A 144,179-nucleotide genomic window follows, 5' to 3' on the forward strand; every position below is an offset into this window, starting at 1 on the left:
ACGCACTCTAAAGGATTGTTAATTAAAGCTGAAAAGATAGCTTTATTGTTTAGCGCTTTTTCAAATGGTATGACATATAAGATAATTATTTCTTTATTATGACGTGAAGGCTCTAGGTGATATATTTCATGTATAAGAAGTATGGGATATATGTCCATGTTATGGGTCAAGGGCTTCAACAAGTGTGCCACTATAACATTGATGCCCGGATCCCCTCGCTATTGGCAACTTGCTGGTCGTACATCTCGACGGCGGGGGTTTTGATGGCAGTGTGGGAGTTTTGCAATAGTATAGTCTTCAATCATGGTGACAAAAAGGTGGCTATGATTGTGATACACATAAAAGTAGAACTCTCTTGTTGCATGCAAAGTAGACAATGGATGTGTGGCCCTTTTTGGATCTACCAAATTTTGTACATGGTCTTTTTGTAGGGCATGACTAGCCCCATAATATATCTCGCTTTTTTGTTTTTTGTTTTTGGTTTTTTAAAGTATTCTATAAGAGGTGACCCTCACACACTTGTGGCCTCATACCAAAGCAAATGATGTAAAGAATAACAAGCCTAATTGAAAGCATAGGTAACATTATGGATCCAAAGGACATGATACCAAATGTGAATTTATTAAGTTTAGAAATAACATAGTTTTATTCAACGTGTAGAAGGAATAGTCATTCATCAAGTAAATATTAATTTTATACATAAGAAATTGTGCATCTTAGAATGTCCTAAGCTCACAAATTAGCTAGATTCCTATAAAGATATTTCAAAGAATGGACACTCAAAATTAAAACACCCTATTTAACCTTACTAAAAATTTAGACTAAGAATAGTAAAAGCCCACATTGAATGTGAAGAATGAGGCCATGTTATATTCTCTAATTATCACCCAAGTAGAGTTTAATCATGATACCAAAATCACGCACTGCTATCTCAACGTTGTACTAGGCTTTGCAAGAAATTGACTAGTGCTAGAGTGAGTGACTCACAAATTCAAAGGATCTGTTGCACAACGGACACACGGGAGAAACTGGAATGTGTCTGGTCAATTTGGCCTGAACGGGGACCTCTTTATAGAATACTTATAAGCACTAGTCGAACTTCCCACCCACTTCCCAACACATGCTTGAAATTCCCTAAGACACACATTAATACTTTAGTAAATATTCTCAACATAACCCCCCTCACTTTATCTATTCCATAAGAACTATCCACATCAACCACTTTCATGAGCCCACCATCCTCCCTAACAATAAGCAAAAGCGTAAGAATGCTCCCACCCTAGAAGTCTCCATCTCACTTTGTCATGGGCATCTTTTTATTTTGCTTTTCAACTATTTTCCATAATATATTAATGTTGTTGGCCATTTTATTCAAAATTTATTCCACCCCATCACTTTTATATATCCACGTTATTGACTTCCAAAAGCTAATGTGAGAGAGAGAGAGAAAGAGAGAGAGAGAGAGAGAGAGAGAGAGAGAGAGAGAGAGAGAGAGAGAGAGAGAGGGGGGGGTTCCATTCAACACAAGGGTGATTATTTAATTGCATGCTTCCACCAATTTAATATTACATTTAAAAAGGCTCTATTTTTGAACTTGGAAAAATATGTAAGTGGGGGCTGCTTTGATTACCTCTTGTATACACATGGTATGGCCGTTGACCCACCTTAAATCCTTTTGAGTTTAAGAAAGTAGCTTGTATGTTTTTAGAGACCTATGAAGGCTACTTTTACATTAGAGGGTGCCTATGTCGAGTCATGTCTACGTAATGTGTTGATGGACACAATGTTCCTCTTGTACAAACTTTTGATGTAGGCTCCTTTTATTTCTAAAGAAATTACATGAGGCAAAATTGGAATTGAACATATATAGAAATCACTGATTCTTAGTCTATAATAGTCTCCCTTTACTTCCCTATGGGATCACCTTCTTCATCATTCACGCTCTTGATTTTCATATGGATGAAAGGTGATATCATAATTTTATTTTAAAAAAATAATATGTTGATACATTGTACCATGTGTCTTTTGAGTGCCTTACTTCAAGATGAAAATATAAAAATAGACAATATTTTCTTTTACAATTATACATTAGAAATAGTAGAAAAAGAGTGGCCTACTAATAGGAATGAGAAGTATGCAAAGATATAGATGTACATAGCCACCTCATTAGACTTACCTAATTGTACTTGAACATAAAGGATGAATATATGTTTCTCAATTGTATACACTCATGCCCTACTAGCCCTTAGTACCATTAGCCTTCCTCTGCCACTCAAACTTGTACAAGAGACAATCCATGTGGGTTCTATATTCCAACAACCCCCACCATCACAATCCATATGGGTTCTAGACTCCAAGAGTCCCCACTACTCCCAATACAAAGACACGTGGTAATGGTCAAGGGGATATTCTCTTAGTTGTGTGCAAAATGTACGTAATATGTGGGAAGTTCACAAGAAAAAGTAAAAACAAAATGTGTGAAGACACTTAGTATATTTTACCATAGAAAGAGAAAAAACAAGAAACTTATGAGGTGGGTGGTAAGGGTTTTGCAAGTGTCCCATCCATACCAAAGTATTCATATAAAGGGAACCATGTTTCCCTTTGATGAGAAACGTCAATATGAATGGATTCACTTTATATGTGATTATAGTGTATAATTTATCATGTCATCTCCTTAATTGTGTACTTAAAATGCCCCAACATCATACATCAAGGTTTTATAAAATATTCTTAACATAAAATGCAATTTCCCCAATCGTGTACTTAAAATGCCCCAACACTATACATCAAGGCTTTATTAAATATTATTAACATAACCACCTCACTTTATTGAGTCCACAATATTCTTAACATGACCAAACACTTTATCTAGACAACAATAAGGGTCTACCTCAATCATTTTCAATTGCCCACCCGATAACCACAATGGAAGTACAAGAACGTTCTGAACCTAGAAGTCACCACCTTACTTTGTGGTTTGATATTTAACTATCTCTTTTTTTGCAAGCACTTATTTTTTAGTCATTGTGCTTATAAAGCTGCATGCCATGTAGGACATTTTATTCAAAGGATTGGCTTTGTTTGTCAACAACCATAATAACTAAAGATTGAGGCGATGTATATTGCTATGTGTGTGTGAGAGAGAGAGAGAGAGAGAGAGAGAGAGAGAGAGAGAGAGTTTTAAAAAGGAATTTCTTTGCAAGTGAGGATCACTATTATTAACTTGGCTCATCTTGAATATAACAAGTATAACTTTTGGGTATGTTTTCTCATTTGCCATATTTTATAGGTAATAACAAGGGTGGGGATATTCAGCCACTTCGAAGGGATAATGGTAGAGAAAGGCCATGAAGAGGCCACATTTTGTTGGCATTTGTAGCGTATTGGGACCAATGGCATGTGAGGGCTTTGAGCAGTGACATTTGTAGGCATAGAGTGTGCCTCTTGCACCTTTATCTAAAAGTACAATAAAACAGATAAGTAGTGGAGGTAGGTACAAGGGAGTTATATCCAAAGGGGTAGAGGGGGGTCAAGTTGTGGTTGCTAAAACACATAGTAGTGGGAGAAATGCATTTCTATTATAAGCAAGCAAATGCTTGACCCTAGGAAATGAAGGGCCGCCCCATTCTCATGTTTGTAATATGTTGTAACCTCAACAACATCACTCATTCTTAAATGCATGAAAACACAATTATTAAAAGAAAGGGGCAACCATATTGCTATTGTGAACATACTCCTCAACAACATTCTTAAATGTATGAAACACAATTATGTCCCCTTGCCCATGCTCTGGCCATGTAAACACTTCCGAAAAATGAGGGAACTATTGTGGGAGTGCTCTTCTATTCCTTTTGTAATTTGCCCTATAAAAAAGCAAGCCAAGAATAAGCAGGCCTTTCATCTCGTTGTGTTGGTGAGATTTAGTGAGAGTGGAGCAACCCTTTATTCTAGATTGGTGAAGTAATCCAGCTATGCATTATGCGAGGCACTTAAAGAGGCAGGCCTGAGTCAGATAAGGATCCTAGCTGCAGCATGCTTTCATGCTATTAATAGTTATGCCTCTAATGGGGCAGATGTCACTGAAATTTATGGAGTAAGATACTCCTGAGAGAGAGAGAGAGAGAGAGAGAGAGATGAGGCACATGCGTGGAGGCGAGAGAGGCAGAGGCATGTGTGTGGACGCGAGAGAGGCACGCACATGTCCTATAGTAGGCGATGAGGTGGTGGAAGGTGATGTGAACTCTGAGGGAAGGAGGAGGTAGAGGCTGAGGGAGGGTGCGTGGAAGGGAGGGAGAGTAATAAGGCACAACAACATTCCCTCGTGGGCAACATTCTGTCTCGTGGGCAACGAGGCAATGTTCTCGTGGAGGGGAGAAATGCGTGGGGGAGTCCTTTCTTAATAGTATTATTTAATTTAAAGCACCACCACCCTCCTAAAACTACGCAATCAAAAACCACTTTAAATTCAAAGCTTCCCTGCTGACATTCTCTTCATCTTCCACTTTCTCGATCTCCGTCGCCAAAGCCACCTTTCTGCTTCTCCATCGCCATAGCCACCCTCCTGCTTCTTCATCGCCGTAGCCTCCTCCTCCTCCTCCATACCTCTCCCACCCTCCTTCCTTTCCTCTCCCTCTTTCCATGGGTAATAGCCGTAAATCCAACCCTTTCAATGCTGAAAATGAACTCACTACCCTCTCCTCCTCCGTCTCCGTCCGCTTCTCCTCCTCTGACGCCTTCATCACCATCTCCATCCCCAAACGTAAAGGCCTCTGGCCCGGCATCATGCTCATCCTCCAGCAGAACGATTTCCAGGTCCTCAACGCCACGCTCTCCACCAGCTCCGATGCGGATTTCCACTGCATACACGCGCTGGTGAGGAGCTTCGTTCAATACCCAGAAAGACGCTTGCTAAAATATGTTTGGGGGTATATAGAGGGAGGAAGCGGTTGGAGAAAACGTAGAGATGTCTAGCTGTAAAATTCCGACCAATTGGAATTTGTTTATCTTTGGTCAGCTCCGGCGCTTTTTCTTGGTTTGGGCTGTCGATATGGATGCTGGCTGGTCTCGCAGCTTACGATTGGGTGTGGTTTTGCAGGTTCCTGACGACTCTGAAGTGGACAGCGAGGGCCTGCAGGGGAAATTCGAGGATCTGATTTTGGAGGAGCTTGGAATCCATCCATGCCGATCTTGACAAGGGCGCTATGGCTGCAACATTTTTGTAATTCGTTTGGCTTGCGAGTGTGCTCATCTGCTTCAAACTAAGGGTCTACCACATGCATCAATGTGACTACGATATATATCAAGGATTACGCTTACACAAGCAAAAGTAGACAGGGAATGGTAGAACATTTTTTTTGCAAGGGAGCGAGAATAAGAGGCTCTTGAGAAGGAACAAAGTCTCTGTCTGTTTTCTCGCATGCAAATGCCAGCGTCTAGCAGCTACACGCGACCATACACGGCCATAATTTGTGGTCGGAAGTCTTAAATTTGTATGCTACTTTTTGGGTGATTCAATATAGAAATTTCAAATCAAGGACTCAAACTAGCTGCTCGCTGCGTTTTTACCCTCGTTCCTTGTTAGCCTATGTGCGTGGTGCGGAGGTCAGAACAAGCTTCACGAATCGCATTTTCTAATCTTTTGGAGGTTTGAACTTGATGAATTATATAGGTGAATCTCAAACTTTTTGGGAGGTGGCATGCGGGAGTTATCTAGTCGCAATCGTATCGCTTGTTGTGGTTTGAAATCGCATATGTTGGTGAAGTTTTCTAATTTTCTAATCTGCTGCTCCAACCAAGTTCATCTCAAGACTGTTTCCCTTAAAACTTCTCACACAAGTGTTTGTACCTCCAACCGATTGTACGTAATTTGATGCCGTCTCATATCACAATGAACTCAGATCAATCATTCTTATATGGATTGGTCTTTAAAATATATATATATATATCTCTCTCTCTCTATCTTTCTTTTTTGGAGCATGTTGGGGGCATGACCGGATGAGTTCTTGGGTGAGATTTTGAATTTGGTCTCTATGTGTGTGTGTGTGGACACATAACTCGAAAAATCTCCGATTATGTGCTCTTCCGACTGTCATTACCATCCAGCTTGAATCATACACAAAACGAAAGGTGAAGCAATACTTGATGGTACCTATCCAAGTGCACATGTAAGTACTTGTGCTTGACAACTTGTATCCAAGTGCATAGGTAGGTAATGCCTACAACTCAGCTGACAACTAATAGGATGGTTGCCACCTAACTCTAGCCTACACCACAAAGATCCCTCCACCTACGAGATTCCTACTAGAACATGAGCTGATGAATCCGATAAGGTTTAGTCAATTCTTTAGTAGCCATATGTTCGTAAAGCTGATAGCATCCGATAGCTAGCATGATTTCGGCATACATGTGCTAGATCTATCTCAATTACAATGTTCTTTCACAATAATGTTTTAAAATACAAGGTTTATAAAATCAATAAGCAACATAACTAACAGAAGGCAATCTCTTGTAGCTGTGTGCTTGATCTCTCTCTCTCAATGACAATGTTCTTTCACAGTGCTGTTTAAATTTTGGAAATGGTGCTCATCTTGCTTGAGAAACACTCTGATTACCTTAAAACACCTCCTCCACTCTAAATTAAAAAAATTAAAAAATTAATAATTTACAGGTTACAGCTGATCATTTGTATATCTAGGAAGAGTGTCACCAAAGGAGCTCGAATGAATGGAAAATCACGTCCTTTAAGTAATCGAAGTTTAAAAGAAATAAAAAATACAAATATTGCAGTCTCATATTTGATAAAGTGCAAAAAAAGGCAATTTCACATTTGATCAAGCCCTTTTAAATTGCATAGCACAAGAGATGCTTAAGTGAAACAAAGACCATATGAGCAAAAATACAAAGTTTAACTTTATGTTTATTCCTTTGGGATGATCATAAATAGAAAAACACACATTTGTGTTTTAAAGAAATGTGGAAAAAAAAAGCTTATTGAACCAACATTTAATTAATCAACCAATATGCTATGCTCTACATGTGGTTTTTAAAGATGACCTTTAACACATAAAGTTTCAAAAGCATCTCCTATAGGTTACAGTAGCATAATACTTCATGTCAATTCTTATGGAGCCATCATAAATGACAAAAGAAATACATTAGGGGAGATTTGGTCTCAAAAGGGCCTCATAAGGAATGATTTAAGTAAATGGATGGATTCAGAACTAAATAGGCCTAGAGATTGGTCCATCACCCAAAAAAATGCATCCCCTTGGCCTTTGTTGTCCCTACTATCCCCCAAAAAGTGCACCTCACTCTCCCATTTGAGGGGCCCACTTCCTCCAAAAAGATGCCCCTCTTTCCTCACTAGGGTGGTCCCCCTTCATCTCATGGATTCCAAAAATTTGGAAATTTCAAAATGCCTTGAAATCCTTCTAAATCTCTCCCAAAACCATTCATATGCACCCACATCCTTTTGCAATGCCTAAATGCTTCCTCTTTTCACCACATTGTTATGCCCTAATATTAAATATTTGTTGCTTCTACTCTCTTCTTATTCTTATCGTCCTTTTGCCTTGTTCTAATCTCAAATCTTTTCGTTACTTTGATCTCCCAACTTCAAATCTATTTTCCATATCCCTCATAGCCCCGTTTGAAGATCTTACCATAAGAAGCGAAAAGACACCCTACACATTGAAGTTGCACCCCAATATGCTAAAACTGTTAATGCAATTGCAACAACGAGAATTTGGACAAAGAAACTACAATACAATAAATAGCAAGGCTAGGAAGCACAATATCATAGTAGAGCAAGTGGCAATCATAAGCACGTAGCAACAGCAAAAGCAAGAAATTGATAGTAGCAAAGCACCATCTAGACCTAGTAGCAAGGCAAAGCAAGCAAGCCATTAGCAAGAAGACTAAGAAGCAACATAGCGTGAATCAAGAGCAATTAGTAGCCACCAGCAAACAGTAACAAAGCACCATCAATCAAGATTCAAGAAGCAGCAAACAAGCAAAAGCAAGCAAGTAGGAACAAGTAGTGCAACATCAAAGCACCATCAATCAATGGGTAAACAAGTAAGAACAAATAGTAAAAGCAAGAAACTACAACTAGCTAGAGTAGAGAAGAGAAAATAAAAAGAGAGGGGGGATGAAGAGAGAGGGCAAGGGGCAAGGAGAGAGGTGTGGAAAGAGGGAGAGAGAGGTAGAGAAAGAGAGGCACTATAAAGGGAGATAGGGATTGAGAGAGAAAACCTAGTAAAGATGGGCTGAGGGGATAGAGGGGAGTGGAGAAGAGGAGAAAGAGCACGAGAGAGAGAGAGAGAGAGAGAGAGAGAGAGAGAGAGAGAGAGAGAGAGAGAGAGAGTGCTCACCATTTTTTGTGCACACTCACCAAAACCATCCCCAAAGAAACATTACACCGGCTATAGGAGTAAGGAGCATGGCATGTTGGCCTATGGAGCGCTAGCAGACTCTATCTAGTGGATCCTCTATGGGTGTACCTCCCACATTAGAAAATGTGTCAAGCTTGATTCTGTACATAGGAGATCAAAGAACATGGACTAGCTAGTTATTACGATCACATTAGTCTCAATGATTCACAACCTCACTTTACAAGGTTTCAATTACCTTTGATGCAAGAAGCATATGGAAAGCTCAAAGAGAATATGCACAATATGCGTGAAGCAGATGGCACAGAAAATAAAAAGCATGTTCTGTTGAGGATCCATCTCAACATCATGTGTTATCATATGTGCATAGCACTCACACATAAAGTGCTAAAAAGGAAAGGGTTGTAAACCCTAACCCTAAAGTGGTTTCTATATATTCATTCTTTTCAACTAAATCTAGTGTACACTTAGGCATTTGTGGTGTGCTCTCTAGCTGTGCCTTCTCTCCTCATCTCAACTCTTCTCCACTCCTCTCTACATATTTGTTCATGGTATCAGAGCATGGTTCTGCCTTCTGTTGAGGCACCATCCGTGAGAGATTGATCGCATGATTGAGAGTTCTTGAGTGGTTGCAAGTGCATTCCATTCTCTTCCATTGAGAGAATTCCCATCCATTCATTTTGTCCATTGAGTGAAAGGTTTCCACTGAGTGATAGAGAATTTCATTTATTGCATTTCTTTTGGTGAGAGAATTCTTGTTTGTTTGAGAGATTTTTGTCAATCTTTTGAGAGAGGGATTTTCATTCAATCTTTATGATATATTTCTATTGTTGAGATAAAGAGAGAAAGCCTACTGTGTGAGAGAGTATTGTGTTTGAGAGAAACCCATTCATTCATAGAGAGATTTAACTATTCGGAAAGCAAGATACTACGTTTTGAGAGAGGGAGAGCTCTCTCCCCTGTAGAGAATTTCTAGGTAAAGACCTCCATTACATCCTTCAGCAAAAGCAAGCAACAAAGCTGCCTATCAACTCTATCTACCACAAGCTTCACCAGAAGCTAAGATTGAGCGCATCTTCAGCCATTGCTATAGTGACTTCTATGAGCACCTACAACTCTGCAAGCCAATTTCCCTACAGCATCAACTATCAACGCCTACAAACAAAGGCGACATCAACATGGCCGGCTAACTATTATCTATAGCACCAGTCAACACACGGCTACCACCAATGCATCTACAATAGCCATTGACTGCAAACAACCATTAGCACCACACAAAAAAAGCCAACATCCACAAAAAGCCTCAACCGACAAACGAGTGACCTCCTACAAACGGTTGACTCAACTAGCTTCTCCAATAGCTCAAAAATGAACAACATCCGGCCACCCACGAAGCTCTACTCTGGAGGTTGACCAAGTGATAGCTGGTCACACAGTTCATGCATGCATATGACTTCACCAACCCAACTCCGCAAGTCACCTACCTAGCAACCTCCAAGCTCACAATGACCCAACAGCCACCTCGACTAAACCAGCCACCAACGGCTCCTGCAACATGGTGAACAACAGCAACACGGCAACTTGCAGACGAACTCCATCAACTAGCAACGAAGGCACATGACCTTACATAGCACACCAACCGGCAGAAGCCATAGCTAGCCACAGCTGTAAGGTGACACCAACAATTGCACCAATGATCTCTACAAGAAGTTGAGTAGACTCTCCTCAATGACGACTAGCCCAATAGCATTAATGAAAGCCGCAACACTCAAGCCATGCAACGTGCAGAATGGAGGGGGTGACAAAATCTTTAAGATTCCATCAGCATCTTTTGAGATTTGGTGCCCTTATCTCAGTAGCTGACACATGGCACAAATCTGACCGAGCAAGGGTAAGTCAACAAGCTTCCACGTGGTAGCCCAATCTATCATGTCACCTTATCCTGACATGTAGCAGTCTATCTGCCACCTCAGCACATCTGTCACATCACCCTGCCCATGCCAATAATTCCATGCCAACATTGACTAAGTCAAATTGCCACATCACATTGACACATCATCAAATGCCTTATCACTATGCCACATCATCAAGCCACATCACCCTACCACCTCACCAGTGCCATGTGGCACACAGTCCCCTATCGAACACTGTCACCTCTTCATAGGCATAGTTCCCCATGTGAAAACAATTAGCACATCACTGCCACATTATCATTTGCACCCTTTTTGCCCCTCCACCTAGATCAAGCCATATCTCTTGATCCAAGAAGAATTTGAGGTTGCTCCAAAAGTGAAAAAATGCTCAATTTTTTTGTGCTCTATGTGCTCGTCACATCACGCACTCATTTCAATGCATGTATCACACAATTTTTAGCCTTAGCATCAAATCCACTTCTTGCATGTACATATGCCTCTACATCGGCATATCAGACCCAACATCTAAAACGAACAAAGGAAATGGAATTATTTGTTGCTTTCATCACTCGACAGTTAGTCTAGATCTAGATCAGAGTCGTTCAGATCATCCTTAGAGGAGATAACTCTAAAGAAGCCAATCAAAGCCATGCCCAAAAATTCCCAAATAGTTCCTACTTGGAGTTAGTCCCTATGCTCACATGCGGTTTCACATCATCACATGTCTTGAAACTCGACAACCTTTAGTTCAATGAGCAGAATTTAGATTTTTTCAGAGGCATTGGCGGATTGTTCAGCAGGCAGATTGCACATTATTTGATTTTGCACTCACATGCCACCATTGTAATGCATTATCGGCTATTTTTATGGCATTGTGCACTTTATTTGAGCCTTTTAAAGCCTCTTGGTTAGTCCTGGCAGGTCAACGTTTGCTTGGGTGTAGCCAATCGTGGAACTATTTTTGGGGCCATATTGGGGCCGTGATGCAACGTGCTCCTGGGTGAAATTTTGAATTTTGTGCGGACCCGCACTCTCGCTAGAAATTTTTCTGATGTCATGATGCTGCACTGGCACAATAATGAGATGCAATCTATTTATTCTGAACACGACGGAGCTCGACACACGACAGCTCTGCATTACATCATGCATCTCTACACTACTTCATGCAACGTAGTCCGTGGCATGACCACTTATCATCGTGCAGCCTTTAACCGCAGCTTTGCCATGTGCCACTGGGCACCGCACCCATGTAGATCATTAAAATTCAAGGTTGTCTTGGGAAGACCACCACACTGGTTCTTGGTGTAATAATGAGACACAATCTATCATTCTGAACACTGCCATAACGTAGTCTCTTACCTGACCACCTATCATTGCGCAACCTTTTGCCCCAGCTTTGCCCATACAAATCATAGGTTGGCTTGGAGAGACCACCACGCTGGTTTTTGGCATAATAATGAGATGCAATCTATCATTTTGAGCATCACCTCAGCACAATCTTTGGCCCGACGACTTGTCATCGCCTAGAATTCAAGGTTGTCGCGACCACCGCGCTGATTCTTGGAGTTATTGCTCCATTACCTATTTTTACGTATTACAAGAGGAGGCCTATGACGACCAATGCACTGGCAAACAAAAGGAGATCTATGACAGCCACCGCGCTGGTTCTTGGAGTATATATTTGTGTACCAAGAAAAATATATTTCCTTGTGTGACCAAGAAAAATGCAATTGATAATAATGTATCTCCATGCAACCACAATGGTGGGTCGTTGGAGTTATTTCAGCACTATTTGGTCCTAAACCAAGGAAATTGTAGTCCTAGTTTATTGGTATTTTCGTCCTTGTTTCAATAAATATAAATGAGGGAAAAAGTATTCTAATCCACAACGGTGACTGGAGGCTCGGTGGTGCCATCTAGATAATCAACTACAATTCATCAAGTGAAAATTGAGCAAAAGAATTACAATGTACATCTACATCCAATAACACGTTATATAAAAATTAACAACTTATACTGAGCTAAAATTGAACAAAGGATCTTACATTTATAAAAACTTGGCAATTGCTAGGAGCCTTAAAGGCCAAAAGATTACAGCTGCTATGACCATAACCATTCAAATATAAAAGTTAACAACAGTGCATACCAAGAGCCTCAAATTGAACAAAAAGATATTACATAAATGTAATAAAAACTCAGCAATTTTTGAGAGCCTTAGAGACCAAAACGTTACATGTAGTGAGTGAAAAGATCGCTGAGAGCCTTAGAGGCCAAAAGATTACATCCAACCATGAGTGGTTATGAGCCTCATCTGAGCAAGAGGGAATTTGTACAACTTAGTATTTCTGCCAGCCTAGCTCGTTGCATTAAATTTTTTTAGGGAGCCAAAGGAGGAGACGATGGTGGAGAGGTCGAAGACCATGCACATTGCCGGGATTCAGGTTATGGCCCTCCCAACAAGTCGAGAGTACTCTGTTGTGAAAATACTGAGGCCTTTGTCGACGTCTAGGGGGAACCCATACAGCATAGCCATAAAGAGGCCACAGGTGAGCATGTCATGTAAGGTGGTGACATGCAGATATGGGGGGAATCCGACTGTGGGAACGAAGGGTCTCCACTAGTGCCAACATTTCTACTCCAAGTGAGTGCAATGCAATCACCTTATATAAGAAGGCAAATAACATTGGGATCACAATGCATCGAGGGGTGGTGGTAGTAGGCATGGTGAAGATGAGTGGGTGAGCAGCAGATGAGCAGGGGAGCATATGAGTGATGAGAGTTGGAGAAGCGAGCGTGTAGCAAAGTAGAGCAGGGGCGAAAAAGAGCTAGAGGAAGGGTCTGGAGCAAAGTAGCAGAGCGTGTGGAGCAAAGTAGAAGAGCAAGGGCAGATGAGAGCAATGTAGTAAAATGCCAAATGCCAGGGATCTTATATATTATAAAGTTCGAGCCACCATGGTGGCTAGAGCCTGGGGCTCCATCCATATTAATTGCAGGCCACTGCGGTGGAATCTTAGGTGCTCTTTGAGATGTAATCTATGTAATAATGTGTAATCTATTGAATTATTAATCTTCTCCAAAGTTTACTTGGGCAATGTTTTCTCAGCTATGTGACTAGATAGTATCCTTTGACACGCCAAAGACCATAATGTGAGACAAAAGATTTTGATTAGACAACTAATGTGAGATGAAAGATTTCGATTAGACAACTATTGTGAGATTGAAAGATTTCAATCAGACAACTAATGTGAGACGAAATATTCCGATTAGACAATTAATGTGAGACAAAATAGCTACAAGGAGGACATGCTTTCGTGGTGGGTGTATTACTTGGAATCGGCAAAGACGGTGAATATTAATTTCCCTAGCTATTGTTTTTTCTGTTCCTTTAAGGTACTTGTCAAGCTCATGATGTAGGTTTCTTTTGGCAAGAGATGATGGAGGCGCAAAGTTGTATAGAGCGAAAATACCAGGATGAAAAGGACCCCAAGTGAAAGGAGGAGATATTATGGGTGTACAAGTCGACAAAGACAAGCCTAGCAGTGTGTCATCCGAGTGTGTGAAGTGTTCTGCAATAGTTCATCAGACTAGTCTAAAGAGCTGGGAGATGCTTGGTTGCTATAGAGAGGTTGATAAGATAGTTGGGAGTTTGGAATTTCCTTGAGCCACAAAATGTTGTATTTTGAAAAAGTAAAAATCTTGCAGGCATTTCTTGGACTTGTGGACTTTCTCAGCTTGCCATCATCCTGTGAAGAGAGTGGGAGAGAAGGAAGGAGTCTCACTTGCAGCTTTCTCACATACACAATGGGGAATATACACAAAGGTGGAGGTTGAAAATAGTTTTCCTCTTCTTAGTTGTGAAAGCCAAAAGAACTCTAAGTACAAAAGAATAGGTGAACCCTATATGTGGGTCTCAAACCAAACTCAGCTAACTAAGGTGGCATATTAACTGAGCCACTAACTAGAGTACATAAAGATACATGTCATACAACTATTATTCATGGCCAGTGTACCAACCGCATCTACAGCTAACAAGTCAGTGACATAAATGCACAACGGTCACCCTAGCATATCACGAGTGGTGGAGCTCGATATCTCAACACTCCCCCTCGAGCTCAATCCCAATTCCTGCACACCAAGCAGGTCTCTGAACTTGCACAGCTTCTCTGCACCCAATGCCTTCGTGAATATGTCAGCTACCTGATCCTCTATGCTGACATAAACTAGATCAATAAAACCTACTAGAACCTTCTCCCGCACATAGTGATAATCCACCTCAATGTGCTTTGTTCTAGCATGATAGACTGGGTTATTTGCCAAGTGTATACTGCTCATGTTGTCACAATAAATGACAACTGGCCCATCTATAGACTGATGCATATCATAAAGTAGCTTATGCAACCAAGCTACCTCACATGCAGCCATTGCTGCACCCCTGTACTCAGCCTTTGTGCTCGACAAGGCAACTATAGGCTGTTTCTTGCTACTCCAAGTGACTGCAGCACTCCTAAAAGAGAATGCATATCCACTAGTAGATCGTCTATAAGAAATACTACTAGCCCAATCAGCATCAGTGTATCCATGCAACTGTATCTAAACCCCAGTCTCATAAAATAGTCCATACTGCAATGTGGACTTCACATACCTCAATATGCATCTAGCTGCATCCAAATGCGATTTCCTTGGAGCCTGCATAAACTGACTTACCAGCCCAACATCATAGCTCAAATTTGGCCTGGTAATAGTCATATAAATCAAACTTCCTACTATGGGTCTGTACATAGTAGGGTCTTCCAAAAGGTCACCTGCATCTGCGATCAACTTCACATTCTGCTCCAAAGGAACTAAAATAGGCTTACAGCCTGTCATCCCATATTTGGATAGCATGTCCAATCCATACTGCCTCTGCAAGAGCCATACCCCACTTGTGGATCTAATCACCTCAATGCCCAAGAAGAACACAGCTCTCCCAAATCCTTCATCTCAAACTTCTGCTTCAATAGCATTTTCACATGAAGGATATCTTCATCACTATCACTTGTGATGATCAAATCATCAACATAAATGACAAGCAGCATAATACCTTTCCCTGTTTTTCTCACATAAAGTGAGAAATCTGCCTTGGAAATCTGAAAGCCAATAGTGACAAGATACTGTCTTATCTTGTCATACCATGCTCTGGGTGCTTGCTTCAAGCCATACAAGGCTTTCTTCAACCTGCAAACAAACTCAGGATGAACAGCATGAACATAACCTGGTGGCTGCTCCATACAGATCTCTTCTTGCAAATCACCATGCAAGAAAGCATTCTTTACATCCATCTGATGTAAAGACCATCCCTTTGATGCAACCATAGCAATGACTGCTCTCATAATCAATGTCATATGTCTGTGCATACCCCTTGACAACTAATCTTGCCTTGTATCTGTTCACAGAACCATCTGCATTTTGTGCTTCACCTTATAAACCCACTTGCAGCCAATTGTGTTCTTGTCTTTAGGCAAAGGCACCAATTCCCATGTAGCATTTGCTTCCAAGGCATCCATTTCTTCATCCATGGCTTTCTCCCATTTTTCTTTTCCCATGGCTTGCTCAAAAGAAGTGGGTTCTGGTTCATGTATCACTTTGACCATATAGGCATAGTGAATGGCTGTAAATCCATCATATTTCAGCCTATCCACAGGATACCTAGCTCTGGTAGACCTGCACAAAATAGGTTCACTACCAGGTGCTCTCAAAACATCCCTTGTCTTCCTTACTCCAGGTGTAACAATAGAAGGAATACCCAACTCATCATCAGGGCTCTGTCTTGAGCCACTGAATTCACCATCCACATAAGAGTGACCTGCATTCGCATCAACCATGGGATGATCTACTTTCTCTTTTCCTTTTCGTGATACTTGCATACCACTATCTGCATTGCTTTGAGGAGATCCTCCTGATGTCAATCTGCCTATCCATGGCGAAGTATGTGAACCACTGCTAGAGGACACTATAGGTCCACTAATATTTTATGATTGCTGCTGTGAATTCAGTGCAACATTACCATTTTGTGCATCTACATCATCAATCACATTTACTGGTTTATATCAGTTGCTCATCTCATCAAAAATAACATCTCTGCTCACTGTAAACTTACGAGTAGAAGGGTTATAGCATCTACACCCTTTCTGCTGTAGAGAATAACCAATAAAGATGCACTTCTCAACTTTTGGATCCAACTTGGATCTCAACTCATCTAGCACATGAACATAGGCAATGCAACCAAAAACTTTCAAATGAGATATATCTGGTTTCCTACCAGTATACCTCTCCTCTGGTGTCATGCCATGTATTGCTACAGTGGAAGTCCTGTTCATTATGTAGACTGCTGTAGCAACTGCTTCAGCCCAATAATAATCTAGCAGGTCTTTTTTGTTGAGCATGGCACGAGATACCTCTCCACCAATATGCCTGTTTTTCCTTTTTGCAAGTCCATTTTGCTGTGGGGTATGACTGCATGAATATTGCTGCTTTATGCCATGCTCCTGCAGGAAACTTGCAAACTCATTTGAGAGGTACTGTCCCCCTCCATCTGACCTTAGGCATTTTATTTGCAGGCCTGTTTCTTTTTCAACCATAGCTTTAAAAGCTTTGAAATGTCCAAACACTTCACTTTTCTTTTTCATAAAATACACCCAAACTTTTCTGCTGTAGTCATCAATATAAGTGACAAAATAATGACAGCCTCCAGTAGATGTAGCTTTAGTAGTCCACACAACATAGTGGATTAATTCCAATGGCCTCTTACTCTCTTGAACATGTCTAGGAAATGGTTTCCTTGCCTATTTTCCAAATTGATAGGCTTCACATATCTTATGCATTTCTGCAACCTTGAACTTAGGCAATCCTGCAACAATATTTTGGTCCTGCATTAATTTAAGTCACTGTACATTAACATGACCAATGCGTTTATGCCATATATCAATATCTGCATCTACATTGGTCCCATGTGCAAACATTGCTACACTCAATTCAGGCATCTCCGCATCCAATGTAAACATCTTGCCCTTCTTCTTCCCTTTTGCTATCAAGCAACCTTTATTTTTCATATCCTCAACAAAGCATCCATGAGGATTAAATCTGACTTGCAAGCCCTGCTCAACCATTTGACCAACAGAAACTAGGTTCTTGGTGATATTTGGGACATGAAATACATCAGATAGGTATTTCTTTTTCCAATCTTGCATAGACAAAGGAATTTTACCAATATGCACAATAGGATGTGCAGTATCATCACCAGTCTCCACAAATCCTAGTCTTTCCATTTTCCTTGCATCCCGCATCCATTTTGCATGACCTGTCATGTGGTTTGATGCATCTGAGTCAACATACCACACATCATTGCTTTCTTCTACACTTGTCATAGAATTGGTCATGTGCTGCACCATAAACAGATGCTCATTTCTTTCATCACCCTGTCTACTAGAGGATGCATAATTGCCTTATTGCAATTTTCCAGTCATGATGTCATTCTGCTTTTTATAGCAGTCCTTAACCATATGACCCATTTTACCATAGTAGTGGCATTCAACATTGATGTCTGCATTTTGGCCTCTCTACCATCCACCATGACCTCTTTGGCTCCCCCTACCTCTAAAGTTACCATGTCCTTCTAGCATTTGAGTAGAAAACTTATTTTGAAGTTCCTCCTGAAGAAGATGCACCACCATTTCTCTGCTCTTTAGAAATTAGAAGAGCAGTCAACTCCTCAAAATCATGAAAATTCTCACGGATGGCAAATGGATGTCCAGAATTGTGCATAATCCTTTCCTAGACCATTCAAGGTCACATAAACTAAATCATCATCTTCCACTGGTGACCCAATAGAAGTAAGTGCATCTACAATCTTCTTCACCTTCATGTGGTAGTCATTAATGCTCATAGTTTCTCTCTGCACAGTATGCAACTCCTCCTTGAGTTGCATTTTCCTGGCTTGTGTATTTGCGCTATACATTTTTGTCAAAGTATCCCATGCCTCCTTCGGTGTGCTTACATCCTGAATATGCACAATCATAGAATCTAAAATACTGATAGACAGCCAATACATAACTTTTCTGGCTCTCTCATGCCAGCCTTTAAATGCCTACAACTCCTGTTGATTGGGAACATTAGTAAGAACTGGTTCTTGTTCAGCTCCAGTAATGAACTCCCAATAGCCTTTTCCCTTAAGGAAATTCGTCATTCTAAACTTCCATGCTTGGAAGTTCTTCTTGTCAAGCTTTTCAGTGACAATCTGTGAAAGAGCATCAGACGCCATTACAGAACACTGCAAAATATTCTGTCACTGCAAAAAAACACAACTTCTGCCTCACAAGGGCAAATCTGCAAAACTGATGAGAATGGTATTTGACCACACAGTCACTTCTAGTGACGATTATGCATCAACAGGCAATAAGAATGATTCTGTCACTCCCAATATCTCTGTGCACAGGCATACGATGTAATTTTTATGATAACTTTTCACCGACCTGCAGAACAATGGTCGCACAGCAAAAACAAGGCACTTTCCTGAGTGCCTGCGGGAAACTTCTGCCGCCAAAACGGGCCCCGAAATGGCCTCGAATCAAAAAAATAATTTCACTTCCAGCTTTCTCACATACACAATGGGGAATATACACAAAGGTGGAGGCTGAAAACGGTTTTCCTCTTCTTAGTTGTGAAAGCCAAAAGAACTCTAAGTATAAAAGAATAGGTGAACCCTATATGTGGGTCTCAAACCAAACTCAGCTAACTAAGGTGGCATACTAACTAAGCCACTAACTAGAGTACATAAAGATAACTGTCATCTAGCTATTATTCATGGGTGGTGTACCAACTGCATTTGTAGCTAACAAGTCGGTGACATAAATGCACAACGGTCACCCTAGCATATCACGAGTGGAGCTCGATCTCTCAACACACTCAACACATCCATGATCTATGGTGCTCATAATACCTGATTTTGTGTCGAGCTACTTACATGTTAGTACTTAAATGTTTTAAGTAGCCCGATGGTTGAAATCTAACAATTAAAGATAACCTGTCTAAAGGGGACTATTTTAGTATAGCACTGTGCAACAAATTTTAGGATAGCATGGTAGTAGTGCAGGGATAGCATGGTAGTAGTGTAGGATAAGTGATTGCTAGTGCGGTGGTTAGTTGCACTAGGATATTAACAACCACCAGTGCAGTAGTTTGCTTCTATTATTACAAGATGAATGGATTTGTGGATGTGTGAATTCATTATGGGATTTAATAAATCCAGCGTGGTAGTTGTTGGGATATACTAAAAACAAGAATGGGATTTACAAAAACAATTTAATAAAACCAACATGATGGTTGTTTGGGATATACTAAAAAGCATGGGATTTATCGTTTGGGATTTAAAAAAATAAGTGCGGTGGTTAGTTTGGGATTTACTAAAAGAAGCATAGTCTCGAATACATTTTCCATTTTCTAGGATAAGTGGAATGTTGTTTCCTTGCAATGAGACTACTTTTTCTTAGTACTATCTCAGTCTTCCTCATCCACTACTCCAAGACACCCCAAGATGTGCTCATGCATGTCTAAATCGAATTTGAAGACTCTTGCCCTTCTTTTGTTGTGGCACAGGTTGCATCTGGAACTTAATAGCTCTTACTAGATGAGAGTATAGAAATGTTTGTGGACTCTTATGTAGCAGTTCGTAATTGCGGCCTCTCTTGGATGTTTTTTTGTACCAGAAAGCTCCAACTACTACACCCTACTTCTCATAGGTTCTTCCCAAATTATCCTTAAATGCTTCCTCAACCTTGTGCTTAGGTTTGGTGCAATGCAATAGAAAGTATGGGTCATCTTCCTCGTCCTCCCCAAAGGCAACGACAACTGCAAAGTTATCCCCCTCTTCCAGACAATCAATGAGGTCATCGAAACTCTCCCCAAAATGTGGTGAGTCATTTGTATGTCCATTGTTTGTCACTCCATTTGAATGTAGAGGGAAAACTTGAACTCACTCCCATGTCTTCACAGTTGCAATGATGTCACAATCATCATGATCCCCTATGATGCACACACTGCAGAAATAAGAAAGTTCTCTTGTTTTAATCAGTTGGTTGTTTGAAAAGCCCCATATGTTGTGCAGACCACGAATTCCTTTAATTTTCTCATAATCGTGCCGGCTTCTCCTTTGCACTTCATCCACTTTCACTTCATGGAACACTCCATGTACTACACTATTCTTAAGGCTTTGTTTACTGTATGTTGAGTGCGTCCCTGTGGAGAGGTTGGCTCTAAGCCATGTTATAGCAACATCATGGGCATCATTGAGTTTTTCTTGAGGGCATGTTAATTGGTGTTTATAAACAGAGCTTGCTTAATAACAACACCACATCCATCATATTCACCCTTGCCATGGCTAGACCCAAAGAAATTCCACATCATGTCTAGACCGTTTGAACCTTGAGACAAAGTAGAATCCACGGGCTGATTTAAATTGAGAGGCAGCACCATCTGACCACACCCAATGTTGTTTTATATTTTCTGCATGGGGAATTTTCTTTTTCAACCATTCCCAATGCAGTACAAAAGCATGCTGCACAAATCAAGTGTCATGTTCCCTATACCTGAAATATAGAAATGGCATGTGCATTGCACTGACCTGGACTCCTGTGAGCCAAGCAGATCGGCATTAGGCATAGAAGAATCAAGCAAATGACTGTACGTGATATGCATAAGAATTGTTATCTGCTTGTTGTACCAGTGAGCACTTTGTATCTCATCTTGTTCTTGAAATGAATAATTTTCAGCAAAATCTATGACAGAGACAATAATGTCATGGGGAAATTTGGCAAGGCACATCTTGAACTGCTTATCCTGCCAGCAGTAGCTGGCCATGAAATTGTGAAGCACATATTTTGGGATGAATTGAACTACGTGACCTAAAAGATCCCTTGGCTGAGTGATCTTATATGACAATAGCCATGTCTTTTTATCGGATCCTTCAACATTGACATTTTTAAATCTCCTCCATTTTAGAGCAACATGGTTGTCTTTCCTTATTTCATTAGGATAGACATGAAATGTCTTCTTCTTTATCTTCAGATTGCAATGCTTGCATGTGCCACAAATGCATTCAATGTGGTGCCACTCACGGTTTCCCTTTGGACAAACTATTGGCTGCCATAGAGACAAGCTATAAAACTTGCTTTCCCTTACAACACATGATGAGGATCTAGGTAGCCTACAGACTGCACATTCATCGAGGAGGCATGTGCATTAATCCCCATGGAGCAATGCTCCAACATGACCAGATCTCAAGTCATTCATAGCTTGCCAGGCTAGGTCAAAGTCTATGTGTGTTTTGCAACAACAAACATTCCTCTCTTTGAGCTTCTTGATGTACCAAGGCTTACAATGCTCAAAGCTCCTCTGCCCAATTGAAATGTTCGGATTCTGATCCATAAACTTGAGATACAACTCCATCTGCTGACCGAACATGTGGGAACAATAGAACAGTGAGCCCCTTTTTTGCACTACTAAAGCAAGACAAAACACAATCTAATTAAAGTATATAATGAAGCAAAACAAATTTCAACCACCGCGCTAATTTAGGATAGTCACAATTTCAATTACTGGGATGGTTTAAGACAGTCACACAATTCCAATCGTTGGGTTGGTTTAGAACACATTTAGGACCGGGCTGGTTTAGGATACATTTAGGACAGTCACAATTTCAACCACCGGGATGGTTTAGGACACTATCACAATTTCAACCACTGGGCTAGTTTAGCCTGATGGTTTCAACTTCACATATTAGACAATAACAAGTATATTGCTTTTCATTTCTAAATTTCACAATCCGAAAATAACAATGTATTTCTTTTCATTTCTGAATTTCATGATTTCAATCATCACAATTTATGTCAGTAAAACCGCTTGCCATTTGTCTTGAACCAACACCGGATTGGTTTAATGAATCACATTAAGTCCAAGCCATCCCATTCTAGAAATAGTGGTATATGACCTGAATAGCAAGAAATTAAATTTAACAAATTTAAGTACTAAGAAACACAATAATTTCAACCACCAGGCTAGTCAATAACTAATGTCTGTTTAACCATGCTATTTCAGGACAATCACATGACTACTGATTGAGCTGAAGCAGCCACGGTTGGATGATGTTCCAACCATCGAGCTAGTTTAGTAAAATAACAATATATGCTATTCTATTGCAAAATATATTACTGTTACTTTCTGCTCAACCACGCCACCGGGCTAGACACAGCAACTAATGTCTGTTCAACCATGCCGATTGAGGACAATCACATAACTGGCGATTGAGCTGAACTAGCCTACGGTTGCATGATGTTCCAACCACCGAGATGGTTCAAGACAATCACATTTAGTCCAAGCTTGATTTAAGAAATGAAACAAGTAAACTATCCCAAAGCTCAATCACAAACAACCACCGGGCTGGTTTATGCACCACTGGCCTGTGTTGTATCTAGCATGTGTATGATGTGCTCCTCAAACACCTTGCGTCCTGTCCACTTTTTATAGATGCCCTTTTTATTTGGAGAAACTCTCGTATTTTTGTGCCAAAACGTCGTCATTGTAGCAATGACTTCCACACTTAGGCTATCTCTCCTTTTCTTACGTTCTATTGAAGCCCACAAACTTCTTAGATCGGGATGATTGTGCATTGCCATATGCTCTACGTACAACCACTGGAGCCATGTTGGTCCTTCTGATTGATAATATCTTTGACATTGTGTGCCCAAGTCATTTCTCCTTTTTCAGGGGACACCAACATAGCTAATGTCACCCTCTTTGCAGCTAGTTGATCTAAGCTGTGCATCCCTTTCACTTTCTGTAGGCCATTTCTTAGGTTAGAGAGCATCGTCTCTTGGGCGTGCATCTCCCGAGGTGTTGGTATGGTTGCTACTCTACGAACTTTAGGGTGCAGGCTAAAGCTTGTGAAGACTCGAGACTGGTAATCACTTGATGGCCTAATGTCTCTACCTTGAATGCTCCCACCAATCGTGACACCACAGCTCATGTTCTTTGATCTGACAAAAATGATTAAATGCGTGCATCTGCAACCGCTTCCTGCAGCTTCTCTACAAGGAGTCTTATTTCTTCTCTTTGTTTCTCCCTTTGCAGATGTTGCAAAAGTATCTTCCATTGCCATTTAGATACCGTGCCAGTGCTTTCCTCAACCCGCAATCTATTCCTTGTGCCTGGACTTGGTTTTCCAACTTTCTTGTCTCATAGCCTCTATCTACTTCTCTTGTGCCATGGTGAGTTGCATGTGTTGGAACACTGAAAGGAAAGAGTAGAGTGGACACAAAATCAGAATACTTGCATATAGAATGAAGAAGAAAGAGGTCCTTAAGTAGGCACCTCATACAAGGTCACTGACATCACTGATGACCTCAAAGCTCCACAATCATCTCCTCAATCTGCTCCTAGATTCACTCAATCATCCTATGTGGCTTTTCCACCACCTAACTGTGCTTGTGGGCACCTAACTGTGCCTCTAGCACTCACACATAGAAACATAAGGTGTGCTTGAGGCATACACCTTGAGATATCCCAACAAACCCCCCCTCAAGGAAATGCCTCAGGCTATGTCAAGGATACATCTAGTCTCATAGTTTCTCATGCCATCTCATGGTGGTCAAGGATTAATCTATGGCTAGGTTCTCATGCTAGCAAGGGTTCCCTTGGGTGTAAGGTAAACAGAAAGGGATATAAACAGACCTTCCAATGGTTATCTCCCCTACATGTACATGCACACAATGTCTGCAGGAGGTACCATGGAACAAAACATACACATGGCCTACATCATAAGGTGACCAGAGGTGTTTACAAAACACACACACACAACACAATAGTTTATTTTCATTCATTTTGGAGGACTATCCAGGCTGAGTACCTTGACATAAAAAGAGAGATCTGGAGCATACATAGAGATGTGTTTAAAATGCATAATCTTCATGGGATGCCTCATCTTGTGGAGGCAAAATATCCATGTCAAGGCAAGGTCTTACCACATGGGCAGTGTCTAGTGCCTTATAAGATGGTACTATGATAGAACAAGTGGATCTGAAAGTCATATCCTTCAAGAGAACAATTATCTTGTCATCTCCATAGTTGTGTAGAGAAGCATATCTTAGGTATCTGACCTTCATCTTTTTCTTGTACTTGGAGTCAAATAAAAGTGCCATGAGAGGGTAGATCTCTGTAGTTGCTTCCTTTTTGGCAACCATTGTTTTGGCAATCTTCAACAAGGAAGTCAGGTTGGCATTTTCATCCTTTGTAGCATAACAAGACATTGCTTTATGTTTTGGCTTTTCACATATTTTGCATAAACAAGCCATGAGAGGCTCTAACCCAAGTATTGGGTAGTGTCTTCTCTCTTACAGGGCTTAGAATAACAACTGAAATGCTTCAAAATATAAGCATTTAATGTAGCAAATAGTAGTGACTAGTTTTCAAACAATGATGCTACTTTTTGCATGCTTCATAGAAGTGAATGAAATAAACACTTTCTAATCACAACCAGGTCTAGCAAGTCAAAACAAAACTGAAGCAACACTTGTAGTGAAGTTATTGAAAACTTCAAAAGACCAGAAATGCTAGAGTAGCATTTTATGTAGCATCATTTTCAAAAGTATGTCAAAACTGTTAAAACTAGAGAGCTGAACTTGGAGGGCTCATATCACACTCTTCAAAGCAAAAGAAAGGGGGCTTTCTGAGGCAAAAGAAAGCTGGTATACCACAGTAGATCCTCTGGGAAGAAGAGGCGAAAATATGCATCAGGTCGCCTTCACCTTCTTGAACAAAGTCGACTGGTTTTTCTCTGTTTTCTCCTTCAATATGCAGCCATTGCTGCTCAGATTTCAGCACAAGGTAGCTCTAGGTATGGAGAAGCTTGCCCTGGAAGGAATTAGACAAAGACAGAGCAGGCGCAGAGAACTTGCAGGAAGAAGGATCGACGATTTTCGTGCAATGGCGACCAGCAGTGCGTTTTATACTTCAATTGCTTGTAGCCGTAAACTCGCCCCAACAAGAGGGATCTCCAGCAGAAAGGGCGTGGGAAATGGGTGAGAATCAGAGGAGAACAAGCTCAAGCAAATTTTTGGAAGAAGAGGGAGAGATGGTGAAGAAGAAGAAGAAGAAGATGATGATGATGTGGCAAAAATGGGCTCAAGGGGGATCAAATGGCTCTGATACCATGTTGGAACACTGAAAGGAAAGAGTAGAGTGGACACAAAATCAGAATACTTGCATATAGAATGAAGAAGAAAGAGATCCTTAAGTAGGCACCTCATACAAGGTCACTGACATCACTGATGACCTCAAAGCTCCACAATCATCTCCTCAATCTGCTCCTAGATTCACTCAATCATCCTATGTGGCTTTTCCACCACCTAACTATGCTTGTGGGCACCTAACTGTGCCTCTAGCACTCACACATAGAAACATAAGGTGTGCCTGAGGCATACACCTTGAGATATCCCAACAGCATGTTGCCATTGATGCCATGGCCATGATCAGTCCAGAATAGACCCAGAGAAGCTAGCTAGTGAGGCAAGCAAAGAATAGAAGACGCCTTACCTAAAAGAAGACAATGGCAAACCAAAGTCTGCACAAGGTCACGTCGAGGTGCGTGCGGGTTGCATGGCGTTTGCAGGGCGAGGGCAGGTTGCAGGTACTTAATATTCCAAGATTTCATGGGCGGGAGGTGAAAATTCAAAATTCACGGAAGTAGAAAAATTTTCAACCGTCGGTTTTCCCCCCTTCGACGATATACGTCAAGAGAATTGAATATCCCAAACAAGTGCAATGTGGCCTAAAATGCTTCAAAACTCAAATAGGCCAAAGGGCACACTATCGGGTTTGATGCTTTGTATTATGAAATGCAATGAACTTTGGCATGTGTAAGAAAATAATACAACGTCTATGCTCAACAGATAACAGGATCTCGTATGCAAGAGAGAAAACAATATAGTATGGAGAATCAAAAATTTGATTACTGTAGAACTGATACAATAGATGGCACTGCCTCCCAACCGTGCGCTCCTGTGAAAGAAGCTTCGATGGCATGCAGGAAATAGTAGAAGACAGAGGCTGGATGCTAAGGAATCAGGGTTGCTATAGCCAGTGATGAAATGGGCTTCACAGGCTTGCTCTTATATAGCCACCAGTCGTAGTTGGTTAGGCTCAATTGGGTGACCGACCTAGTTCGCCCAAAACGGTCGCGGTCCCGAAATAAGCCACCGACCATACGATAGAACTGGTGCACAAAACAAAGCAACTAACCTACGGTCTCCGTTCGGTCCGGGATCATCTGAGGCTCCAAACGGGCCCCGCAACCCGAGAGTGGGATGCCCTGGGAAATGCTCCATCTACCCTCAGTGCGATCAGTCAAGGGATGCCTTCCCACACTTGCATGTAGCCTAGTTGGCGGTGTGCCAACTCTATCTCAAGCCATCTAGCCATCAGGCCACACATGGTCCCCATCTGGTGTCCAAACCAGGACCTACCGGATAACCGAGCTACTCAAATGCCTTCTACTCATATGGGGGGCTTACAAGTAGAGTTAGCTGGTTCCCGCATAGGTACACAAGAGTGGAGCATTGATATCTAACAGCATGCTTATGAGCCATATAGCAAGCAAATGCATGAAAAAAGAAACAATTCAAAATTGTAAATAGTGTTGGATTTATTAAAACATCTTTGCACATGCATAAATTACACTTTTTCAACTTCTTCCATTTTAAGGTGAATCTAGATACCAATACCAACAACTATTAATGTTTTAAGACCACCATGTAGTAGTCCCACTACTTTGGATTTCAAATTTTCAATCTGTTTTGCTTTTCAACAAAAAAAGAGAGAGTTATGGAGCGTGTCCTCAAATGGGTATGCATCACTTTTGTACAACATTGGAGGCCCATTAGCCCATGCCTAATGTTCTCATTTAGGTGTGTCCTTGGGTTGAGGAGAAACTCACGTAGTGTACTTTTGAATGATTACTTGGTTGCATGTATGTATAGAACAAAATTGATGTTTTTTAATTAATTTATATATCCTATAGTCTTCAGGATGCATGCTTCACATGCAACATAGCGCTTGTAATGCTTTAAAGGTCTCGTTTCAAATCCTTATTCCATAATTTTTTACTCTCATGTTCAAGTTTGGAATGTGTACTATTACTTGAAGACAAAGTTTGCCAAATTCCGTTGAGCAATGCATAAGTTATGGGTCATACAAGATACCTATATACAAAAAAATCCCTCAACCTCACAAAAAATGGCTACATCCAAGCAAAAAATGACCCTAACATCACTTTCTCCAAGCCTTGTAACCGATCAAAATATATCTTCATCGCGACAATTCAGATTTCAATTGATACATACAGTGTTTTGCAATTGATTCACTCAGTGATTTTCACATCAATTTGAGAACTATCTTGCGCCATGACTATGACTAACCAACATCAATTTGGAGGCATCTACTAAGCTAGACAACTCCAACTACAGCACATGGAAATACTGCATGGAGACCATTCTTGTACTTCAAGACAATTGGGAGTATGTTGATGGGTCTACACCTAGACCATCTAATGGTTCAACAACAACTCCCACCATTGCCGCAACACAACCAGAAGGTTCTACACCTGCACCAATGATGTCCACATCTGCCGTAGATCTTGCCATTGCCCGAGCATAGGCAGAATGGGATAAGATAGACAAATAAACATCATACTAGGGAATTTGGAAAATCCCAAGTCCCATTTGCAAAGACCTTAAAATAAGGGCACAGTGAACCCTTTCACGCTTTTGTCAAAGCCCCCTCATGTGACATATCATTGAAAATCTTTTGAAGAGTAGTTTCTAAAGGAATATACTCCATGAACTTTGAAGTTTTGAGACTCCAGAGATAACAAAAACTAGGTTGAAAAGAAAATTCCCTAAGTAATGGGATTTTTCCAAATTCTCTAATATGGTGTTAATATGCATATTATTTAATCAAACAGAATGTGCAAGATGCCATGCTTGGATAACTCAATGCAGTGAAGACATCCAAAGAAGTATGTAATATGTTCATAGCTCTTTATAAGTCTAAGAACACATCCAGGATTCTCACATTGAGAAACCAGATCAACCAGAGTTCTCACAACAACAATGAAATTGGTCATGCTTACGTACTCAGAATCAAGAATTACAACAATCAACTCGCAATAGCAGGAGAGACCATGAATCCTACAAAGGTGATTCAAGTCATCCTCAATGGACTACAAGAGGGTTACGAGAATCTAGTCCAGAGTATTGCCATTCAATGGCAAATTCTAGCACTGAAGAGTTACAGTCAGTGTTACTTGGTGAAGAACTCAGGACTCATGCCATTCAAGCATGCAAAGGTCATTCTAATGATCAAGCAGTCATAGCTTCAGACATAGGTAAAGATAGAGGTAGAGGCAGATCATCTCAGAGAAGTGGTAATCATCATAATCATTATCAAAGTTAGCATCAACATCTGTAGCAGCAGCATCAGCATCAGTGTCAACATCCAAGAGAAAATCAGTCCAATAGAGGAAGATTTCAACGTGTCAAACATTTAGTGCAACTGTCATAAGTTTGGACACTATGAAAGAGATTGCCACAAGAAGTAGTATGACCAAGGAGGTTAATCTAGCAACAATTGAGGTGGAAGAGGAAATCATCACGATGGACATTCAAGTCACAGTCATTATGCCAATAAATCTCAAAAGGGGAATGCAGTTACCAAGTTGATCAACCAGATCAAGATCCTTGGTATATCGGCAATGGTCCATCATAATTTTTTGAAACTACAGTTTCTAGGAAAAGTTTGTGAAGCATGTTGCTTCAGTAAACAAAGCAAACCAATTTTGGTAGAACCACCTTTCGAGCAAGAGGTATTCTTGAATTGATTCACACATATGTGTGGAGATATGCACAGACTTGTAGCATCAACGGTTCACTTTATTACTTGACTTTCATTGACGACTACCACAGATATTGTTGGCTCTATTTTTTGAAAGAGAAATATGAAGTCTTTTCCATATTTCAAGAATTCAAACCCATGGTTGAGAACCAAATAGGCAGAAAAATCAAAGTCACGAGATCAGACAGAGGAGGTAAATACATGTCTTCAGCATTCAAAGGAGGTAAATGCATGTCTTCAGCATTCATGAACTTTTAAAGAAGTAATGGCATTCAAAGACAATTCACATGCACATGCTGAAAGGAAGAACAAGACTTTAGCTGATAGTGCTAGAGCTATGCTCAGTGAGAAGCATTTTCCGAATCAATATTAGACAGAAGCAATTGCCATTGCAAACTACTTGCTTTAATCGGCTTCCGACCGAACCGATTCATGATATGACACCTTATGAGGCATTCGCTCGATATAAGCCACATATTGGACATCTCCACGTATTTGGTTGTATAAGATATGCTCACATACATGACGATCATCGCAAAAAATTGAATGTTAAGTCATATAAATGCATCATGGTTGACTACAGTGAAGAAAGCAAAGCATACAGTTGTATGATTCAATCAACCTAAAGTTCATTATCTCCAGAGATGTAATTTTTTATGAAGACTCCGAATGGAAAACATCGAATACACAGGAGATGATCACACCGATCACTCAGTACCTACAGAAACAATTGATGAAGAAGAGAGAGAATTGCCAGAGACACCCCGAGAAGAGCAACAACTCAGACGGTCTACTAGGGAAAGCAGACCACCAGCAAGGTTGACATATGCTCAGAAAGAAAAAGCAATTCAGATTGAAACCACCAATTGTGCTCTTATGACTACCATCATGACTACAGAAGAGCCAGTGTACTTCGAAGACACAGTTGACAAGCCAGAATGGCAAGTTGCTATGAATGAAGAAATGAATGCGTTGTACAAAAAAAACACTTGGAAATTATGTGACCTTCCACCAAGAAAGAAGGCCATTGGAAACAAATGGGTTTACAAAGTGAAGTATAATCCGGATGGAAGCATTGAAAGGTACAAAGCTCGACTAGTTGCAAAAGGTTTTGCACAGCAATATGGTTAAGATTATGATGATACTTATGCTTCGAGAGCAAGGATGGATTCCATACGGCTTTGATATCACTAGCGACACTCAGCAGATGTAATGTGTATCAGCTGGATGTCAAGAATGCTTTTCTCAACGGTTACTTAGATGAGGAAGTCTACATGCAACAACCAGCAGGGTATGTTGAACCAAGGAAAGAGCATTAGGTTTGCCATCTCAAGAAAAGTCTCTACAGCTTAAAGCAAGCACCCAAAAGTTGGTACAGCAAAATCGACAAGTATTTTGCCAAGTATTTTGCTAATCTGAGATACATGAAGTCTAATGTCGATCATACTCTCTACTACAAAGTTCAAGGGGAAGATATTACTATTGCACTTTTGTATGTAGATGATCTGATTGTAATAGGAAGCAATGATAGCTTCCAGCAAGATGAAACAGGACTTATCTGCAAAGTTCGACATGAAAGATCTTGGACTTATGCACTACTGTCTTGGAATTGAGTTCTAGAGAGAGTTAAACATCACCTTCATGAGCCAGCCTACTCTCCCTCTCTCTCTCTCTCTCTTTCCACCTCTCTCCTCTCATCTTCCGCTCTCTCTCTCTCTCTCTCTCTCTCTCTCACTCTCTTTCCACCTCTCCTCTCCCCATCTTCCTCCTCCTCTCCCTTCCTCTCTCCCCCTTCCACTCTTCTAGCCCCTTTCTCAAATCTACCCCTAGATTATTCTTGGATATCCTATTTCCATTTATTTCATTTATTTTTCCTATGTTCATATGTTTACTGACCACACTTATGAGTTTCTTTTTGTGTCTTCTTGTGACAAGACTTCACATCCCAACAATTATCTTCTCCAAATTGAAGCAAAGGGTTCTAGTAGTTCTACTAGAACTGCTATCTACTGCTAATTTAGGGACTAAGCTGTAAGAACTAGAAGAAAACATAGGAATAGGAAAAAATTTACACACACTGTGTGTGTGTGTGTTCGGGGGGTGGGGAGAGAGAGACTCAAGGTGTTGTGCATGTGAGTACAATGTGGGCAAAGACGACGATGCTGTTCTAGCTAATATCTTCCTTGGTATGTGAGCTTCAATAAATCAATTTTGCATTAACTTGATTAGAACGAGAACACTAACCTAAATTACATGTAAACTTGACTACACAAACTTCACAATCAATTTCAAAATTTACATACTTATAAAACAGATGAGCTTAATAAAACTCATCCATCAAGATATGACACTGGCACAAAACACAAGAATTTTGAGCAGATTATCTTGATAATTACATAAACAGATAAGAAAACAAGTATTTTTAAATCATTCTCAAGCCCATTTGTCTACTTCCAAAAGAACTTTGTGGATTATGCAATAGATTAGTTGGAAAGTACTTACCAAATTAGTTAATTATAAAATGCATCTTTAATTCATAAAATCATAACTAATTATAGAATCTATGTTAATTCATCACAAAGCTCAGTGCGAATTACAATTGTCTTGAGATGGAGTGCAAAGATGAAAATACAAAAGGATAGATTGTATTCTTTGTATGTAGACATTTGTTAGTGCAATATACCAATATAAAATCACATTTTATTGTAGGTAGAACAAACATATCAACAATCTACATTGCATCAAATACATAAATGGTGGCACCCATAGTTGCAACTCCCTATGATAGTCTCCCCATTAAAGATATGAGGTACATCAATTTTGACAGTTCCATTTTGTTACCTCCTGCCTTCCATTTTGTTACCTCCTGCCTTCCATTAGCTGCAAGCATAATTTAGAGAGTATTAGAGACTTTGAGAAACCCCAAGATTCTCAAAATAAAATGGGGAGAGAAAACCTTACATTCTTCCATTGTAAGATCCCTTCCTCAAATTCTTCTCATCTTTTGTCATCTTCATTCAAGCACATTAATTTTGGTAATGTCTTGTTTTATTAATTGGATTTGTAATTTAGCGAATATATTTATAGCTTTCATTAGTTTTGGAATGATGCATGTAACTGTTATTCATAATTTCATTTACTAAGAAATGTGTTAGATGTTTTGTTAATTTTGGGAATGATTTATACTATGATGTTGCAATATTATGATCCTACAAATATTCATGTAGTTTTAACACCGCCAATTGCATTTCAAAACCATTCAAAACCCTTTCATTCATAAGAACATAATTCAAAATCACACTTCTTTTCTAATTTTGGAATGCCACTTTAGTAATAATACCACAAGATTCGAATTCCACTATACTACCCTTTTGGCTCTGTTTTGGAGACATTCACTCACATAACTAGACATACATACATACATACATGCATACGCATACTCGTCTTGTATTTGCAAGAGTTTGGCTATAGAGCAGCCTAGTTCACTTTGTTGAAAATAAAGGAGATTCAGAAAATAACTAGAGTTCTGCATTAGCCAATTTGATATTTTACTGTACAAAGAGTAATGAGGACACTCGCAACCACATGCTTGGAGAATAAAGTGCCTCTTATTCTATAGCTTCACAGCAAGTTATCAAGCCCTCATATGCGCAAAGAGACTGAATAAACCAGAGAGGTGGAGGTTTGTCTGCAAATAATATGAAATACCCTTTCCAAGCATTGTTATACTCTTTGGAGTTGATTGGTAAGATGCATTGTTATACTCGTGCAACCCATCCATTTCCAAAAACCACTCAGAGCCTCCACAGCAAGGGGGCACAGATTTCCAGAAGTTCTCGTATATAAAGACAGATCCAGTTGCTAGTTGCTGAACCAAAATCATCTCTAAAGCCCAATCTACATATTCAGGAGTCAAGAATCAACTTTATTTCAGCCATGACTCTAGGAAAAGATATGCTGTCATTATAGCTGACTATGTTGGATTGTGAAGATAGCATAGTGTGCTCAGTAACACACCACCAAAGACACATACAACCTTCTTCGTTCCCCCCCAAAAAAAACTGTGGCAATTTCTCTGGCAAATGAAAATGATCTGCATGTATTGATGCTGAAAGCTAAGATACAATGTTCTATGCTTCCAGCCCTACTTTCCTAGTTATGATTACCCTGTCTCTTCCTACACTGATCGACGCACATGAGATTCGGTGCTTAGCAAACAAACAGGTATTATCTTGCTCAAATCGATACTCGATAGCTGTTGATCAGAATCTAAAGAGCAGCATAAATCCAGCAGATCTGTTCGTCCGTATCTGATGCGCTCATCTGTGAGAAACCAAAGCATTAAGAAAAACATTAAACGAAGAAGATGGTATCCACATTCTTTACAATGAAATCATCGAGTCCATCCTTGCAATACAATAAAAAGATGAATCCTGAAGATGACCAAAACAGTACAGTCAGTTCTTGCTGAGCTTCAAACCATAGATTCGTTCAATAAACCAACCCCAAGGTGGTGGGGGACACAAGGCTCCAAGGGAAGAAGTCCACCCCACATGAAATCATACATACAGAGTTCACCACCTCTCCACACTGTCCAATTCTTCACTTCCTCTACCTTCCACTCCACTACTTTGCCGCCTCCTTCCCTCTTGTAGCATCCTCCTTCCATACATTGGTATCAAAGCGTATTACTCCTCACACACCTCTTAAACTTCGCATCCTTTGTCTGCCTTGGGCTGCCTGAATCAATGGTCGGTTCATAGCAACTGTATAGCGGCTACTTCCATCCAGTTTGTTGATCATCATCTACACCACATTGTGGTCCGAACAATCATCACAATCTACATAATCTATACACATCTTCCGCTTTCCATCGTCAACCCTTCCTCCGTAAGCTGTTTGTCTATAGCCGTACAATAAACCTGCTAGCTGTCCTACTCCAACCAATTCCACAAGCCGCTTTGTTCTGCTGTCAGCTGCTCTATCAATTCCCCCTTGTAACTTTGGGTCACGTACCTCAGATTGGACCTGAATTATCTATTCATACCTTAGGAGTCCAAGGTATTCTAGACATCCCCATAGATCCTAAATGCCTCAACTATCTTAGTTGTCATAGGTGTCCCAATCGTTCTAGCTATCTGTAATGAAGGCCAAAACTAGTCCAAGTTAGTAGGTTAGCACTTAGTAGTGAGGGGGCTATATATGACCACCTCACTCCCATTGTATTCACTTTTGGATGTGATCTCTATCTACTCTCCTACCTTCTTCCTCCTCCTTGCTGCCTGCTCTCTCTCTCTCTCTTCCCCCCTCTTCCTCTCTCTCTCTTCCCCCCTCTTCCTCTCTCTTCTTCCCCATCTCCTTCCTTGTTTCCCTTCCGCTCTTCCAGCCCCTTTCTCTGATCTGCCCCTACCTCCTTTTATACACAGGTATCAGAGCCTTGCTCTTGGCACCTGCCTTGCTCGGATGGTTTACCACCCACATGACCCTGGAGGTGCCTCAACACCCAAGGCAAAGGAATACATCACATTTCCTTTTGACCCTGGTGGCATCTATGATGGAGTATGTCCTTTTTATAGCAGGGAGCTTTAGTGCCTAACCATCACCTGCAATTTTGAGGAGGGATGGTTTATAATGAAGGGCAAAACTGCCTAAGTTAGTGTAGGTTAGGACTAAAAGGTGAGGGCACTATATAAGCCCACCTCACTCCCATTGTATTCACTTTTGGCTGTGACCCCTATCTATCTACTCTCCTGCCTTTCTCCTACTTGCTACCTACTCTCTCTGTCTCTCTGTCTCTCTCTCTTTTCCCACCTCTTCCTCTCTCTTCTTCCCCATCTTCCTCCTCCTCTCCCTTCCTCTCTCCCCCGCTCTTCTAGCCCCTTTCTCTAATCTGCCCCTACCCCCTTTTCTACATTATCACCTGATGCTCGATTTCCTTACAGCTTTCAGTCCTTCATGTCTATAACAAACCTAAACTTTTCTTGACTGCATTTATGGATTATTCTTGGATATCCTATTTCCATTTATTTCATTTATTTTTCCTATGTTCATATGTTTACTGACTACACTTATGAGCTTCTTTCTGTGTCTTCTTGTGACAAGACTTCACATCCCAGCCAATAATCTTCTCCAAATTGAAGCAAGGGTTCCACTAGAACTGCTATCTGCTGCTAATTTAGGGACTAAGCTGTAAATCTAGCAAGAACTAGAAGAAAACATAGGAATAGGGCAGAGGGAAGGTCACTCTTACTTGGAAGAGGGCATGAATGTACACCTCCATGGGGCCGGCTAGCATGGCTGCTAGATGCTGCTGTCCTTCTTGCATGTACAGCTCTCAACTGATGCTTAGGAAGTACAAGCACTCAATGAAAGGGGTGTCCTTGTATTACAGCTGAAGCCTCTTTTATAATTTTGGGACATGGGTGAGCAACACCTTTGCTTATGGGATTAGTACAACAGGCTGCCACATGGCAGACTCACAAATCGGAGTCACAATGAAGCTTAGAATCCCCACTATAAGTACAAGAGAATACCAACGTATTAACAATGAATGGGACCCCCATTAAATGACTACTGCTAACCCTAGCATGCCCTACTGTTACAATCCTCCCCTTCTTACAAAAATTTTGCCCTCAAAATGAAAGCAAGCAATACAACTGAAAATGAAAGAAAGGGTCCCTCATCAGGTAATCCTTTCCACTTGATGCGATACTCCACCATCACTTTGTTTCTGAGTATCTTGTCTCCATAGCCCAATATCTTTTCTGGAACATAGTCAATTTGACCTGATTCATCCATAGGAGGAAGCTCTGCTGCAGCTGGAATAAATGGTCCCAATGCCTCTTTAGTAGGCAACATGAAACACGGCTGATAATCTGAGTTTAAAGGCCAAGTCTCCCACCCTTTTTAGAATCTGAAATGGGCCATAAAACCTCTGAGCCAATTTAGCATTAGTGTTGCCTCTTAAAGTGGCATACCTATGAGGATGCAGTCTGAGGTAGACCCAATCTCCTTCTTGATATTCTCAATGCCTTCTCCGCTGGTCTGCATTTTTGTTCATAGGGGATTGAGCTTTGAGGAGATTATCATTGGCCAACTGCAAAACAGCCTGCAACCTGCCCACTTCAACCTTGGCATGTTGGTTGAGAAGGACTTGGTCTCTCATGCTGGAAGGTAGTTGGACTTGACACCCATATAATGCTTCAAATAGGGACATACCAATTGAGGTATGCTTGGTAGAATGATGGCAAAATCTGCTAAGCACAGCCACCTGTCCCAAGACTTTTGAGTATCAAAGCAAAAATGTCTTAGGTACTCTTCCACCCATTTGTAGGCATTCTCATATTGACCATCTGTTTGAGGAAGATATGTTGTACTTGGAGCCAACTTAGTCCCAATCTGAGAGAAGAGTTCCTTCCAAAATCCACTCATGGACTTAGCATCCATATCACTTATGATCTGCTTTGGGAGTCCATGCAACCTGAATATATGCTCCACAAACTAGCCAGCCACTTGAGGAAGTAAATGTGGTTTTGGTGGGAACTGCAAATATACTATTCCATCATTTGGCTGTAGTAGGAAAACCCACAATTAAATCCATACTTATGTGAGTCCACTTCCCCTTAGGGATAGGTAAGGTTGTACAAGGCCCGCTGGGAGTGAGTTCTCAGTCCTGTTTTGCTGGCAATGCACACAGCCCTCAACATAAGTCATGACATCTTTCCATAACCCCTTCCAATAGAAGCTTTGCTTCACTTTGTCATAGGTCTTGCCCAAACCAATGTGTCCAGCGATTGGTGAGCTATGCATCTCTTCCAAGAAGAACAAGGGACCAAATATACTCTATCCATATACCATAAAAGACCATTCTTCAAAGCATATTGAGGGAAATCTTGGCATTGTGGATCTTGGAGAGCCATGAAGACCTCAGCTGCTTCTGGGTACCCCAAGTATTCCTCTTGAATATCATGAATTCAATCCTTGTATATAGTAGAAATTGCATAGCATTGACATGACCATAGTTTGGATAATGCATCAGCTATAACATTCTCCTTTCCCCTTTATATTCAATGCCAAAGTCATAGCCTTGAATAAATTCCAACCACCTCTTTTGCTTTTTGGTTAGAGTAATTTGGAACAGAAATACCTCAAGGACCTATGATCCATCCACATGTGAAATGACTACCATATAGGTAGTGGTGCCACTTCTTGATTGCATGTACAATAGCAAGCATCTCTTTGTCATGAGTAGGGAAGATGTACTCTTTGCCACTCAGCTGCCTGCTTTCGTATGCAATGACACCATGACCTTGCTTGAGGATAGCCCCAATGCCCTTCCCACTTGCATCAGCCTCAATCAAGAAAGGCTTGGAAAAATCAGGGCTTGCAAATATTGGAGTTGTTAAGAGTGCTTCCTTGAGGTCATTAAAATCTGATTGAGCTAAAGAGTTCCAAGAAAAAGCACCCTTCTTAAGCAAATCTGTAAGAGTTGCTCCTCTTTTAGTGTCTAATAAACCTCCTATAAAAGGATGTCAATCCTAGAAATCCCCTAAGCTAATTGAGTGTAGTAGGTATAGGCCATAGCTTTACTGCTGGGGTGCAATATGTCCAAAATACTCAACCCTTTGAACCATGAAGCACGTTTACAAGGCTTGGCATAAAACTGGCCAAGGATTTCATGGAGTATTGAAAAATTGCAGGAGCATTAGTGAGTCCAAAGGACATCACCTTGAATTGATAGTGCCCTCTTTCAATCTTGAACAGTCTTGAACTCATCTCGGTAATGAAGGGGGGAAAAGGGCTAATTTAGAGACCCTGTAGAGGCCTTTTAAGTGGGAAATGTGGAGGGACTATATAAGTCCCCATCCACCCCTCATTATACACTTTTGATGTGACATCTAATCTTATCTCCAACCTCCTTCCTCCTACGTGTTGCCTTCACTCTATCTCTCTCTCTCTCTCTCTCTCTCCCCCCCAATCTCTCTCTTCCCCTCACCCTTCTCTCTCTCTTCCTCTCCCTCTTCCCCTTTCCTCACTTCTCACTCCTCCCTCTTCCTCTCTCTTCCATCTACCAATTCTATCCCCATTCACCAAATCTACCCCTTCCCCTTCCTTGCATTGGTATCATGCACCCATTTTCTGGACCCTTGCATGCACCCCAGCATGGGGATTATCTTGATTTCAATGATGCCTTTTCTGTGCCGTAGAACGCTTTTTTGATGGATGCCGGCCACCTTTCGGCTCACAGTTTTTTGCTTCTATGGGGGCTGAGCCATCTATATTGGGCCGACCTACAGCCTACAGGTATGCATCCGTTCAGTATTGCACTAGTGAGTATGCCTGGATCTGGTTTGAGAGTGCTCTCAACGGAAGCAAGAACCAAAGAGGGAGAGAGGAAAACAGAGAGCCACACAAGTTTTGGTGGGTGCAGAACCACCCTAATCTTATTTTTCATTCATTTATATATGTGTTTGAGTATTATACATAACTGGGGTAAAGGCACAGTGACCTTTAACCCCCACAACCTCCCACTTAAAGAACAATGTGCCTTTAAGGGAGAATAACCAGTGAGCATACTATCCAATGCCCATCAATACACGACAATACTCAAACCGCTGACTAGGTAGACTCTTCGTCAGCATATCTGCAGGGTTATCATCTGTATGAACCTAGACAAGCTCTATGCGCTTGTCCTCAAGTACCTCCCTAATGAAATGGTACCTGACCTCAATGTGTTTGGTCTTTGCATGAAAGACCGGATTCCGTGCTAGCTGAATAGCACTCATGGAATCACTATGCAATGTTGGTACACCTGTATGAATCCCCAAATCTCCTACTAGCCGATCAAGCCATATAGCCTCCTTGCAACCCTCTGTGGCTGCAACATACTCAGCCTCTGTGGATGACAAAGCAACGCACTTCTGTGCGCGAGACATCCACGACACTGCACCACCTGCAAAGGTGAACACATAACCAGAAGTGGATCTCCTACTATCCACATGCCCTGCATAGTTTGAATCTGTGCACCCAAGTACACGCATGTCTCCTCTACCAAAGCAGATGCACATCTCCTTGGTACCCTTCATGTACCTCATGATGCACTTAACTGCCTCCCAATGCCTCTTTCCTGGATTAGCCATATATCGGCTAACAACTCCCACTGCAAATGCAATGTCTGGTCTAGTAGCTATAATAGCATACATAAGACTCCCAACTACTGATGCATAAGGAACCTTAGCCATCATGGCCCTTTCCTCATCTGATTTGGGACTATCCGTATGACTCAGTTTCACATATGGAGGCAATGGAGTACTCGCTGCCTTCCCCCCCCATATTGAAACGCTACAATACTTTTGTAGTTCTAGGTATTTCAGAAATGGTTGGCCTTGGTTGAGAATCAGTCAGGTAGAACGCTTAAATGCCTACAGACTGACAATGGTGGAGAGTATCTCTCTCATGACTTTCAGCATTTCTGTGATACACGTGGGATTAAGAGGGAGCTCACATCCCCTCGTATTTCAGAGCAAAATCCAGTTGCAGAAAAGATAAACCGTACCATTCAAGAAAGGTTGCAATGCATGCTTTCCAATGCAAGTCTTTCTGGTGGTTTTTGGGCTGAGGCAATGAAGACTGCAGTGCATGTGATCAATAGATCACCTAGTAAGAGTTTGGATGGTGGTATTCCTGAAGAGGCATGGAGTGGCAAGAAGCCCTCTTACTCTCATTTGCGTATATTTGGGTGTGAGGCATATGCACATGTGCCAAAAGAGCTTCGAAAGAAGCTAGATCCTAAGTCTAGGAAATGCATCTTTCTAGGTTATGGTGAAAGTGGAGAGATGGGCTATCGTCTCTGGGATCCAGAAGCAAAAAAGATCATACGCAGCCATGATGTAGTCTTCAATGAGAAGAAGATGCATAAGGCACCCATGACGGATGTGGAAATGAGGAGAATCACTTTCCAAGATGTGAATCCACCTGCATATGTTGATAGACAGCAAGCTGCCTATGCACCAAATGTGCAAGAAATGGTACCACCAAGTACTCCCACAGGTATACAATCAAGGGTAGATGATGGATCATCTATTGGTGAAAATGATGAGCCAAATATGGCTGATATGCAGGTGGGACAGCAAGCTGAAATGCCCTTAAGAAGATCATCTAGAGTGTCTAGCCCGCCTGATAGGTTTGTTCCAGGGGTAGACTATGTGATGCTTACTGATTGCGGGGAGTCTTCTTGCTATAGAGAGGCTATGATGCGCGAGGATCAACGCAAGTGGGAGTATGCTATGCAATCAGAGATGAGTTCACTTATGAAGAATAAGACTTGGGACTTGGTTTCTTTGTCACATGGAAAGAAAGCATTGCCATGTGAATGAGTCTACAAAATGAAGGTCACAAGTGATGATGTACCTAGGTACAAGGCCTGTTTGGTCGCTAAAGGGTTCAAGCAAGAGAAGGGTGTGGAGTTTGATGAGATATTCTCTCCGGTTGTGAAGATGACCACACTTAGATGCATGCTTGGACTAGTGGCATCAGAGGATATGGAGCTTATGCAGATGGATGTCAAAACAGCTTTCTTGCATGGGGATTTGCATGAGGAAATTTACATGGTGCAGTCGGAAGGCTTTGAAGAAAAGGGCAAAGAGCATTTAGTTTGCAAGCTGAAGAAGAGTCTCTATGGTCTTAAGCAAGCGCCTAGAGAATGGTATCAGAAGTTTGATGCTTTTATTCGGTCCCAGGGTTTTAGGAGTGAAATTGATCACTACCTCTACACTAAAAGGGCTAAGGATAATAGCCTGATAATCCTGGCACTATATGTGGATGATATGCTATTGGCTAGCAAGAATACTTATGAGCTAGATGCATTAAAGGCCAAGTTGCATGAGGCCTTTGATATGAAGGATTTGGGACTTGCAGGTCATATTCTTGATATGCGCATCACGCGTGATCGGAGTAGGAAACTCCTTTGGCTTTCACAAAAAGAGTATGTACATCACTCTTCCGAGCTATAGCATAAGCCCACACTTTCCTAGTTGCATCATCAATGAATGTCACATAGTATTCAGCCCCGCCTAATGACCGTGTAGGCATGGGACCACATACGTCTAAATGCACCAAATCAAGCTTTTCAAACTCTTTTCTTTTCCTTCTTTTATGGGCTGATTTAGTCTGCTTCCCATAGAGACAGTGCTCACAAAATTCAAAATCAGAGAAACTCAAATGCGGTACATAACCCAAACGACATAAGAGTTTCATTCCATTCTGGCTCATGTGCCCCAATCTGCAATGCCACAAAGAAGTGCTCTTTTATGGGCTGATTTAGTCTGCTTCCCATAGAGACAATGCTCACCAAATTCAAAATCAGAGAAACTCAAATGCGGTACAGAACCCAAACGGCATAAGAGTTTCATTCCATTCTGGCTCATGTGCCCCAACCTGCAATGCCACAAAGAAGTGCTTGGCTGCTCGGTTATTGCAACAACATGATCAAATACCCCTGATACATGTAAGGGATACAAAGTCTCACACTTGGCACCCCTGGCCAAAAGCATAGAGTCCTTCTGAATTTTCCAACTCTGAAAGCCAAAAGTGGTGTGAAAACCAGCATCATCTAGCTGACCCACTGAAATAAGACTCTTGGTCAACTTAGGCACATGTCTTACATGTTTAAAAATAAATGCAGACCCATTTACAAAAGAAAACTTTATGTCACCTACTCCCACTATGTCACATGCATAGTCATTTCCAAGATGCACACAACCTGTCTTTCCACTATCATAAGTGGAGAACCATTCCCTATGGGGAGTAACATGGAATGAAGCACCAGAATCCAAAATCCAATCCTGAGAATATGCATCATCTGAAGTGGTAAGCAACTCTGCAGATAAACTAGACATGAAGAGAACGTCATTGCCACTATCATGTGTGACTGCATTGATCTCCTCGATCTTCACTTTTCCTTTGTCTTCCCTTGGACTCTCATCCTTTTGATTTGCACCCCAATTTGCATTCTTTTTCTTATCCTTTTACTCTCTTTTCAGCTTGTAGCAATCCTTTTTCATATGGCCCTTCTTGCCACAGTGGTAACACTCAATGTTCCGTGCCCTGGATTTGCTATGAGACTTCCCTCTTTCTTGGGACTTCCCCTGAACTGTGATCTGCCCCTTTGCACATTTAAGGCTGCATCCTGCTTGTTGCCGTCCATAGACTTCCGTCTAATCTCCTCGGCCAACAAGCTACCCACAACATCATCAAATTTCAGTACTCCACCAGGTGCAGAGTTACTAACAGCTGTACGGAAGGTATCCCATGAGGATGGCAATGAACATAAGAGAAATATTGCCTTGGTCTCCGTATCAAAATTCATCTTCTGAGCCTGAAGCTGACTGAAAATAATATTGAATTCATTCAAGTGAGAAGCAATTGAGACCCCTTCCTTCATCTGCAGCTCAAACAACCTCTTCATGAGGTAAACTTTATTAGAGGCAGTTTCCTTCTCATAAGTGGCACACAGTTTCTTCCACAAATCTTCCGTAGTCTGCTCATTTACTACTGTGAAATAAACTGACTCTGCAAGATGAAGTCTAATAGTAGACTTTGCTAATGCATCCAACTCATTCCAATCATCCTCAGACATATTTGCAAGCTTAGCTTCAATCCCTGCCAAGGGTTTAATCTGCTTCTTTTGAATAAGCACATTCCTTATCTGTTCTTTCCACAAAGAAAAGTTTGTCCCATCAAACTTTTTAATGTTGACAAACTCCTTTTCAGATATGGAAGAGGATGCCATGATGCAAATAAAGCCAAATCCCAAATGCTAGTGCCTGTAAGAGAGAATCACACCAAATACCAGGTGCATCCAAATGTGTATGTCACACTAGACTGAAATATCACCAAAAGTCAAAGCTCAAAGTATCAAAAGATGCATCTGACTCATGTGCATGTACTATGCATCCATATGAGCAAATCTGGCCCAAAAGAAAATGCCAACTACAATGGCAATCCAAAATGCCAATAAGTGCCAAATGACTCAAGCATAAACACTGTCCACTGGCATATGCATCAATAATATCTCATCCAAGAGAGCATAGCACTATCAGTGCATCACCTGCAATGTGTCAAAGCTGTCCCTCAGCATAAAATAGCATCCATGTGCAAAGCGTCTATAAAAATAGCATCCCACAAGATAATTTGGACCTATCAGCGCATCCAATAAGGACCGCAATGCATCCAAATGGCCTATAAATCATCCACTGCAACCCAATGCACACCACGAATGAGCGCACACTGCTCAAACTGCAACCAAAGTGATCTGCATAAGGTATGCTCAAGAAATCGTAGTCCCACGGTAATGACCGCTACTGAAAATAAAACCTGAGATGCCTCAAAGCATGGACACCATTGCATAATCGGACTCAGCAAGAAAATCTACAAATATCTCTCTTCTGCCGGAACTCCAAAATCCCAACCGATGAGTGAGAAATGGGAGTCAACACTTATCCACTGCCATGTGGCATAAATCTAAGGTTTCAAAACCTTAGAATGAGAAATGCATAACAGAGAGACGAAATCGAATACACAGAGATCTATAACTCTGAAAATCCTCCATCGAATCGCGCAAGAACTGACAGGTAGGGATTTTTGGGCATCCAAAACGCAATGGGACAAACGGTTTTGAAAACCGTGGTCTCAATCACTGGATCCAACACACAGACTGAAAAACGTTTTTGGAGACAAAGCTGTTTGTAAACTCCACCGGAGTGCGAATGATGAGCAACATAGAAGTTTTAGGACCTCTTGAGTCCACTGAAACTGACAGATTTGCAAATGGTTGCTCCAAACTTGAGTTCCAACACCCGGACAAAAAACGCAGAAACTGACACAGTGAGTCAGAAATCCAATGAAATGATCCCAGATTCAAGAATGAAGGTGTTTCCAAGCTCCTGAAGTGAAGTGGACACCAAAAGCAAGCAATAGTTGCCTCTACAAGTCAATACGGAGTCTCTGCCATCGAACGGAACAGGGAAAAGCTCAAAAAACGACTTTTTCTTTGAAAACACTTAACAGGCTCTCAAAACCACTTCGTAAAACCAAAGTGACTTTTCCAAAGGTTCCTCCAAGGTCTCTGCACACTCGGATGCAAGTAAAGTCACCCACAAAGCTTCCCACAGAGCTTCTCCTTCCTCCCACAGAGCTGTTGAGCTTCTACGCATTTACGCACGCTCAGCTAAATCACCCGGGCTCTGATACCAGTTGAGAGTGCTCTCAACGGAAGCAAGAACGGAAGAGGGAGAGAGAAACAGAGAGCCACACAAGTTTTGGTGGGTGCAGAACCACCCTAATGTTCTTTTTCATTCATTTATATATGTGTTTAAGTATTGTACATAACTGGGGTAAAGGCACAGTGACCTTTAACCCCCACATGGTTTTGGGTTGCAGGGCAGCTAGGAAAGAGATCAGTCCTCTTCTTAGACTTTTACCGTGCCATCTTTTTAGAGGGATGCTTTTGGGTGGTAGAATCAGAGGGCTGCATGCTTCTATGGCTCTGATAGTGAACACTTTTAGCGAGACGCAGCCTGTGCATTAGGCAGCTGGGATTACTATGCAGCAGAATGCTGAAAATGGGCAGTAATTGACCATGGATGATATGCTTTCAAAAGCCTTATGTTACGCTCTAGCTGAGGTAGCATGACCTCGGAAGAATCAGTCGACATTTCCCTTAAAGGATCTATATTTGTAATATATATTTGTTTGTGCTTCATGTAAATGATCGGGAGGGAATTAATGTCAAGGTCCTAGGTGAGGGTTGATAGCACCAGACTAGGTGGATCTAAGGCTAAGGGCCTAATGCAAGGAATGTTGCCTAGGGGCAAAGGATATTAATGCATCTCAAGAGAGGGGTGAAATGTTGCATTAGGAAGGCCCTGTGATGATGACATGTGGCATCTAGATCCATCTAGGGAGATGGGGCTTGTTGAAGCAAGAGAGAGAAGAGAATGTGGGATTCACGTATGTTTTTCTGATTCGAATTCTCTATCATCTTGTGTGCTTCAGCAAGGTTGGCTGGGAGGAAAGAATTGGTGCTGCTCCCATGATCTGCAGTAGGAATTAGAAGTTGTCTGTGACTTTTGGTATCAGAGCCAGGCTAGGAGATAGAGAGGGGACGGATTTCAATCTGACAGACGATGTGTCTGTTCGGTGGTCATCCCGCACTGCCTCCAGGAGATTGCCGGGTGTTAGGCGAAGCCTTTGGGAAAGCAGGTAGATGAAGATCGGTGTGAGCGTGGGATGCGTGAAGTACTAGGAGCGTGGAGCAATTCGGTTACTCGTGACCACGCGATGGACAGACGAGATCGACGCTGACCTGCGACGGACGGACGGGATCGACGCTGACCTGCGACGGGCGACAACGAATTTGGAGGGGGCTGTCCGTGACGACGAACAGCATGATGGCAGCGTAATTGGAAGCGGTCGTGTACAAGGGTGACGAATCGCTATTTGGTAGCCCTCCCGCACTGGCTATCAGGATTTGCTGTGTGTTAGGACTATTTGTGGGCTTACTAGTAGCTCGTGAACGGGGAGACCCTTCGACGCAGATAGCCCGTGACTGACGAAATTCAAGGGAGAGAAAGATCGTCTCGTTAGTGACAGAGCGGAAATGTGGGATCGTCTCGCTAGTGACAGAGCGAAAATGTGGGCAGACTTTGCAGAGAACATTTCGCCAGTTACGGTTTGAACAAAGCGATTCTGAAGGCTGTGACGAAATTGTTAACAACCAGGGAGCTTTCTTTGGCCTTCGTCAATTCTGTGTTTTTTTTCCGATCTTAATCTGTGTTGATGCTCCGCTTGCATGAAGAGGGTCTCGTTAATAATTAGTCTGCATGAGGGTTCGATGCTATAGTAGGGACAGATTATGCTTGAGGTTATGCCTATGTGCTTCAGTCAGAGTTAGTTTGCAGGAGCTTCCCTAGGATAGGGAAAAGCGCTATTTGGGATATATGCTTGTGTCAGAGTGCCAGTACACTGAATTGCGTCAGTTTGTAAATACAGTTTTCTAGCGGTGTTTAAAAAAACAAGAAAACAAAACAAAACAAAACACAACAAAACACCCATTGAACTAAATGGAAGCAGAAGAAGGGGCTTCTAGGAGGAACCCTGGTGAGTCAGGAGTCCGGCCGACCCAACAGGTGTCGCGCCCTGTAGCTCATACCTTATCTGGCAAGACTGCATTACTTGAGGATGCCTTGCAACAGTTATTAGCGCAGCAGTTACAGGCCAATCCAGGGCAGTTTGAACTTAGGAGAGCGATACACAGTATGTCTGCCAGACCTTCTCGAGAGGAGAAGGGAAAGGCTCCAATGGAACCGGAGTCTAGTGTCCATACGGTCGAGCCTAGGAAGGCTAAAGTACCAAATATTGCTAATTACAGGCCAGAAAAGTATTCTGGTCGGATGAACGACCGTAGTTCCGATGTCATTGAGACCTGGTTACACAAATGGGACGAGGCGTTCGCCATTTGTGAAATCAGAAATGACATCAAGAAGATCCGTGAGGCCATCCACATGTTTAGTGAGGTAGCGGATCGGTGGTGGATTAAACAACAAAAAGATGGTATAGCATCCACTACCTGGGAGGGGTTTAAAAGAGAATTCAGGAAACACTTCTTACCTCCTGACGAAGCATCCCGAGCCTGGGATCAATATAGGAACCTTCGTCAGAGAAATTTATCGGTGGCATTTCGAGAGAGTGTAATGAAGGTTGATGAACCCCTGCCTCAATCAATCCAAGTGAAAGATTTCATATTTGGATTGAATGATCGAATAAAAATGGAAGTTCGGGCTAAGTACGCGAACACGTTAGATGATGCAATAGCCATAGCCCTGAACTATGAAGATGCCAAGGGCAGCAGGCCAAGTGGGTTTGCACAGGTCGGAACCCAGTATGGGTATCCGAAGAAATCTGGGTTTAAGAAGAAATGGATTAGTAAAGGGAGTAGTTCTCAGCCGAGTGGTCAAGCCAAGCAGGCGAAACCAGCTGAAACTCCTAAACCAAGTACCACCATTAATGTGAAGAGGAAAGTAACCCCAATGGCAGCCCGGGCTTAGTCTAAGTCTCCCTTAAACCCAGAACAAAGGGAAAAAGCGAGGAGAGAAGGCTTGTGTTTTGAATGCCTTCAGCCTCATCAGTGGAAGGATTGTCCACGTAACAAAGATCGTCGAATGGCTGAGATGGTGATCTCAGAATGCGACGTGGAGATGGAGGGAAGTCCCAAAGCAAAAGAGATGCAGATTTAGCTAGCGGGATCTTCTCAGAGGTTAGTACCTTGTTTGTTATGTGTGTCTGTTGCTAAGCTAGTAACGAGTGCACCTGATAACATCCTATCTAAGCCCGCAGCAACGGGTTATACAACCTTTAATGATACGGAGTTAATTAAAATGACAGGGCAAGTGGCCAATCATAATGTCATTGTGTTGTTTGACTCGGCGTCAACTCACAATGTGATTAACTCCAAGCTCGTGAAGAGACTGAAATTAAAGACAAGTCCATCTGACTATGCGTATACAGTCAGGATGGCAGATGGAAGTTCAACTGAAGTATGGGACCAAAGGGTTACCTAGTTGGAGCTTCGTATTCAGGACTATGCTGAGAAGCTTGATTTTGAAATGACCAAGCTTGCTCATGCAGATATAGCCCTGGGTATGGCGTGGCATTCTAGGAAGAATCCAGCCATTGATTGGAAAAAGCACGTATATCAATTCAAGATGAATGATGTGCTTTATGTCTTGCGAGGTGAGAAAGATGTACCTCAGGGGCCGTTGGTTTCCGTGATGGAAATCCGAAAAGCTCAAGAAGAGTTTTTATTCCTTTGCACAGCATCGGTAGAGCCGGTTGATGATTCTTCGGCCCTCATTTGCTTCATGGACAAATTGCGATGTGTAAGAAAGTAATTCCTATGATCCGTCTTAACCTTAATCTTGCCACCATACAAGTAGCATGTAGGATAGCCAACATTTCCTGGTCATAAACATGATAATTCAATTCCTTGGCCTCAAATTTTCTGCTCTTGAAAGCTATAACTCCATGCTCTTGTGTCACAACCGCCCCCAGGCCTTTGCCACTTGCATCTGTCTCTACAATGAAGGGCTGTGAGAAATCCGAGCAAACAAGTACGGGTGCATTACTCAATCTTTGAGGTCCTCAAAACTGAGTTTTTCCTCTTCGGACCATTTGAAAGCATTCTTTTTCAACGAGTGAGAGGGACTTCTTGGCAAAATGTTCAATAAATCTCGTGTAAAATGAATCAAGGCCCAAAAAGCCTCTAAGTTGAGTGGGATCTGTGGCTGTGGTCAATTCCTTAGGCATTTGACCTTGGCTGTTGGATCCACCCGAATTCCATCCGTGCTTACTATATGACCAAGATACTCAACCTCTTTTGCCATGAAAGTGCAGTTATTGGATTAAGCATAAAGCTGATGCAACCTCAAAAGTTCCAGCACTTGCTTGACATGTTCGATGTGTTCCTGCTTATCCTTGGTGTAAATGAGGATGTCATAAAAAAACACCATCACACATTTGTAAAGAAGAGGCTGCACAATTTTGTTCATGAATGCCTCGAAACTTTATTGGTCAAACCAAAAGGCATCACTTTGAACTCATATAAACCTGTCTCTGTGCAAAAGGCTGTCTTGTGCTTATCTCCTTATTTCAATCTGATTTGATGGTAGCCTAACCTCAAATCAATCAAGCTTAGAGGCTCGTTTGGGAGAGACTAAAATTTTAAATGAAATCGTTTAGACTTCACAAGTAGTTGTAGCCTGAATGAAGAGATTTGGAGTACTTTTTGATTAGCTCTCTCCTTTAGTGCTAGCCTTCGTCATGACTGAGTTTGCCCTTTACCTTCGGAGTGCCGACGGAAACTCAATACGAAGACTTTGTAGATATGGATGCTCAAGTATGTGTGGGGGTGTGAATTTGTATGTGTGAGCATATTTTTTTAATACTATGGTCTACACCCACTATTGGGCGTTGATGACGTCTGTGGGGATGTCATAGTAGCTAGTCCCTGCTATGCGTGATGGAGTTTATGGTTTTCAATCTTATGAGTGAGTATTGTGAGATTGAAACTGCACTATGTTGTGTTTTTAGAGGATGAGTTTGGGAATGTTCCTGGATTCATTTAGGCATATATTAGTGAAAAATTGAGCACCCTTGAGTTCATCCAACAGGTCATCTATCTTGGGGATCGGAAACCTGTTCTTGATTGTAGCCTTATTCGAGTCTCTCTAGTCAATGCACATGCGGTATGAACCGTCTTTCTTCTTTACCAGGAGTACTGGGGATGCAAAAGGAGAAGTGCTATGAGAGATAAAATTCTTCTCAAGCTATTGTTGCACCTGTGTTGCCACTTCTTCCCATTCTACCTTAGAGAGGCGGTATGGGGCCTTATTAATTGGCTTACTTCCAAGCTCCAGGACTATGGCATGATGATCATCTCTCCTTGGGGGACAAGTGTGAAGGCATATCAACAAACACATGTGCAAAATTTTGAGACCAATTTTGCATATCACAGTTCTCAAAACGGTCCTGCCATTAATCATCCCTTTCAATCTGATAGTTTCAGCACTTTTGGCACCCATCAAAGCATGAAGGGAGATGGCATAGAGTGTTGGCTGGGCATCCCAATGAATTTCCTCTTCATCCACAGGAGCATTACCATGAGCATCCTCACGTGCATGAAAAGGCATAGCATCCTGATGCTCCACGAGAAAAGATGTAGTCCTACGACCTCGCATGCAATGAGTGGGATGAATGTCAATTGATTGCATACCATGAACATCATGATAGTAGCACCACCCGGATCAAAAGGAAAATCAGTTCCCTTTGTGGCCTCCACTATCAGGAGCTTCATCCAAATCTTGTGTTCTTGCAAGTTGCCATCTCATCATGAGAGGCATCCAAAGAATCTATAGCATCAACCAAATCCTCATCATCAAATAGCTTAATGATCATGCTAAGCTTGGCCTAACCACTGTTCTGCATCTTACACACATCCCGATGCTTAGGGGTCCATTTCTCCCCGCACTTAAAGCACAAGTTGGATTTCTTCCTATTGTCCATTATGGCTTTGGTATATTGATGAATTGCTGATTTTTCATTTCCAGTAGTAGGCTTTGTTCTTGGCTTGGCATCTGATGGCCGGCATAGGGCATCTTACTCCTTGAAACAGTAGGAAACCGTGGAAGGGGTGCTGCTGCAGATTTCCTATCATTTATTAATATCTATATGTTTTTGGCCTGGTTTGGTCAAGGAAATATAAGATTAGGCAGAGGGGACATTTCTTTTATATATGATGACATTTTGATTTTATAGGAAACTTTTCACTTTTGTTGGATTAGCTAATGATAAAAAAGAATCTTTAAGAAGAGACCCCGCGGGTCTTTAGAAAACCAGTATAGCTGCTTATGCTTGGGCACTGATGAAGACATAAGTCTTGCTTTGCTTGCTAAGTATGTCTTCCTTTTGTTTTTCATAAAAGTTTTTGTTTACCTCTCTTTTTTCTTTTTCTTTTTCCCTTTTATTTTCTGTGTAGATTTTTGGTCTTTAGAACAACAAAAAAATATAAATTTGTATGATTGGACTTATTCTAGTCTTAAAAAGGTATATATATATAATAATTTGAGAAAAAAGACTCTTCAAGAAGAGAGGGAGGGAAGGCTATTTCAAATTTACGCATGGTGATATTAGAGTGTTATGGCTGTATAGTTCTTGTTGTGCCACCAGAGTATTGGGCATCCTCACGCTTAAGGCTCACATTACTAAGAAAAAGGCATCTCATCACGCACGTCCTCAAGCAAAGCCCTGTAAGAGCGTAAGGTGTCACAGACAACTTCTAATTCCTACGGCAGATCACGGGAGCAGCACCAATTCTTTCCTCCCAGCCAACCTTGCTGAAGCACACGAGCTGACAGAGAATTCGAACCCTCTTCAGACATCAGCGTCCTCGATGATAAAGTCTGGGAACACTCTCCGCAACTGGTATACGGATTCCCAGGTAGCTTCGGATAGAGGCTGACCATGCCATGCAACCAACACCATGGGTATCTTCCGATTTCGTATTTGCATTGTTCCTCGGTCCAGGATTCTTGTTGGTTTGCGCCTCGCATTATCCTCTATCTCCTGAAACAAAACCAGTCACCTGTATGTAAAAATTTATTTAAGCACGAAACATGAAAAACCGGGTGCACCTTACACCCCTGTGGCAATTCTAATTTATAGGCTACCTTGCCTATTCTCTTTAGAATTAACCACGGCCCACAATATCGAGGTGATAACTTAGCACACTCTCCTGAAGTTAACGACTTCGAGTGCGAAGGAACTCTGAGAAAAACTTTTTCTCCTTCCTTAATACTCTTATAGACCGGTTTTCATCCGCATACACCTTGGCTCTATCCATAGCCTGGCGGATATTAGCTCTCGCAAGTGCTAGCATCTCCCGCATCTGAACTACAAAGTTCGCGGCACTAGGCACTTTCTGAGGTACTCCAACTATAGTTGGATTTGCTGGTCTATAACCATAGTTCAGCTCAAACGGACTAAACCCGGTAGAGGAATGTTTTCTATCATTGTAGGCAAACTCCAACAATGGCAATCACTTGTCCCATGTATGTTGCCTCAATGACACATATGCTCTCAGCATATCCTCTAAAGTCTGGTTCACTCTCTCCATCTGACCATCCGTCTCAGGATGATCCCCACTACTCATTCCCAACTCAGTCCTTAGTGTCTCAAACACCGTGGTCCAAAAATGACCGGTAAATCTGACACTATGGATCTAGGCAATCCATGCAGACAAAATATATGTCTAATAAACAAATCCGCTACTTGCGGGGCACTAACAGACTCTCTAGTCGGAATGAAGTGAGCCATCTTGGTTAGACGATCAACCACCACAAGGATAGAATCATACCCTCCTTGTGTTGTAGGCAGCCCTACAATAAACTCTATGGAAATACTCTCCCACTTACTTAGTGGTACTTCCAAGGGCTGTAAAAGTCCGGGTGGCTTCACCCGCTCGGCCTTACTTACCTAACACGAGAAACAACGTGTTACATATTCATGAATATGCTTTTTCATCTTTGGCCAAAAGAAATCTCACTTCACGAGATCATCATGTCTTCTCGACTCCTGGGTGTCCCGCACATGGGCTATCATGGCACTGTCGAATGACTCTGCCTGAGATCATTCTGACTAAATACTACAACCTTGCCATTTCTTTTCAGCATACCATCCCTTATGGTATATCTTGCATATGTTTGGCCTTTTCTGGATGCCAGGTCATCCTTTTTATTTTCCCCGGGTTTTAACACATGAGCCTTAGGCCATAAGCTCTGGACAAACTCATCCACCTTTTGAGTTTCTCTGATCTCGGTCATTAGAGCACTCTCTAATACCGTGAAACTCATATTGTGCATAATGCGAGACAACGCATCAGTAACCTTATTATCTTTTCCTCTTTGGTACCAAATCGTTAAATTAAACTCCTGCATGAGCTCTGCCCACCTAGCTTGGCGGCCCCTCGAGTCAGGCCGTTTACAAAAATGTTTCAGAGTATCATGATCCACATCCACATAAAACTCTGAACCATACAAATAATGCCTCCATGTTTTCAAAGCATGGATAACAGCATACAACTCCAATTCATGAGTTGGCCAATTCCTTTGAGAGGGAGAAAGCTTCTTGCTTTCAAAGGCTACTGGCCTTCCCTCTTGAAGGAGGACTGCTCCTACCGCAATGTCATGACAAGAGAAATGATCATTTAGTTAATTAATAGTCATTAGAACTTTATTATTGTTAGGCGCCAATTTGATGGTGCGGTTATATGTTTGTATTTATGATCGATCAAGCGGTGTAAATAGTTTCGCCAAAACTATGTAACATTGGCCAATGATTATTAATAAAGATGTGCACACACGTGTCTAGGTCCTAGGGGCAATAGGAAAGGGAAAGGGTGCATTAGAGTACATTGAATGGTAGGTGCATGGGTCATAGGCTAAGGGTAGGTGTAAATGGGAAGATGGAACTTGAGTGATCTCAAGGGACATTAATGAAAGGGTATCACCCTTTCATTGTGAATCTCACGTAGCATTCTTTCTACCACATTGCATTCATCCGTCATCTCTCTCCCACCTTGCATGTAGGTCGAAAAAGAAACAAGTACTCTCATGAGGACGCTCTTCCCCATTGGAGGGCCAATCGGCATTCAAATTCTGCATGCATTGCACACATTTGCATTTTCGAAAAGCGTGGATCTTCACATTTGGTATCAGAGCGGCGACGATCCACGAGTGGGACGAGAAGAGGGCGACAGTTGTGAACGACGGAAGTCGTAAGAGAGGTTGGCGGAAAAGGATCACGATCGACCGATCTCGAGGTTCTCAGACAAGGGGGTTTTTCTGAAAAATTTTGGCCTTCAACGGCGAACGGCGAACGGGGTGCTCTCTTTTTGCCCCCCCCCCCCCCCATGTGAATGTACCCTTAAACCGTGAGAAAAAGGGATTCCCATTCTACCCAACCGGAAGTCGGATCGGAATAAGATTTTAAGGGAGTGATCCACCCATCAAGTAACCCCTATAACGGTATCTAGAGCTCCAATCCGCTCAAAACAAGTAGCCCAAACGGAGCGTACCAGTTTACAGCAGAAATACAAGAAGAAAAGCTTCAAAGAGAAGGGAAAGGAGGTCATTTTAAGTGTTTTCTCAACACAAACGAAGCGGGAGTCGGATAAGTACCACCACCTCTACAACACTTGAAGTTTGCTGTAAAATAAACCTTCTTTTTTGAAATTACAGCAAGACATTTTCTCTCTTGTATTAATAAAAGGAAAGAATGGAAGGGGAAGGGACATATAACAATGAACTTATTCCTTTTCCTCCATTACCCCAAGGAGAGAGAGAAAGAACACCTTCACCCCCTCTTGAAGAGGATGGATTAGGTGAGAGTTATACACATCTTGAGTATGATAACCCACAAATAGATTTACAGCAGTCTCTCCTTCAAGAACCTACTGATAGGGAGTTCTCCTTTCGTAATGAAAGAAGAAATGAGACCAGCCAAGAACAAGGTGATGAGTTCACGCCTTTAACTCAAAACCCAATACACATGGATTCTAATCCAAGTGCAAGAGGAAGAGAGGAGACTCCTGTTGATAAGCTGGTTTTCCAGCTTAGCAATATGATTGAGCAGTCCATTATGACAAGATTAGGGACTAAGAGGACTTTAAACTTCGGGGATGAAGAGTTGAGTAACCCTTCTAAGAGGTTCAAATTCCAACCGCGAGAGAGAATTGAGTTCCCCAAATATGATGGGGCAAGGGAGGCTGACAAAATCCTCAATTGGATTCGTCATTTTGAGCTATACTTTGCCCATCAAGACAAGACCGAGCAAGAGAAGCTTGCTCTTGCCACATTGCATCTGCAGAAGGATGCTCTAATGTGGTGGTCCTTGTCACAAACAGGAAAAGAGCCTATTCATGAATGGGCTAAATTTGTGGAGCAACTAAAAACCACTTTCATGCCACCGAGGCATGAAGAGAACCTAACCTTTCGTTGGGAGAGGTTTAGGCAGTTCGATAATGAGAGTAATGCAGATTTTACAGCCAGATTTTGGAAACTCTCTCTAGAGTTACCCGAAAAGAGTGAGGAAGATAGGAGAAAGAAGTATTTAGCAGCTTTAAGCCCAAAAGTAAGGTACGAGGTTGAAATGTTTAACCCGACCACGCTTAAGGACCTCACTAAGCTGGCTGAAATAGCCGAGAGAAAATTGAATCCTCGTAAACCCTTCAATAAGGAGTATGGGTCATCATCTAAGACCAATAATATACCCACTTTTAGGAAACCAAACCGGTTTAAGAATAATAAAGGGAAGGGTAAAGCTCTTGTAAGGAATGTGAATAGCCAATCACGTCCTGGATGGGTGCCATTTCCTTCTATGACTGACGAAGAGAAGAGGAAGTTGATTAAGGAAGGAAAATGTTTCGGTTGTAAGAAACATAAGCCAGGGCACGTATGGCATAAGTGTCCCGTTCTCTTGGCTAAGATTGCCAAGACGAATTCAGTAAAAGGGAAAGCCAAGGCATCCAAGCAGGAGGGTGAGGCTTCTACCTTGTCACCCTCGAAATCTACTGTGACTATTGAGCCAATAGTGAATGCTGTCCATTCAGCCAATACCTTTGGGCCTCATGATCTTTTTAAGGTGTATGGATTCGTGAATGGACAGAGAATAGTGGTTCTCCTAGATGATGGATGTAATTATGACTTAGTAAGTGATAGATTGGCAAAATTACTCCATCTTAAACCAGAACCTATAAAAAACATGTCGCTTTCAGGAGCTTTTAGGGGACACAATGAAGAAGACACATCCATAGTACGAAATATTCCTTTTCGTATACAAAAATATAGAGATCGAAGGGATTTTCTAGTAGCCCCTTTACAAGACGTTGACATGATACCAGGTAAACCATGGCGGTATGATTTTAACCCTGCTATTCATCCTCATACTCATCATTGTTGCTTTGTACATAAGGATGAAAACATAAGGATCGTAGGGGATCGGAACGTGTATACAATTCCATTGATTACTCCTACCCAAGCCAAAAGATTGGTAAAAAGAGGGGTAGATTGTAATCTTGTGTATATACGGGATTCACGAGATCTTCATATCTCAAAAGAAGATCGGAAGAGAAATGAGTTCCTTAGAGCTTATGAGGATCGATTTTCAAGAGATGACTCATTCGAATTGCCCATGGAGAGAGAAGATGATCATGCCATAGACTTAGAGCCAGGAGCTTCCCCTCCATGTAGAGCCCCATATAGGATGAACAGGATAGAAATGGAGGAGGTAGAAAAACAAATTGAAGATCTGTTGCAAAAAGGCCTGATTCGACCAAGCAGTTCTCCATTTGGAGCACCTGTATTATTGGTTAAGAAGAAGGATGAATCATATCGTATGTGTATAGATTACCGTGCTTTGAATAAACTTACGATTAAGAACCGGTATCCGATTCGAAGAGTGGATGATTTATTGGATATGCTTAAAGGTGCTAAAGTTTTTAGCAAATTGGATTTGAAATCTGGTTATCATCAACTTCGTATGAAAGGTGGGCATGAACATAAGACAGCTTTTCGCACTCTCACTGGACATTATGAGTTTTTGGTCATGCCTTTTGGCCTAACTAATGCTCCAGCCACTTTTAGTAGGCTGATGAGAAGGGTTTTGCGACCCTACTTGGGAAAATTTGTCATAGTCTTTTTTGATGACATTTTAGTGTTCAGCCAGAATGAGGAAGAGCATAAGGATCACCTTGCTAAGGTGATGGAGCTCCTAAGGAAGGATCGATTGTTCCTAAATATCAAGAAGAGTGAGTTCTTCAAGACAGAAATAGAGTATTTGGGACACATTGTGTCTGCCGAGGGAATTCGGGTTGACCCTAAAAAGGTCAAGGCCATAATTGAATGGCCAATACCCAAAAACTTACATGAGCTGAGATCCTTCCTAGGGATGTGTAGTTATTATCGCAGATTCATTAAGAATTTTGCACGTCTTGCTTCCCCACTAACAGATTTGTTGAAGAGGCATTCCTTGTATGAGTGAGGAGAGGTTCACCAAGTAGCTTTTGAGGAGCTTAAGAGAACATTAGTGACTGCACCAGTGTTAACACTTCCGGACATGGACAAAGAGTTCTTTGTTGTATGTACGGATGCTAGTGGTACCTCGATTGGGGCAGTGTTGATGCAAGGAGGGCATCCCATTGCTTATGAGAGTAGAAAACTTCAAGGGGCTGAATTGAAATATATCACGTATGAGAAGGAGTTATTGGCAGTCATTCATGCTCTAAAGTTATGGAAGCATTATTTATATGCTTCTGCTTTCAAGATTAAGACTGACCATCAAAGTATCAAGCACTTGTTCTCTCAACCCATTGTCTCTTCAAGACAAATCAAATGGGCTGAATATATTCAATCCTTTGGGCAACCAAATATCGAATATCAGCCGGGAAAGGAGAATTAAGTAGCTGATGCTTTGAGTAGACGGCCCCAAGTTAATCACGTTTCTGTGATTAAGGAGAAATCATTAGGAGCAATGGTTGAAGCTTATCCTTTAGATGAGGACTTCGCTGACATTTATGGGAAGATTCAACGTAATGAGGTTGGGGATTTAGAGGCTTATTCCATCGTGGATGGATACTTATTTTTGGGACGTGCCATATGTGTACCCAAAACATTTCGGTATCTAGTCATGAGTGAGTTACATGCGAGTCCATATTCTGGACATAGAGGTATTAGAGGAACCATTGACAATATTGAGAGATACTTCCATTGGCCTAAACTTCGCAAAGAAGTTTCGACCTTTGTTCAACAATGTGACGTATGTCAGCGCATTAAATCTGACACAAGTAAGACTGCTGGTCTTTTGCAGCCTTTGCCTATTCCTTCGGAAAGGTGGGAACACATTACAATGGATTTTGTGTCTGGTTTCCCCAAGGTTGGTCAGTTTGAGCAGATTTTCACTGTTATAGATAGGCTGAGTAAACAAGCTCATTTTATTCCCTGTAAAAAAGAGTTGTCTGCTCCTGAAACAGCAAGGTTATTCATTAGAGAAATCTTCAGGTTACATGGGTTACCAAAATCCATTGTATCCGATAATGATGGCCGTTTCATTAGCAACTTTTGGACAGCTCTATTAGAGAATCTCGGAACCAAACTGAAATTTACTACAGCCTTCCATCCTCAAGGAGATGGACAAAGTGAGAATGCCAATCAAACCATAATTACTTTACTTCGAGCTTATGTCCATGACCAACCTAGAAGGTGGCCAGAGTTCTTACCCATGTTAGAGTTTGCTTATAATAACACTGTACATACTTCCACCAAGAAAGCCCCATTTGAAATCATCTATGGGCAATGTTTACCCACTCCAATAACACACTTGGGGGAGCGAATTTTTGCTGCTGACCAGTTTGCTGAGGATATGTCACAGGTTATTGAGCAGGTAAAAGAACATATTAAGAAGGCCCAGGTTCAACAATCCAAGGCAACCAATAAAAAAAGAAAAGAAGTTTATTACAAGGAGGATGATTGGGTTTTATTGAAGATTGATAAAAGAAGAATCAAGTCAGTGAGAGGAAGTACCAAACATGTCAAGCTAGCACCGAAGTTTTATGGTCCATTTCAGATTTCAGTAGCTTTATATCCAGAAGAAGGATCCAGAGCGTATGAGCTGAAGTCACCAGCCCACTGGCGTATGAAGAACATCTTTCATGTGAGCAATTTGAAGAGATACCGTGGCGATACTTCTGCGTTTTTGGATACTCAGCAGCAAGAAGAACCTGAACTTGAAGACGGGACTGAAGTTCTTACTCCGGAACAGATCGTATACCATAAAGAGAAGAGTACTCGTGGAAAGAAGAGATATATGTATTTACTGAAGTTTAAAAACCAGCCAGCTAGTGATGCACAATGGATGGAAGAAGAGTTCTTTACAGATTTTCCACAGATACTCGCAGATTACAAAGAGGCGATGCAATGGCAGAAGTAACAAGAGAAAGTGCACATAAGAGGAAGAGACAAGCAATAATCCAGAAGAGGACTTCTGCTCATTCAAGCAAGAGGGAGTGTCATGACAAGAGAAATGATTATTTAGTTAATTAATAGTCATTAGAACTCTATTATTGTTAGGCGCCAATTTGATGGTGCGGTTATATGTTTGTATTTATGATCGATCAAGCGATGTAAATAGTACCGCCAAAACTATGTAACATTGGCCAATGATTATTAATAAAGATGTGCACACACGTGTCTAGGTCCTAGGGGCAATAGGAAAGGGAAAGGGTGCATTAGAGTGCATTGAATGGTAGGTGCATGGGTCATAGGCTAAGGGTAGGTGTAAATGGGAAGATGGAACTTGAGTGATCTCAAGGGACATTAATGAAAGGGTATCACCCTTTCATTGTGAATCTCACGTAGCATTCTTTCTACCACATTGCATTCATCCGTCATCTCTCTCCCACCTTGCATGTAGGTCGAAAAAGAAACAAGTACCCTCACGAGGGCGCTCTTCCCCATTGGAGGGCCAATCGGCATTCAAATTCTGCATGCATTGCACACATTTGCATTTTCGAAAAGCGTGGATCTTCACACGCAATCCCACTTGCATCGGTTTCCAGGAACAATGGTTTCTGGGGATCGACTATTTTTAACACCGGTCCTGTGACCACAGCTTGTTTTATGGTGTTAAAACTTTCTTGTTGATTCTGTCCCCATATAAAACGTACTTTATCTGAGGTCAGATCAGTCAATGGCGATACTATTTCGGAATATCCTTTGATATGCCTTCTATAAAATTGGACAAATCCCAAGAATGATCGCAACGCGGTCAGACTCCGAGGGATTGGCCAAGTTAGTATCGCAGCCACTTTCTTCAGATCCATTTCTACCCCCTCTGGAGTAATTATGAATCCTAAATATTCAAGCCTAACCATACACAGTATAGTTTTCTTTTTATTTACATAAAGACTGGCTTTCCTCAAAGTACTGAACACTACTCTTAAGTGTTCACGATGCTCAGTAATACTTTTACTGAACACTAAAATATCGTCAATAAAATGTACTACGAACTTTTCGATATACGGACGTAGTAAATCGTTCATAAGCATGACGAATGTCGCTGGAGCATTGGTAAGTCCGAAGGGCATTACCAAAAACTCATAATGACCAAACCTGCTTCTGAAAGCGGTTTTATGCACATTCTCGGCTCTAATCCGGATCTGATGGTAGCCACACTTAAGATCTAACTTACTGAAAATCACGGCTCCATGTAATGCATCTAGCAAATCATCAATCCGAGCCATCGGATACCTGTGCTTAACATTGATATTATTCAATGCTCTGTAATCTATACAGAGGTGAAACGTATCATCCTTTTTCTTCTTTAATATCACTGGCGAAGCAAAAGGTGAGAAACTTGGTTGAATCTGTCCCAACTTGAGGTATTCTTCCACACACCTCCGCCTCTTCAGTAAAACTCATTCTATAGGGAGGTCTATTTACAAGTTCTGCCCCCGGAATCAGTTCAATCTTATGCTGAACATTCCGCTCTGGAGGTAACGCATAAGGTAATTCATCCCTAAAACATTCAGAGAACTCCTCTGTTATAAGATTAGCCAGCTTGGCCATCTCACCACATTGCGTAACATCAGTGCTATGGTTGGTTGTAGTTCAGTCCTACGATTTTGACATTGAGTACAGGAAGGGGAAAGAAAATGTGGTTGCCGATGCCTTGTCTAGAATGTGGGCTTCTAGTTTATCTACTATTTCCACCATCTATTAGGAACGGATTCATGGGATTCAAGAAGAATATATGCAAAATTCAGTTATAGGAGCCTTCAAGCCAAGGGCATGCTGAATTTAAGCTGCATAATGGGTTGTTGTACTGCAATGATATAATTTATCTTGTGCCAGACTCCAAGTATAGACTTTTGGTTACAAAATGCACTCATCTCCTATGGCAAGGCATGTGGGTATCACTAAGACATATGAAAAGATCAAACAGAGCTTCATCTAGGATGGCATGTGGCGGGATGTGCTTACATACGTCATTGAATGCTTGCCTTGCCAACATAGACATGGATTTCATCACAGGGTTGCCTTGTACAGAGAGGGGATGGGATAGCAATTACGTGGATAGATTGACAAAACACCCGGTATTCAGCATCACAGGTTGCTAGGCAATTTATTGAGCAAGTTTTTAAGCATCGTGGCTTCCTTCAAGAAATTGTCAGTGACAGAGATGCACAATTTATGGGTCACTTTTGACACGAGTTATTCACAGCAGTGGGTACTCTCCTCACACCTAGCACTGCTTATCACCCTAAGATGGATGGATAGTCAAAAAGCGTGAACAAATGGGTGGGGGAATACTTGAGGCACTTTTGTCATGATACACAAAGGTCCTAGGATAAGCGGTTGGCTCTTGCTGAATTTTATTGCAACAGTACCAAGCACCTTTCTATTGGCATGAGCCCTTTTGAAGCAATATATACCTAGATGAATCCAGGAGCATTCCCAAACTCCTTTTGAAGCAATGTATAAATGCAAGGTTGGGATGCCGCCTTTTATTTCAGACATGGCTGTGAAAAATCAGCAAGCAAGAAGTGACTCGGACAGAATGGATGCCCTTCTACAATTGGCTAAGAAGAAATGCAAGATGCCAAGCCAAGCAGAAGAAGTATGCGGATGAATGCAGGAGGTATCTGTCTTTTGAAGAAGGAGATTATGTGCATTTACGCCTCCATAAGAACCCTTATGCCTTGCTGAAGGGTAACACCAACACGAAGCTTGCTCACAGGTATTACGGTCCCTACAAGATCATCTGCAAAGTTGGAGAGGTGGCATATGAGTTGTAGCTCCCTAGTACCTCCAAGATTCATAATGTTTTCCATGTGTCCTTCCTAAAGCCACATGTAGGACAGCATGTCCAAGCTCTTCCTGAAAGAAAGAAAGAAAGAAAGTTTATTAAAGTCTTCGGGAGACCGTGAAGGTCTATGAGACTAAAGATAACTGATACAATGAGCATAACGGTGAGCTACCACCTATGGATGAGGGGGGTTCACATCCTCTATGTCCCGGAGCGCATCATGGGTTTCAGAGACCAACTTTGAAACAAGGTCTACATAGAGTATCTTATCAAGTGGCGGGGACTCCCTGAGGAAGAGAATTCATGGCAGCCAGAAAGCATTGTCAAGGACCACCCCTATCTCCTACCTGGCTGATTAGTTGTTGCTGTTTGCTGCACTTGGACAACCAGGATGTAAAATTTTGAGGGCAAAATTCTATGGGAAGAAATGGCTGTAATGAACGGGGAAAAAGGGCTAATTTAGAGACCCTTTAGAGGCCTTTTAGATGGGAAATGTGGATGGACTATATAAGTCCCCATCCACCCCTCATTGACATCTAATCTTATTTCCAACCTCCTTCCTCCTACATGTTGCCTTCACTCTCTCTCTCTCTCTCTCTCTCTCTCTCTCTCTCTCTCTCTCTCCCCAATTTCTCTCTTCCCCTCACCCTTCTCTCTCTCTTCCTCTCCCTCTTCCCCTTTCCTCCCTTCCCACTCCTCCTCTCTCTTCCTCTCTCTTCCCTCTGCCAATTCTATCCCCTTTCACTAAACCTGCCCCTCCTTCCTTGATCCTTATTTGGTGGTACCCCGACCTATAAGGTCAATCTTGGAAAAGTACTTGGACCCTTTGAGTTCATCAAGCAAGTCATCCACCCTTGGAATTGGAAATATGTTTTTGACACTCATTCTGTTCAACTCCCTATAGTCAATGCATAGCCTGAAAGTACCATCTTCCTTCTTGAACAATAAAACTGGAGATGCAAAAGGTGATTGATTAAAGGTAATGAATCACTTATCCAAAAGCTTCTAGATCTCCTCTTTTTCCACTTTGGACGAAAGGTCTCCATCCCTCTTCTAAATGTATAGCATGGCCCACATCTCTTTTTGAGGGAAGACTTGGTGGAGGGTCTGTGAATATACCCTGATATTGCATCAGCAATTCCAGCATGTCTTCATCATCCACCTTGAAGATCTTACCAGATTTTGAGTGCTGTCTTCCTCAAGCTTTAGGGCAAATATACTAACTTCCTTTTTGAGAAGCCTCCTGAGTTGCTTGGCTAATATCTTCTGTAATTTATGAGATGGAACTCCAGGTAGAGAACATCCTTGCCCATATCTAGGAAGGTCAAGGTCAGGTCCTGCAAATTCATTGTAAATCTTCCTAGGGTCCTGAGCCAATCACAGCCAAGTATTATGTCAATAGGCCCAAATCCAAAGCAAAGAGATTAATAGTAGATGAGTATTCTGAGGAGAACAGATCCTTTGACTTGTGGTAAAGGTGCCATTGGAATGAGCAGCCCCACAACCTTCAAGATTAAGGGCCAGATAAAGAGCAGAGATGCCTACATTCTAGTGGATAGTGGAAGCTCTCATAGCTTCATAAACTCAAAGTCTATCCATTCCTTGAGGCTGCCAGTGGATGAATTACCTCACAGCCTAAAGGTAGAAGTGGCTATTCAAAGCATAGGTGGATATGGAATACAACTCTGGCTGAGTGTCCCACAAAACCTCCTCATCACTCACAGCCCCATTACCATCAGCATCCCTGCAAGGCTCACAACAATCAAAAGAGGCCTCAAGAAGTAAGAACTATGACGACCTGCTGTTGCAGAGGAGCTGTGTATCTGCTGTGAGGAATAGAGATGAGAAGCAGAGGATGATTAGATTTATAAATGGGTTGCAGTCATCAATTGCCTCAAATGTTTTGGTGTCTATACCCAAATGGGTTGCAGTCATCAATTGCCTCAAATGTTTTGCAGAGGAGCTGTGTATCTGCTGTAAGGAATAGAGATGAGAAGCAGAGGATGATTAGATTTATAAATGGGTTGCAGTCATCAATTGCCTCAAATGTTTTGGTGTCTATACCCAAGTCTTTGGATGAAGTTTTGAACTAGGTCATACCATTGACACACAAACTGATCAACAATTAGAGGGGAGAGGAATGTAATCACCATTTCATGTTTGAATTCTTCCCATGTGGCCAAATGTAGTACTGCAAACTGAATTTTGGCAGCCTCACTTCTTGGGCTTGATTTAAAGTAGTCTTCCATATACCTCTGTAAGACTAGAATATGTCCAATCATACAAATTTAGATTTTTTGTTGTTCTAAAAACCAAAAATCTACACAGAAAATAAAAGAAAAAATGAAAGAGAAGAAAAGGTGGTAAACAAAAACCTTTATGAAAAACAAAAGGAAGACATACTTAGCAAGCAAAGCAACACTCATGTCGTCATCAGTGCCCAAGCATAAGCAGCTATACTGGGTTTCTAAAGACCCGAGGAGTCTCTTGGGCAAACCCAGTGCTTACTAAAATATGTCAAATAGAGTAGTCTTCCAGCTTACTTATCCATTCTTGCAGCTCATTGGGTGAGTTAGACTATCCTTGGAACTTCTAAAGGACAATCTTGTCCTTGTAGTTCTTGCCTAATCCTGACCCTTGTCCAATTTCCTTTTGAACATCACCTTGAGTAGCCTACACAAACTGAGTAAAGGTCATGGCTTCTCTCACCTCAGGGTCTAATTGAATTGTAGGCCAACAATTGTAAAGTCAAGAATTCACCTCTCTTCAAGGAGGCATGATACACTTTGGATGGGCTGAGCACACCATCAAGACCTGTCCCCTGGGCTGGGCTGAACTCTGAACCTCCTGACTGAGTTATATTCCATGAGGGTACTGATTTTGGAGATTGTTGTGGATGTGACTTTCTAGCATCAGCCATAAATTCACTCCTACTTGGGTTCAATCCAGCCTGTCCCAATATCAAAGACTTCTAGGAGGATCATCCCTGGCAATCTCCTTACCCTTTGGCTCAAACCTACTCTTCACTTAGTTCACATCACTTCTCATGGTCCTCAGCTGAGTGACAGCATTGTCAAACTTGACCTTGGAGTCTCTTTCCACCCCTTCAACCCTTTGTTCCAGCACTGAGGTGAGTTGCCCTAGCTGGTCAAATAACTTTTGCTGCTGGTCCACAAGCTGCTACATCAGTTTGCTCTGTTTGTCCATCATTTGTCCATGCTGCTCCAACATGACTGCCATAAGACCTTCAAGATCCAACTTGTCCTTGTGGTGAAGGGATTTGGTAGGTGAATGGTTAGGGGATCTTAAAGATGGACTTGCCTCTTCTTGCTCCTGGTTACTGGTCTGAGCATCCTCCATAGGTGCCAATGCTTCCCCATTGATTGGGCTTCTTCATACTCAACCTCAGGTCTGAAGTCCCTTGAAGCCTTGCCCTTCCTAGAATTAGATCCAGACTCCTTGAGGCCATACAAGTCAATTGGCACTCAAAAAAATTGTCTGCACCTATTGTTTGGGCCTGATTTTGAACAGAAACACACTTTCTGAGCACTGTTTAGACCCTGCTTATAACTCTGTGCAGAAAGAGTGATTATATGCACTGTTTGAACAGGGAATGCTCTGCCATGTACTGTATAGGACTGATCAGTAATTATCACTGACCAGGATAGAAAGAATGACTGCCACGTGGCAGATGCAGAGCAGTTTAAGGGCTCCATTGCCACTGGTTTCTGCAATTTAGGCAGACAGGATAGAATAGAGCAATATAACACCTAGATCTGAAAAGCCCCAATTTTCTAGGGTCGTTTTGCATAGAAAACCCTAAATTGTACCTGCTGGAACTGATTCCAAGGCAAATGATAGGGCAAATGAAATCCAATCAACACAGAACCTGGTACAGGGATTCCCCCAGCTGAGGTGACTCAATACATGCCGTCGAAACTGAATTTGGAACTGTATACGAGTAGGTCCCTCTGGCAGCGCAATGTTTTCCTGTCAATTGAAACTGGGAATTTCTCTCTGATCGTTGAGAGCTAATGATCAGGAGATCATACTGAACACATTAAGATCACAATTCTGAGCACATTGGTATTTAGCACTGATCAGAGGCTGACAAGCGGCAGAGCCGAACACAGACTGCTCTCTACCAACCCTACTTTGGAGGCCTATAAGACCTGCCCTTTTGCAGCCTTTGTTGCTGCCCCTGCTGCCCTCCTGGCAGCACTGTACCCCCCACATGATGGATGACCATATCATGCTTTAGCGTCCTGATGGTTCATTCTGCAGACAGAGAGTCGAGATTGCAGGGAGACTGGACCAATGTAGGATCTGCAAGATTCTTGGGCATTTTGCCAAATATTGCCCAAGGAAAAAGAAAAAACCCAAAAGGTCTTCTGGTGCAGCTCTTTCTCGTACAACTCCTTCGGCAACGATTGCATGTTTTGCACCTTCGACATGTGCTACCAGACCTTTGACATACTTTCCTAGACCTTCGGCACCAGCCACTCGCTCATGACCTTTAGTACCAGCACGTCCAGGTAATTCAGCATGTCATCCTCCTATTGTCCCTCGAGTGAGGGTATTTCACCTCAAGAGGACGTCCCAAATGCCATGGACCATTCTTCTTTGTAGGCAGCGGACATCCCTGTCATAGTTTCAGGTGCTGATGTGCTGCAGTATGACCTTCTGTATCACCCTCACAAGTACCCGCTGCTGCTGAGCAGCACATCTGCGGCTGTACAGTGCTCGTACTGGATCTGCGGACTAGACATTCTCTCTCTTCTGCATCCCTTCTGCTGGCCCCATCTGGCTGCCCTTTGCTCCAGCCTAATAGCCTACGTGTCCTCACCAAGGTCTATTGTCAGCTCAGCTCCTTCCCATACTGAAACATCTACCCCTACACATCCTGAGGTATCAAGCCCCCGAGTTCTCCTCATTTGGGGGATTACTGGAGGGGCATTGACTCTACTCATCCAACACACGTTTCAGTGACAAAGAAGCACTGTGGCACAGGTAACAAACCAAACATTGAGGACTTGTTGTCTGATACCTTTTTGTCATATTGCACTCTACTTGAGGATATCAGAGGGGAGATGACATTTCATCTCTATGTGAGCCTTAAAAGAAATAGCCATGGTTTTGGAGAGGGCCATCCCTGGTACTACACTGCCAAATATGCCAAGTATAGCTCATGGTACATAAGTCAAAGGGGACACTCCACCCTTAATGAGCTTGAGGAATGGCTTACGAAGCTGGAAGACTACCTTTACTTCTATCCCAAGGGAGATGAGGATTGGATCATTTTTGTTTGTATACGCATACTTGCAGGAGTATAGCCACACTCGGTGGTGCTACATGCCGGATTCACCAAACAGACAGACTGCATGGGTTCAAATCAAAACCTCACGGTGACTTCTTCTGTTTCCCCCACCCATCAGGAGTAATATTCAGCTGATTTTCATGCAATATCCCAAACTGGCGCATATGGAGACTCTCCCTTTTTGTATAAGACCTTTTGGAGAGGGGAAAATTGCTATGTTCTATTCAGGGATTAACCTTGTTTGGCATTTGATGTGAGGGCCCATAATCCTCAAAGCATTGAGCAAGCTGCCAAGCTTGCTAAAATTTATGAGCCAGTGTATGCACATACTCGCAGGAGTATGGCCACACTTGGTGGTGCTACATGCTAGATTCACCAAACAAACAGACTGCATGGATTCAAATCAAAACCTCACGGTGACTTCTTCTGTTTCCCCCACCCATCAAGAGTAATATTCGGCTGGTTTTTATGCAATATCCCAAACTGGCGCAGACGGAGACTCTCCCTATTTGTATAAGACCTTTTGGAGAGGGGAAAATTGCTATGTTCTATTCAGGGATTAACCTTATTTGTGAGGGCCCATAATCCTCGAAGCATTGAGCAAGCGCTAAAATTTCTGAACCAGATTATGCAAGCAAATACAAGCAAACCGGAGGCACTGCACGTGGGGATGCATTGGAGGCAGGAATGAAGCCCAAAATGTTTGAATGGCATGAAAAATAGGGTTGTAGCAGCCCCATTTCCCAGATATCCAATGGTATTGGGCAACGACATGATTTATGCTAAGCTATACAGGCTGTAAGGGAAAAAGTCTAACCCTACACAGCGAAAGAACTTTAAGGAAACCAAACAAATAGATTCACAACTTCATGTAACATTTGTGCACAAGAATACCTCACAAGAACACTTAAGTCATGGACAAATGAGTGAGATCTTACTGAACCACCTTGAAGCTCTATTGCTGAAGATAAGAATTCACTATCTCAAGGAAGACTTGAAGCAACTCCTAACAGAATGCAGTACAGTGGGGTCATTCTGGAGAGCTCCTACAACTCCTTGGAAGACTGAAGGCTAATTCAAAGTGGTAGGAACAGTGTATGATGGGAGAAGACGCTCAGAACTGAACCGAAATCAGCAGCAAAACAGTGCACAGTACTCGAGATCCAGAAGCTGAAATGCTGCAGCTTTACTGCTATGCCATGCTACATAGGCTGGATACACACTGGGAGATGGTTGGCTGACCAATGCCCCCCTTTAAAACACGCTCAAGAGGTCTTGAGAGATTTGGATCTTTGTTGCCTATAATTCTTTAGTTCACAACTGTCTAGGCCATTGTCAGAACCGTGGAGAACTTATTCAAACTGTGTAGGAGGTCAATGTAAGTCTGAATAGACTCGAAGGTGCTGAAGGCTAGTTACTTGATGAGGTCAGCCCCTGGGACCATGAACATCGGACACTGTGCTAGGCCACGTTGAACTTACAAGAATACCACCTCACGGGTGAGGGTGGATTGATCTCCACGGTAGGATGGTGATTGTCAAGCCAGTCGTGGTGAGCTTTAAAAAGGTCCTAAGACAGGCTTTATCAGTAAGCCGTACTTTCTAGAAGTGATCCAAAATACTCCCCTAAATTCATGACGTGTCTGGAATTCTCACATTGACAAGGTATGTGACTGCAATCCGCTGCCGAAGAACAAAAAGGTACCTCAATAAGATTGTTAATATTGTGTTTCAAGTTCTTTGGAAGAACACAAGATGTTAAGAGTAGACAAGAAGCCTCATTAGCCCATCTCAATCAGTCATTAAATATGAAAAACAAAGCACAGGAGAAGCTGGGAGATTTTTTTCCTCGTTATATTTCAGACTTAGGATTCGTACCAGAACAAAGCAACGATATTTCTTTCTTTTTTGGCTGATTATCCCCCCGCTTTCCATCAAAGGTCCTTTCTGAACTGGATGTCTTTGAATTACAGAAGTAATCTGGTGCTCTCGAGTCCAGAGTTGCTTTCGTGCCTTTACTCCACTGTCCCTTTGCAGTCCCCTTCGTTCCTAAACCCTTGCCGGATACAATTTCCGAAGATCCCCAAAAGACATCTGAACCACCTAATAAAAGTTCATGCTGTACTAGCAAACCTCTATTGACCTTGCAGAACTGAAGAATCCCTTTTTCTGTCAGCAACCAGCAGTCAGAAAGATGGAGCTCCTTCAGGGATGGAGGCGGCCTAAAATTCAGCACCCCTGCATCCGTGAGCATTGCCCCTTCAATACTGAGAATTACTAGCTTCTTAAGGAGTGCGAGAAACTGCAGAGAAGAATCTGACAACAGATCACTTCGTAGGTAAAGGCAAGTCAGCTGCCCGAGACATGAAAGTCTGCGACAGCCTTTATCGGAGATCAGTGTGTTCCGCAGATTCAGCGACGTCAAAGCATGTAAATGTTCAATCGGTGTAAAAGATGATAACTTTTTGGATTTTCCAGGTTCGTAATAAAATCCTGCACTCCAACGCACAAACACGTTGACTTCAAAATCCAGAGCTGTCTACGACAAAAGAGCGCAAACATCCCTCACTCCGGAAATTTCACCTTTGATGCTTGTGTAGCTGAGATCAACCTTTTGTAAAGAAGGCATCAGCTCCATGAAACGAAACACAGAATCATCTACCAGGGTACCGCTCAACGACAACTGCTCAAGTTTGGGAACGCAGCCAGCCAAATTCCTTATGCCTTGCGAATCCACCTTTAAACCACTTAAATCAAGCCGTTTCAGCTTGCATCCTATCTCTGCAATTGTCTGCATCGTTAGCTCTGGTGTTGTGGTCCCGCTCAAATCCAAACATTCAAGATTCCTCATGCCACTTAGAACGCTCAAATCTGTCACATTGGACACCGATAAATCAACCACCAAAATGTTACTCGTCCAGGGACCAGCCAATACAGTAGAAGAGTCCGTGATCACAGCTCCCGACAAATGAAGCTCTTGCAACGGTGCCTCAGGCCATTCCCAAGCTTCGAAAATGGACGATAGAGTGCAGTTCGCCATGTTTAGGTGCTTCAAGAATTGCAAAGGCGGGACTTGTGTCACATCTGTCCAAGCCAAGTTAAGATATTCCAAATGAGGGAATCCTTTCAACAGCAGTGCTCCTTCGTCGGAGATTTTACTCCCCCATAGATCCAGACGCTGCAGGTGATTCAAAGCCTGCAGATTTCATTGACAAGCAAGACGTTGATAATAATCCAATTCACATGTTAGTCTCAGTCAAGTTTTATAAAAAAGATCGACTTACAAGGAGAGAAATAAGTACAGAATCAGTGACGGGCAGGCCCCCAACGTCCAGAGACGTGAGAGACCGCAGTGCAGAGAGACAATTTAGTCCTTCCACCGTGACTCCGGTCTCCGATATTTCCAACCTCTTGAGGGTCGTTAAGCACATGAGATGTTCCAATCCTTCGTCGGTAACCTTACCACAACGTGAAAGGTTCAACTCTTCCAAAATTTTCAGCCCTGCTGACAAAATTCGAAGACCTTATTCACTTACAAAGGCCAGACATAAGTACGTCGGCCTATGATTAGAGCTTAGTAGTGTCATTTCGCTTGAAACACCTGCCTTTCAATTGCAAAAGGGCAGAGTTCGAGATGGATCTGCAATCAGCGGCGTCAAGAACCCGTAAAGAGAGAAAATCGCCGAAGTAAGCAGTCCACTCAGCGTCCACGGCGGCTTCTCCAGAGACATGCACTTCTTCAACGCTGTACTGAAAGAGCCTAAAGGGAGAAAAGTCGAAGGGAAAGTCAGAAATGACGGAAGAGTGCGGCGATGCAAAAGAAATACTGATGATTGCGGAGGAGGAAGCAGAGAAAGGAGGGGAAAGCGTACTCGAGAAGGGGAGGGGAGAGGAGACGAGAGTGGAGGAGGCGATGGAAGAGGTGGTGAGCCAAGGGGGGGGGGAGGCGATGGAGGGTACGTTTCTGTCGACGCCAAGAGTGGACGCTGTGGATATTGCGGCAAGCGGAATCGATACACATGAGAGCAAGGTTACCAAGGTCGTGGTAGTGATTGGAGAGTTCCATGGAAGCTGAAGGAGGTTGTTTGGAAGCTTGGCTATGGAGGCTCCAAATGCAGAGGAGGAGGAGGAAGCTAATTGGATATGAAGAGTAGCACATACAAATTATAGAGTAGTGTTACCACAAGCCTTGCTTGATCAACACACTTCACATCTTGGTGTTCTCTCTCTGATGCCTCCTCTCTCTCATGCAAACTCACTCCACATTCAGATGAGGTCACATGACGGAGTTACTAGAGATTCTGCCCACCGGATTACATTTGCCCATATCTCCGGCCAGACCCAGCAAGCTTCCGGCAGACTTCGCTTGCATTTGCCCCTGACGTAACTCTAGCAAGGTCCAACAAGCTTCCTGCAAACTTAGCTTGCATGTGCCCCTACTTTCGATAATTCCTGCCTTCACAGATTGCAATCGGAAACCTCTCTCATGTGCCCAATCTATCTCTCACCCTGGCCGCCGTTAAGGTGGCTTGCATCGAAAGTGCAACCGCTCCTTGACGGTGCCTATCCCACTACACAGGCATGTAGCTCAAGGCTCCCAATGGATACCTGATCAAAAGGCTTCTACCCGACTCCCAGCTCCCAACGAATAACTAATCAAAAGGCTTCTACCCGATTCCCAACCCGCTCTACGAAGAACCCTCCACCTCTTTATAAACAGAGGCTGGCCGGCCCCAGGCTCCCTCATTGCCTTCCTCATTTTCTTCCACTACTTTCTTCCACTCCATCTTTGCTTTCTTCCGTTCCATGGTTGGCCGTTCATTATCACACAGGATCCTTGCTTCAGTGTTGATCACTCAATCCTTTTGCTCCGTCTTCCATCGCTCCGAATAATTTTATCATTGCAACTAGGGTGAAAGCATGGATAGGTGGTTTAAAAAGTAGTGTCATATTGACATTCCTTTGTCATGTGCTAACAAGTAGTAAGGACGTGCTAGTAAGAGAGAATGGAAGGTAGTAACGTGCAAGTAATAAGAATGAGTAGTGGTGAAAATAATGAGTACTAGTCAAAAAAGAGTGGGGAACCATTATTTCTGTTTCCTTGTTGCACGTTGTGCAACGATCATGGGTCTGTGTGTGTGTGTGTCCGCGTGCGCGCGCTCATACTACACATTGTGGTGCAAGAACAGAACTTGTTTTCCAAGCTTCCCGGCCTCTTCAACTCGGTCATCAACCTCCTTCAGCTTTCGTGCTTCCTTCAGCTCGACCGTCAGCTTTCCCACCTTCAGCTTCCTCGACTCCTTCCACTCTTCAACTATGTCGTCAGCTTCCTTTAGCTTCCCCACCTTCAGCTTTCCTGCCTTCTTGCTCTTCCTATACTTTCTTGTCTTCTCTACCTCCTCCCTCAGATCGAATCCATCACCCTCATTCTTTGTATCTCTTTGCGACACATACAAAAAGTGCGCTTCCCTCCACTTATCTGCTTGCATGTTTTTTGGTTGAAGGAACTTGCAAAGTATGGATGGTCATGCAATGGTAGAAGATCAAATTTTGAATGGCCATGCAATGGGAGAAGATTAATTTTTACACAATGTAGTACCGCAAGCAAATGGAGGCATGGTTGTTCTTGGTCGGCAAGGAACTGAGTTTATCAGGAAATATTGTGCTTCAAAGCAAAAGGAACATCGACAAAAAGTGAAGGAAGAGAATAAGTCCATTGATGAGAAGGAAAGAAATAAGATTTGTAGAACTGTGGCTAACTCCTGGTACGAGCAAACGAAGGGCCTCGACAAAGATACTCGCAAGCAAGTATTTCTACAATTCCTCCTCCATCCCAGTTTCAGGGATGTTGGACCTAAAGAAATGGGTTGTAATCGAGATGTGCTAGCCAACATTTGCAATACTTTGACATAAGTCAAAGTGCCCTGATCAAACTATGAACTTTTCTTGAAGAGATGGCCAACATTCGCAACACTTTAACATAAGTCAAAGTGCCCCAATCAAACTATGAACTTTTCTTGAAGAGGTCATCTCAAATGATGGTACTTAATGGTAATGGTATCAATGGAGAAGGTGGCAAAAACAAACGTGTCAGCTTGTCAAAGGTAGCAAAGGTTCTGGGTCTCCATAAGAGAAACCTTTGTGCAGCCAATGCTCGCCTATAATTAGAAGGGGATGGAGTCTTGCCCCTGCAAACATGCCATAGACAGCAACCTATAAGTACCATCATCACACAGGAGGTTAAAGAACTTGTTTTTGAATTTTGGACACTGGAGACTCGAGTTTCCCCCAACAAAAAAGATGTTTGTTGCAAGAGGATGGGGAGATGTTCTTTTGTAAAGCATCCCATACATTTGCTTGGTGAGCCTCAGGTTCATACTGTACTTTTATTCAAGCAAAATAATGCAATCCTACAGCATCTTCAGACACTCTGAAGCACTTTCAGGTGGTATTTTTAATAGCTTTGAAGCACTTTCAAGTGGTCTTGAAGAACTATTAAGTGGTCCTACACCAGTATTAAGTCATTCTGCAGTACTATTAAATAGCCTAAACTAGTACTAGGTGGTCCAGAAGCACTACTTAGTGCTTTTAAGTGGTCCAGAAGTAGTCCTAAGTGCTTCTATGTGATGCAAAGAGGTACTATTGACTGGTTTATAAGCACTTCTTAGGGGTCCTAAAGGACTTATAAATGGTTCTTAAGTACTTCTTAGTGGTCCATAAGTTATATTAAGTGGTTCTGCAATATTATTAAATGGTGCTTAAGTACTGCTAAGTGGTAGATTTTCAGGACCAATTAGTTTTTTAATACCTATGAACCACTTTCAGTGATACTTTTAATAGCTCTGCAGCTCTTTTAGGTAGACTTTCAAGAGATAAAAGTTATGCAATGTTTGTTAATGTGTTTGTCAATATGGCCCTTGAGGGGTCCCCTTTAGGGGCAGGGGCCATATTGGCAAACACATGATAAATCCTTGTCAATGTGTTTGTCAATATGGCCCCTATGCAATGTTTGTTGAAGTGTTTGTCAATATGGCCCTTGAGGGGTCCCCTTTAGGAGCAGGGGCCATATTGGCAAACACATGATAAATCCTTGTCAATGTGTTTGTCAATATGGCCCTTGCTCCTAAAGGGGACCCCTCAAGGGCCATATTGACAAACCACTTATAAGTGCTTAAGAACTTCCACTAATTTTAAAGTGATACTGAAGTACTTCCAAATACTTTAGTACCACTTGGAAGAACTTCAATGTCACTTGGAAATACTTAGAGCTAGTGCACGTGGAGCACTTGGAGCGCATCCAAAGCGCGTCCAGTCTTGGCCACGCGCCGAAATTCGATTGGCGCACCGATGCCCGCAGGTGCGAGCAAATGCACCCCGAAATTCTAGGGTGCCAAAAGGGGCACCCATGAGTGATTGATCATGACTGGCAATAGCCAATTCAAGGGCAGCCATCGACTGCCACCCGCCGGTTTGCTTGCAAGGATTTATCATGTGTTTGCCAATATGGCCCCTGCCCCTAAAGGGGACCCCTCAAGGGTCATATTGACAAACCACTTATAAGTGCTTAAGAACTTCCACTAATTTTAAAGTGATACTGAAGTACTTCCAAATACTTTAGTACCACTTGGAAGAACTTCAATGTCACTTGGAAATACTTAGAGCTAGTGCACATGGAGCACTTGGAGCGCATCCAAAGCGCATCTAGTCTTGGCCACGCGGCAAAATTTGATTAGTGCACCGATGCCTCCAGGTGCGAGCAAACGCACCCTGAAATTATAGGGTGCCAAAAGGGGCACCCATGAGCGATTGGTCGTGACTAGCAACAGCCACTTCACGGGCGGCCATCGACTGCCACCCGTCGGTTTGCTTGCAAGCATGGCACCACGTGGCCGCCATGCAGAGGGTTTGGTGGGAGAGCACATTTGCTCTCCACCTACCCATCATCGTCTCTCCCAACTTCTCTTGGGGAGTTCAATGGAACTCCCCTTTTGCTGCTCAATGGAGCTGTGCCCTGACCTCCCCCTCTCTGCTCTTCTCTCCTGGGGCTCCTCGCCTCTGTCTCACCTCCCTCACTCCCTCCCGGCTCTCGACGCTCTCTCTCCATTCCTACCCTCTTCCTACCTCCTTGTACCTCCCTCCTTGCCTCACCTGTCCCTCTCCCTACTGTTTTCATGTCCCTCCCTCTCCCTATTGCTTTCCTACCCCTCTCGAGTCGCCTCACCTCTCTTGTTGTTGCTCCTTGCCAAGTCGTCCCATGCAAGCCCCGTCCTACTTCATAGGTCGTCACCTCACCGGCTCCTGTGCAGCCATGCCGACGATAGCGAAGATTGCTTGCAACACACCTCCCATCAATGGAGCTCCATTGTTTGTAGCTGCTTCAAGCATTGAAGATCATGGCGTCGTGGTGTTTCATCATCATCCCCGGTGGAGTTTCTATAGATTCGTCATGCTGCTGCTATGTTTCGACCATTTGCTCTGCGTTCCTCAGCAACCTGGTCTTTCTTTTCTCTTTGATATGTCTCGTTTTAGAGCTCTTGATTTGAATGAGGCTTTTGACGGTACCGACCTGGACATCGAGTTTATGCCCTCTTCTCATCTGGATGATATGTTGTCTCATGGCAGTCACATGTATCTGGATGCTGTCTCGCTGCGGTTGCACGTATCTAGATGTCTTGTCTTCTCCAACCTATGGCAAGTGGGTGGCCGATCTGCCCACTATGGTGTTTGAATCCCACCCTCGTTTGTGGCAAGGGGGTCGGTTGTGCACCTTGCTACCCCTCTGTCGTTCGATGGCCCACCCCTATCTGTGGACGTCATAGTGACTGCAAGAGGCTCTGCTCCCAACTTTGGAATAAAGATGGACGAAGCTGCTGCGAAGGAACCGTCAATGAAGACCTCTGTGAAGCGGGCTAGCAAGAAGAAGAGGGTACCTCTGTTCTTTTTTGCGACCTGTCTTTTCTTTCGACTGAATAGTGTTTAATCATCCCATGTGATAGCTCGAACTTTCTATGGTGGTTTTGCACTAGCAAAAACTCAGTTTTGAGTTTTGGGGCCTTCGAATGGCCATTTTTGGGCCTGGTGTCTAGTTTTGTAGTTGGGTGTCAAGTTTTAGTGTGGAATGGCCATTTTTGGGTAAACAGCATAAAAGTTATGTCTATGATTCATTTTCTTTCTTTGTCACATGACCGGCAGTTTATGCAGCAATGTCTACTATTTCTATAATTATGGAGAGAGAGGGGGAGAGAGAGAGAGAGAGAGAGAGAGAGAGAGAGAGAGAGAGAGAGAGAGAGAGAGAGAAGGAGGGAGGGAGGGGGAGAGAGAGAGAGAGAGAGAGAGACTTCTGAGTGCTGAGTGCGTCTGTGCTTAAATAAAACACAGCTTCAAGTTGTTGGGATAAAGCAACTCTTTGCATCTTTAAGTGCCCTAAGCTTTTCAATCACTTTGTTTGACTGATGGCAACTTCATTTTCATTAGACCAGCGTTAATGTTTGCAAAGTGGGCAAGCTTCTAAACATTGATTTTGGTCTTAAACTCTGAGATAAAGTTGTGATAATTGGCTAATGGGTCGCTTGCTATGTTTTTTTGGCCACCTCCCTCATTACTACTTTCTTGCCCCCACATTATGTAGGGTTCTCAGGCCCCTAAAGTCGTCGTAGTGCCCCTGGTGCACCCTCTTGCTCACCGGCTCCTATTGATTCTTCTACTGCAACAGCAGACGAGGTGCTAGGTGAGGATCCAAGTAGCATTGCTCTTCTTGACTCGCTAGACGATAGTCCCCTTGATGCCCCCAATGTTGCGAATGTCTTCTGGTCTATGAAGAAACATAAAGCTAAGAAAACCCTTGACCAACTCCTAGACAAGGGTTCCTTGATGGTGTCCATCAAGAAAAAGGAAGTGAATTGTGTGATGGCAACTTCATTTTCATTAGACCAGCGTTAATCAATGTTTGCAAAGTGGGCAAGCTTCTAAACATTTATTTTGGTCTTAAACTCTGAGATAAAGTTGTGATAATTGGCTAATGGGTCGCTTGCTATGTTTTTTTGGCCACCTCCCTCGTTACTACTTTCTTGCCCCCACATTATGTAGGGTTCTCAAACCCCTAAAGCCGTCGTAGTGCCCCTGTTGTGCCCTCTTGATCACCGGCTCCTATTGATTCTTCTACTGCAATAGTAGACGAGGTGCTAGGTGAGGATCCAAGTAGCATTGCTCTTCTTGACTCGCTAGACGACAGTCCCCTTGATGCCCCCAATGTTGCGAATGTCTTCTGGTCTATGAAGAAACATAAAGCTAAGAAAACCCTTGACCAACTCCTGGACAAGGGTTCCTTGATGGTGTCCATCAAGAAAAAGGAAGTGAATTGTGTCAAAGCTATGTGAGAAAGAGTTTGTTTTTAAGACTGGCCCACAGTGCTTATATCGGTGGAATCGAATATGGGGTGCCTTCAAGGGCATCAAAGACTACGAAATGCATATTCCATCGAGCAAGAGTTCTTATTGGAATATGGGGTAGCACGAGAGGCAAGCTACAAGGCTACCGCAAAATGAGGACAAGCAGTTGTACATGAAGATGGTTGGAGCGTTTGGAGATGAGAGGATCATTGACCCAAGCGACATCCTCATCGATTCCTCAACAAGTGACTTAGGTAGGTTTTCAATCATTTTGTATTCTTTAATCCTTTGCTATCCCTGCACTTATGATAATGTTGGATTTGCAGAAAGTTCTGAGTAGCCTCACAATGAAGGTTCAACCTTTTCCCCCCCTCCCAAGAGTGAAACAGACGATGAAGACCCATTGAAGACAGGTGGCCATAAAAGGAAATGTCTGGGAAGGGTTTCTATAGTGAAGAAAGAGTTTGAGGACACTACGAAGCAATTAATCAGCTTCTTCAAAGATGTGGAAACCTCTCGATCCAAGGAGCAACATGATTTGAGCGAGAAGGCATTGTTGGTGTAGCAAGACCTCATTAGGGAGGAGTTTGAGGAAGGAGTTCTAGTGGCCTGATAGTGCCTTGAAGCAAAGAGAGAGCAATCAGGCGCTCTTCCAAATAGCAGGTGCAATCGAGAACTTCTCCCGCTTACTTCATGTCAAAGCCGAAGATGTGTAGGCGTTTATGTAAAATAGCTTCTCCAATAGTTATGTAATGTAGGTTTTCGTTGGTCCTAGTTACCACCTACATCTATGTACCAAGCTGTAGATTTTCCTGGCCTTGTTGCCTATTTTGGGCTACTGTAATTTTGGATATTCAGCACTTTTTCTCGTTGGTCTATTTATGGGTGCTTCAACTATATAATATCTCACTAGTAATATATGTAATTCGGCTTTTAGACTATATGGATTCCTGGGTTTTGAAGGGGGTTTCTTGCAGTTTATCTTATTGTGCTAAAAGTTGTAATTTGATTTAAAGTGCATAAGTTATAGCTAGGCAGTTTTTAAATTTATATTTTTTGGTTTTTTAATTAAAACAGTTTCAGAAACTGTTATACTTTCGAAATTATCATTATCTTATTGTTGTAATTTCAGAAATTAAAAGCTTCTGAAAGTATATCTTAGGTATATCTTTTGGCTTTTTTTATTAAAACAGTTTCAAACATCATCTTACTTTCAAAATTATCTTACTGTTTTAATTTTAGAAATTAAAATTCTCTAAAATAATATCATTTGGCTTTTAATTTAAAACAATTTCAGAAATTAAAACAACTTATCTGACTGTGGCGTACCTTTCAATTTCTCAATTAATTTTAAATGTAATTCATGGACATTGCATTGGTTGATTTAAAATCTCCCATTTGAATCCTAGACTTATTCATTGCTTTTGATTTAGAACAAATATATATGAGATAGCATGTAATGGTAATACTTTTAGGCTGACCTCTCTTACCTTTGAAGAAACTCAACTTCAAAGGCATCTTATAGACAATGCATTAGAAGATGTTTTGGTGAATTAGGAACTTTCACTTGTGATGCTTATTAGAAGCATGTTTGGGCAGTTGCAAGTGAATTAATAAAAGTTTCCTTCTAAGTGAATTAGTAAAATTTTCCTACAAGCTTTTATATTATACATGTATGTGCAAAATTACTAGACTTCATGTGATAGATTTTATTGCATTTGCAAACAACCAAGGTAATGATAACATGCATTATATTGAAATGCAAGTGTGTAAATACAAGAACTAGTTTGAACCTATGAAAATATAAAGTGCAATGCCTTCGATATAACTTTTAAGGATCTTTTAATTTTTCTATTTTAGAAGGGATGCATGTGCAGGCTCACAATGTTGTAGACAAAGTATTATGCATCATCTTTCACAAGTTATGTTAAAGGCCACTAGCCTAGAGTTACCTTATTAATATATTATATGTACACTTCTCTTATATCATGCAAAAGATAAATAATGTGGATGCTTCACTGAAGCTATATTACATTAAGGGTAGAAAAAATGATTTCAAACTTAATGAATACTATAGCTTACATAATGAGATCATATGTGGCCATTCAAATAAGTTACATTTCATTATGCATAGATCATAAAAAGAGCTAGTGCACATGCTCCCATTAGGATCATAAAAATAGATATGTGTGCACAATAGTTATCATGTGATCATTATCTCATACATTGTGATCCCCTTAGACTAGTCATTTGTGAGAAGGTGATGGCTTCCTCTAGCGACGGCGGCCCTAGCAATGGCGGCTCAGATAAGGTGGTTTCTTGATCTTCTCCTCCTGAAGCTCTCACATCTCATCCCCCCAGTCCCCATCCCATCAGTCTTGTGGAGTCTTATCAGATAGACATCAGCAGTGCCTCGAATACCATCATGCAAGATGTAGCTCATGATAAGCACGATACCCCTCGTCCCCCCTTCACCCTTAAACCTAGATGAAAACAACATTCTTCAACTCAAACAAGGTGGCAGAGAGACAGACGCCTTAGCGTAAGCTTCTCTCCGAGTTCAAAACCTCTCCGACTAGTAATTTTTTCAGTAATAGCTAGAGCAAAGACAAACCTCTCTTCGTCTCCTTCGTTGCAAAGGATCCTCGTCCCAATGGAGCCCCCAAGTCCGCAGTGCACTAGGTCTCCCGAAAGGGAACCCCATGCCAGAGCTGCCGAAGAGCACCTATGTTGCTGCTATCAGTGGAGGAGGGAGAAGCCTTTTCAAGTCTTCACCGATGCTGAGATAGTCAGCCTGGGAGCAGCTCTCACTATGAGCCAAGAGAATCTTCAGTGGCACCCTGCCCTCCTTTGCCTGTAAAACCCGTGAAGCTCTCTACCGCCTCTGATCCAAATGCTACAAAGGCTGCAGAGCCTCTCAAAGGTAAGCTTCCAATAGTCAAAGTACACAATGGACTACTTAATGAAACGATGAAATAGCTTTGTTCATGTGCTGTCGTAAGATATATTCACGGCCCCAAGCCACCTGCACTTTTCTTGTAAGGATGGGTCCATAATTTCTGGTCGCGTAAAGGTCTAGTTGTCACAACCATTCGCTTCCTTAGAAATGGGTATATCATCTTCATATTTGAACAGTCAGAGATGGCGACAAAAGTAGTTCAAAAAGGAACGCGGATTATTAGAAATTAGCCTTTGTCAGCTCTAGGAGCCCTCCTTTAGCCCCGATTCCCCACCTTTGCGCACTGCTTGGCCAGTTCCTCGGTGTGGAAACAAAGAAGTTTATAAGCCCTCAAGGTAACCCTCAAGCCTGTGGACCTCTCCTCTGACCCTCCTAGTGCCATTCGTATCCTCGACGGGGACGGAGCTGAGTTGATCCAAAAAGTGTTCTTCAAGAACATTCCTAACTCCTGCTTCCTCTGTGGTATGGGAGGTCACTTTATCAAGGATAGTCCATCCAGAAATAACCGGAAAAAAGAAAAACCGGACACGTCCCAATAGAACCCTTAGGAAACCAAGGACACACAGACCCCTTCTAAGCATCCAGTCCCTTCCCCTGCAATGGAACGAAAGGAGGTTCAGAGCAAAGTAACCTTTGAGAACCCAAGGGGGGAGAAAGAGTTACTGCAAGGGAAGAACAGATGGAAGACAATTCTAGTGAGGAAGAATTTGTGATCGCCACCCAACATTTTGAGGCACAATTGGAGCGTGCAGAACACGAGTCAATTGATAAAGAGGGTCCTCCCTTCACAGTTGTCAAAGGCAAAAAATCAACCAGATTAGGGTAGGCAAAGGCACAAGCTGATGAGGTAAACGATAGAGGAAAGGAACTCAGTTCAATTGAAAGGGAGAAAAGAAGGATGTCGAGAGGTTTTGCTCTTTCTCCCCAGAACAGTCCAGTAAGCTTCAAGAAGAAGAGAAACAAAAACTCTCCTCAATGATGCAAGACAACTTCTCCTTCCTTAGCATCAATGTTCAGGGCTTAATAAATGACCTCAAGCCCACCATCCTTAAAAGGTGGCTAAAAACGTCATGTCTTAGACCCGATTTCTTAGCACTTCAAGAGGTCAAAGTTTCTGGGGATAATCTACATTGGTAGCTCAGCCAAATTGACAACAAAAGATAGTGGTTTTGTACCAACCATGAAGAAGGGAGAGGTGGAGCCATCTTAGGGGTAGCTGGTCACCTTGTTGAGGTAGTCACGCGCCCACTACGCCTTTTTGAGTCTGCTGAGATTGGTGTTGACTTTTCCCACTCTCAACTTCGGTGTCATATATTCTCCATTTATGCCCCTAATGCCACGAGGGAGCGAGCTCTTCTTTGGGAGGGAAAGATTCTTCAAAATAACGCTATTTTACTAGGTGATTTTAACATGGTAAAGTCCCGCAGGGATAGATGAAATGACATAGGTAACACACTAGGAGGCATGGAACTTTCTTTTTGGACTGCCCTAAAAGATTCTGCAGTTCTCATTGACATCTCTGAAGACACCTCCTTCACCTAGACTAACAATCAATTGGGCCCTCTCCACAGGAAAGCAAGGATAGATAGGATGTATTGCTCAAGTGACATTGTTGATTCAGCCTTGTGTACCAAGAGCTTAGCCCTTGCTTCACTTCCCTTCTCGGACCACAAACCAATTCTAATTACTCTAGACAAAAGTCAGGGAAAGAGAAGAAAGTCATGGTTCAAGGCTAACCCTTTCTTCTTTCGTTTACCCTATGTCCAATAAGAGGTAGCTAGGATATGGGAAAAAGCTTTTGATGGCACAGCCACTATAACTGAAAAGTGGGTTAGGGCTACAGAAAGAACGGGTACCTTAAGTCTATCAAGAAGCGAGCAAAAATCACTAGAGCTGCTAGACGAGCAAAAATTGAAGATCAAATCAAACTTCTAGAGGAGGACAAAACAACTCAGGGACAGGAAAGACTCAAAGCCTTTAGAGACAGAGCCTAGATAGAAGCCACCATCGAGTAGCGCAATCCAAAGTTTACACAAGAGAATGGTGGGCAGGGAAAGGTGACAGGACAAATGATGAAATGTTTAGAAGCCTTAGGAAAAAGTAGGCCTAGTAATTGATAGATACTTTGTTACACAAAGGCCGACTAATCTAGGATCCGAAAGAGATTGGTCAGACTGTGGCGGAGCACTTCCAGAGGATTCTTGGGGAACCTGGAACCCTTTCCACGGATAAACTCAGAGCAAGAGAAAAATGTCAGTTGGCTAGGAGGAGCACTATCCAAAGATTTGATTCCATATTTTTAGACAAGGAACTCTCCCTTGAAGAGTTAAAATGTGCAGCCACTACCATGGGAAGGGGGAAAACTTTTGGTGAAGATGGACTTTGAATCGAATTTTACCAAGTTTTTTGGGACACTGTGGGCCTGCACCTTCTCCTCCTTTGGCAAGAGTCTAAATCAAAAGGATTCCTTGACTCACGGATAAACACAAGTATGATTAAATTGATCCCCAAAGGGGGCCCCAAGGAAGTTCTTAAGAATTGGAGACCTCTCACCATGCTCAAAATTTTTGCTAAAGCTCTAGCCATCAGGCTTAAATTCAAAATAAAAGACTAGATAAGGGAAGAGCAAAAAGGTTTCATCCAAGATAGACACATCTTAGAGGCCATTTTAAACCTCTAGGAAGGACAGGAGCATGCAGATGAGACAAACCCCACGATATTTGTTTTTTTAAAATAGAATTTGATAAAGCCTACGACAGAATGGAGTGGGATTTGTTTTGTCCTCCCTTCAAGACATGGGAGCAGGTTCTAGTTTTATCTCATCCATTGATACTCTGTTGAACAGAAGGTGGAAGTTAATGGATCAATCTCCTCCTCGTTTATGCTTAAAAGGTCTATTAGACACAATTGCCCTTTAGCGCCTCTCCTCTTCGCCATTGCGGCAGATGTTCTTGGTTGGCTCATCAAGGAGGAAGAAGACACTGGGAACATTAGAGGTATCCAAGTGGGAAACGGAGTACAAATAGTGTACCAGCAATTTGCAAATGAACACGAACCTTACACCAAGCAATGACATCAAATCAATTGAGGGCGTTCTTAGGTGTTTGGACACTTTTTGCACAGCATCGAGATCTAAAATTAATCATGAGAAAATAGGAGTCTTTGGAACCAGGGTGGCTCCTCCCCAAATTCTCATAGAAAAAGGATGTAAGATTCTCAAGGAGGGTGAGATCTTTTATCTCCTTGGGATTCCAATGGATTTCAGATGCACAAACAAAGACAGATGGGATTGGGTAATTGATAAGATCAGGGACAAAATCAACAGATGGCAAGGGCTACAACCTTCACTAGCCAGGAGAAAGTTCGTGCTAAACCACTACATTTACCCATCCATACTGTATTTTATAGCTTGTTGGTTCCCAACGAGAAAACAGTTTGACCAACTCAACAGATTGTTCCCAACCTTCTTGTGGGGGGGCTCCTTAGAGCATTTTAGAAGCTCCAACGTTAGATGGAATTTTTGTACTCTGCCAAAGATAGAAGGGGGTCTAGGAGTGGTGGATGTCAAAAAATCATCATGAAGATTTATGGCTCCGTGGGATTCTAAAAGCCTATCAAAATCTTGAATCAGTTTGGGCTTCCCTGCTTTTGAAAAATGTGAGGAAAGTCAAACCTAATCGATGTAGGCACTGGAAAGAGATTCCTCTAGGATCCCTCCTCTTCGGGTAAGAAAGGTGTTTCATGAAAGGGTCAGAGCTACGGAAAGGAATGTGGAGAGCCTGAGAAAGTATGCAATCTTTTTTTAAATGGAAGGGTTTTACAAGGAAAACATGCACCTTCTGCAGTCAAGACTCAATCTTCTCGGTTCTGTTTAGCGCTCAACCGCTAAGAGAGGACCAGCTTAAAGCAGCTCTCAGACTAAGCAAGAGTGGGGTCAAAGTCTAGGGAGATCTCTGGGACCGTGTTTAAGGTAAGTGGCACAACAATAATTTCCTCCTGGTATCATACAGACTAACCAAATTTGATCTTCTTCTCGTAAAGGAATGGTAGGATCTTTGGACCAGAGAAAACCTCCCCTGGCTAGGAGGTCGACTACCTCCCTCTACGAGAGAATTTAGGTGGGCGGGTCAACAAAATCTTTCACCGGTCCCAATCTTCAATGATGGATAGGAGGATATGATAGCTAGACTCAATAAAACATGGTAGAGGAGAGACGATACTAACAATTAGTCTCTCAAATTCTCCAAAGTCTGGGATAGAGAGATTTCTAAGAAGCAATCGTGCCTTCTTTGGCTCATGCTACACTAAGGAATCTGCACCGCAGTCCTTGAGCCCAAAAAGTCGGTCATGGGAATGGCTAGTGTAAACATTGCAATAGAGCCTCTTAGCTACTCGGTCATACTGCTCGGAGACTCTCCTAACAAGGGTCTGCAAAATTGGAATGTCATTAGAGCTGCATCACTTTGATCGATTTGTCTTCAGAGATGCAATAAACTGTTTAATAATGTTCTAATGGATACTAAAAGTGTTTTTAAATCATTATGTCTGACCACAAGAACGAAGAGCTAATGTCAAGAAACTCGGCCTTCTACACACCCAAACCCAAGACCACTTCAAGGTTGAAGAGAGACTTGCAAATGAAGAATTCACATTGTTGGACCAAGCCAAGGCACTAGCAGAACTGGTGGAAGCCGAAAAAGAAGAGATTTTGCGGAGCAATTATGCCCCAGCCCCCTCTGTCTTGCTGACTCCTACTCCCCCCCTCCTTAGCTCCTCTTACATCATCACCTCCTTCTTCCGTTGGCCCAAAAGTCACTGCAACAATAGTGGATCAGATAAGTTCTCCTCCTGTGCGTCCCTTCAAGAGGCCAATCTTGCATGCAGATCCTTCCAACGTCTCATACAAGGTTCGTCGAGAAGCACTTACTGTGCAAAGAATTTAGGGAAAGAATGTGTCACCCCATCGCCTCTCTGCAGCTCTTGTTGCTGCTCCTATAGCTCCTAATGCCTCTCTGTCAGTTCCCATTGAAGTCAAAGAAGAACTAGCCTAGATGTGTATCTTATGAGGAAAACTTCCCGGACCAGATCATGTTCTTTTACCTTCCTGAGGTCTACATGTTTGCAATCACGTTTCCTTGCATTGATAGTATGTATGATGCCTATCAAAGAAAGTTTTTTTGTTGATAACGCACAGTTGTATATAATCTTTCTGATAAATTATAATATAACCCTCATTTTTGGAAAAAAAAAAGTTATCATGTTGGCTAATATTTATCATGTGTGGGGTTGATTCTCCATTATGTGCTCCATAATTCAAGTGTTGATAAAAACTATTTCATGTTAAAGTGTCTCTCAACCTATGTACATGATTATAGCAAACATGAGTATGAGAACAAATAACTTTAATCCGAGTCTTAGACTATGAAGATGTTGATAAGCATAGTAAAAAAAAGCAAGTCTAACTTCAAGGAATCGACCCTAAAGGTGTGAGAATTTGGTCTCATAGCCTTAGAGATCTTGATCTTGTGAACAAAGAGAGAAGAATAAATGATTATCTTGCCTACACTATAAAGGGCTTTGCATCTACCTAGGTATTCTACATTCAAATTTCAACTAAAGTGTCTCTTAAACTTCCAAATATGGCTCTATCTATTAGATAAGATCAAGGTGTTTGTGTGCACCTCCAACATTGGCTTAGAATTTCTTTGATCCATCTTCAAGATGCTCACTATGCAAGAAAGCTTTTAAATAGTCCTTACTATGATTGCATTACATGACTTGGAATTCTCTTGTGGTTTTTGAACACATACTTATTCATCACCTTCAAAGATGAATTTCTCAAATCTTTTCCTTAGTGGCTCTTGACCCGCGACCTTCAAATCCAACTTGGCATTCAATACCTACATCTACGAGCTAAGGTATTGCAAGAGCCATTTAGGAAGCTTCTTATGGGTTTGGCTTGAAATTTCAAGCAACGGCAAAAATTCACACAAAATATGACATAACAACAAGAACACTACAATCTCAATGGCTTAGAGAGGACAAACGATGTCCTTGGCAGGGATCCATGGATCATTATGTATTATGTTGGCTATCAAGTCTTTGCATCAACATAGATTGGGGTTGACATAGGTAAAGGCAATGCGACGAGACAATAGAGTGACTAGATAATGAAAGCACCTTTTCAAGGTGGCAATAGGCTCCCTAAAATTGACCCTCTTGTAGGTTCACCAAAATCATGACTTTCCCTTGTTTAAAGGAGCTACACCTACAAGGGGGTGTAAAAATAAATCATTCACAAGTCGCGATCTCTCTAAATTGAAATTAGACTTATAATTTTATGCATTCCTCAATGCACCTACATTAATTGTAAAAAATCCATATAAAAATTTAATTTAGAGCTTGTAATCTCAAGTCGAGACTCTCTTAATATTGGGGCTCATGATTACATAAGTGATCATTATAACCACCATGACATTGTGAGTCAATGAGGGGGGTATTGATGTTTTATTGAAACTTGATCAAAAGTCTCAAACTTGAACATGGATCAAAAGATTTAAAGTTCACACGTGAACACATGGAATTTCTTGGTTTTCAAAGGATCGATTATTAGAGAAGGCCATTGCAACATTCAATTGACATCTCTCTACTCTAAATTTTCAAAAATAGTTACTATTTCTTTACGACTATGGAGCTCTATTTTTATGGGTGTACAATATTTATTTTATTTTAGGAACTGGTTCTTTCATAAAAAGAACTAGATAAAGAAGTGTGAATAAGGAAGATATGTTTGAAAATAGATTCATGTTCAAGAGGATTAAACTAAAACACATTCATAGCTAAACTTACAATAATTTTTTTGAAGAGAGAATGGAAGTATTCGAGACTTGTAAAGGTTTCCATGCATTGCAATGGTTTGAAGTTAGTTGCAAAAGCAAAACATGTGCTAGTTGTCTATAACCGTCTGCCCATTGGATTGTAAACAAATTCTAATTGGATTCCAATCATTTGAGTCTTCCCATTGAGGAATGTGTTGAGGAATGTTCAAAGTGGAATGCTCTATGAACCTTTTACAAAGTGCAAACCCGGCAACGTTCAACTAAATTTGCATGAAAGAGAGAGAGATAGATTCTACAATAACAATTGGCTCCTTCAATTTTGCTATAACTTGCAACCCACAGATTGATATATCTAGCACAACATATCTTAATCAATATTAGGAGATCAAGATCAAAGTTAGAGGATAAATCATCATCGAATACATCATGCTAGAGAGGTAAATAAAATAGTTCCAAAATTACAACTCTATGTTGTGTCTTTCCTCGGAATCATGCGAAGCACCATTGGCATCCATGTCTTCAATGGTTGTGGCCTCATGTGGAAGACCCCTCCCACTCCATTGATTGACATTCAAAGCATCCAAGCCCCTAACCAAGTAGTCAGTAAGGAGCTCTTATGTAAACTTCCCTGTCAACATACGTGGATAACATACCTGGCATCTACAACCATGCCTCGCACCATACATGGATGACTCATTAGTGGCAAGGTCCATATCCTCGCCAAGTATCATGTTGTGCATGATGCAACATTTGCGGGCTATGTTCTTTGGTGTTGGATGGGATATCTTCCTCAACAACAAGTAGCGCCACTTCATCTTGAGACGACCAAATGCTCGTTCAACCAATGCGAGATGAAGAAAGCCAAAAATTATAGTCCTTCTTGAGAGCTCCCATCCACGAAGTCCTCCCCACCAAGATATACACCTCGATGCACACAATGGAATAGAGCACAATTATGAAGCAAATGGTTGTCATTTGAGCTCCTTGGCCACCGAGTGAAGGCATCAAGAAAGCACATGTTGGAGTCAACCATTGCTTGCAAGAACATGGAGATGTTCTTGTCTTTGTCATACCAAGTGGCACTACACTCGTCCTTAGGCACCTCCATCTCTATGTGGGTTACATCCATGGCACCAAAAACTTTGGGGAGGCCATGTCAGTGATAGAATCCCTACTTCACTCGGGCAACTTCAGATGAAGTTTTTGGCCAATATAAGAATTGGTCTTGATAGTTCAGGAGGTCTATCACAAACTCTTTTACAATCTTTGAAACAATGAACTTTCCTATCCCAAAGTGCTCACTGATATCGATGACCCTATGACCACTAGCAAGATGCAAGACCGCAATGGCCACTTGCTTCTCAATGGGTAGGAGTCATCCACTAACAATAGTAAGGGAAGAGGGGATGGGGGCCCTACTACAGTTTGGTGGCCAACAAGGCAGAAAGGTCTAAGAGAAGAGTGATACAGAGATGGAAGATCTCGCTAAACCTTGCATCATCCCCATGTGTGGCCATCACATAGTGATTCCACCAATCCAAGGAGCGAGGTTTGACATAGTAGTCTAAGACAACTGAATTGCACCAACTTGAGTGGTAAGGTTGATGAGGGTTGTCTTTAATTAGGAGTGGATGAAGGCAAGAACAAATGGTATGTGGAAGTTGCGAGTAGAAATAGCAGCTTGCATGGATGAGAAGGAAAATCGAGCAAGACATGCGCTCTTAGAATGGAATAAGGAGATGGAATCTCTGTGAGAAGCATGAAAGTGATGCAAATGAGAATATAGTGTGATGAAAAGGCTAAGGAGGGTGACGGAAAAGGCCTTCACAACTTGGATTGAAGGTATGGTGCCTTCGACTTGGGATGAAGTAGAAGAAAGGAGTGAAGAGTGTGAGTGGAGAGAGGGGGGAAGAGAGTGGGGTATAGTGGAAAGGAGTGGAAGGAAGGAGGAGGTCAAGGGATGGAGGAAGGAAGGAGAAGGAGGTGGAGGGATGGAGTGGAGAATAGTGGGAAGGAGTGGAAGGAAGGTGAAGGAGGTGAAGGAGTGGAAGGAGGAGAAGGAGACAGAGGTGAGGGAGGCAGAGGGATGGAGTGGAGTATAGTGGGAAGGAGTGCAAGGAAGGAGCAAGAGGTAAAGGATGCAGTGTAGTGTGAAGGAGTGGAAGGAAGGAGAAGTAGGTGGAGAAGGAGAAGGAGGTGGAGGGAGTGTTTTTGAAAAAATCGAGGGTGAATTTTGTTTTTTAATTAAAAAAAGGAGGGAGACTTGTGCTTTTTCATGAAAAAAAATGAGGGGATGTGAAAAACCCCCCTTTTTCAAAAAGAAATGGAGAGACAACTATGTTTTCATAATGGAGGAAGGGGGGGAATATTTTTTCCATGGACGAAGGGGGGGAATATTTTTGCATACAAAAATATAGGAACTAAGAACGGCCCATCTTCACAAAAATGGCGGGAGATTTATTATTATAAAAATGGTTAAACAGGGGAGAGGCCCAGTTTTTGAAAGGAGGGGGGGAGGAATTAATGGCCTATAACTGTATAGCCAGTAGAATATCCAATGACCAAAAATGGGCATTGACCTTGCACTTCAATTGCACATGAACAGCTTGACACCCAAAATCCACACTGACAATTCGCCTCCAACTCACGTCCAGGCCGCACAGGCTATGCTCTAGGCTGTGCATGTGCACTGGCTCTTAGAGGTACACTTGGAGACAATTCAGTTCCACTTGAAAGTACTTTTGTGCCATTTATAGTTTTGAAGTATTATTAAATGTTCTGAAGTACAATTTAAGTGGTTTTGCAATATTATTAAATGGTGCCAAAGTATTGTTAAGTGGTCCAAAAGTTTTATAAAGTAGTATAAAAGTACTTGTGATGCTACAAAAGTACTATTAAGTGAACCTAAAGCATTATTAAGTGGTCCTAAACTAGTATTAAGTGGTTCTATAGTACTATGATTGGCAAACACATGATAAATTCTTGTCAATGTGTTTGTCAATATGGCCCTTAGGTCCTTCAAATTGATTCAAATGCACTTCTAAGTGTTCTAGAGGGACTATTGATTGGTTTATAAGCAATTCTTAGATGTACTAAAGGATTATAAGTGGTTCTTAGTGATCCAAAAGTTCTATTAAGTGGTTCTGCAATATTATTAAATGGTGGTAAAGGACTATTAAGTGGTACAAAAGTACTTGTAAGTGCTACAAAAGTACTATTAAGTTGTCCTGAAGCACTATTAATTTGTCATAAACTAGTATTAAGTGGTTCTGTAGTACTATTCTTGGAAAACACATGATAAATCCTTGTCAATGTGTTTGTCAATATGGCCCTTAGGTCCTTCAAATTGATTTAGATGCAGTTCTAAGTGTTCTAGAGGTCCCGAAGTACTATTAAGTGGTCCTGAAGCACTATTAAGTTGTCCTAAACTAGTATTAAGTGGTTCTATAGTACTATTATTGGCAAACACATGATAAATCCTTGTCAATGTGTTTGTCAATATGGCCCTTAGTTCCTCAAATTGGTTCAGATGCACTTCTAAAAGTTCTAGAGGTACTATTGACTAGTTTATAAGCAATTCTTAGATGTACTAAAGGACTTATGATAAGTGCTTCTTAGTGATCTAGAAGTTCTATTAAGTGGTTTTGCAATATTATTAAATGGTGATGAAGTACTATTAAGTGGTACAACAGTACTTGTAAGTGCTAAAAAAGTACTATTAAGTGGTCCTGAAACACTATTAAGCAATCTTGAACCACTATTAAGTGGTCCAGAGGTACATATTAGTGCTTCTAAGTGGTCTTGAAGCACTATTAAGTGGTCTTGAAGTGCTCTTAAGTAGACTTGAAGCACTATTAAGTGCTTTTGCAGTACTATTAAATAGTAATTAACTACTATTAAGCGATCTGGAAGTACTATTAGTGGTCATTCTTTAACACTTTTGTCCATCCTATTGTTACATATGATGAAAGAAGCAAGATGGGTTTGTCAGGAGGCCAGAGCTATCAACGTTCTCTCAAAGAATTTGCTCATTTGAATGAACACATAACATTGTTTGTAATGCACTTTTGATGTGGATCTCATTACATTGGATGTGTTTAACATGAGAAATCAAATGAGATCAACATGGAAAGTGGACTACAAATGATGTTCAAGTCTCCAAAATTTCCCTTGGCCCAAATTGGACTAGATCTTTTCAAAAGAGAGAGCAAAGGAGAACCTACTTCCTGTGTGAAAAGGGAAATGCAAAATCAAAGAACAAAATCATTGTTGATGTTTAAGATTTGACCACAAACTAGAAGGCTTGAATTGCACATGCAAGCTTGATACCCGCCTAACCCTAACCCTAAGGGGTTCACATGTATATCTTCATCTTCAGTGTCAATACACTTACTGTACAGGTAGCTATATCATGTGCACTCCTCTCTCTCTCCCTCTCTCACTTCTGCTATCATGGTATTAGAGCCAATGGTGCTCCCACTCCCTTCTTGAGTGTCAAGCCCTCCTTTAGTGAGGCATTTTCCATTTGAAAGAGCTTTTCATCAAGAGAGAGTTAAGCCCTTGCTCCATCAAGTCACAAGCCCTCTCTGTGAGGCATCTTTATCACTTTCCTACCTCTCATGGTAAAGCTCCTTCTCCTCTTTGATTCGGTTCAAAAATCCCATCATTTTGAGTTGTCAAGAGTGGGATATGTTCATTTCTTCTTGAGAGAAATTCCGTTAATATTGAGCAAGAATTTTCATCATTAAGCCTCATGGAGCTCAAGTTATAGGAATCTCAATGTCCTAGTGTTTTAGTGTTCATTCTTGTTCTCTAGTAGGGAGACATGCCTGAGATCTTTAGAGCGATTCCATTAAGAGATTTGAAAGGGTTGGTTTTATGGCAACCTATCATGCCATTATTAGAATGACAGTTGGCAAGTGTATAAAGGAGGAGGATCAAGAGAGAACTTGGGTTGTGGATGCATATGAGTGTAATAAGTGAGGCTTCATTGAGATAGCAAGAAGCCATTTATGCTCACTCCTTTCAAAGAGTGTTTGGCTAAAAGCTCATAGCTTGAGAAGACTCATGGAACAATGAGTCTCTCTATACTTTGCTATAAAGGTCTCTTAAGTACTGTTAGCAAAGTAGAGGTGCTATGGGTAATGGGAGAATCCATTGGTTGGAGAAGCTATAGCAATTAGAGATATCCTTCAAGAAGATGATCATGATATTCCTAATTTAGATGAAATTGGGCTTGTTGCATTTAGGCTATTTGATTACTAGGGTTAAAGGGGGCAAGTATTCTCTTATCCAAAGCAAGGGAAAAATTGGCAATTCCTAAATAAGATTTGGACAATATCAAGAAGAAAAGATGCACTATTAGAAGGTCTTAGTCGGTGTCCAAAATTATTAAGTTATGGTTGATGCTTTACCATAATGCTTTGCCAGCCAGTTAGAGGATCGTTTAGGCCATCTTGAGTTTGCTCATTTAATAAAAAGGGAATTAGAAACTACTCTCACAACATCCCTCTCTGGTTATGCTACTTGAGGAAAATGTGGGTGGGTAGAGCAAGGCAAGAGTCTTGCTGACAAACGCAAGGTTCAAGAATCCTCAAAATCCAAAATCGTGGCCAGCTATCATTAAACCTTAGGGGGTGGAAACAATAAAGACTTAGAGGTCCTATTGGTGAAAGCATTGCAAGAATGCCCCTCTATTGGATAGAGACCAAGAATGTGTTTTGTTTTAGAGAGAGAATCTCTCTCTCTCTCTCTCTCTCTCTCTCTCTCTCTCTCCCCCCCCCCCCCCCACACACACACACACACACACACACACACACACATGCACGCGTGCGCACACACACATACACATGCGCGTGCACACACACACACACACACACACACACACACACACCCCCCCCCACCTTATTGACAATTATGGTGAGGATTGGATGGGTTCGTTTCCCATCTATAAAAAGGATTTTTTTCAATACAATCGGTCAAATGACATATGACCTATATATAGTTATTCAAAGGTCTAACAACTCCAAAGGATAGCTAATTGACCATAACTTGATACTGACATGAAATTGACCCTTCAAGAAATTTTTTTGTTCTTTGCATTATATTGGCTCAAGAGAATTGTGGAGTTAGACAATTCTTGCCTTGTTATAAATAAAAGGGAAATCATAAAGTAAAGGAGTTAAAAGGGGCTTAGTCTTTGTGTAAGTATTGGGATTCTTTAGAGATCTCAAGACTAAGATAATTCGTGTACATGAAAATAAATCAATCATCCTAAAAGACCCTTCATGTTCCAACTTCCAAGATAACCCGTCTTGTATTGGGAGGCACAGCTATAAAGACCATCTCTACTTCAAGATGGGAGCATCAAAAAGTATGTGCTTACATCTGACCGTGTGGATGGTTATTTAAGGTAAGTGGATGTAGACTCCCACCTTTTATACAAAGTACTACATAGGGAAATGCCTTTGCAATAAAGCTACACTGGCCTTCTATGCAATTAGTAGTCTAACGCATTAAATCCGCCAACAGCTGAAGTGTATGGTTTCTTCCATTCTTTCTTATGGTCATCAACCTTCCATACACAGTGTTGAGTTGCTATCACTGAGCTAAAGAGGTATGGTTGATGCCTCGCTGCCACATAGAAGACCATCATTGGCCGAGAACACATGAGGTACGCACATTATACATTGGCATGCCATTAATGGCCTATGCATAGAGCAACAAGGTTTGCATAGACTCTGACTAAGACTATGCAATCCAATGCATATGGTGCGGGAGTTCGGATTCCTTGGTCCCTCGGGTCCTGTGGCCTCAAGCCATGGGATGAACATTAAGGACATTTATGGTGACCTTATGCCTTGCATATGTTAAAAATCAGTAAAGGCTATTTGTCTAAATTGTCTAGGCCCTTTAATGTGACCTTAGGACCTTAGGACCTATTACTTATACCTTGGGACCTTTATACCTTTTAAAATTTTTCTAGGCCCTTTAATGTGACCTTAGGACCTTAGGACCTATTACTTATACCTTGGGACCTTTATACCTTTATACCTTTTAATTGGACCATGGGACCTTTGGACAGCTATCCATGGTGGCCCTTTTGGAACTTTCCCCCTTATTGAAATTATTTTTTCATTGGGTTTTAGGTAAAACATGAGATCTTTTAGAAAATTAGAATTTCAAAAAGAAAAGGCATTACCAAGTTTGATTTTTTTAAAAAATAAAAAAGTATATGCCTATATTTTTCTAATGGCATTAACTTTTTTATATGGCTATATCTTTATTAAGGGATAATTGATTTTATGCTTATGTGGGGATATTTTATCATTTTTAAGTGTGTGAGGATTGAGGAATTTTCCTAATCCTTTTATTTTTCATGGTCTAATCTTTTACTTTATATTTCAGACATTGATAACAAGTCCAGTAATGCTATGACACCTGTCTCCACACACACACACACACACACACACACACACACACATGCACGAGAGAGAGTCTCTCTCTGTCTCTGTCTCTGTCTCTCTCTCTCTCTCTCTCACACACACGTGGGCATGCGTGCATGTGCACACACACACGTGCAAGTGGCCTATACATAGATACATGTACATACATGGCTATACACACACACACACACACACACACACACACACACACACACACACACACACACACATAAATAAAGATAAGAGCACACACATAAATAATCACACACATCTATAATATATCATTAATAATTTTACTCATGCAACACAATCTCTATCTTTATATCTCCTCATTTGTGAGGTGCCATGTGGCACTTAGAGGATAGTGCAACATTGTTAGCATCCCTAGGATAGTGCCGCATGACACTAAGAGGTGGGTCTACAATTCATCATAGATGAGTCTTGCTACTCATATAAGGAAACACCACATAGCACCTAATAGACCTGCTATGAAAGAAACACAAGTAGCACATTAAAAATTGATATGTATACCAGTCATTCCCGTCAAAGTCAATACATTAGTTCACAATGTAGCCCTTTTCCTAATAGCATGAATTTGAGTTATTTGGTAGTTCATTCATGTTTTCCATAAATTTTTATAACAATTCTATATATAATCAAAGAGCAATTCCACAAGAAGTCATTGTGATACTCAAGTAGCAAATTTAAACAAAGTCACCAATGGTTTCATTTAGATCTCACTCTTTTCTTCTACATCATGTTAATTAGTAGCTTGTGAGCTCCATGAGAGTTGTGCATTGTTTGGGAGTGGTTGTATGCTCATTTCTTTGTTCTTTTAAGAAACCAATGGGTTGTCCTCTTTAAACAAGGAGTAAAAAAGGATTGGTGGTTCAAGAACAATATGTTTCTTGTTATTTCACGAAGAAGTTTGCATCTTATTCAAGGCATATGTTTTCGGCGAGTAGAATGGGAGACTCATCCACCATTAGTTATTAGTGCTCTTTTGTGTATGTGGTGGGTGTTTCATGGTGATTGATATCACATTTGTGTAATTAAATAGGAATATCTTCTATTTCTTCCATAGATAGAGGGGAGGCTTGCTAATTCAATCCATCATTTGGAACTACCCTAGATATTGGGACAATTCTATAAGATGATTTTGATGGAGGGGAAAACAATAATTCTTGAGAGGCTTGTGCCTGTGTCTATAATGCTTGAGGGTCTTCTACCTTCTAATTTGGTGTTTTAGAACATTGTGGTGATCCTTTTTGATGGAGCAGAGGTTCAATTATGATGCCAAGACTCAATATGGAGCAGGGTTGAGTATTGAATCTTGTGCTTGCTTTTAGCCTCAATCAAGCTTGTTGCTTTTCTACCCATTGTTGGAGTGCTTGAATTTAACCTTCACCAATTCAGCATTAGAATATCGGCATGAGGTTTTTCACTAGGCATTGATGTAATCAGCTCTTGTTGACTTGGAAAAGGAAAGGGAACTTTTTATTATTGTATAGAGTCCTTCCTGGTTGACATTCTCAAGGTTCAACAAAATGCCTATGCACCCTTGAATTTGTCATTCAATCCTAATAATTCCTAATGGAACATTAAAGATAACACCTTTTGGTTGTGGGATTTTGGTCTTTCAGGGGACAATTGATAAAGCGTGGCTGATGCCACAATCCTGACAATTTGGTTAGAAACTAGTGGGGCTACAATGATTAAGGCACCCTATAATCCAATGATTCTCTCTACATCCGAAACACTTGATTTATGTTCAATGGGTGTTTGGCTGAATTGCAAACATTGCTATAGGTTGGGATTTCCTAGCATTGTAAGGCTTGGATCTAGACTAGAACTGGAGTCAACCTTAGACTTCATAGTGCTTGAGTAAAATTTTGTTTCCTCTACACCAGGATGGGTGCTAGTTGGTACTGTTGAGGTTGTGGTGGGGTGTTTTACATGTTGAAGATGCAATGAGTTTCAACGTGCCCATGGACTGAATGAATGTGACACCATAGCCTTAGTAATTTATTCAATTCTATAATGACCTTAGACCTTAGGATGGGTTATTCATTTGACCATATGATTGGCCAAGCAATGCAAACAGTAGACATTTTCCTATCTTGGATAAGTCAAAGGTGTTGATTGAGAAATGCAAAGCTTTTGGTCCATGGCTTAAATCATTTCTTTCCCAACTTCGTGATCATGGCTACAAGGCAATAATCACTAGCTATTTTTATGGTTGACTTGATTTTGCCATTGATGGAGCATGTGTTTTGGAGACTTGCCTTGCCATTGTCAATACTAGTACTGGGATGCATCATCACATCTTCAATATCAACTGCCATTGCATGTGTATCACTAAAATACTCATAGCTAATAAAATCTTTTTTCATTTCTTTCTAGATTGACTTTATTAGGCTTACAATGAGCCAAGCTATGAGGTATTTGTGATTAGGGCAAGGGATAAAATTTCCAATTGAAATCTTCATTTGGCAATTTTCAATTGAAAGCTTCATTTGGCCTAGACTTGTTTTTGCTTGCAGCCTTGTTGGACCTTGCAAAGCTGGAGTGATAGATCATCTTCAAGGCATTCGATTTGGAACCACCTTTGAATTGGTTAGAAAAATGGCACATGTAGCTCTTTTCTCATCAAAAGATCAAGGTACTAGTTTGATGCTTCATCCACCAAGGCCATGGGAAACTAGGTATCTTTGATGTCATTAGATTGATTCCCTATCACTCTACAAAGTGGTGGAGGAGCCTTTTTGGGTTGCTATGCACATTGTATTTGGGTGGTTTGAGCTTTTCAAGAGGTTGCCTTCCATGATTGCTATTTTTTCAATCAAGAATGCTGTGATAGTTAAGGAAGAAATTTGCATTTGAAGCACATGGTCATGATCATCATGATGATAGTCAGCCATGTTGCAGAGTGTGAGGAGCTCCATCAAAGTGGTGGAGGAGTCTTTTCGGGTTGCTATGCCCATTTTAATTGGGTAGTTTGGTTGTCAACAAGTCAGCTTCCATTATTGTTATTTTTTAAATCCATGAAGGTTGTGGCAGTTAAGGAAATGATCTACATCTACTTCAAGGATAAGGTCACCATCATCATGATGACACTCATCCATGTTGTAGAGTGGAGGAGGCAAATGGATTCTATCAATTGTGGATGCGACGTTCGAGAAGGAGGATTGTCATAGATGTCTTCTAGAACTTACTTATATGCACATGGGTCGAGAAGATAAAGGGACAAATATTCCTCATGTCTTTAACCTAATGTGAGCTTGTGTCTTCATAAACCACAATCGAGGTGTGTTGGAATTGTGTTATTATGATGGGCAGTGACGTGTTATGGAGTGGTAAAGTTGAGTAGAAATTATCCTTACGATACCTTAAGAGTAAGAACATTTTTAAGACAAAACATGATTTGGAGGTCATGGGGATCAATTTGGTGGGGTTAGACTTGCAAAGAGCTAGACAATGGAAGCCTTTGCAACATTGTAAGTACACTCACCTCTTCAACAAAAGTTGATGATGCATTTGACACTATTTTTCTTATGACCACCATGAAATGTTGATGGGTTCGGCCATCCAATCTGAACCCTTTCTCTCCCCCTTCCAAATCCACCAAAGGTTGACAAATAGCAACATCTTCAATTCCAATCTGTTGATGTACTTGAATCTCTTGATCTCCAATGGCAAAATGGTCCTTAATGTCTGTTAATGCAACCTCACAAAACTCAGTATCATATCTAATAGCAAGTGTTTGAGATTGTAGATATTTCAGTAGAATAGTTTGAGGTGCCATTCTATTGTCTTAGATAGAAGGACATAAGTGCAAAGCCAGTAGAAGGTGACGAGAAGGGGAGGCCTTAGAGAATTGCAAAACCAATAGAAGGTGTCAAGAAATGGAGAGCTTTGAGAATTGCAAAGCTACTAGTAGAAGGTGACGAGAAGTGGAGAAAGGTGACAAGGATGAATATGTGTATTAATCTTGAATTTATAATTTTAAATTGATATTATTATTATATTACAAAGGTGGATATGAATTTATTCTGTGAACTTGTACATGACACGCTATATTTATTAGTAGGAGAACAGTCCAAAAAAATGGACCAGTAGATGGTGCACATTGCCATATACATATTAATTGTGTGAATCTCTGCCCATCACTTTGGACGTAGCCCACCACTCCTTTTCTTCATGCCACTTTGGAGGCAACCTACCACTCATGCAATGAGCTACCAACTGATGATGTCGATATTGAAGCTCGAGAGTGTGAACAACTAACTTCATGTTAACTTCTAACATCATGCCAACTTCTAATTTCATTTTTATGATCTTGTAACTATCCATCAACAAAACTATGATCTTCTAACTTCACGCTAACTTCTAACTTCATTCTAACTATCATGATAATGATCTAGCTTTCCATCAAGCTAACTTCTAACGTCATGCTAATAATTATGCCTAACTGAGTGTTCTACCTAACTGGAAGAACTAAGCGTTCTATGAAGCCACTACCGATAATCTAAAGCGGCTGCCATCTTCATGTAAAACTGATGCTCCATCTGTCAGTTTTTATGAAAATTTGATGCTCCTAACTCAATGAAAATTGATGTTCAATGAAGTGACATACTCATGCTAAAAATTGATGTTTAATGAAACTATCAGTTCCATCTTCACTTCAGGCTTTGCTTCAAGCTTGCTCTCAAGCATCTTCACTCTTCTCCCCTTCCCCCTCCTCCTTTTTCCTCCTGCCATCCCACTTCTTTTCAGCAAGTGCGCAAAGAGAAACTTGGAGAAACATCAAGAGTTGGTGTCGCCGGTTGGCAAGGTCAGAACCTTCAAGACTTTTGAGCTTCATAATGTTTCGCTGTTTTGGTTTTGCTCCTTGCGCCTTTCTTACTTTCTCCTCATTCACTCTACTCCTTCATCGTTAGAATACTAGAATACCTCTGCCCTTCACTCTACTCCTCCTTTCGAGCTCAAGCTCTATGTCTAGTCGAGCTTTCTCTCTCATAGCTCATTGGAGATGGCCAAGCTTTTGTCCTTTGTTCGTGAGCAGGTCGTGGAGTTCTTTCTACTCATAGAAGACAAGCTTCTTCAAGTCTTTGCCTTGCAGATTGCATGCAGACCCTCAAGCTCCGATTGTCCTTATTGAGCTTCGTCTGCTCCAGATCTACCCATGAGCGCTCTATGGGCTTTTCTTGCTACAGGCCAGGTGGAAGCTTACTGCATGGATGCTGTCTTCCAAAGCATCTCTAAGCTTACTGCATGGCTACTCTCTTCCAAAGCATCTCTAAGCTTCAAACTATTGTTGCATGCCTATGTTGGCTGTCCTTCAATTTATCTTTTCTTCCCACCTGTTGCTACTAGTGCCTTTATTTTGCATTGCTATAGAGTGGTCATAGCGTTGCTATAGAGTGTCTTCACGCCCACTTCAGTTATCTTAGTTCATGTCTTCATGCCCACTTCAACTCGCTGTGGCAAGGTCAGAAACTTAGAGCCATTTTGGTTTTGTGCTCCTTGCGCTCTTTGCAGGGGGCTCAAGGGAGGAAAAGCATGGTAGCTTTATCAGGATGCAAAGGAAGGTGATGCTTTAGGTGGCCTGTGAGCTTTATGAGGACGAAGCTGACATCAATATCGTGTGGACTGTGGACTCTAGAGTGCTTGGAGGGGCAAAAAACCTATAGTAAAGAAAAGGAGTTGTCTCGCGAGGTTTCTTCAATGCTTTACTAGCAAGAAATCAGCGATAGAAGGTGAGAATGTCATGTAGAGAGCTCCACTGACGGAATTTGGAAGGAGTGTGAGAGGCGCTGGCGTCGCACATCTTGCAAGAAGACATCTGGCTCTCTTGCTATTCTTGAAATCTTATTTTGAGAAGCTATTCGAGGACGGTCGAAACCAAGGCAGTTGCATCCTGAATACATCTACCTCGCATAGTAAAGCTGGATCATGGCGAGTAGCTTCACGTTTCAACTATTTGCATTGATAGAATGCTTGTGCTCCTGCTCAACTGACATGGATTTCCTGCCTTTCGCTCCTCCTCAGTAGAAAAGCTCCTTGCACTCCCTTTCATGGCTTGAGCACCATGTATTAATACGCGGTACCAAAGTGTATTATATAAGCTGAAATGAGTGCCTTCTCTACAAGCTCTTTATCCATGGAACCGACATATATCTTCACCCTTTCATGGCTTGAGTAGTGGGTATTAATACACAATGCCAAACTCTCGTATCAAAGCAAGCTGAAATGACTTCCTTACATGTGAGGAAGTAGTTTATGCTTGAACTATCACTTCCTCTTAGTTTGAATTATCGCTTCCTCTTTAATTAAATCACTCTTTGAATTGCCACTTCCTCATAGATCACAGAGCTTTTTGATCAAATCTTCGTCTCCAACTGAACTCTCCAACTGAACTAGAGCCGTGGAGATAAAATCAAGTACCATGATAACAAGTTTGGAATGAAGGCCTTTTAGGCAAGCTCTAAACGCATTTTTTTCATTTGTAGAGCACGCATATTAATACGTGGTTGAAAAACTTTTAATCTTGCTTTTTTCCAAATGTTCTACCATTTTCTCATGCTATAAAGATTTTATAGTTTTCCTTTTATCAAATCTCCATTGAGGTGATTTGTTGGCAAGAATGATGTGTTTTAGGCAACGATTTGTTGGCTAGAACACATCGTATTAATGTGCGGTTCCAAACATTATGAAAATTCCAGATTTGCGCTTGAGGAAGGTAAGATTTTAGAGGTCATTAAACAAGGCAATTTGCAGGTTTTAGCTCAGTGTATTAATACGCTGTGCAAAAGGTTGTTCCTCATGCACATTTAGGAGGGCATATTAGTGTTGTGCTTGTGCTTACTCTTGGAGCCATTTGTTGGGGCTTGAGCAAAAAGGTGAATTTTGGCCTGCCTTGATATAGCAAATGCTTGAAAAATAACGGATTGATTGTTTTTTCATCATGGATTGCTTTTTGTTATTGGTGGATTTCAGTCTTGGAATCATGGTCAAGAAGAGGGTTTTGAAACTTTGTGAAAACAAAAAGCCTCCTCTTGCCACTACTGCAAGGGCACAAAGAAGGAAAAGAGAGTGTCCCCCGAGTGAGGGATCTATCCATGACAATGTAGGGAACGAAAGAGAGGTTCTTGAAGTGGATAGTGTTGTAATTCAGGGTATGGATGAAGATTGAGCGGTCACTTCCACAAGAGGATGGAGAGATAGATGTCGATCTTGCAGATTGCAGGTGGAGATGGCAAGAGGAGGTGATGTCATTGGTAGATGCAGACTCCTTGGCTCTGATGAGGGTCCATAAATACCATTGTGTAGGATGATTCCATATGCTCGTGTACGTGGTCTGAGGTCTAATGTGGCAACACTTAAAAGTGCTTTTTAGTATGATGGTTACTTACCTGAAAAAGGGGCTTTCATTGTTTCTCTTTGCACATCAAATGGGGAGGAAACAAAAGTCACAAATGAAGTCAGAGAAACATGGACACCATTGTGGAGGGAAGTTGAAGGTGAATTTGAAAAGGAGCTTGCAAGTAAAAAAGAGTGGCAATTTATGTGTAAGAAGATGTTTTATGTATGGGAGGGCAATTATCGTACCACTACATGGATGCAATTGATTTCTGAGGCCTACATGGAGACTAAGCCAAGACACATTAGGGTGATGTGCATAGTGATAGACCCTCACCGTACTTCAGAAATGGCATTGCTTGCTGGATTGCAAAGAATGAATTCATAAGTACATTAAAATAATTTATTTGATGCCGTGCACGATTTGATATGGAAACTACTAACTAGAACACTATTTGAACCTTGTCTATTTGTGCAGATTGAATGAGCATGCTTTCATTCAACCTAGTGTACGAGACACTCTTGTTAACACAAACAATAATGTGAGTGTGATGCCACCTTGTTTCTTTGTACTTTGACTAGTGAACAATGTGTAGTCATTGAAAAAGCAAGGACAAGGGATTCAAAAGGGAAAAAACAATGATACCCTTTGACAAGAGGATATCTTGCACGTTTGGTGTTTTAGGTGTGCTCATTTTTATTGTATTCACATTTCTCATTGTATTCATTCTTTTCATTTAGCAAGATTAGCATTTTTAATTGTATCCATTCACTATTTCTCAAGGGTCTTGATTTCGTAGATTGAATACACTGGAGACCTTATGCAAGCAATAGAACATGTGGGAAAGACAATTTCTGAAGAGAGGAGGGCAGAGGCTGAGTGCAAAGAGTGTACAAGAATTCACAAGAAGTACAAAGATAAAATGGGAATGGTATGTGACCATCTTTTTCTTGAATTCTATTGATGGCTTTTAATGTGAAGTATCTTATCTTTTTGCTTTGCTGAATCATCCTAGGTGCTCAACGTCCTTGATCCTAAACTTGGTGATGTGTGGAAGAAAAAGGTTTTTTCATTGTGCTTTGAAAGTCATGATTCTATTGTTACATTATCCAAGCTAAAGTTTCTTGCTAATGCGGAGTTGAGAAATGAGAAGAGACTCATGTTGCTATCACTTCTCGATGCCAACAAGAGGATGAGGGAGATGTATTTTATGCCTGCAGGAGATAATGAGTATAGAGGGTAAGTGTTTCATGCCTATCCTATATTTTCTCAAGATGGTATGTGCTTAGTTGGATTTCTTTCTTTGATGTGCTAGTTTGATTTCTTTCCAAGTAGATGGTTAACAAAGGAGACATTCCTTGAGAAAGTGGAGATCCAATCATCAATGGCTTTGGAGGATTTATGTGCACTTTGTGCAATGACCCAGCCACTTGATTTGCCAGAAGATTATACACTACAATAATATATAGAGGACATTAAGTTGGAGGGACGAAAGCATATGTTTGCTTCCCTAAGATCCAAGGATGGCAAGGCTGAGCTCAAGAGTGGGAGAAGAGGAGACAATATACTTTGCAGGAAAGGATAAGTACATCTCTTCTTCAGGGCAAGGATTGCATCCAAGCCTCCATCACCAATGGAAGAATTATTTCTTGCACAATAGATCTTTGAAGGTGCCTTTGATGGCACAAAGGGGTTATTGTTTCTAGCATTTCATTAAGCCTTGTCTCATTTAGTTCTTCATGCTTAGTGTCTTCATCAACAAGCAACATATCCATCAATATTTCTCTTGTAACTATCATCTCAATGTTCTTACAAGATGCATTTGGAGACACCTTAGCACGCATCAAAACCATGTCCTCAACCTATTGTCTTTTCTACATTGAGATCCCTTGTTCCACAAGGTGGTTGTGCATACCCATATGAATTATGCATCTGGTAACTCTTTCACGGTCATGCAGGAGACAATAGTACATGATTGTAGCACATGGTTCTACACACTCTGGTGACTCACCACAATGCTTGCAAATTAATGTTCCTATCTCCTTGTTGAGTGGCCCTAGAGAGGGTGTCTTCTTTAGCTTGCCTTTCCACTGTGTTTCATTTACTAAACTAGTGCGCTCATTGTAAGCACAATCCACATTATAACACCTCAAATAACCTCCACATCTGCTAAATCTTACAACACCTCTAAAAAACTCTTGTGTGCTTGTCGTATACTCTGTCCAAATATGCCCATCACACCTCTGATCTATTCCTTTCATAGGAGAGCCTGAACTTATTGGTGGTAGCTCAAACAAAACACATTTATCATATCTCGCTAGAAGTTCTTGCAACACATGCATCGATTGCATACTTGAAAAGGAGACATGCAAAGAGCTAGACAATGGAAGCCTTTGCAACATTGTAAGTACACTCACCTCTTCAACAAAAGTTGATGATGCATTTGACACTATTTTTCTTATGACCACCATGAAATGTTGATGGGTTCGGCCATCCAATCTGAACCCTTTCTCTCCCCCTTCCAAATCCACCAAAGGTTGACAAATAGCAACATCTTCAATTCTAATCTATTGATGTACTTGAATCTCTTGATCGCCAATGGCAAAATGGTCCTTAATGTCTGTTAATGCAACCTCACAAAACTCAGTATCATATCTAATAGCAAGTGTTTGAGATTGTAGATATTTCAGTAGAATAGTTTGAGGTGCCATTCTATTGTCTTAGATAGAAGGACATAAGTGCAAAGCCAACTTTCATGGCTTGAGCACCTCGTATTAATACATGGTGCCAAACTCTCATATCAAAGCAAGCTAAAATGACTTCCTTCCATGTGAAGAAGTAGTTTATGCTTGAACTATCACTTCCTCTTAGTTTGAATTATCGCTTCCTCTTTAATTAGATCTCTTTGAATTGCCACTTCCTCATACATCACAGAGCTTTTTGATCAAATCTTCGTCTCCAACTGAACTAGAGCCGTGGAGATAAAATCAAGTACCATGATAACAAGTTTGGAATGAAGGCCTTTCAGGCAAGCTCTAAACGCATTTTTTTCATTGGTAGAGCACGCATATTAATACGTGGTTGAAAAACTTTTAATCTTGCTTTTTTCCAAATGTTCTACCATTTTCTCATGCTATAAAGATTTTATAGTTTTCCTTTTATCAATTCTCCATTGAGGTGATTTGTTGGCAAGAATTATGTGTTTTAGGCAACAATTTGTTGGCCAGAACACATCGTATTAATGTGTGATTCCAAACATTATGAAAATTCCAGATTTGCGCTTGAGGAAGGCAAGATTTCGGAGGTCATTAAAGAAGGCAATTTGCAGGTTTTAGCTCAGCGTATTAATACGCTATGCAAAAGGTTATTCCTCATGCAGATTTAGGAGGGCATATTAGTGTTGTGTTTGTGCTTACTCTTGGAGCCATTTGTTGGGGCTTGAGCAAAAAGGTGAATTTTGGCCTGCCTTGATATAGCAAATGCTTGAAAAATAACAGATTGATTGTTTTTTCATCATGGATTGTTTTTTGTTATTGGTGGATTTCAGTCTTGGAATCATCGTTAAGAAGAGGGTTTTGAAACTTTGTGAAAACAAAAAGCCTCCTCTTGCCACTACTGCAAGGGCGCAAAGAAGGAAAAGAGAGTGCCCCCTGAGTGAGGGATCTGTCCATGACAATGTAGGGAATGAGAGAGAGGTTCTTGAAGTGGATAGTGTTGTAATTCAGGGTATGGATGAAGACATTGAGCGGTCACTTCCACAAGAGGATGAAGAGATATATGTCGATCTTGCAGAAATGGAGGTGGAGATGGCAAGAGGAGGTGATGTCATTGGTAGATGCAGACTCCTTGGCTCTGATGAGGGTCCGTAAATACCATTGTGTAGGATGATTCCATATGCTCGTGTACGTGGTTTGAGGTCTGATAAGGCAACACTTAAAAGTGCTTTTCAATATGAAGGTTACTTACCTGAAAAAGGGCCTTCATTGTTTCTCTTTGCACATCAAATGGGGAGGAAACAAAAGTCACAAATGAAGTCAGAGAAACATGGACACCATTGTGGAGGGAAGTTGAAGGTGAATTTGAAAAGTAGCTTGCAAGTAAAAAAGAGTGGCAATTTATGTGTAAGCAGATGTTTTATGTATGGGAGGGCAATCATCGTACCACTGCATGGATGCAATTGATTTCTAAGGCCTACATGGAGACTAAGGCAAGACACATTAGGGTGATGTGCACAATGATAGACCCTCGCCTTACTTCAGAGATTGCATTGCTTACTAGATTGCAAAGAATGAATTCATAAGTGCATTAAAATATTTTATTTGATGCCGTGCACGATTTGATATGGAAACTACTAACTAGAATGCTATTTGAACCTTGTCTAGTTGTGCGGATTGAATGAGCATGCTTTCATTAAACCTAGTGTATGAGACACTCTTGTTAACACAAACAATAATGTGAGTGTGATGCCACCTTGTTTCTTAGTACTTTGACTAGTGAACAATGTGTAGTTATTGAAAAAGCAAGGACAAGGGATTCAAAAGGGAAAAAACAATGGTACCTTTAACAAGAGGATATCTTGCACGTTTGGTGTTTTAGGTGTGCTCATTTTTATTGTATTCACATTTCTCATTGTATTCATTCTTTTCATTTAGCAAGATTAGCAGTTTTAATTGTATCCATTCACTATTTCTCAAGGGTCTTGATTTCGTAGATTGAATACACTGGAGACCTTACGCAAGCAATAGAACATGTGGGAAAGACAATTTCTGAAGAGAGGAGGGCAGAGGCTGAGTGCAAAGAGCGTACAAGAATTCACAAGAAGTACAAAGATAAAATGGGAATGGTATGTGACCATCTTTTTCTTGAATGCTATTGATGGCTTTTAATGTGAAGTATCTTATCTTTTTGCTTTGCTGAATCATCCTAGGTGCTCAACGTCCTTGATCCTAAACTTGGTGATGTGTGGAAGAAAAATGTTTTTTCATTGCGCTTTGAAAGTCATGATTCTATTGGTACATTATCCAAGCTAAAGTATCTTGCTAATGCAGAGTTGAGAAATGAGAAGAGATTCATGTTGCTATCACTTCTCGATGCCAACAAGAGGATGAGGGAGATGTATTTTATGCCTACAGGAGATAATGAGTATAGAGGGTAAGTGTTTCATGCCTATCCTATATTTTCTCAAGATGGTTTTTCTTTGATGTGCTAGTTTGATTTCTTTCCAAGTAGGTGGTTAACAAAGGAGATATTCCTTGAGAAAGTGGAGATCTAATCATCAATGGCTTTGGAGGATTTATGTGCACTTTGTGCAATGACCCAGCCACTTGATTTGCAGAAGATTATACACTACAATAATATATAGAGGACATTAAGTTGGAGGGACGAAAGCATATGTTTGCTTCCCTAAGATCCAGGGATGGCAAGGCTGAGCTCAAGAGTGGGAGAAGAGGAGATGGAGGAGCATAGAGGAAGGCAACAGAGCTTGATCAAGCAGTGCAGCATGTGGTTTTTAGGTATAGTTTTGAGTTGTTTTGTTATGTTGCATTATCTTTGTGAGCACTTTGACACAACATTAAATTGTATGTCATACAATCTTTATGGTATCTCTCCCACTTGGTGCAAGAAGGAAAATTGAAAGATCTCCCTAGGCAGTGCAAAGGGTGGTTTAGGGTTACCTTGCAGTATCTTTCTAAGAGCTTTGACACAACATTAAACTGTATGTCTTTAAGGTATCTCTCCCACTTGGTGCAAGAAGGAAAATTGAATGATTTGCCTAGACAGTGCAAAGGGTGGTTGGAGATTGGGAACCCAGCAAGTTGCATGTACCCAGGAAGCATGCATGCATTGTCTCAATGGGAACTTGCACACTTCCCTTGGTGGATTGACTTCACCGATGGTAAAGTTTTAACAAGAGAGAGAGATCTCTTCACACAATATTATACAAGGAAGAAAAGTGAAGATAAGGCCACAAGCAAGATAGACAAGGGGAGTCAAAAGGCTACAACTTATGTGCCACCACCGAAGGATGTTCCACCCCTGGATGAAGAAGGTGTTTATTAAATCATTTTTATAAATTTGTTCAATTGTTGTGGAAACTATTTTTGGTTGCAGATTGACCGATTCGATTTACTTGCACAGTTTTTGTAGAGATTCCAGCTCGTGTTGATAAAGAACGTCAGGAAAGCATTGGCCAAGACCAAGGTATAATCATTTCTCCTTTCATGAAACAATTGTTCTGTATACAATAATTCATTGTTATATCATTTTCATTACTGCAAGAAAAGGTTATATTGTTATATTTGTGATATTGTATATTACAGGAAGTAGGATGGTTGTGAAAGAGATGATCACTTATGTCTTTCATTGTCCATCACCTATTGATCCCACTATGTATCGAGGAGACACATTGCTTTGCAATTGCTCCATTGGAGATTATATTGCCATGGGCTTGGACTTTCTTGATGGGAAGAAGAATGGTGTTTACATGCAAGCTCATGAATTTTTCTTAGCAATGGCTGAAAAAAAACAGACTATAGGAGATTTGGCAAGAAGGTGAAGTGGGCTGCAAACTTTATGTTGCTTGACTTTCCGACTGGTTTTGAGATTTGTGGAGATGTTGACCTCCCATCATGGAACAAACTCACAGAGGATCACTTGAAGTATGGCATAGCTGTAGCTGCAGCGATGTTGGATGATGATGGGTGGTTGGTCCTCATCTGTCCATTGACAGGTGAGCTTCTATTTACATCCATTTACTTCCTTCTTTTGCTTTACTTCCATTTAAGACTTCAAGCATGGATGCTCTTTGACAATATGGATATTTTGTATGATCTGTATATGAAGGACCATGTATTACATGGATGGAACGATATGTTCGTGCACAAGGATTGGAGGTGGACCCTCGTGTATTTGTGCTAGAAAAGCTTCCATATGGTCACATAAATGTACACGAATGAGAAGATATGTTGGTGAGTTGGGTTCGTGAAGTTTCTTCTTATCATTGTATCGTGTGAGAGATAAAATGTCAATGGCATATGTTCCTTCATCTTGCAGATGCAATCCTTGATGCTTGTGTTTGTGAGGCGTGTGGGCCATAAACCACCAACATTCCATGTGGAGAGTGAACCTCTTTTTGACAAGCTGAATGTTTGCCAAATGAGTGACCACTGGACTCATTATCTCCTTGACATACAAAAGACAGCTCGAGGAGCATTAGAGAAATCTGCTAGTTTCATTGAGTGTTTGTTGATCCTTTTGTGTCCTCCTGGTGATTTGTGCATGGAGATGGGATGTGGTGTGGCACCTCTCATGAGAGCATGCTTGGCAAATCGGCATGCATGCTTCTCTTTTGATAATGATGCTTTCATTGTGAGTAGTGTTGTGGAGCCACTTGTGCAAACTGCCAATGCAAAGAGAGCTCGATTGGAACTTCTTGATCAAGACATTGAGGGTGATGAGAATGCTATTGAGCCTCTCAAAAACCCTTATGACTCATAGTGAGCTACTTTTAGCATGACTTTCTTTGTGCTTGTTTAGGTGATATTTAGTGACATTTTAGAGTTGTGTGATTAACATGGTCAGGGGTAATGACAAATTATGGTGATTGGTATTTTTAATACTTTTGATTGGAGGAAGACACATAAATTCTAGCACTCATCTAACTATTCTCTTATGCCACACTTAATTAAAGACTCACTCCATGTGATCTTATGTGATATTGGTCAAACTATGAAGTGCAAGTGATAAGTAATTTCTTTTGGAAAGTCAAATGCAATGGACGTCTTGTCATACATGTTGTTTTGAAGGTAGGAATGGAGCATGGTGTGCTTGGGCGTAGAGTTCATTGCTTGCATTCTTAAATGTGATATGTTGCAAAAATACTTCAATAATGTTCAATAGTCAAATAGTCATATAAACTTTAGTGCTATTTGTACATTCATATATATTTACGGTGTATATTGTGTGTAGTGAACTACCATGCTATGCAGAAGCAATGGCAAGGGAAATGGTGAAAAGATATAAGACTGTTCAAAGGATCAAAGAGATGAAACAAGTTCATTGCATCTTTGTTGACGATGAATGCTCAACAAGTTCGACCTAAGCTTCAATTTGTTGTTGAATTATAAGTCAATTTATTGCTTCAACTTGGTCTTCAATCGTTGAAAGGAAACTAAGAAAGACTATTGGTGATGAATTATCATGTTCCATAAGATATTCTAGTGCTTGTATGATCATGTTTGTTGGCTTCTTTTGTTTCTAGTTGTCAGATCCTAAGTCAATTGTCATATCTATAATATACTAAGCACGCTAATTGGATAGGATCATTTAGAGAATGTGAGACCTTGGATTTAATGTGATGAATGTAAACCATTAGATCAATTCAGTTAGAGTGGTATCAATTAGTATCATGAGGTTTGCCTGATTCTTGCATTGGGTTCTGAATCCTCGAACCACCTACAGGCTTCGAGATCATGCGGATAGCATAGTTCGTGATCAATCTTTCTAGGTTTTTTCTTATCTTCAATTTGTTTCATGGAGTTCCATCACCATGCTTGAAGGACAGAAGTCAACATCCAAATAATGTTCTATAATGCATCCTTTTTTCCTCTTGTATAAATTGGATATAAAAATTTTGAAGGGTGAATGGCTGTTATTGTATATACTATAGGGCCATTATGACTGCAAAAATGATGCCGGGTGGAACGAAATGGATATAGCCTATTTTAACTTTAAACCTTTGTTTCATAGAGGTCCAATAAGATCGTTCTTGCAAATTTTTTGGGTGGATTGTTTGTCTTCCTAAATAGTTTTAAGATGGAGGGGAATGTTGGGATCCCTCCATGGAACAAAGTCATAAAGGAACACTTGGGTACAATATAGCCACATGGGGCTGGTGATGATGGGACTATTATTTTCCCATTTGCAAGAAGGAAATGCTTGCTTTATTTTATTATTTTTGCCTTTTTGCATGACTTCACATACAACATCACTATTTATCTTAATGTCCTTCCAGTCAAAACATTAATGTTTAATTTGTTAACGAACCACGTATTTCTCAGATGGACCATGTTAAATGTGTTACTTAATAGGATAGGCATGCAACATCATATTTTCAATTGCATGTTGGAATCATGACTTTAACTATGTAAAGTGTACTCCCTTGGTTTTTAATGCTCGCTTTTCTTACCTCACTCGGCTTTTGTCGCTCACTTTATCGACTACCTCTATTGCTAGTTGACCTTGATTAAACTAGTTGGGTTGGGTGGACTGGGTCAGCAGTTGCCTTTGTTGATATATCGATTGGGGCTTGACATTCGGATGTCGGCATTGGGAGGTTCCATGATTCCCCCATCTGGCACAATGAGCGCAATAGAGTGTCAGCCTAGCCCTAAGGCATGGGGACTCAGGGTGGTTTGCCATGCATAGTCTGCACCACACATTGTCTCTCCTAGGAAATAGGTGAGGATTTCTGAGACCTTATCTTGTTAATCCTCCCTTAAGTTGTTGGGACACTTGGTTCAAGACGTTGGTATCATTTCATCTATGTTCGCTCCCCTAGGCATTGGTGTTGTCTCCTTAGCCTCACTTGAGCTAATAGTATTTCTTGTATGAGACACATTGGAGGAAGCCACAAAGAACTTCTCTGGTTGAGCCCTGATCCTTCATATTATCATCTAAGAGTATAGTAGTCTGGCTGCACAACTCAAACAATGTGGGGTTTAGGGTAAACAGATGATCATGTAGCTTTGCATCCCTTAACCCAATGAGGAACCATGGCAATAAGTGTTCCTCTCATGAGGCTCGTAGTGGTAATTCAAGTGTTTAATCCTTGTGATATATTCCCGTAATGTCTCATGCTCTTTCTACTTGACCTCATACACCTGCTTAATAGGTCTCGATCTGGGACCAATGGGGGCGAACCCCACTATGAAGGCTTTTCTTAGTGTCTCCCAATTGGTTTTCTCCTTTGTGCCTAGAGCCCTATACCATTGGGCTACCTTACCATCTAGGCTCAACCCGAATGCATTCACTTTATCTAGGTCACTTATGTCCCCAAAGGTCTCGCAAAATTGCTCAAACCTTTTGACATGGGACATTGGAACTCCGTCTCCTAGGAATTTCTTCATGAGCTTGGAGATGATGACTGAAGGACTTCTTCAAGCATTGGTGTTATGACAACAACAAATGATCTTTTGTTTTAAAACCTATGGGAGGATTTGTGGGGCCCGCAGGGTGACAAAAGCTAGCCATGGAGACAAAGAACCAAGAAGCGTGATAGAGAAGTTGGTGGTGGGAGATGGCTCTTTGCGCCTTCTCTCGTTGTGGCTTGTCAATCTTTTGATGTCGACTACTTTATTTCATGTAATCATTAATGTGGGTTTGAGACTAATTAGAATAATTATTGAAAATGATTGCAAATCTGATTATGAGTGGAATGCATCATTGTAAATACCATGGGTATGAATTATAAATACCTTGGTATAGGGATAGAATGGATTGAGAGATATATTATTTGCTTTGTAATTGGGAAAATAGAAATGAGTCATCTATTTTGAGTGGGCCAGATGACTGCATGGCCTCCATAATGTACTAAAATAATATGGAGAGCACAGGCCAAGCACATGGAGGGCATGTGGAGGAGTGTGGAAGGGTGTAAAGTCAAGAGGATCCCTTCTAGAATTCCAAGGTGGTATATGGAGGATGTTGACATATGGAAAAGAGAGGGTCCCTATGGGCTCCAAGGGAAAAGACTCTTGACTTTCTCAAATTTTAAAGAGTCATGAGGATCTTGTGATGGGACACTTGTTAAAATGTGCCCGAAAGGATATTTGATGGTGACCCATGTCCTTATGTCACCAGGGGGTGAAGGAATCTACTGGCTGAAAATGTAACAAGGTGAAGGAGGGTGAGAATTGCTGTATAAAAGAGACCTCTCTCCTCCCTCTCCAGCATCTGGTTCTTCCCTTCGTAGTTATGCCATCACTTGTATCTAGCTTTGCCTATCTTTTCCCTTCTCCCTAGAGCATTAGGCTCTCACTTTGTACCCCTCTTCTTGCTTTTGATGTTTGAATAAAGTTCATGCTTCCTTTTCCTCATCCTTCTTCCATCTCCTCTCTCCTCGCTCTAAAGCTTAGTGTACCCACATGAGTGAGTCATTTCTAGATCTGTGTTAAGAGTATTCTCTACTCCCCTGGGTGACCTCAATTTGCCATGTATCTAGGAAGCTACTTCTTTGTTGAAGGAGATCGTTGCCCTTTCCATAACTGCAGTCGGGTATGGACAATTTTGACAATCTTCCGTAAAATGGTCATAACTTTCTACTTTGAGCTCCGTTTTGAATGAAACTTACATGAAAATCTTCATCTTTTCAAGATCTTTCTATGATGTATTCCGATATTTGTTCCATTTAGTAAAATAAAAGTTGTTGTTTGCGTGGTCAGGTTTGTTGTTTAGAGCAGTTTTGAGAACCTTTCGTAAAACCATCATAACTTTCTGTTCCAAGCTCCGTTTTGAATTATGCTGATATCAGAATCTTTGTATTTTCAAGATCTATCTACTAATGTATTTAGATATTTGTTCCATTTAGTAGAGTTAAATTTATTGTTATCTAAGTGGTCGGGTCTATTGTTTGGAGCAGTTTTGAGAACCTTTCGTAAAACCGTCATAACTGTGTTCCAAGCTCCATTTTGAATGAAACTGATATTAGAATCTTCGTCTTTTTGAGATCTATGTTTCATCCCAATCATCCCATTCAGCCAAATCAGCCCTATCAATTCACGCCTTTCACATCAGTTCACATTGTGTTGAGTCAAAAGATGTTCTTCTAACAATGGCTCGCCCTTACTTTTGGGGATGACCGATTAGCTCAAATCAATGCTTCCCCTCAGCCTTTCTTATTTCTAATGCTAGAGTACAACCTCACCTTTGACGTCTATATCTTCATTTTGATCTAAGAAGATAGAGACTGAGTGTCTCTTTAAACTTCATCTAATGCCCAAATCTCTTCTCTCTTCTTCAATTTGTGGGTTGAGATGTGACCAAAACCAAACCCCCAGTTTTGTGTCACATCTTTTGGTGGAGACGCCGCATAGGTTTTGCCTAGGATTTTCCTATCATAACCTCACGATCTTAGCTTGTTTACAAGCAAAGACTTTCTTCTTTGTGCTCATTTTTTGTACAAGATGTACAACATTCCAGTGTTCCATGGATCAGAAGGAGAACACCCAAGGAGTTACCTTTGGGAATTGAATCAAGCATGCCGCTTGATTGGTTGGTCCATGAAGGAACGTGATGAGATACTTCCAGATTTCTTGGAGGGTGTGGCCTTAACTTGGTACAACTTGGTACGAGGCCTTGCCAAAAGATACCAAGGATGATTGGGAAAGCTTGGTCGAGGCAATGAAGGAGAGATTTGGGACATTGGAGTCACCAAATTCCTTGTTATTGCAGCTGGAGAAGATTTCCCAAAAGGAAGGAGAGTCAGTTTTGACCTTTGCTATGAGGGGGGGTTTCCATTTTTCGAGCAAAGTCCCCCGAGCGACGAGCAGACAAAAGGTAGGAGGGGTCAAAATATATAGGCTCAAGTCATTTCTGGGGAGCAAAAAAATCCAAATTATTTCAAGGAATATGTAAGTAAATATGAAATACTAATAAATATATATAGATATAAATATACCTTTATATAATATACATATATAATGTCCAAGTGGTGACTTATTTTATCACTTTCAAAAATCCTTTCTTTTCCTTTCACCATTGGTTGGATCATGAAATTTTGAGCAAATATCCTCTTTATAGTTCCTCAAGATGACCTAAGAAAATAATATAATACTTTTTAATAGAACCTCTAAGTGTATTTTTCCAGAAGAATATGGTTTGAAGAGCTTGCCCCCCAACCCTATTCCACCGGCGGAATACCCTTGGAGAGCCTACACAGAAGGGGTCATAACTTTTGCTCCTTATCTCAGATTGAGGAGCTGTAAAAAGGAAAAATTTTCAAAATTTCATGATCTATGAAATGGTAGGCTTAAAATTATACTTTTGATAGTTATAAAAGATAAAAAGTAAAAATTTCAAGATGTATATGAGAGTTACAACTTCTTCCTCATTCATATTATGGTAGGAAGGAGTTTAATAGAGACCACATTTCTTTAAAAGTACTTAGGTTTGGAGAATTGGGAATATTTTGAAATTCGTTCCTTGCCTTCCCATATTTGATAATATATTAGAGATTAATTTATGATCGATTATAATGGCCTCAAGTATGAGGTTTCCAATATCTTTTTCCTACTCATCCAAGGAATATGGTATACATTGTTATATGAGAGCCTTAAATATGGGATTGCTAAAGATTAGGGAAACTCATTTAAATTGATTTAATTACCATAATCCTCAAAAGAGAGTATGGTAGGGAGGTATTTATAGGAGTTTCTAAAGTGTTCACTATTTGTTCATATTTAGATGATGTTCTCTAAAATGAGGGTTATAATGAAAAATAAGTAAGTATATGGTTCCATAAATGAGAAATTAAGAAAGAATTGTATATTCCTTTGAGAAATATATAAGCATGGTTGGTGTCAAAAATTATCGCTTGGACTTTTCTGCTTGTAGGTTTTTGCTCGGAACGTGTGTACATCTGCTATGAGGTATGAGGATTTATTCATCAAGTACCAACAAGCTGCTTTGCATGTGGTTGAGTCTTCGTCATCTTCTATGGGAGATTCTAAAGGTTCATTGGCAATGGAACATCTCAAGATGAGCAAATTTGTTTATGGTTTGGATTCTACCTTGTGTGGAAAGGTTCTAAGCAAAAATCCCAGTAATTTCAAAGAGGCTCTTCGCATTGCTTTGAAGAGGAGGCGGCCCATCAAATTGAGTTTGCATTTCAGCCATCTACAAGTGTCATGACTCTGGCACATCGAGTAGAGGTAGCCTCAACATCCCAAGTATCTACTCCCTCACTGGATCATAATATTACACAATTGATGGTAGAATTTGCTCATTTGAAGTTGCACTTAGTGAATGCCAAGCCACCTAGGGCTCCACGAACTGAGAATAAGCCTAGGGATGAAAGCATTATGAATGTCAAGAGAAGGGACACTATTGTCCCGAATGTCCAAAATTGGAAAAAGATGAAGACAAGAGTGTAGTACTCTTAGAAAGAACATGTTCAGAGGAGGAAGATGAGGAAGAAACTTTGATGCCATTGATGACAAGAAGTCGTAAAACTAGGAGTAACGAGGAAGAGGAGAAAGAGAAAGAATGGAAACATAAGAAGAAAAAGTCATCCCAAAGAAAGATTAGACAAGATTTTCCTCTTGGACAAGGGACTCTTAGTTATGATCTATTGACAGACCTTAGAGAGAAGACTGCACAAATCACATTTGGGCAGCTTTTGGCACTCTCTTTAAAACTTAGCAAGAAATGGAGCAAATTGGCCAACACTAGGGAGTCTAAGAAAAAGAAGAAAAAGGATAAATGGGACACCTATGGCACAAAAGGTAGACATAGATGTGGGAGATGATGTACCTATTGTTGATGTTATCATAGATGGCCAGACTGTTTCTAATGCATACATTAATGGGGGTGCATCGATAAATGTCATGAGTGAAAAGACAATGAAAGATGCTGATTTGAAGTTATCTTCTCTTAACTCTCCTTATCGCATTAAGTAGGCTGATAACACTAGAGTGAAAACTCTAGGAGTTGTGAAGAATTTGGTAGTAAATGTGTGTGGAATTTCTGTACCTACAACATTTCAGGTTATTCCTACAAAACCAGATGCTAAGGCTTACCCATTGATCTTGGGAAGGCCTTGGCTCCATCAAGTGAAGGCAGTACAAAAGTGGGAGATAGGTGATATTATTCTCTAAGGAGGGAATAGGAAGGTCCGCTACAACATCAAGAGTCACCACAAGAAGGTGGTAAAGGAGGAAACTTCAACTTCTGAGAGCTCGGAGTCTGAGTCATCTGCTCACGAGACAAGTGGCACCTTCGAGGAGTCCATCTCAGAAGGAGAGGTGGAAGGAGTGGTGTTTAGTCTTTGCCTTGGTGTTGATTGGGGGGACAATCAAGGAAATGGAGCTTCAAAAGGAGAATCATCTTCAACCATGTATGAGGAAGTGGTGGATCGCACAAGTCTTCGCCAACAAAATGAGATTCTTCTTGATGAGACTGTAACAAGTACTGAAAGAGATGAATACCTAGAAATGCTTGGTGGGTTTCCTAATCTGTTTGCAAATAGTTACTCACAGGTGTGCCAAGTTACCTTAGTGGAGCACAAAATTGACTTGAAGCCTCAAAGCAAGCCAATGGTGCAAAGGCTTAGATGGTTGGGAGTGATATAAGTAGAAGTGCTCAGGAAGGAGGTAACTAACTTGCTCCAAGTTGGGTTTATTTTTCTAGTTGAGAATTCAGAGTGGGTTTCTCCAGTGGTGGTTACTCCCAAGAAAGGAAAGAAATGGCATGTTTGTGTGGACTTTTGCCTCTGAATACATGCACAAAGAGGGATTATTTTCCTCTACCATTTCAAGATGAGATATTGGATCAAGTTGTAGGCCATGAAATATATTCAATATGTGATGGGTACTCCGGATACTTCCAAATTTGGATTTGTGAGGAAGATCAAAGGAAGACTTCATTTGTTACACCATGGGGGGTGTATGCATATAGGGTGATGCCATTTGGTTTAACTAATGCACTAGCAGCTTTCCAACATTTCATGAGCCAGGTATCTGCACCCTACTTGGGAAAGTTCGTAAGAGTGTTTTTGGATGATTTTTGTATTTATTCAAGCCGTGTGGATCACTTGGAAAAGTTGAGGATTGCATTGAAAAGCATTGATGATGCAAAATGTTTCCTTGATCCTACAAAATGCCGTTTGGCCAGGTTGAAGGTGGCTTTGTTAGGACATGTTATCTTAGAGGAAGGTATAGAAATGGATCCTGAGAAGGTACAAGCAATCATGGCCCTTCCACCACCTAGTAATGTCAGAGAGGTGAGGGGTATTTTGGGTAAAACAAAGTATTACCAGTGCTTTGTTGATATGTTTTCTGAAAAGATGTATCCTATAAATTTATTGATAAAGAAAAATCTATCTTTCCAATGGGGACTAGAGCAAGATGAGGCATTTTGTTTGCTTAAGGAATGCATGAGCCAAAGGCCAATTATGCAACCTCCTAGGTGGGAGGAGGATTTCTATGTGAATCCAAGTGTGTCAACTCATTCAGTGGGAGCTATACTACTTTAGAAGGGTGAGCAAGGATGCATACAACTAGTGTATTATGCAAGTTGGCAACTCACGGAGGTTGATGAGCAGAGGTACAGTGAAATGGAGAAAGAAGGTTTATCTTTGGTCTTTGCAGTGAAGAAGTTTAGGTCATACTTGCTACCTCGCCCTTTTTTCTTCCTTACGTCTCAACCTGATTTACAATTTTTGGTTTGCAAACCAATCCTATTGGAAAGTTTGCTAAGTGGATTTGTGAGCTTCAAGAGTTCTCTTTCACTTTTATTACAGAAAGCACCACTAGAGCTTCTCTGGTAGATTTGCTCAAGTAACGAGGAAGAAGAAGTAACAAAGGCAAAGGAAGACTTAGATGAAGAGTTGGAGACCCCGCCAACAGCTTTCAAGTTGTATTTTGATGGAGCCTTTAGCCCTTCTAGGAAATGTGGGGCTAGGGGGATAATTCTATTTGATTCAGAAGGAAAAGAGGTATGGGCCAAGGGTATGCAATTTCCTAAAGTAATATCAAATAATGTGGCTGAGTACAATGCATTGATCTATGGATTAGAAGATTGCCTAAAGGAAGGAGTGAAAGAGGTAGAGGTTAAAGGAGACTCTCAACTGGTCATTAGGAAAATGAAAGGTGTTTATAAGGCACGGATTCCTAATCTACAAGATCTTTATAAAAGAGCGATGGAGTTAAAGGAAGCTTTTGAGTTTTGCAAGTTTGTGCATATTCAAAGAAAATATAATCATCAAGCTAATGAGATGGTTACTAAAGCTATGGCTTCTTTCACTGAAGCTACTCTTGCATTGATAGATACAGGTTGGCCAGAGCTCCAAGATGTTCAATATTACTTGGATGAAGGACATTTTCCTCATGGATTGACCCCTCAACAAAAGTAGAGGCTCACAAGGAAGGCTCGTCCTTATACAATCCTTGGGGATATTCTATACAAGCAAGGTAAAGATAAGGTTCTTAGGAGGGTAGTGAGCTTGGAAGAATCTAAAAGGATTATGGAGCTATGTCATGAATGTTCATGTCACTTTTCTTCAGCCATCACTACTCGAAAGATCCTTAACACAGGGTATTATTGGCCCCGACTCAACAAAGATGTCCATGAGTGGTGCCGAAGTTGTGAGGTATGCTAAGCATATGGATGCAAGTAATTGGTTCCTGGGCCCTTGAATCCCATTCTAGCATATGGTCCATTTGAGAGGTGGGGTTTGGATTTAGTTGGCCCTCTTCCTCATTCTTCACAAGGGAAGTATTATATATTAGTTGCAACTGATTATGCAACTAGATGGGCAGAAGCAAAAGCTACTGTCAACAACAAAGCAACAACGGTGGCATTATTTCTCAAGGAGTTTACATGTGCCTGTTTTGGTTGCCCTTTGGAAATCCTTACAAATAGAGGGAGGTCTTTTAGGAATGACTTGATTGAATCTTTAGTGCACAAATTGAAAATAAATCATGTCATATCAACTCCATATTATCCCCAATGCAATGGTCTTGTGGAAAAAACTAATGGTTTGCTTTGTGGGTCCTTGTCTAAGCTAGTAGACACCATGAAAAGGAAGTGGGATGTGCATATACTACAGGTTTTGTGGGCTTATAGAACCACTGATAAGCTCTTCCTTGGTTTCACACCTTTTCAACTAGTTTATGGAGTGGAGGCCATCTTGCCAATAGAATTGGAAATCTCAAGCCTTCGCACGTCTTTTTCTCGATTGTGCAATGAAGAAGAAACACATGCCCAACATCTAGTACAGTTGGAGACCTTGGATGAGAAGCGGCTTCAAGCACTTCAACATTTGGAGGCAGCACAACGACGTCACAAAGCAAGGTATGAATCTCTTACCAAGAAGAAGAAGAAGCCAAAACTCAAAGAAGGAAGCTTGGTCATGAAGTTTGATGGTCATGTGGAGAAGCGGCTAGACAAGAAACTCCTTCGCTGCTGGGAAGGTCCCTTCAGGGTGAAGAAAAAGTTCAAAAATAACACTTATCTTTTGGAAGATGCAAATGGTCAAGAGGTCCTTGGACGTGCCAATGAGTACCGGTTAAAAGTGTTTTATCCACGGATACCATGGCCAACAGACTCCTATGCCAAGCACATGGATCTGCTGGGGGGGGGAAGATGTGACGACAAAAAATGATATTTTGTTTTGAAACCTGTGGGAGGATTTGTGGGGCCCGCAGGGTGACAAAAGCTAGCCATGGAGACAAAGAACCAAGAAGCGTGACGGAGAAGTTAGTGGCAAGAGACGGCTCTTTGCGGCTACTCTCATTGCGGCTTGTCAATCTTTTGATGTCAACTACTTTATTTCATGTTATCATTAATGTGAGTTTGACACTAATTAGAATAATTAGTGAAAATGATTGCAAATGTGATGAGTGGAGTGCATCATTGTAAATACCACGGGTATGAATTATAAATACCTTGGTATAGGGATAGAATGGTTTGAGAGATATATTATTTGCTTTGTAATTGGGAAAATAGAAATGAGTCATGTATTTTGAGTGGGCCAGATGACTGCATGGCCTCCATAATGTACTAAAATAATATGGAGAGCACATGCCAAGCACATGGAGGGCATGTGGAGGAGTTTGGAAGAGTGTAAAGTCAAGAGGAATCCTTCTAGAATTCCAAGGTGATATATGGAGGATGTTGACATATGGAAAAGAGAGGGTCCCTATGGGCTCCAAGGGGAAAGACTCTTGACTTTCTCAAATTTTAAAGAGTCATGAGGATCTTGTGATGGGACACTTGTCAAAATGTGCCCAAAAGGACATTTGATGGTGACCCATGTCGTTATGTCACAGGGGGTGAAGGAATCTACTAGCTGAAAATGTAACAAGGTGAAGGAGGGTGAGAATTGCTTTATAAAAGAGACCTCTCTCCTTCCTCTCCAGCATCTAGTTCTTCCCTTCGTACTTATGCCATCACTTGTATCTAGCTTTGCCTATCTTTTCCCTTCTCCCTAGAGCATTAGGCTCTCACTTTGTACCCCTCTTCTTGCTTTTGATGTTTGGAATAAAGTTCATGCTTCATTTTCCTCATCCTTCTTCCATCTCCTCTTTCCTCGCTCTAAAGCTTAGTGTACCCACATGAGTGAGTCATTTCTAGATCTGTGTTAAGAGTATTCTCTACTTCCCTAGGCGACCTTAATTAGCCATGTATCTGGGAAGCTGCTTCTCTGCTGAAGGAGATCATTGCCCTTTCCATAACTGCAGTCGGATATGGATAGTTTTGACAGTCTTCCATAAAATGGTCATAACTTTCTACTCCGAGCTTCGTTTTGAATGAAACTTATATCAAAATCTTTGTCTTTTCAAGATCTAGCTAGTGATGTATTCCAATATTTGTTCCATTTAGTAGAATAAAAGTTATTGTTATCTGAGTGGTCGGGTCTGTTGTTTGGAGCAGTTTTGAGAACCTTTCATAAAACTGTCATAACTTTATGTTCCAAGTCTGTTTTGAATGAAATTGATATCAAAATCTTTGTCTTTTCAAGATCTATCTATTAATGTATTCAGATATTTGTTCCATTTAGTAGAATTAAAGTTATTGTTGTCTGAGTGGTCGAGTCTATTGTTTGGAGCAATTTTGAGAACCTTTTGTAAAACTGTCATAACTTTCTGTTCCAAGCTCCGTTTTGAATGAAACTGATATCAGAATCTTCATCTTTTTGAGATCTATGTTTTGTCTTAATCACCCCATTCAGCCAAATCAGCCCTATCAATTCACGCCATTCACATCAGTTCTCATTGTGTTGAGTGAAAAGATGTTCTTTCAACAACGGCTCACCCTTATTTTTGGGGCTAACTGATTAGCTCAAATCAATGCTTTCTGTCAACCTTTCTTATTTCCAATGCTAGAGTACAACCTCACCTTTGATGTCTATATCTTTGTTTTGATCTTAGAAGATAGAGTGTCTCTTTAAACTTCATCTAATGCCCAAATCTCTTCTCTCTTCTTCAATTTGTGGGTTGAGATGTGACCAAAACCAAACCCCCAGTTTTGTGTCACAATGTCTCTCCCGATAACAACTTGTGGCACGGCCCCCCTCCTAGTGCTTGCATTAGGATCCTCATCTCCTCATACACCAGCATTGTCTGCAGTGTAGGCGGAGCTACTTGAGGGGATGGCATGGTACCATAATTGAGTGGTCCTTGAGGTGGGTTATAGAAAGTTGTAGGCTAAGTAGGTATTGTGTTTGCTAGTTCTATCTTGATAGGACCTAGAGTCAGCATACATGGTGGGCTCGGGTGTATAGGCCCACCGATATGGACCTAGGCATAGGCATTGGTCATCATGGTGCAACCTAGGGAAAGGAGTGCTCCTACCCGAGTTGAGTATAGATTGGGATGAGGGGCCATCATGTGTGGAAGAGTATTTTGCCCGAAGCCCATCTTCTCATTTCCATGCCCCGCAAGACTCAGTGTCCAAAACTTGGGTACCCAGGGCTCAAAGGTTCTTGTAAAAGATGGTTCACCCTCATAGAATTGAACATGAGGTCCTATAGGATGGGCATGGGGTTACTTTGAGCATTATTTGATGCAAAATTTGGTGGAGGATCTTGTTGCTCTTCAGATACTCTTGTTTGCCTAGTGAAGAGGTTGACTAAGTCAAGACAAACTGCCCCATAAAATTAGAAAATGATTCCCTCAACCGCTAGGTGGTGGTCGAGGGTGTAGGGGATTGGGGCCTAATCGAGCTGGAGTTAGGAGCCATGATGGCTCCAAGATTTGGCCATTTTGGCGTCGAAGCTCATTGAGTCTTCCAAACTTGAACTATTGCCTTGTAAAGGGCTATGTATCGAATATGAGCTTGGGACTTATACAGAGTGGTTCCTTGGCCCGATATCAAGTTGTTGGAGGCACTATCTTTCGACTCTGGCCTAGCTCCGAGGATTTTCCTAGATCTCAATAGCATGTAGGTGGGTCAGGGTATTGGTGGGTATGCTTATGGGGTTTTCACTCTCTCTACACCAATCAACCCGACCTGTGCACCGGCTTGGTATCCCAACATGCATTGGGATGTTAATCCGCCATACGCTGGGAATTTTACCTTTGTGCATTGGGATGTTAACCCACCGTGCGCTGCATTGTTAATCGGATGTGCATGGGGTTAATAAGGTTATGTGTCCACTGGGTTAGTAACTCATCATGTGTGGGGTTAAGGTTGACCCCTATTTTTGCCAAGATGTGATCATTAATAATGCCAGTTGTCAGAGAATTTGTCAAATGTTCGGTTTTCAGTTAGCATCAGATGATGTTAGAGTGTTAGAAGGCTAACCCCACGAAGTCAACGCTCCCCATGTGGTCAACACTAACCTGACTATGTCAATGCTAACCCGATGAAAAATTATCTCGCCATGCGCTAGGCTAATATCTTAGCGTGTTTGCTGGATTCTTTGAATAACCTGGGCCTCTGTGTAGTGTTTAGAGTGTGTGCGGGTTGGTCTTCTAGCTAACCTACCTAATGGACAACAAGAAGCAACAAAAATGAATCAAAAATAGCAAAAAACAAGCAAGTTTAAACCAAAATGGAAGGTTTTCTTCCCGAGATGGACTGTTTGTCATTTCCAAGACCTTGAAACTTCAACCCAATCATCACCATTCAGCTTTTCTAGTGGCATGGGACTTCATCCAAGGCTTAGCAATGATTCAAAGCACTACCTCCTAGATTTTGAGCCCTCCAATGCACACAAAACTACAAAAAACTACCAAAAAACAGTTTGAATCTTCTTCCTCTTCCTTCACTTTTTCAACTCACTTTCTACACTAAACTACACAACCAAGCTTCATGGCAATGGGAAATAATGGAAGAATCATGTGCAAGCAAAAGCATACCTCTATCTCCCTGACAATGGCACAAAAAATGCAGAGTCTCCGGCAGTGACTCCACATGAAGAGGGGATCTTGGAAGGATGCCGATGAAACTCCTCACCTTCTATGACTCGCAATGCAAACACATGTAGTCCAACGTGTCACTCCAATGGCTTTCCAAGTTGCAACAAGTGGATCCTCAAGAAGGGAATGGAGAGAAAGAGAGGGGAAAGAGAAGAGGAGAGGGGAGGAGGGAGAGAGAGGGAAGGAGAGGGAATGAATGAAGCAAGAAGGGGGAGGGGGGTGAGAGGCATTCACAGACTTGGCAAGAATGTGAGAAACATAGACAAAACCTCTTGGAAAGAAGGAATGAATGAATGAAGCAAGAAGGGGGAGGGGGTTGAGAGGCATTCACAAACTTGGCAAGAATGTGATAAAAATATGCAACACCTCTTGGAAAGAAGGAAATATTCTATTTCTCAAACTTGCATACTTACAATTGAAGATGAAAAATCAAAACTTTCTAGCTTTTATACATAGCACCTTTTGAAGAGAGGTCCAACCCTACTCCCCCTCACCACTCTCCCTATTTCTTATGTTACAAGCACTTGGCCATGCCAAGGCAGGATTCTATTCCTATTCTAGCCTTTCCTCTGCTCTATCTTCTGGAGTTTAACATAGCTAACTATTACACGGGGTATTCGTCACAAAATAGCCAAAATCCACTTTTACATTTAGTTCATAATCATTGCTTTCTAAAGATATCCTATTAAGACTTACTCGAATGCCCTTGGTTATAAGAAGCATCAATACTCCATGATTGGGAAGCTAATAAAATCACCATCCAAATCATTACACAATAGTGAGAGAATATGATAGGAGCAATTAAACCCATTGTTCCTAGACCATTGGATGATTCCTCCTCACCATGATCTCTAGCAAGTCATCCCTCCCACAACAAAAATTCCCACATGTTGATACACAAAGCAACACAACAATTGGATCTAGGCGTTGGAAACCATTGACCACTTCCATGGATTAGATTTGGTTTTCTCCAAGATTGATGCAAGGATTATCCAATTAGAACTCCCACTTTGGGATTAACGCCTACACCCAATCAACCTCAAAATTCCAATGTTTATGGTCCACCTTGGATGAGATGGTAATCCTAAAGAGGCTATCGTTGATAGCTATGATCTTGACTTTCCTTGGGACCTTAAAATAGAGCTTAACAATGCTAAATTAGAAGACTAGTTTGTTGATAATTATTATCCATTTTCCATGCCCTGATTGCCATAGCTTCCCAAAGTTGCCGCTCCAAAGAAGCATAATAGAAGAAAATCCTAAAAGAAGATTGAAGGTGGAAACCATCACAAAGCTAATATTGAACACCTCAATGAATTAAAATGACTGAAAAATAGGATCATGGCATTGTGCCCCACCAAGACAATCCCCTCAATAACTGAACTACCTCCTCTTGAATGTGGTCTGAAAGGACTGTGGAATTTAGATGAACTACTAATTGGAAATACTTTGCTAGTGGAAAATTCACCCCACAATTCCCATCATAAAAGTTTCTGGAAATTCAAGCCACATGTGAAGATGAAGATTAATCTTGAGGTTGTAACAAAATAAAGTCTCAATGATACCCAAAAGCATAATGATGGTACCAAGCCATGATTTTGGGTATCTTTGAGCCTTTATTTTGTTGCAACCTTAGGATCAATCTTCATCTTCACATGTGGCTTGGTACCACCATCATCATGGTATCAAGCCAGAGGGAATCAATCTAATGACATCATAGTTGCCTAGTTTCCCATGGCCTTGGTTTATGAAGCATCAAACTAGTACCTTGATCTTTTGGTGAGTTAAGAGCTACATGTTCCATCCTTTCTAACCAACTCAAGATCAATCTTCATCTTCACATGTGGCTTGGTACCATCATTGTCATGGTACCAAGCCAGAGGCAATCAATCTAATGACATCAAAGTTGCCTAGTTTCCCATGGCCTTAGTGGATGAAGCATCAAACTAGTACCTTGATCTTCTAGTGAGAAAATAGCTACACATGCCATCCTTTCTAACCAATTCAAAAGGTGGTTCCAAATTGAATACCTTCAAGATGATCTATCCTGCCATCTTTGTAAGGTCCAACAAGGCTACAGGTGAAAACAAGTCCAGGCCAAATGAAGCCTTCAATTAAAAATTTTAGCGCTTGCCCTAATCACAAATACCTCATAGCCTGGCTCATTGTAAGCCTATAAAAGACTTTATTAGCTATGAGTATTTTAGTGATACACATGCAATGGCAATTGATATTGAAGATGCGATGATGCATCCTAGTACCAGTATTGACAATGGCAAGGCAAGTCTCCAAGACACATGCTACACCAACTGCAAAATCAAGTCAACCATATAAATAGCCAGTGGTTATTGCCTTGTAGCCATGACCAAGAAGTTGGAAAAGAAATGATTCAAGCCATGTAGCATCATCATCATGGTAGCAAGCTAGAGGGAAGCAATGTAATGACACCAAAGTTGCCTAGTTTCCCATGGCCTTGGTGGATGAAGCATCAAGTTGGTACCTTGATCTCACTTGGGCTTGCTAGGATAGGAAGATTGACACTGAGTGTGCATTGCAAGCCGAGGAGGCTTAAGTGTATTAGTTTCTTTCAATATGTACAATTGTGATTTCCTTCCCAATTATCTATGAACTCTTGTCTACTCAGTGTGGTGTTAGATTCCTAACTATTTGTTGTACGTTGGGTTCCCCATTTAAGTAATCCTATGATTCTCTACACTAATCGATTCTATGAATTGCATTCTATACTTGGCTTAGGGACTTCTCAAAACCATTTTGGTAGATTGGCTCATATGCGTAGCTACCATTGGCCTTTCCTCACTACTTGAGATTATGCCACTTGGTCCATTAGTGGATGGCGCCCTGGCTATGTATGCTTGGTTAGTCAGCATTAGCTTAGATGATTAGAGGCTAGCATTTTGCCTCAACTAAAATGTCCTCATGGCTCAGGAATAATGCAAATGATTTCATTTATATATGTGTTTGAGTATTGTACATAACCGGGGTAAAGGCACAATGACCTTTAACCCCCACAGTTCTTTGCCACCTCATACCCAAGTTCCAAGTGACACACTTCCTTCACCAACCTCTAAAAGGGTGCCTTAGGGATGGCAAGTCCAATTGCCTTTTCATCTTTCCTAATCTCTCTCAAAACACTCATGCTATATTTGCTACAAAGGTTTTTAGGTGCTTGGGTATTGGAGATATAGTGGAGGTAGATGAGTTGGTACAATGGAGGTAGTAGCTGCCACTATGGGGTCTGGTAGGACATAGTTTTAAAATATTGAATTTGTTATGTTGTACATGATGAAAATGCAATGATTAACATATCAAGATTTCTATGGTTCTATTTCTTGAGGGATAAGGCCAATTCTATTGTGCAATTTTGAAAGGTTCATGCTAGAAGAGTGCTAAGTGTACCTAGAAGATCAACTCATTCTTGGAGTGAAGCACATCTTTAATATTTTGCTACGTTTGGCCAAGACAAATGCTAAACTCTATTTTGAATTGAAAAAAACAATCAAAGATAAGTAAATATTTTTTTGAGGAACTGGATCTAAAGTAATCTTGTTGCGTCAACTTGTCATGGTTTTATGATTGGCATCACTAGACATAACATCAAGGTAATTGTGCTACTCTAGCAAAAGACTATGTCATTTCCAATTTTTGTAGTTGAGAGATGAACCCATGATTGCACCTAAGACCTTAGAAGATTACCGTTAACAGGGTTAAATACTCCAACTTTTTATTCAATTGAATTGGGTTGTAATGCAAAGGCTGAAACTCACTCCACAATCTTCTTTTTTCTCTCAAAAAAAGTCTTAATAAACAATTAAGTGACAAACCCTCTCTCTCTCTCTCTCTCTCTCTCTCTCTCTCTCTCACACACACACACACACACACACACACACACACACACACACGTACATGCACATGCACATGCACACGCACATGCCATGCACACGCACACGCACACACGCATGCACATGCACACACACGCACACACACGTGCACACACACACACACTTCAAATTGCAATACGAAGAGCAACTCGAAAATAAACTGAAGAGAGTCAAACATAGCCATGAACATTCATATTCTATTCAAATTCTAATTCATATGATTAAAAGTTCTGAACATTTTCTCGAAAGAGATCTATTCTATGCCGCCCCTTATGCGGATGTCATTCCCAAAACCGTAAACCGGCTCCTAGCAACTGTAATTTTTCATCACATGTCTCTTCGGATCTTAGACTGGTAGCACATATCTGGGAAAATAATAAGCTGGGTTAACACCTGGCATATCCCAATGGTTAAAAATTTTGAAACAATTTCTGACGTGAACCCACTAGAGCCCGATCAAATACTTTTGCACTTCATTCTCGGAGTTATAGTTGTCCCCCTTCCTAGTGCAACTTCTCACCAGGCCAAGACTGTGCAGTTTACTACCAAATAGAAATGGGTGCAGTTCCAATCAGATCCAAATTTCCTTTTCTCAATAGATCATTAGTCTCACAAAATGAAAGTTTGCCAAGGTTTTCAAACACCCCATGAATGTTGCAATCTTTAGAAATGTGCAATTGGAAGAAAATGTAATGATGTCATCCCAAAAGTGGCTATGTGAGTCTTTAAAGGCATGCATGCAAGCATTCTTTTGATGGTTCTAGCATACATATTATGGTATCCTATTACTTTTGCTTTTAATTTTTGTTTAAGACTTGGATGTTACACTTGATTTAATAGCTTCTTTCCTAAATAAAGTATGTTTTCTCCATGCTTATGAGGTTTTATTGGAAAGAGAGATATGGATATTCTTAGGAGGAGCGATTTTAAGGTATCATCTCACTTGAATCAACACAACTTGGAAATTGATTGATAATGTACTAGGTTGACATTTAAAGGAAACTTCCTGAAAATACTTGTGACCAATTATTATACCACATGACATATCCTCAATTACAGGGACATTGTGGGTTCCCTAGGAGACGCACCTATTAATATTTAACCATATACATGGTTGAAACATAAGGGTGCTTTTAATGTATTAAATTCACAAAAATATACATGCAAAAGGCCCAAGGGGTAAACTATTAGAAAAACCTACATACAATGTCAAGGGTAAATATTCAAACCCCTATATACAATTCATTAAAAATCAAATTTATGCTTTGGTGAACTTAAAAACCGCTTTTGTATTTTTGAAAACTTTTTGGATTAGAAGCCACCCATAGGAAGGAGGAAGAAATAAGGGATGTGATATTGTGGTAAGGTATTGTAGGAGATGATGGAATGATTGAGTTCTTAAAGGGAACTTTCAATGCTTTTGCAAGTTTTTAAAGAGTTTTGAAATGGATTTTATTTTAATTCTTGAATACATTAATCAAAGGTGGTGAGAATCAAGTGATGTATACCAAAAGCTTTGTGGATGATTATTTTATTTGTATGTATCTTTTGAGAGATTTGAAGGTTTTTCCTTGATATCAAAAAGGTTTTCTTTTCTAGCATAAAGAAGAAAAGGATTCAAAGGAAGTGGATGGAGATGTATACGATCAATACAAAATCTACATGAGTAACAATGAAATGAGAATGAAATGAGAATGAAATGTGATATATATGGCAAGGACTAGAGGTAATTTATGAGAATGATAGATGGAAAGGTGGACTTTGAGATAGATGTGGGAACCCACTCCATGGCATGCATTCCCACACACGTTTCTAATCATTGGATTACAAAAAATACACAAGATCGATCGTATTTACACATTTGGATCAATAATATATATGTATACACATACCAAAAAACATGCCTAAATTCTCCCATGTTCTTCTACTTGTGGATCTACATGCATGATGTAAAGTAGACAAAGAGGGAGCAAGAAGGGGTTGCATGCAGACTCTTTGTGAGATTCTAGAGAAAAGAAAAACCATTATCTTGCTACTACGAAAATATGCAAATGTACTTATGGCCAAGAGACATTGAGCTACCATCGACATGACACTATTTATTCGATGCAAGGTGGTAGGAAGGAGAGGTCTTGGAGAGGTAGAGGGAATTATTTATTTCTTGGTGTACATCTATGGGGTCTTCTAAGAGTAGTTATGCTATTTGTAGCCTAAGGGATTCACCACAAAGAAACATGGATTCAAGAGGCCATAACTTACTTTCTACTCCAATTGCTATTTCCTTATATTACTTTGTTATTTTTTGCCTTATGTATGGAAATCGCCTATGAATTTTGTACAGTAAAAGACGTCTTCTAAACACATCCTAGTGGTTCATATTTTTGATGGACCACTTAAGAGTTGTAGTTATTAGATGCAATTTGGGTACCCAATGTCCTTTCTTATAATGTTTCCATTAGAAATGTAAGAGGAACTCTCTTTCCTTCCCGATGTAGGGGGTGAGATTTCATGGCACATGCCTCCTTTTCAGTCATGAGACTTCTCTAAAAATATTTATACAAGTCCTTCATAAATGTATGGAGGACCCATCCTCATATGCATCACATGCAGCTAATTGACAACCCAAGTGATAAGAAATGCACCTTGCTATGTGTATTTAGAGATGTTATTCGACAAAATATACAATAAATGTCCATCATATTATATGGAAATAGTGGATGAGTGGACGTTTTAGAGGAAGGTTGTAGAATTCAAGAGAAGCATGAGTTATATTAAAGGAGGAATGAGGAGGAAAAATGATTAGGGTTTGGTTCTCATGTTGTGCAACTTACTATGAGGATCTTGATGTGAAATGGAATTTTGAAGAAGTTTGACTAGAACTAGAGTAAGAATCGACTTAGGCCATCACTAACATCAATCCTAGGCAATGGTGGCAAACACATAGTGAACAATAGTAGTCAATAATGCTATGTCTTTGAGATCAATACATTACCTATACATGGACATATCAAAGGCATTCAAGGGATTATTTAAAATTTTCTACTTACATATAGTTGTTTAACAAAATTTATACTAGAATTTCCTAGACTCAGCCAACTTAGTGAATACGAGGTGAATACACCGCTTTTATATGTAAACTTTCTATGACAAGTGGCACTAAACACACCCCTTTCTCTAAAACACATGTTGCTTTATTTTACATTTTCACATGAACCCTCTAGTGCTTCACATGAATCCCCCCACTATTAAGTCTTTCCATATATGTATGATCAAAGAAGGTGGGTATTCAATTGTAAGCCTTGGCCATGGTTGTACAAAAATGTAAATAAAGTTAAATGAGGATGCAACAACCCACCATGGCAGGGTTGTTGGGCCTTATTACATTTATGCCAAAGGCTAAATGTTGCTTGCTAACATAAAGTTACAAATAATTGAGGCGCGTCATTACATAGAAATCGTCCATACCATGTGAGTGAAAGGGGTAATTAGGGAGTAATTATAACCCCTACTTACAATGTCATGGTCTTTCAGAGATTTTCCAAAAGGGAGTTTGATTCTTCTTTTTTAAATGTGAATGAATAAACCTCTTATGTAAGACTTTAACTTTTTATGAAAGTAGTAATAAAGGCCCTTCTTATTGAACTTGTGTTCTAGGGTTGCACACTCTACAGTGATGACCTCAAGTAGAGTAGTACTCAAAGGGTAGTGTTTGTTAGATGGCATATGAGAACTCATTCATTTGAGCCACTTTCCATTGTGGTGTTGGACTTGTCCCTATTGGGTTATTAGTCCAACACTAGGTCAATAAATTTAGTAACTAGTTCTTATGTGTGGGGTTGTGGCTCACTCTTAGCGACTTGTCTTTTTTGTCAATGATACTCCTCTTGGCATCACCTTGGCCTTTTTGTCAATGATACTCCTCTTGGCATTGCCTTTAATGATTTTGTTAGGAAGCCCTTCTAAAATAGGTGGAGTAGCTTATTTGGAGGATATTGATGTCTATATATGGTCCACTTGAGAGTCTATAAATAAATATTTTGCATTTAGTTCGTTTGACCTCATTGGTGACCTTTGTCATTCTTTGGTTGGTTTGACCTAAGGCTCCAAGGAAGTGGCTTCCGGGGTTTTCTTCTATGAAGGGGACTTAATGCGCCTTTGAAAAGGCATGTACTTTGAGAGTTGGAGAGGTTCAAGGTTGTGTGTAATTAGTTTCTTCATGGACAGCCACATGATGGGATGGTAGAGGCGAAGAGTATTGTGAAGGTGCCCTGAGCCTGGAGTGTTCACATAAATTTTGTTATGTTTTATCTAAAATTTTTGCAAATGCTCAAGAAAAACCTTCAAAAATGTGAAATCCTCGAGTTGATTTTGACAAGCTGGGAGGGATAAATTATTGTTTTACGAGAAAGAAAGGGATTTCATTAAATAGAGTTGAATAGCTAAGACATTGCTTGCAAGTTGTAGAGGCTTATTGGGCGGCTCTTCTTCCTAAGTGGCCAACTGCATAAAAGTGAAGGATCTGTAAGATCTCGATGTGAAAGATGCGAAAGAGATGCCACGATGGTTGAAAGGAGGAGTGAAAGGTTTGGAGAGAAGAATTACGGGTGATTTTCGAATGGTGAATGGGGGAGGGGAACAAAGGGAACATAAATGATGATGATGATTTGTGGTGAACAATCGTAGGGTTGACGTAGGTACTAGGTAGAGGGCACAAAAGAAGGGAAGGAAGTGAGGATGGACTCTGTGGAGAAAGGGGGTGGGGGCAGGGATGATGTGATGGAGGGTGCAGCTTTTGGGCTGCCAAAAATGGGCACGAATTACGATACAGCTCTGTGCGTGTGTGTGTGTGAGAGAGTGTGTGGGGGAGGATGGATCTCGTGTGAGGATGAGGTGGCGACTGTCCATTAAATGAAACTTCAACAGCCGACAATAACATTCTTCATTCTTCTTAACTTCTTCCTTCCTCTCAAAATTTGCACCCCGAAATTTGAACTCTTTTTAGCTTTTCCCCTCCTCTTCTTCACCTTCACCCACACAATTTTTAACCTTCTATAGAATACATAGACAGAAAGAAAGAATTCTTACCTTTCTGAAAGCTCGCTTCCTCCATAGCCAACCTTTGCTGCTTCTTATTTCTTCTCTTCTTCTTCTTCTTCTTCTTCTTCTTCTTCAGCTTTGCTTTGGCTTCTTCCCCCCCCCCCCCCCCTCTCTTCCATGGATCCTGATTACTTCCTTCACCTCCTCCACTCCCCCGACCATTCTGGCCCCGACCTCCACCCCTGGTCCCCTCCCCACCTCCATGACTTTAGCCTCATCTGCTCTCACCCCCCTGAGCTTGAGCTCTTTGATGACCACCCCTCCTCCTATCGCTCCGTCCTCAAACTCTCCGATATCGCCTCCGCCCTCCCCGGCTTCAGCTCCAGACCTGCCCTCCCCACTGCCTCCCTCGCCATTGCCACCTCCGGCCCTCCTTTAATCAGCAGGCCGGCTGCTAACGCCTCTGCAATCAACAAAACCATGAAACGTAATCTGGTAGTGAGCGAAGTTGAAGACGTGAAGCCAATTATTGACTCTTCTCCACGCTTCGACACACGGCCATTTGGCCCGAAGCGGTATTTTGGAGACAAACGCCCGAAGCTCGCGACGGGCGATCTCGAGTGCCAGGAACACGTATTATTACGAAAGCCCATCAACAAAGAAGGTTTGTCACAAAGAGAGGCTCACATACACTCCGAGAGGCAGAGACGAAGGAGCATGACCGACTCCTTCGCGACGCTGCAGTCTCTCATTCCCAGACTTAATCTAAAAGTAAGGAAACCTCCTCGAGCTGTCTCCATAGTCATGATAAATAGCTGCGAGATTAGAGCTCTATATAAATATTGAAGTCTTGCTCGGTATGGGCTCCGGTTCCGCATTTGATTAAAGGTATTTGATCTTTGTTGGGAAAAGTATACTGAGGATGTGATTTTTCAATTCGCATGCAGCACACAGACCGGGTCACAGTCTTGACAGAGGTAATCACATATATACAATCTCTGCGAGGCACGCTGGAAGAGCTAGAACGCAAAAGGTCCGATATTATCGCATTCCTGGGTTTTCCTGAGGACTGTCCGTCAAAGCACCGTGCGACGAGTCGTAACTCTCTGTTAGATCGTATTAGCCGAGATTTCGAAGATGACGGCACTGCGATAGTCGATGTCACAGTTCGGCTTTCTGGAATTGACGTTTTCATCACACTCAACACTCCTAAGCAAAGAGGAGTATGGTCGCGGGTACTGATGCTTCTTCAGAGATACACTGTGGAAGTTGTGAACGCGACGATGGCTACGAGCGAAGAATCCAATTTTCATTGTATTCACGGGAAGGTAAGCGTCTTCTATGATTGCAAGGTCGCAGGATGGATTAAACAGGTGGCGTGTGAACTCCCTGATAATCTTGACTGTGTATTGTTAACAGGTCGGGAACCCATCTAAAATGGAAAGCATCGATCTGCAAGACAAGTTAGAGAAGCTTATTGTGGAGGATCTAAGGCGGAAGGGCAATCAGTACTAAGCTAGATGAAATCCATTTATCCTTGTGAAAATAGAGAGTTCATGTTGCAAGCAGTGCTACAATCTAGCTGTGTTGTACACTGCGACATCAAGATTGTAGCACGAATTGTATGATAACCAAGGCTAAGGCTCAAAATAGCTGTTTGTACAGTATTGCTCGAGCTGCAGCCGTATATACGTAATGAGAAGAGCTTTTGATTATAACATCTTCGTCTTGTGGATTGCTTTTTCTGTTTGTACTTTCATGTCTAGTGTTAAGATTCCGGTCTGATGAACAAAGCTTCAAACAAAATTTCAGAATACATGCAACCAGCTACTCAGAGCATTACGTAACGTCTCAATAGTAACATTATACGGTTGGGATGGCTTTCCACATTATAATCCACGCAAGTTAAGATGGAAATGTCTCCGACGAATTTTATTGAAGGTGGAACCGCTTTAGACGACTCTCTATGTCGTCCTCCAGATTGAGGAATCGCTTTATTTTACGCCACATGAAAGTACAGCAATTGCAGAGAAATAGCGAGTACTATTAGCCAGCATACGTTTGTTGCTTTTAAGTGTTAGTGCTACATCTGACTACGGAGATACAATCTCTGGGTGGCAATTTTTTTTTTTTAAATGAAAGAGGTATGCTTATATATTACTTCAGAAAAACAGAACCTTACAAAAGTGTTAGATAAGACATCTCCCCCAAAATGCTTTAGCTCTCTCCTCCGGCCAACTGGCCACTAGCCACTTTACTTGTATCCCTATATCTACTACTGCTTTCTTACATGGTAGTGAGAAGTTCGGAGGGGAGTCACATGAGGCGCGCTGTGTGGACTGTGGAGGACAACGGGGGATTCCACTAATCTGTGAAAATGGAAATCTGTTGGCCAGTGGCTAGTATGATTCTGTTAGAACCTGACTCGATGTACGACGTATATTGGAAAGAACAACAAACTTATCTCTTGATAATCGAATAAACATAAGATTTTAATGGGACGGACGGGGCAATCTGTGTGAAGTTGTGAACCGCTTGAAGACGATTGTGACGCTTGATCTTACAGGAATTGTGTAAGCATCGCGAGAGTTGAAAATTTTTGTTCAAGCCGCAGTCGGCGCTCAGATCTAAAGGTTGGGGAAGAAAGTCGAAAGAAACGTATGGAAACACGAAAAAGTTTGCACAAAAAATCTTTTGTGTTGTTGTGCACGGAATGGAGACGAAGAAAAGTGTAACGCTCGCGGGTCGCCGATTCAGTAGGAAAGTTAGCTCACAACTTGAAATGTTGGCATGACATTCCGGATGAACTGACAAGTGCGAGGTGCCTGCAATCGGAAAATGACAGGAGTTGGAAAACTGGAGAGAAAGTTCTGGCAATTCACGTGTGACGTTTCTGATTTCCGTCATGGAATCCCACAAATTTCCCAGCCTTTTTTAGCGTGACAGAAAGCGAGAATTGACAACGAAAGGTCGTCCGCTCTCTGATGGAACGTGACATGAGCCTGCAGAAAAGTTTGGCCTCGAGGCTCTCTCTCTCTTGCCAGATACCACATGTGAGATCATCGTTTTCGAGGCCTGCAATTATTTGCATCGCATCGATCAAGCATCAGCTAGCACGTTAGCAACATCTTAATATAGCATCTTGCCGCTGCAATTCGAAACTTCAGTCCCCCAAGTTTCTGTAAGATGATGCATCATCATCTAACAGAATTCGAAACTAAACTGCAAGACAAATATAGCATCTTGAGCTGCAATTTGAAACTTCAGTCCAGCGAATTTCTGCAAGATGATGCTAAACTGCAAGACAACTTACAGAATTCGAAACTAAAGTGCAAGGCAAGTATACCATCTTGAGCTGCAATTCGAAACGTAAACTGCAAGGCAATACCGCGTTGCGAATCGCAATTTCAGTTGCCGAGACACGCCAAAAATTGTAGTAGTTCGAGCTGGACGTTCTGTTTCGAAGTTGGTCGTAGAACCGACGGATAAATTTTGCCTCTGCGGCAGGAAGAAGATATCGATCTCAATCTTCCGTCTCAATGGACGGAGCGTCCGGAGCCGTTTCTGCTGCGGAGATGGAATTAAAAAGCCGTGGAAGCGAGTAAATGAAGCAGTGAAACGGGTGTCGTTGAGGATTTGCTCGAGATATGTACAGAATGAGGCGGTGAAAGCTTCCAGGAGTACGATGAAGAGATTGTGAGTGTACAGAGCAAAGAACTGAGGTGATTCTCCATCTGTGAGGGATTGGTTGGGCTTCAAAGATGCACATGGTGTCCTGATCCAAAATCATTTTCCTGTGGAATTTCAATGCATCGTACATCGCAAAAGATACGCCATACTCAAATCATCACACTCCTTAGTCCCATCAGGCCATTTGGTGATTTGGAATTTTGGAGAAGCTTTGTGAGCCTCTTTGCCTTTTCTTCCCAATTGACAATGACAAATTTCAGTGTTCACTATAAACCCGGGTTTATTGTCCGTCCACCCGGAGACTTTGGATTTTGGCCTCGAGAAAAGGTGAACTTGAGAACTTGGATTTTGACCTCCAGCAAACAAATTAGCTGCCCGCACTTTTTTTGCAAATATAGATATAAATTGTGTGAACACCTCCGAATTTATCGAAACCTATCTTCCCCTCCACACAACAAGATTCACCAAAAACTTTTCTCGATCCCAATACGAAGAAAAAAAAAACCTTCAACTTCAACATTTGACAGTTTTTTTTCTCTAGACTTCTTGGAGGTTTTTGGCCTGCCCTCTCTCGGTAGGAAACCATCGGACACTTGGCGGAAGGTGTAAACGTGAACTGTGATGTTGAGCCCAAAGCCTTAATAGGCCTTAGAGTCAGTACACACTAGGCCAAAAATCCGAGCCTGCATGTGCCCCAGCCTTGCACTGATTGCGCATTCGAAGACCTTGGAAATGCCTAATTTTTATCCACGCGAGCTTTACCACAAAAATATGACTGGCTCATGATTACTTTGTACAATTCTGGCTCCTTTTAGCTATGGGCAACAGCCAGTCAAATGCAGTGGTGCACTAGTGCTTGAATCCGCAGCTTGAAAAAAGGAGGTGCCAAATAGAGCACTGATGGTGCATAATAGCGCTTTGTGTATTAACTCGTGTGAATGAAGATAGAGTGCCTCACATCGGCGGATATTTAGCACGGTGTGCACTAAGCCTTAGTGATGTTTAAAAGGGAATTCTCCCTATTGGCCCATTCAACTTAAGCCTTAAGCTCAACTCTGCTAATTTTTTTATTGACTACTCCTGAGCTATTGCCTCACTGTGTTTGTTAACAAAAATGAAATGAGCCAACGTGTGGAAGCTTGTCATCATTGAATGATAAGGGACAAGAGTGGGAAACTTGAGCAGTTCAAAATTAAACATGACTTTCAGGACAACAAGGAGTGAGGAGAAAGAGAAGTCCAAGAGAGTCAATGATGCACCTTAAAATAAAAACCAAGCATATCACAATACAAAGTATCAAGTAGCCATCAAATCCCTGAGGCAAAGGAGTAATCCAAGTTTAGTAGCACACTTTGTGAGGATGGAAAATTCAATAAAGTTTCTACCAATGAGTCCATGAGAAATGGCAAGACCGAAGGGTGAAAATCAAATTTCAAATTCCCAACATCATGTTTCACAATCCACCAAGCCATGTACATACTTTCTATGCTTGGAACTTTTACATCTAGTCTATGGATGGAAAACCAAATAGGCTTCATTACCTCCACCATATATGTTGGCACAAAGATTTTTCAGCTAACAAAAGGCTATTGAGTGTTGCTCAGCTAACAACGCTACTGATTTTGCACTATACAATGTCTCAATAACGATTGGTCGTAACTTTAACAAACACTCTAGCATGATATAGTTTGTTCCAAAACATGTCTCACTAGGCTTTAGAAACTCTAGTGGTTTGGATGAAGTTTAAATGACCAATAATAATGTAATTTCCACCTAGCACTTTCAATTCTATTGTGAGTGCTAATAAGTAGCAGTTGTGAGTTCAAAGTAGGTGATAATTAGCAATGGCAATAGTATTGTTATTGTTGACTACTAGTTGCTTGTACTAAGAGTGCTAAGCAGCACTAACAAGATTCTTATTTGTGGTAAATACCACTAGACACTACATGAGAGTTAAGTAGAAGTTGTGAAGCCACTATGAATGGTAACTAGCACTACCATTATGTTATGAGTATTGACTAGAAGTTAGAACTCTATTTAGAGTGCTAGATAGTCCTTACAACTCTGTGGGTGATAAATAGTACTTCACACTAAATTGTGAGTGCTAACTTGCACGTGGGACTTCATGGATGATAACTAGGACTAGCAGCACTACTATTATTGTTGACTACCAGTTGCTTCCTTGACTGAGACTGCTAAGTACTAGTTACAAGTCTATTCTTACTACTAAATAGGACTTTCACTACCACTGTGAGTGCTAAATAGCACTTGAAACTCTATTGTGAGTGCCAGCTAGCACTTTGACTTCTACATGTGCACTAGAAGCTCTAATGTGTTAAGCACTTGCTAAGTAGCACTTGAAGTATGTGATTTAAAAGTAGCACATAATAAATGTTAGTAAAAGTTGTGCTAGCACTTTTAGTATGTGCTAGTAAATGAAGTGCTAGTTGTTAAGCACTTGAAGTCTGTGAGTGTTAAGTAGCATTTCTGATTTAAAAGTAGATGATAATTAGCACTAGCAACAACGTTGTTATTTTGGGCTACTAATTACTTCTTGAATTGAGAGTGCTAAGTACCAGTCACAAGCTTGTTCTTAAATAGCACTAGAAGCTCTAATGTGAGTGATAAAATATCACCTTGCAACTCCATTGTGAGTGCGAACTGGCACTTTCATTTTTGTTGCGAGTGCTAAGTACACTTTTGATTCTATCATGAGTGCTAGGTAGTAGTTACGACCACTATGAGTGCTAACTAGCACTTAACGATTATATTGTGAGTATTGACTAGAACTTACAACTCTATTTAGAGTGATAAATAGTGCTTATAATACTCTATTGTGGGTGTTAAATAGTACTTATAGCTATTATTACTATTTACCACTTCCATCTCTGTATAGTTGCCAATATTAGCATTTTGAACAATAACATGTTAGCAACAACACTATTAACATGCACACTTGTAATGCACACTAAAATGAGCTATGTGGTTAGCAACTCTGCTTTCAACAAATCTATTATGAATGCTAATTAGCACTTACATCTCTATATATTATCACTTATAACAACTTTTCTATGACTAACTAGTACTTTTATGTTTATCTAGTTATAACAATAGCATTGTTAAAGACATGCTAGCAAAAGCACTATTAACATGCACACTGGTCATGAGCGCACTAAATTTAGTTTATGGTGAACAACGCCACCATCAACAACTCTACTATGACTCCTAATTAGCACTTACATCTCCATATAGTATCATAGACTTATAGCTATGAGTAATATACTTCATCATAATACTATGTTGATGTTTGGCTTTGAATACATTTGTTGGCTAGCTTTTTCTAGTTCAAGTTTGAGTCACTGAAGCCTTACTTTGTCCACAAATTGAAGGACAAGTATACATGTTGTTGTATATACCATGTGCAAATGTCCTTCTTGAAATATTCCTTCAACTAGATGCACTCTTGCAATTTTTGCCTCCACATATCTTCATGTCGACGCGAACCCATTGTTTGTGGGGGTGGTAATAGAAGCAATGGATGTGCATTAACTGACCGCATGTACAAAGATGTCACTACTTTTGAGAATCAATATTGTGCCCAGAAAAAAATTCTTTCACCATAAAAAGTGTCTAAAAGGTGATGCACTTCATGTAAAGTGAAGCAATGCCATGCTACTTGCTTGAGATAGAATCTCAAGGGAAGAGTATTGCCATGAAGGTATTCAAAAAGTGGAGACACTTGACAAGAAGGGGAATAGAAAGAAAAGGAAATATCTGATGTGTAAGGATATGCAATGTAATGGTTTTCTTGTGATTTTATGAAGAGCTAGCTATGATACTCCATCAAACACAACTATGTATATCGTTGGCCATCTTTGCAACTTAAGGAATTCATTTTGAGATTCTTGGATGATTGATGATCTCTGTCATGGATCTTGTTGAAAACTACTCCTTTAATAAGCAAAATGAAATCCAATCTATGCATTGGCATTCTTTCCAAGTGGTAATATTTTTGCACATTACTTACTGTCGCAAGGGGATGAAGTCCTCATACTTCATTTCAAATGGTGGGGTCCATGACGCATTCTTTGTCTAGCATTATTTCATTTTCACAAGAAGTGGTTGAAAGAATAGGGTTACATGCCCAAGTGGCATTGGGTTTGGCTAGATGGGGTTGCTTTTGAGTTCAAGGCTCGTAGACACCCTTTGTATTCTACTTTGTTGCAAAGTATATGCTAGAATGAGAGTATGGAGATGACCAAGGACTTCTTTAGATCAAGCCATGGAAAGGGAGAACATGATAGTACTAGTGCTATCATAAAGTGAGAATTTATGCGTGAGTAGCTGAGGGTAGATGGTGCCAATTTTAAGTCCGTAGTAGACATGGCTCTTTCTTAAATGCTAGCTTTTCTCATGGAGAAAAAGGAAGTAGGTCATGTGTTTTTGGAGATCAAGGTTGGAGATGTGAACTAAGAACAATAAGTGGAATTGTTATCCTATTCCAAATTCATGCTCAGTACATTTTTTGTGTGGTCACAATCGACGAGATTCAATAGGACTTGCAATTAGACTGTTTCCATGCCTTTGCATGCATTCATGGGCTTTGGAAAATATGTCTTAATAAAACATGTGCGAGCGTGGAATTATCACATCCTGGTGCCATGGAATGTTTAGATTTAGGCTGAAGATACCTATGATGAATTGACCTATGAAGGTCACCATGGTGTGCTAAGTGCCTTTTGGCATGCTAGAGATAGTTTTGTAGTGAGTGTTGCGGACTATAAAGTTGAAGGTGCTGATTTATACATTATAAAATACATTGAAGGTGCTGATTTATACATTATAAATTGCAAGGTCTTAGATAGTTAAGGGATTATATTATGTGCAAAGTGAGGGCTATACTTATGAATCCCTACAAAATAAGCCTAGATGGTGATGCTTTCACATCTTCTGTAGTATATGAAGATACTCATGCTGCCAGTTCCAAGAAACGCTGAATGCTCACCAGTAGTCCAAACATCTATGAAGAACTCTACAATAAAATGCCTTTTGATTTATGGCATGTAAAGGTTTAAGTAAAAATACATGTTTCAGGCTTATTTGTTTTCACTTTCTCAGAACATTAATATAATAGTGTAAAAGAGACTATTAACTAACATTGTTTACTTGCACTTCATAGGTCAATTTTGTCTTCATGTACATGCATTTTTCTTTGGTGTGCTTAGAGCTAACGTTATCTTTGCGTAGATGCATTCAAATTTTCCTCCTTCATTTCAGATCTGGTGGCTACATAGTAGCCATACACAAAGCAATAGCAACCCAACATCCTCTACTATAACTCCCCTAGTTATAGTAATAGTCTTCAAGAATACTATAGCCTTAGTCTCGCTTATATCTAACCTCATTGCCTCTCAATTTTGGAGCAATATAGCCACATATATGGTCACATATCTACATCAAAGAAGCGGCTTGATTTTGAGGTTGATTTCAGTTTGACAGTAATTCCCCATGTGTTTAGGACATGAAAAGAAACACTCAATGTGAAACTTGCTTGCATTACATTAGGCTTTGATGAGGTTATATTTCATTCCCAATACACTTTTACCACATCCTATCACCTTTTTCCATAGGATGTGGCAAAAGAGTATGGGAAAAACTCTAAAATTTCATGAAAGGCCATTTTAGTTTAAGAAATTCCCTATTGAACTAGGTTGAGTGTTTCTTTTCATGTGCTAAAGAGGTGGAGAAGCATTACAGTGAATCGCTTGTCATGGAGTTAACCAACGTAACCACTTCGATTTGCTTGTCATGGAGTTAACCAATGTCATTACATTGAATTGCTTGTCATGGAGTTAACCAATGTAATTACATTGAATTGCTTATCATGGAGTTAACCAATGTAATCACATTAAATTGCTTTTCATGGAGTTAACAAATGTAACTACATCATATATTGACTACAATGTGTCCAATATAACTACATTGGATTGCAACATTGTATTCCTTAGAAAACCTCACCCCCAAGAAAATATGTAATAAAAAAAATGGAGAAGAGAGGAAGGGCATAAAGCTTATGCTTGTGCATAAAGCTTACGCATGAGCATAAGCCTTATGCATAAGAATAAAGCTTATGCATATGCAGGAAGCTTACGCTTATGCATGAAGAGCATGAGCTTAATGCATAAAGCAATTGAGGGGAAAATAGAAAAGGGGTGAGGGGATAAAGGGTCCTACGCCCACTCACTTGTTAGCACTTAAGGTGTTGCAAGTGTCCAATTTGAAAGATAAAATTCATGCAATAGAGATGAGAGATAGAGGGACTTGCCTCAAAATGTAAAGAGCCGGCTATGAGGTGGTTCTCTCGTAACAAAAGCAAGCCTAAACACATCATTCAACATAAGACGTAAGGGAGGAAAGGGGAGAGAAAAGGAAAGGAGAGGGGGGTAAAGGGAGGGGAGGAAAGGGGATAGCAAAGGAAAGGGGAGAGGTAGAGAAAGAGAGGAAAGGGAGGAAAGGGGAGAGAGAAGAAAGGGGAAGAGAGGAAGGGGAAAGAGGGAGGAAAGGGGTGAGAGGGAAAGAAAAGGGAGAGGGGAGGAAAAGGGAGAGAGGAAGGGGAAGTGAGAGGGAAGGGGAGAGACGAAAAGGCAGTAAGGGAGATAAAAGAGCTTGAAAGGGGAGAGGGAGGGAATTTAGTTTTCTATCTCAAGCCTGTTTCTTCCCTATGCCTCTACCCCTTTGCCTCTTCCCTATTGCATGTAGAAAACAGGAAAAAAATCCACAGAAGAAGCTTTGAAAAGAGGAGGGAAAGTAGGAAGATCCATTCCTAGAACTTGAAATGCAACTTCTTAGAAGAGTGTCCTAGTTTTCTCCTTGTTGCCAATAGTGCCTTTAATGTAAGAAGTGGGGGGGAGGTGGTTGTAGAGCCTGAAGGGGAGAGAGAGTGAGGGATGCTGGATGGAAGAGGGAAAAAAGCGACACGAAATAGATTAGTATGTGTTTTTTTAGTCGCGACAGCGTCGATAAAAGCATCAAAAAATACGTTATGCTTTTTTGTAAAATTTATCTCTACAAACCTTTATTTTTAAATTATCTATGTGTTTGATTTAGTTGCTATTCAAGAGAAAGTTGTAAAAGTGATAATCAAACTTGGGTCAATGTAATTTTGGGACATAGGGAGCCTTCAAATATGGTTGTCCTATTTTTTAATCGCACCTTCACTGGATCTAAAACATTATTTACGGGCAACTATGGTTGTAATGGGACCAAACTTGACAAGACCTTACATAGTGATGGTGCAAATATTCTAGCAAGGTGTTATGCCATTTGGATTATTGTGATGCCTTCTTTTAGGGTGCGT

The 144,179-nt window shown here is 41.1% G+C and overlaps 4 protein-coding genes across 5 annotated transcripts; 3 read left to right on the forward strand and 1 right to left on the reverse strand.

The window, feature by feature from the left end:
- Window positions 1-4,473: 4,473 nt before the first annotated feature.
- On the forward strand, window positions 4,474-5,545 carry LOC147902928 (uncharacterized). The gene is made up of 2 exons (XM_087373813.1): window positions 4,474-4,875; window positions 5,099-5,545. The coding sequence occupies exons 1-2, from the start codon at window positions 4,642-4,644 to the stop codon at window positions 5,192-5,194; spliced, it is 330 nt and encodes a 109-aa protein (XP_087229939.1). The 5' UTR covers window positions 4,474-4,641; the 3' UTR covers window positions 5,195-5,545.
- Window positions 5,546-32,725: 27,180 nt separating this feature from the next.
- LOC147902929 (uncharacterized) lies at window positions 32,726-71,183 on the reverse strand. Of its 2 annotated transcripts, none has more exons than XM_087374268.1 (6): window positions 70,936-71,183; window positions 70,669-70,823; window positions 70,366-70,565; window positions 69,647-70,259; window positions 68,942-69,556; window positions 32,726-33,601 (listed from the first exon to the last, which is right to left on the reverse strand). In XM_087374268.1, exons 1-6 carry the CDS (start codon window positions 71,127-71,129, stop codon window positions 33,456-33,458), a joined length of 1,923 nt encoding a protein of 640 aa, XP_087230394.1. In that variant the 5' UTR covers window positions 71,130-71,183; the 3' UTR covers window positions 32,726-33,455. The 2 variants fall into 2 exon arrangements, with proteins under 2 accessions (XP_087230394.1, XP_087230393.1); XM_087374267.1 differs by having other exon boundaries at window positions 32,727-33,601; window positions 70,348-70,565.
- Window positions 71,184-76,415: 5,232 nt separating this feature from the next.
- LOC147902930 (uncharacterized) lies at window positions 76,416-78,337 on the forward strand. The gene is made up of 2 exons (XM_087373647.1): window positions 76,416-77,705; window positions 77,805-78,337. The coding sequence occupies exons 1-2, from the start codon at window positions 77,624-77,626 to the stop codon at window positions 78,014-78,016; spliced, it is 294 nt and encodes a 97-aa protein (XP_087229773.1). The 5' UTR covers window positions 76,416-77,623; the 3' UTR covers window positions 78,017-78,337.
- A 54,787-nt stretch (window positions 78,338-133,124) lies between these two features.
- LOC147902931 (transcription factor MUTE-like) lies at window positions 133,125-134,850 on the forward strand. Its single transcript, XM_087373591.1, has 3 exons — window positions 133,125-133,903; window positions 134,080-134,460; window positions 134,552-134,850. The coding sequence occupies exons 1-3, from the start codon at window positions 133,310-133,312 to the stop codon at window positions 134,645-134,647; spliced, it is 1,071 nt and encodes a 356-aa protein (XP_087229717.1). The 5' UTR covers window positions 133,125-133,309; the 3' UTR covers window positions 134,648-134,850.
- The last annotated feature ends 9,329 nt before the right edge of the window (window positions 134,851-144,179 follow it).

The sequence above is a fragment of the Dipteris shenzhenensis genome, chromosome 4 (genome assembly GCF_047967505.1).
Source record: "Dipteris shenzhenensis isolate YYH24624 ecotype China chromosome 4, Dip_SZ_1.0, whole genome shotgun sequence".
Lineage (NCBI taxonomy): Eukaryota > Viridiplantae > Streptophyta > Polypodiopsida > Gleicheniales > Dipteridaceae > Dipteris > Dipteris shenzhenensis.

Bases quoted from the DNA above. Each gene is read 5' to 3' on its own strand.
- LOC147902928 (XM_087373813.1), top strand. From the start codon at position 4,642: ATGGGTAATAGCCGTAAATCCAACCCTTTCAATGCTGAAAATGAACTC. The intron at 4,876-5,098 runs GTGAGGAGCTTC...GTGGTTTTGCAG, and splicing joins TCCACTGCATACACGCGCTG to GTTCCTGACGACTCTGAAGT.
- LOC147902929 (XM_087374267.1), bottom strand. From the start codon at position 71,129: ATGGAACTCTCCAATCACTACCACGACCTTGGTAACCTTGCTCTCATG. The intron at 70,824-70,935 runs GTACGCTTTCCC...TTCTCCCTTTAG, and splicing joins CTCTCCCCTCCCCTTCTCGA to GCTCTTTCAGTACAGCGTTG. The intron at 69,557-69,646 runs GTGAAATTTCCG...GTTGGAGTGCAG, and splicing joins CAGCTACACAAGCATCAAAG to GATTTTATTACGAACCTGGA.
- LOC147902930 (XM_087373647.1), top strand. From the start codon at position 77,624: ATGAAGATGGTTGGAGCGTTTGGAGATGAGAGGATCATTGACCCAAGC. The intron at 77,706-77,804 runs GTAGGTTTTCAA...CTCACAATGAAG, and splicing joins TTCCTCAACAAGTGACTTAG to GTTCAACCTTTTCCCCCCCT.
- LOC147902931 (XM_087373591.1), top strand. From the start codon at position 133,310: ATGGATCCTGATTACTTCCTTCACCTCCTCCACTCCCCCGACCATTCT. The intron at 133,904-134,079 runs GTAAGGAAACCT...ATTCGCATGCAG, and splicing joins TTCCCAGACTTAATCTAAAA to CACACAGACCGGGTCACAGT. The intron at 134,461-134,551 runs GTAAGCGTCTTC...TATTGTTAACAG, and splicing joins TTCATTGTATTCACGGGAAG to GTCGGGAACCCATCTAAAAT.